Source organism: Vigna unguiculata, chromosome 3 (genome assembly GCF_004118075.2).
Source record: "Vigna unguiculata cultivar IT97K-499-35 chromosome 3, ASM411807v1, whole genome shotgun sequence".
Taxonomy (NCBI): Eukaryota; Viridiplantae; Streptophyta; class Magnoliopsida; order Fabales; family Fabaceae; genus Vigna; species Vigna unguiculata.
In genome coordinates, this window is record NC_040281.1 from 9,482,035 (window position 1) to 9,626,213 (window position 144,179).

Sequence of the window (144,179 nt, forward strand, 5' to 3'; positions counted from 1 at the left end):
AGAAAAATTGAAGATATGAAAATTTATAGAGTGTAAAAATAATAATACATATACATTATTGTGAGAGTGACTTGTACCTAGATGTTATTGTTGTAGCCAACAAGAACATGCCACATGTAAGATGTCAGAGACATTTACGTATTTTAGATGAATATATTGTGAAAGACAATATGTTTAATTTATTTCTTTTAAAGTTATACTGTACATATTATTTTAAATATTTTGGTACCATTTTTGTTCTTATATAAAAGTCAAATCTACCTTCTAATTAATGTTTAATTTAATTGTTGAAAAAGAAGTTTCAAAATAAATTAATCTTTCTTCATTTGACAGTGTTTTATATATTTTTTATTCTTAAAATAAGGGTGTTATAACAGTTGTAATATGTATGATGCTGTAATTAAGATATCTTAAACATTCATTTAATGTAATATTTATTATGGTATAATTAAACAGTATAATATTATAAATAATATAAAAAACGTTTGGACAGTCATTAAAAATAATTAATAAACATTGAATTTTGAAAAAAATTATTAATTAAGATATTAAATGAATTCTGACTTATTAATCATTGATATAATTTTACTTTAATGTCCATAAGTAATATATAACAATTGATAATTTATCTGATGAAAAAAAATTAAAAAAAATTAAATAATTAAATTATTTTAACTTTCTTCTATCGTTTCTCCTTCTATTTTAATTGTTTCTCTTTTGTTTTAATACGGTTAAAAAGTAAAATATAATTAAATATAAAAAATATTTAATTAACAAAGAAAGCAACAACGAAAATAAAAAAAAAAAGTAATCATTCTGTATATCAATTATCAAATAACAAAATTATAAACATCTAAAATTATTTTATTATTTAATTTTTTTTCTAACTTTTTTTTGTTTACATCAAATAAATTATCAATTATAACTTATGAATATTTTTGTCCTCTAAATAAAGTAAATTTTTATGAATAATTATTGAGGTCAAAATTCATTTATCAAATTCAATTATAGTTGCATAACACTTATGAATTAATATTTTTAATTAGTGAAGTTAATATGTTTTAAATTTTAATATAAATATAATAGAATCATTGATTATTAGTTATACCTTAAATAATGTATTCCGGTTAGCATTAAGGTTGCAAAACTTTGTTTACAATTAAGAGGGCACTTGTTAGCATTATGGGTCCTGCTAACCAATGTTAGCTCTAATTAAGAATAATTAATAACATTACAAGGAAATTTCTAAATAGTATTCAATTTTTAGTGACAAATAATTATTATTATTTATAGTAATCAATTTATAAAACCAAAAATTATTGGTTATTAAAATAGTCACTATTATGAATAAAAAAATTATAATTAGTCCCTAAATTGATCTCTAAAATTAGTTATCATGGTTTTGGCTACCAAAGAAAATTGGTCATTAAAAATTAATTACCTAAATTCTGACTATCAAAATGAATTAGTTTATAAATTAATCTATAATTAATTAATGATCAATTATGACCTTTTATTTATAATAGTAACTATTTTATTAATCAATAATTTTTAATTTTGTAAATTAGTATCTAAATTGGTCACTATAGGAATAAACTATTTTTTGTTTCTAAAATTGATTTTTAATTGAGAATTTTCTTGTAGTGTAAACATTGAATTTTGTAAAATTTTGCACTTAAGATATTAAAATATTAATTAAGATAGAAAATAAATGAAAAATATTATGAATTGAGATAAGTATATTCTTTTTAAGTATTTAATTCAATTGTGTAATATATTTATTATGTAAAATAAATAAGACAATTTCATGTTGTATTCACTTTTTCATTACTAATTTACGTTTAATATTGTACCTTGCAGTTTTCAATAATTTGGTTAAAACTAGTAGTTTTCAATAACTTTATATTATAAGTTCTTTTGGCAAAATTATCAATAGCCGATATATATATATATATATATATATATATATATATATATATATATATATATATATATATATAAGTGTAATTGATAAATTTTAGTGTGATAGAGGATATTTTAGTTTATATAAATTTTAGTTTTTACTGATAAATTTTATCTTTTCTATATAATTTATTTCAATTCTATTTATTTTACTTATTCTACTTATTTTCATATTATAACCTACAAAATATTTCTATTTAAATTTAAAATAAAGTAATAATAATATATTTATAAATAGAACAAGTATATTTAAAATAAAATAAAGATAGACTTAAAATACATCATATATAATATGAAAAAATTAATTAAAAATAATAAAATTTATTTATCTACCTGCATTGTATTATTTCAATTTTAATTTGAGTCTTGCTATAATACATTGTAATTAGTATTTTTAATATTGTTAACATCTATAACATGCCATTTTAATAGTATAAAACTAATAAAATAAAACATTTCATAATAATATTCAAAGATAAATTAATAAAATAAAAAATGTATTAATACTATTATTCAAAAGTTCAGACTATACAAATACACCATTTATACAACAATATCAAACCTACAAACATATTCATTTACTGAACATACTAATCACTCATAAATCCCCTATAATCTTACAACTCTGACTATAAACTTCTCATCCTTCATAGGTGTCTCTAAATATGCATCTTTATCTGCTCCTACCATAAATCATCACAAAAGAAGAAAACAGCACAAGACCACAAAAAGCAAGGGTAAACTAAGAGTTATCCTAAGACCACTTAAACCATATCAATCATAAGTCATCCATGGACAAACTACAATAATTCACATAATTGCACACAAACAGTTGACACTAAACTCAATTATCTGGATACAGACATTTTGAAATCACTAGAGTCTTGCACTTGTGGTAGCCTCTACTGCTTTGCAGAGCCATTGAAACCTTATCACATACAAGGTTAATTCATCATTATCTAAGCCATTATCTTGTCATAGACTAGGACCTCCTCCTACTCTCACCTCATGATCCATTCTAGTATATTTGAGTGTGAATGATCATTAGAGTTTCATAATGTCACCTTACTTGAGTCCATAGTCTAATGCATACACTAAAATAACACCACCATGAAATCTTCCCATGAGACCCATAGAATTACGTCAAACACATACAATGCTTGTATATATTAACAAATCCATTATCATCACAGTTTCACAACAATGCTTTCATAATCATATACATCCATAATCATATTTACATATTCACATATCAATAACTTCATCTCAATCAATTACAATCTCAAACATATACATACATAAAGTACATCAAAATGGAAGACCATTTTTCTAACCACAAACTTCAAAACAAAAATCTCACACGGTCAAAGTGAAGAATGACGTGTCTAGGATCGGCTGTCAAAATTCTAGCTCGATCTGACCGTTAACTAAGCAAGAATCATCACTTTATCAAGAGGATGTAGTGCTGAAAAATAGGGTGGCGCCCGACATTAGAAAAGTGGTGCCCGACACTAGAAAAGTGGTGTTTGACGCTACAACCCCTTGAACCCTCTGACTTGCTAGCGCCTGACAATCCAGAAGTGGCGCTCGAGGACACCAAGTCAGTGGCCACTATCATAGTGGTGCCAAACAGCAGTACAACATCACTCGATGGTGATCAGAACAACAATCTGGTGAAAAATTGCACCTGAGTAATTGACTAATTAAGTACCTTTCTTTCAGTGTTTTTTATTACAAATGGTTTACAGAATTCGTGACAACACCCAATTCCTCAAAATATATATTTAAGTTTTTCCCTAAATCAAGACCAAGCACAACCAAATAACAAGCAACTCAAGATAATTTTCATCAAATTCAACATATAACATCACATTCATTACTAAGATGATAAAATCACACTAAAATTCAATAGAAAACCTAGCTTCCCTTACCTGACATAATTGCCAAACACTCAAAAAGTCCTAACTAACTTCAAACTTTTGAAAGTTCTATCTCAACCTATCAATAATGGAAAGACTATTGAACTAAACCAATAAAACAATAGTTAGCAAAGAGTGAAACTAAAGCTGCTAGAAGCACATGCAAGCCCAAAGAGACCACATGTATTGCCCAAATCATAATAGATGTCGAAGGGAGATGAAATTTCAACTTACCCAAAAGGAGATTTCATTCGGTTAGACTTGAAGAGGCTCCATGGCGATTGTAACCCCAGCTCTAATTAAGGAGACAATAGAATGTAAGTGAACAAGAAAAGATAGAAGATGAAGATGGGGAGAAAGGATTCATATTTAGAAAAAAAAACTTTTGAGCTTTTGTTTTGATTTACTGTGTTTGAGTTTTTTAAAAATAAACAAGCTTATATTTTTTCTTTTAAAGGGTTTTACATTGTCGAGATTCTTTTTTTTTCTTGATCTACAATTGTTTTTGTTAGTAGGGGAGTTGAACCCACAACTTCTTCCACCCTACCTTCTAAACCTCACCAAACCAACCTTATTTCTCCATATTGTTAGCAAGAGAGATCAAAGTCATGACATTCCCCTCCTTTCTTTTCCTTTTAACCACTAAACCACCTTATCACTCTTCATCGAGATTCCTTAATTTGACTATAATGTTTAGCAAGTTTTTTTTTTCTTATTAAAAATAGGTTAATTAGTACAATGTTGAAAATAAGACATGTTTTATTATGCATAAAAGATTAAAGAAAATAATGACATGCTTTATGAATAGATAAAATAAAATAAAATAATATTGTATACTCAAAAAAGAAAAAGAAAACTTAATAAATAATTAAATTGAATAAATAACCATATTATGTTATTCTTCTATTTAAAACAAAACGTAATATTACCATAAAGAAATAAATATTAATGTTATTTCATTCAACGAAGGTAAAGTCGATGTAAGCATATGTCACAATGCAAAATATGGGTACAATATGTAATACATATTTAATATTTAATAAAAATTATAAAAAATTAAAGCATATATAAATATTCACATTTTGTTACCTCCTAGAACTTAAAGAGTAAAATAAAGTGTAACGTAAATAAATAAAATTTCAACTAAATTCACTAAATATAAGTTAGTAAACAAATATAAAGAGTGCAGCTTCGAAGTTAAAAAAAGCAGATAATCTTAACTGGCCATTGTTGACCTAAAGAAGATATTTTTATGTATGTGTTTGATTTCGCTTATTTTGACGTAAAATTAATTTTTCATCATAGAATTATTGTATGTTTGATTTCAAAATCAATTTGAATATCAAAACGTTTAAAGATAAGCAACTAATTGTTGCTTATCCAAATAAATCAATTCAACTCAAAATTGATTTTCAGAAAATAACCAAACACATCTATCTCTATTTGTTTTAGTGGAAGGCTACATAACTTCTAATTGTTATTTTCACGCAAGTTTGGAAAAATTAAATATTTATCGCAAGAAAATGCAAAAACTAATGATTCAAAAGTATGTAATGACTATAATAAAAAGATTTAGTAAATTTTGAGATCATTACTGTGACATTCTTGAGATTATTCTTAATTCACAAATAAAATTAATTTAATTATTTTTCTTATTGTAAATGAGATAAAGAAAATACTTATGAAGTTTGGATTTCTCTGTTCAAAACACTAACTCCAATATTACATACGGATATAAGACTTCAATGATTTGATGTTTGATAGTTTAAAATTTGCATTTATATGATTTTGGGGAATATTTTATGTCTAAGATGATTTTGAAATTTAATTAGCCTATTTTAACTGTAAGACGCTTTCGATTTAGGTCATGTATCCGTGTCTCATACGTATTGTGTCCGATATTTTAGGATACTTTAACAATAATTACTAATAAAATATCTAATTTATAAAATCGTAGTACATTACAATACAATTTTTGAATATTAATAAATTTTAGTAACAAAAAATAATTAGTCATTATATAGTGACAAATTTGACAACTAAAATAGTTCTAAAAAATTATAACTGGTCTCTAAATTGATAATTACAATAGTTTCAATTATGAATTGATTTTTAAATTTGTCACTAACATTAGCTATCAGGTTTTAGTTACCATAATAAATTGTCTCAAATTAGAAAATTTGGATTCACACATTAACAATCGTATATTTATTATGTTTATAAGAATTATTGTAAAACTTTCAATATTCATATATCATGTATTTATCATTAATCTAATCGTATCCTACTATTTTAAAAATAAATATATCGACGTATCGGATACGTATCATATCTGATACACATATCTGATATGTGCGTAAGACGTATGTATTGGATACACCTTTAAAATAGTTTAGATTTTATTTGCATGCTATTTATAAATTGTGTTTATGTTTGGTGTTAATATAATATTTAAAATTATTATTTACAGTTATATATATATATATATATATATATATATATATATATATATATATATATATATATATATATATATATATATATTCATGTGTTTATTAACACATTTTAGGATTATTATATACATATTAATATGATATTTTTATCATAATTATTTTAATAATTTAAAATTTAGTTTCAACTTTCATGTTAGATAAAAAGTATATTGAAAAGAAAACAACGAATTATAAATTATTTTTTAAAATTGAGTCATCTTCTTGTACTTACCAACCCGTGATGGGTCTGGATTTGTTTTTAAAGCTAGCTAATAATACAAAGTAAATTTGTATTTGTACTATCTAATAATTTATTCTAAAAATATATATCTTATAAATTAAGTAATTTGATTTAAGTGTCTTATAATAATTAAACTGACACAAATAACATAATATAATTAAATTAAAATATTTAGTTTTTTAAATATCTAATATTAACATGAATTATCAAATTCTTAAAATAAAAATGAATGATGTATTAGAGATTTTAAACTTATTTAAATTTAATATACTTTTTGATTGTTTTAAATACTCTTTCTCACCCTCAACTGTAATGGTTTTTTCTTCTGTCACAGGCCTAACATCACCATCCTTGTTTATTTGAGAACTTGGCCCAGAAACCTCAACAGTGTTTTCAGCCACCGCGGCTTTAACTCTTACACACTCTGGCGGTCAACGATTAGCACGTGGTGATAATTGGTTCGGATAGTAACAAACAACGTAGTTCGTATGTAGCTGATAATACCAATTCTAGGTTCAAGCAAGTGAGAGCCATGGAGGAGATTTCAGGTTCAGGGTACAAGGAATATGTTGCTGGCTGTCTCGCCGGTGTTGCCGCTGTAGCCTCTGGCCACCCATTTGACACCGTCAAGGTTAAATTTTTATCAACTTTTATTGACCCCTTTGATTTTAATTAGCGCCTCCGTTTGATACATTATTTGATACTTGTCTTTTTATTTTGGTGTATTAATGTTCTGCCCAATGCTGGTTCTTGGCTGTTGAAAATGGTGTTTGGTACTTTTGTATGTACTACGTAAGTTTGAAATTTAAAATGGGGTGCTCTAATTTCAACTTCCATTTTTCTGCGCAAGCATAAAACAATTTTAGATCTCAATTTTCCATAGGGTTCATTTTTCGTTGTCATTTTTTTCGGGTTGAAACTTAATGTGGTTAGTTTTGCCATTGTTCATCGTTTATTGGCTGATTGAAACCACCGTTAACTTTTAAGCGGGTATGGTATATGTGATTGTGTTGAGCTTGTCAGTATTACTTAACTAGCTTAATGACCAAGTTCTACTTTTCTTGGCCTTTTAACTGACAACTGCTGGTTTTTGAATAGGATGGTAAAAATGGTAACTTATGTGCTATTTTGGGGTGACATGATGATCCAGATCTATTCATGAATTGTTTGTCTAATTCATGTCCGGGCTTTGTTGTTAATCATTCTGAATAAATTAAGCGTGTATAAGTATTATGATATTAATGGTGAAAAAAATGGTGATTGTTATACTCATGAAATAAGCACATGATGGAACACTGAAATTTGGTATTTAGGCACACCAATTATGCAGAAATAACAGAAGTTGTCCGAGAGATGTAGCAACTCCTATAGAGAATAACATTGTTTGAAGAACTTCCAAATACAATTTCTCTGCTAACCTTTTTTCTACTGGCTTTTCTATACGAATTTCCCTTAACTTCTCCTTAAAACTTAATAACCGCCTACTATCGGATCTTATATATATCACTGAAGTAAACAATGCACACAATTAACTGGATGTAGCAACTCCTATTTTCTGCCATTCACTGTTCCTAATCTCATCGTTACCGCCTATTGTAAAGTCATTCTTGTCAGAAAGAGTTAACCAAACATGACATGTAATTGCTTTGATTCTGACCATTTCTCCAACCTCCATGTGATTTAGAAGAAGCACCTCTGGCATTGAACTTCCATCCTGATGAAATGACACTTTTTGCAAGCAGTCCTACATTATTTTGTTGCCAATTAGAATTATGCCCCATAAATTGTCTACTGTCTATGTGTGATTCAGCCAATTCTTTAATGTCTCGTGAATTTGGCTTGAATGTGGGATTGGAGATGAAAACTATGAATCTGGTGCTTGATCTCCGGTTGAAGTCCACCAAGGAAGTACCCTAAACATTAATCATTGGGTAATTTTTTATACTTGAGAGGAACCAAATCAAAAAGCTTCAATGTAATTTCAAATCTTGCAACCAAAGCCTTCTTAAAATTTCCAAAGTGAGATGCTTTTTGGTTTCTCTCGATAGGCTAAGCCAGTGTATCATTAGGCCTTCTATACTTGGCTAGCATGACTCTTACATCCTACAATATGCTTTTGTAATCCATACTTGGCTATGGCTGGGTAGATTTACTCAACCTGTGACTTCTAGGTCACAAGGTAGCAACTTTACCATTGTGCTAAAGCTCACACCATAACAAATAATGGAAAAAATTATAGGAAACTATATTACTTAGGTGATGTAGGAAAGAAACATAATGATTTTTCCATCTCCTTGGCATGTGAAAGTTGTTGCACTGCTTTCCTTTATCAAATTGTTTGCTTTTGTGATAGATAATGATAGTTAGGCTTCCCATGAGGGGCACAAATGAACTTAACTTTCCCTCTCTGTCTCTCTTGCTTCCTTTGTACGTGTGTGATTAAATAATTTGCGGTATACGAGCAGGAACAAGACTATAGGAATAGAATGTGACTTGCAACCAAACATGGAATGACACTAATTCATATAATTATAACATACATAAATGGTATGCTTGTATTAACTTGATCAGAAATATCATATATGTAAGCTAGAGAATATAATCCATATTTACAGAAATTTGCCTTCCCCTTAACATTAGACTACTCAAATAATTCACTTTACAAGATAATATCAATAATAAGCTATGAAAATGCTGAGATTTTCTGAAATTTTAAATTTATGCAACAGTGATCACAAACATACCTTGTTTTGAACGATCTTCCTTGATCACAATTCTTTAATTGCTGTGAGAATTCGGCCATACTTTTTGTCATTCTATTCGGCTCATGATCTTCTGCAGTGTTTTTATCCATCATACTTGTAATTATATCTATTTTAGGCTCTTCCTTGCATGTTTGTTCGTGACTTCAGGATGGTTTTATTGTGTTTAATTATTTTTTAGTTATCTACTTTTAAAATTGTAGCCTATCTGTAAACTATTATTTCCCCATTTAACAGGTGATGCTGCAAAAGCACAATGCAGAAGCACATATGATTCAGTACAGAAATGGATTGCATTGCACTGCTAGGATATTAAAGACAGAAGGAGTATGGCTACTTGACTCAACTTCCAAAGGATAAAAAAAATGGGTTATTTATTCAAATTCCACATAGGCATATGAAACTACTGCTAAATTGTATCAATTCATGTTGATATGCTTACTTGTGTATAAAAGCTGGAGGTCTGGTCAGGTGTAGTTTATCTTTACGAGGCATGTAGTGGGCACAGTACTCAATTTCATTTGGGTAATTTGGATTGAATATTATACAATTTACAAGACCATCACATCATTTAATTAAGGGATGTGACCTCAGTTGCGACTGTGATCATGGCCATAAGAAACGAAGTTATTTGACCATCTGAAATTTCTGTCCTGTCTGTGGAAAGTTGTGTTCCATGAGAAGAAAGGATGTCATTTCTGAATCGGAGATTGTATTTCTTAGAACCTATTTATGTAATATTTTGTTAAGTATTTGTAGAAATCTCGCTATGCTTGACTTCACTTATACTGTACAGTCAGAACTCAGAAGCCACATATGTGTCCAAATCTCCTATTTTCCTTTCTATTCTGTTCCGATGCTTTTTTCATTGTGACTTTTGACATTTTGTTTTATGATACGTTATTCCTCCAAAATTGAAGAGAGTTAGAATTTATGATCCCTGAGCCAAACTTTAGAAATGGGTTTAACTTGTAAAATATGTCTTATAATATTGAAGATTTTAGGTGATAAGTGAAGTATGATTAAATATACTTTATTTTGTCTTTTATTCAATTGCTGTGTCCAAGAATTGTTCTCCTAAAAGCTTAAGCTAATACCTTGTTAGTTGGAGACCCATGAATGATTTTGTATCTAGGACACTCAATCGCCCAAGGGTCTATTGGCTTTAAGTGTAGATAGATAAGGCATGGACCCATTTTGTGTTGAATTTCAATTTAATTATGAAGAATGGGTCCGAGTGATAATGGTGGAATTCTTGAACTTGGTCACAGAGACTGATATTATGTTAATGGGAAACTCTCTCAAAGGCATACAGAGACCAAAATTATGTCAATGGGTAATTGTCTCAAAGGAAAAAAAATTAACTAGAGGTCTATAAATGATTTAAATATGTCTAACAATATGTTATGTTTTTGCATTTTAGTTTCAATCATTGATGTCAAGGGAATTGATTTGAGAGTTTTTGAAATCTAATTTTGTACTAACTCTTACAGATCAAAGGACTTTATAGAGGAGCAACATCATCTTTTGTTGGGATGGCAGTAGAAGGATCACTATTTTTTGGTATTTATTCCCAAACAAAAATGTACCTTCAGGTGTGCTTGTAATCTTGATTTGGCATTGCATCAATCAGCACACTCCTTATGTGATAAAGTTTATAATCTTTTTACTTGTTTTGTGATTTATCTTTAATCTTAGTATGGCTTTAGTTCATACTTTCTACTTTGTTTCCATAAACTAATCTAGGGGGGAGTTCAAAGTGAGGAACCACGGCCACAAGTAATAATACCATCTGCAGCTTATAGTGGTGCCATCATCAGTTTTGTGTTAGGTCCAACAGAGCTGATAAAGGTAAAGTGAACCTGCAGTGTCATCGGTACCTTTATTGCCTCTAATAACAATACCAATTCAAAATTTGAATTTCTACAGTGTAGGATGCAGATACAAGGCACTGACTCTTTGGTTCCCAAGTCCAGTAGATACAGTAGTCCCCTTGATTGTGCTCTTAAAACAGTAGAAACTGAAGGGGTGAGGAAATTCTGTAAGATTCTGCAAAACCGCGATTAATGTGTTATACCTGACGGTATTCCTTTCAGGTGAAAGGAATTTTTCGTGGAGGTTGTACAACATTGCTTAGAGAATCTATAGGGAATGCTGTCTTTATGAGTGTTTACGAATATGTGCGTCATCAAATGCATTCAAATATCAAAGTTTCTTCATCCAATTACAGCAACCTGGTTGATATTGGAATCGGAATTGCTGCTGGTGGTCTTGGTGGCGTTGGTGTAAGCATGTTGATAACTAAACATGTTTTTTTTCTACTGCAGTTGGCAACGTATTGTATATTAACCGTACTGAAGCTTCTTTCATTACTTTTTTGTGGTTTTTATTGATTATTTACCAGTTTTGGTTGACGGTTTTGCCTCTTGACGTGGCAAAGACTTTAATTCAGACAAACCCTGACAAAAACTGTCCAAGAAATCCTTTCCGGGTCTTGAGTTCGGTAAGCTCTCTAAATCTTTCAACATTGTCTCTGTAATTGCCAATCATTTATATGTTAAAAAAAATGAAGAAGTCAACTTTAAGCCTAACTCAACCCTACAAAACAATCTTACAAAACCGACTTGTAAGGTAAAGTTTGCATTCACATATATACTCTAAATTGATTTTATCTCTATTCGATTTAAAATTCCAACAAAAAAGAATGTACCAAAAGTGGCTTTATTTGTAGGTCTACCAAAGGGCTGGATTGAAGGGGTGCTATGCGGGTTTAGGTCCTACTATAAGTCGAGCATTTCCTGCTAATGCTGCAACAATTGTGGCGTGGGAGTTCGCATTGAAAATGCTAGGCATAAGGCGTGACTAAGGTTGGTTCCTTTCAATTATGATATGATGACTTTTCTTTTCTGATACGCATCAAATGGTGATTATTTCTGCATTATCTTTGTACAGTCTACCAAATTGCTGATCATACGGCAAAGCTCAGGTAACTTTCACAAAGCTATTTCTCACCCTAGATAAGATTTGGAGAAGATAATGCTTTAGTAGAATGCACTTTTGTTGGGAAGAGTTTCTAATTTTCAATTTCTTTTCTTCTTTTACTAGGACATCATTCAGCATTGCATTTGAAGCTGCTTATTTAATTCTTTTTTATTAGAGAGCTTGGTTAAAGAACTTGGAACCAGGGGCCTTGATTTTTAGCTGTCCTCTCCATGCTTTTTACCCTCCAATTTTTTGGATAGAAACATTTCTATCACTGGCATAAAATAATATTGTTAATAGCCATTGAAGTTGAACATTTTTGGAAGTGTATGGCATGGCCAAGGCAGAAAAAGCCCACCTTTTTGCACAATTAAACTGCTGGGGCCACCTTTTATCAGTTTTATGACCTCTCTCCACAACAGAGTTCATACGTTATTATAAATTAGTAATCCTACATTGAGTAGAAAAAAGAAAAAAAGACTTGATGCTGTTATGACACAGTCATTTGATGGGTTAGTAATTTGGATTGGTACAGAAGTTCTAACACTTTGTCGTTTTCAGTTTTGGGTCACGGAAGGGTTACTTATAAGATTGATCAAGTTGCAATACTGGTGAGTCTTATTAGATTGCTACCGATAGAGTGAAAGTCATTATGAACATCAATTCTTATAAGAGATGGTAATGTTAAGTAAAATAAAATAGTTAGTATGGTAATGAAGCCACTGAGACTAGTCCACTTGTGCATAAGTAGAAGATTCTGGGCTGAATTTTTCGTACGAGGATGGCAACAAAGGGGAAGAAACTCAAAATATAAAAATATCATTAATATACATCTATCAGTTCAGTCCATGTACCACAAATTAAAATTAAACGTATCATTAATATAAATAAATTTAATTAGATTCAATTAGAGTTCCTAACTGACCCAACATGTTTAATTACATTACTCTAGCGCATATAGGGGTGCAAACATAGAGAACACAAATATATCATAAATGAGGTAAAAGAATCAATCATTTAATTCGAAATAAATATAATACTCAACCATCATTTATAACCATAAGATCTATATTTTAAACATGCTCAGTGAATGTTTTGAGCGGATTTTTTTTTTTTGTTAGAGGGTTATCATGAGATTTTGACTAATAGGATGAGGGCATGATTGAAAATGATCTTAACAACATTAGTATTTGTTAGGTTAAAATACTTCATTATTTCACGTTTTTTACCAAAATCTTAAATAGGTCTCTATATTTTTTTAATCTTAATTAGATTTATATTTTTAAAAATGTGTAATAATTAACTTTTTTAGGGTTTTTTATGTCATGTTAGTATTGTCACTTGTAGTCAGTATAGTGACATATGTTAAATCATTATCTGAATATCAATTTAGTCCATATATTTGTAATTTTTATTCTATTTTAGTCCATAGTTTTTATAAAAAATTTCAATTTCATCCCTTCTAAATTAAAACTAAATTTAATTTTTATATAAATGTTATAATCATATTTTTATTATAATTTATACTTTTATTAAATATTTTAACAATATTAAGTTTATTTAAATTTATATTTTACATTAAATTTTATTTAAATCTTGTTTTAAAATTTTAAATATATTTATTTTAACTTGTTACAAAATTGTTTTAAACAATTAATATACAAATGTTATAGTTGGTTTAAAAGTAACAAATTATAAATTCAAATATAAATTTTTAAAACAATTTTGTAAAGTTAAAATAAATATATTTAAAATTTTAAAATTTTAATGTAAAATGCAAATTTAAATAAACTTAATATTGTTAAAAATATGTAATAGAAATATCACTTATAATAAAAATATCATTATAATACTTATATAAAAGTTAAATTTGGTCTCAATTTGGATGGAATAAAATTGAAAATTGAAGAAATTATGGACGAAAATGGAATCAAAATAATAAATATATGGACTAAATTGATATTCAGGCAATGACTTGACACGTGTCATCATATACTGACTTGACACATGGACAATATTTATGTAACATGTGACAAATATTTTTCAAAAGAAATTAAAAAAATCAAAAAATCAAAAAAATGTGGAGCTGACACGACATATAATTAAAAAATATGGACCTAATTAAAACTAAAAAGATATTTGTGACCTATTTGAGATTTTGGTATAAAAACATGGACTAATGAAGTATTTTAACCTATTGTTGTTATTACAGACAGAATAATATATTTTAATTGTTAACTGTATATTAGAATTTAATCTCATTTGATTGTATTTTCTTTTAATTGTAAGTGAAGATGATATTTGTAAATAGTAGATTATTAGTTAAAAAATATTCTCCATATAATATCTATATAACGAATAGGATAAAATATATTTGTGTATATACATAATTTAAGTTTTATTTTTTGTTTCAATAAATATATGTAGCTAAGTATACGGAATTTGAGAAAACAAATAGTGGCATTTTGTTCTAATAATAAAGATTTGAGAGCATAACTTCTTCGGAAGATAATTCGACAATCATCGCTGGACTGAAGCAAAATGTTTACTTGGACATAAAAAAATATAAACTTAAACATATTTCCTTAACTAAATAATTTAATATTTATAATACACGAGTCCAAATATATTAGCTTAAATATAATTTTTAAATAATAATTTTTTTATTCCATTTATAGAAAACTGTATGAGAATATTGACAATCTAAAACTATAAAAAGTTGTCACCCATAAAAAAATCACAATCTTTAATTGTATTATGTATAAATAGGTATTAGAAGGATTAATAAATTAAAAAGTAATTTATAAGCAATCATATCTTAAAATTTTATTATGTACAGATAAATTTTTTAAAATTTGTTAGTCTAATTATATCTATTTAAGTTAAAAACTGAATTAAAAGATGTTAAATGGTTCGAACTTAAAGTAACAAACTCATTATTTGGATTGAGTCATTGTTAATTGGTCTGATTTTGCAACACTAATATTAATGAATAACGATCCTTTGACATATATTATAAGAGTAAAATATGTTGTAATAGCTGACAAAATCACGAATCAAAAAGATTCTCGAGGCGTGTAGATTTATTGTCCTTAAATACTTATTCGTAGTGTATTGTGCAAGTTCCAGGATACAACAAGAACTTCTCAAAATTTTTGAGGATCTCAGAATTAGTAAGATAATTCTTAAAAAGAGTAAATAAATAAATCCAGCAGAATGGAAGAAGAAATATAAGAGAAAAAAGAAGAGAGAACAACATAGAATGAATGAGAATATAGAAATGTATGTGTGAAAAAGGAGAATAATGTTCTATTTATAGATGATGGATGAGAGTATAAATGGACCAAACCCATGACCTACAAGAGAAATAAATATCCATTTATATGGTAAAAAAATCACAGTGCAACTACTTTTACAATAAATTGTAATATATATATACATATATATATATATATATATATATATATATATATATATAACAAAATAGTCATTAAAAAAAGTGAATTCTGATATTTGTAAAAAGAAAAAAAAGTAAAGACCAGAAAAGAGTAGTTTCATATCATGTAAAGAAAAATATAATAATATTTTAACCTATTTTCATTAATCCACTTTAATTATATCACATCATTATAAAAAATTAAAATAAATAATTCAGTAGTGATTAAAATAATAAATTTAAAATGAATAAAAAATATGAATTAAAATATTATTATTTTAAAAAGTTTAGTATCTCAAAATATCATTATTCCAAATTATAATGGACGTACATAGAAGATTTTTATTAATTAAAGAAAAAGAAAGCGTGGTGGGTAACAGGAAAATTTGTTGGGCAAGTGGGGAAATTATATGTCTGTCTAGAAAGAACCATTCTTTCTTTATTTGATAAAACTTTATAGAAAAATGATGAATTCTTTCTTTATTTGATAAAACTTTGTAGAAAAAATGATAGTACACTTATTTAATGAGAAGGAGCTATTGTGAGTGGTAGGGCCCATGCATGGGTCGACAAGTCATGAAAACCTGCGATTCTGGGCGCTAATTCACTACATCACACCATAACATAATACAGTAGAGACTACTTTCATTATATTCTGCATTCTCTTCTACATGTCACTTTCCTTGTCTTTCAACACTTTTATATTATTTCTGAGCTTTAATTTATTTTTACTCTGATAGAGAGAAAGTCTTACAGGATATAAGACCGCAATTATGTAAAGTGAAAAAAAAAAAAGTATTAAGTGACTTTTGGTACAATACAGTCCATGTTCTTTTTCCATTTCTATTCCTTATTCCAAACTGTGACTTTTCATTCATAGGAAAACTCTGCATAAATGAAGATAAGATTGAGTGACAAAATGAGTAACTCTTATTCAACCTGGTTTGTTGTTGTTACGCTAAATGTAGGATGGGTTGGGTTGGGTTAACATATTAAAATGGGTTTGAAATTTTGATTTGTTCCATTAAAGGGTGGATAAGTTGATTAATAAGTCAATCTGCTACATTTTCTTTATTTTTTTTAAATTTGATATATATATATATATATATATATATATATATATATATATATATATATAAAAGTTTTTAATCGATTAATTAATATTTCTAATAAGATAAATTATTTTTTAAATTATTTGCATCTTGAAGTAATCTAATATTGAAAAGTTGAATTTTTTAAATTATTTTTTATTTTAATTTTAGAAAAAAAAAAGGCCAATGACCTCATTTCACTTTTCATTCGTAAATTTGATGGATTTAAGCTGGATAATCAAAAAATGATTAACAAATTCAAATTTTTAACTAGATTCCTCAAATTTTGAGGAGTCAACTTCTAGTTGGAACTTAAGGTAGATTGAGATCTAAGTTTTAAACCACATATCAATGCTTTTGCCTAAAAGGTATTAATATCTAATGTACATCTTTAACTAAACAAGTAAAACAAAGCTTAATTATTCATATGGTCCTCATTTTAGTAGAAGTTTGTCAATTTGGTCTCTACTTTAAAAAAATTTTCAATTACGTCATAACTTTTAAAAAACTACTTCAATTAGGTTTTTTTTAAAAGAAAAAAAAATTATTAATGTCGTTAACGACACGTCACGTGTCAATATGAGTTTTTGAATTTTTCTTTTGCAAAAACTTTTGTTGCCACATATCATATCCCTGGTGTGACACACCACACTATCACTGCCACGTGGCTGGACAATGCCACGTGTCAGTATCATTACCTTAATTTCAATTTAGTCCCTATTATGTCTCTTTGATTCAATTTTATTCCATTTTGTTTTTCAAAATATAGCAATATTGTTTTTCTCCAATTTAAGACCAGATTGACACACTTCTACCAAAATGGGTATCATCCGAGTAATTAAATCTATTTTTTTTTATTAAAAATGACTTTTTAACATATTACATTATTGTCTGTTATTAACTCATATTTTGTTAATCATCCAATTTTTTTTCAAAATAGAGCAATATTGTCTCTCTCTAATCTGAAACCAAACTTAGTATTTGTATAAATGTCATACTAAAATTTTTTTTTATTAAAAATGACTTTTTAAAATATTATATTATTCTATATTATTAACTCATATTTTGTTAATCACCCAATTTTTTTTCAAAATAAAATAATATTGTCTCTCTTCAATTTGAGACAAACTTATTATTTATATAAATGTTATACTAATATTTTTTATTAAAAATGAATTTTTACCATATTACATTATTGTAAAGTATTAACCCATATTTTGTTAATCATTTCTTTTACCACTAAATTTTAATATAAATATTAGTACTTAATTTTTAAAAAATATTTATACTTAATTAGATTTAATCTTATAAAAGAACATGGATTAAAAAAACATATTTCAATTATTAAAAAAAAATTGGAACGAAATTGAATCAAAGAGACTTTAATAGGGACTAAATTGATTCAAAGAAACATATATAAGGACTTATCAAAACCATTTCGACTTGTTAAATGATGTTCTAGGCTGACATTTGAGCTGAAACTTATCAAAACGATCTAAACAACTCAAATGTCATCCTAAAACGTGTTTAACACGTTAAAAAAGTTTAATCCAGTTGAGTTAGAATGATTATATTTATTCATTTTTAAAGTTTGTGAATCAAATTGTATCAAAGTTCAATACAAGGATAAATTCAAAAGTTGAGTTAAATTTTAGGAAATAAAAGTATATTTAACCATTTTCAAAAAATCAAACTTAGTTGAAACAAAAAAAAGACCTATTTGAATTATTTCAATAAAATTTGGGATCAAAAAGAGTAATTTATCCAAAAATATAAGTTTATGTTGGCCAACTAAGTTAACTAATTTATCAAACATATTATATGGCATTTCTACTTATATTATATGGTGTTCAGTTTAGTTAGAAGTGTTCAAAATTAGTTAGAGTATATGGCATTTCTACTTATATTATATGGTGTTCAATTTAGTTAGAGTGTTTATCATTTACATTTACTACTTGTATATTAGATGGTGTTTTGTATTAAGTGCTTTTGCATTTTTTTGTTATTTTTTTCCTCGGTCTATATACGAAAAACATGTGAAATTCTATAAATATGTGATCTACATGAAATTCTATAGATATATGTAATATACGTATTGTACTTATAATACTTTGCGCAAAACATTTTATTAATTATATTACATTTGTTTTTTTCACTACAAAAAAACTTTAATAAATGATTAAATTTAGTAACAAACAATAATGAGTCACTATAGTGATCAAATTTAGATACTAATTTATAAATTAAAAATTATTTGTAACTAAACTAATTTAAAAAAAAATTATAACAGGTTTTTAAATTGGCAACTAAAATAGTTTTTATTATAAATTAATCTTTAATAGGTTACTGATATTAACTACTTAGATTTTGATTATCAAAAGAATTGATTTTTACATTAACCTTTAAATAATTAATTAGAGGTTAATTTAGTGACTAATTTATTTGGTAACAAAAACTATATAGTTAATATTAGTGTTAAATTTATTATAAAAACTATTTTAGTTACCAATTTAAAACTCAATTATAATTTTTTTAAACTAATTTATTTATTAATAATTTTTAGTTTATAAATTAGAATTTAAATCGGACACAATAATTACTAATTACTTTTTGTCGATACATTTTGTCATTATTTAAGATTTTTTTTACTGTTTTTTTTTTTGTTACTTTTATGATTTTCTTTGTTGCGAATCCAACCTTATATATATATCCAAAGTATTCTTCTACATTTCAAGCGCACCTACAGAAAAACTAATGAAAGAAAAAATATATGATGTACAATGTGATAAGAAAATAGATATAAAAATAAATATAAGGTGAATATAAATATGTTTAAAAGAACGGATTCGTTTGTATCATTATCTCTTTCTTTTTCCCTGAAATAATGAAGATATTTTCCTCTTCTCAAAATTTGTCCGTACTGCAGGAACTAAAATTCCTCCTCAACTATTATTTTCAACCAAACACATGGACCTCAATGGAAATCCCTATATTCCATTTTTCTGAAGCCAAAATAAAGTAAAATTTGAAGTGATTAATCATCCATAGTTATTGTAACTTACAACAGCAACAATCGTAGCATATGAAAATATTGACAGAAGATAGAGAGCATCCTTAGAGAGCAGCAACAATGATTTGAGTTTCAATCACATGCTTGCCTCAAGCTTTATTAATGTTCATCATCGTTAACAAGAAGAAATTATTCTCCACGATAGTCAACAGCATTTTTCCGACGCCTCTCATTATGACCAACCAACCGTGCTCTACAACTCCTTTTTGATTCATCAAATTCAGAAAGCTCATGGAATCTGAAAAACAGGATATTTTAAGAAAAGTTAGTTGACATGGAAAATTTTCTTCTCGTTGAAATGTTTGCTGCAATCTAGAAAAATACATGTTTTTCAGTAGAACAATGCAGGAAAGGATCAAATACTTAGAAGAGGGTTAGTGTAATGTAACTGACAAAACTCAAGAACATCTATTGTTTTGATAAAATGGGTGTTACCCTAAATCATGCATCAAGATTGTCAACAACATGCCACTGGTTAAAATTAACCCATAAAACCCAATGAGTTTTGTCAACCTTTAAGTTCAAAACGGTGATTCCAAATCTGAAAATGATCAAAAAACAAAAGTTGGATCAATGCTATTGTATTGGTAAACACCATTCAGAAGAAAAAGAAATATTGATGAATATAAACAGCTGGCCACCTATAGGATTACTAGCTTTGACTCCATTGAGCATATTAATTCCGTATTTGGGTTTTACCTTTCTACAATGTTATCAAATTTTACATTCTATAATCAGGGTAATGTGGAGAATCCTCTATGACCAAGTTTTTTTTTTTTCTCATTTTTTGAAATGCTAAATCTTTCTTTAAAACAAAGCAATACAAAGGAAGTGTTTATTACAGCCAAGATTAGTAAATAATTGAAGGAAGAAACAAAAGAAGCAGAGAGTGAGGGTGGGCGAAAGAGTGAACAACACAAAGTCAAGCACATGTTTCATTTCCACTCCAATCATGCCCCATATTGAAATTGAAGGGTTTTCTCCCTTCCTCAAACTAACTAGGGCTGTTTGAAAAGCAATACTTATAACTAAGAAAGTTCTAATCAAACAAATTTTCCCTGAGGCAGTTCAAAGCTAAGATTAAGTTTGAATAAAAAGATATGCAGACAATAGATATATATATATATATAGGCATAATGAGATTGAGAAAATTGATTTTGGTCGAAAGAGATTAGGGTTTGAGAACCTGCTACATTGTTGGCAAAACCTTTGTTGCAGCCCTGCCATGTGTACGGAATGAGCCTTGGCATGGTACTCACAAACCTTGTGTCTTCTGTGATACTGCTTAGCTTCACTTAGATCAGCATCACAGTTATCCACCTGACAAGAAGGTGGCATTGAGCCTCCACCTTTCCACCCTTTCTTTCCATACAGATCTCTCATTACTCTCTTATTCCTCCTTCCATCTTCTCCAAAATCCGTTTCAACCTCTTCCTCTTCTTCTTCTTCTTCCTCATCTTCCTCTTCCTCGTCGTTCCTCAACACCCTCTTTCCCTCAGACCTGCTCGAGTCCATAAATTCCTCAGAGATCCAGAACAAAGTTGTGGGGAAAAAAAAAAGAAACTCAGAAGTTACATATGGAAGACATGACCATAAATATTTGATATAAATAGTAAAAACCAGAAGGGTAAATAGGATGAGAGAAAAATTGGTGTGGTCCACATAGGGTCTTGGTTTTGGTCTCCATTTTTCTGTTGACAACTAGGGGTAACAGTAAAAGGTCGGAAACAAAAAGTAGATAAGGCTTAGGTATGTAGTATGTACGATTGAAGAAAACCTAGCCTGGACTACAGACAAAACAAACCCTTGTTCTTCACTCTTCTTAATTTACCTTGGACTTTTCTTACACGAGAATTTTGAAAAGATATCGATAGCTATAAGCTAAGTCATTCAGCAACGCTGATTCTTTTTGGGGAAAAAAAAAACGTGCCTTGTGAAATGGACTAGTGGTTCTCAATTGTCCAAGTCCTCACCATTGAACGCTCATTAATTTCCTTCCATGGTGGCTATACCTCTCACCCTCCACCACTAAAGAATCTAAGAAAGAAAAACAGTAAAATAATACATTTCCTTACTCTCACAAACTTCATACTTTTCTAATCTGGTTTTAAAGATTTTATTATTACGGAGAAGTAAAATTTGAAGTAAACGAACCTTCCCCTTACAGGAAAAAAAAAAAAAAACTCAACATTTTTTAACGGAAAACTTTTTGAGGTCTTTCCAACTTATCGTGACATTGTTTCTAGGCGGCTCTTGCTTCTTGCTGTCATAATTGGAAAAAAAACATCTCGTGAAAAAATGGAAAAAATAATAATAATTATTATGAGTCCCCTTTCCATTGTAGGGTCCAATCATATATGTTGGAGACAATAAATAAAGCAAGGGAAGACGTCACTGTATATAAAAATTGAAGTGTTGATGTATTATAGAGTGTCTTTGTGAATGCGGACAAAATATTTCTGATCTGATTACCAAACAAGGTAATTAATAAATCTCATATCCAGAAGAAATGAAAAAAAAATAAACAATAAAGATTCATAAATTTATTATCTTAAAATTTTTAAATAAAAATAATGTTAATATTTTATATAATTAAACTAAAATTTTATTAATGTTGTATTTTTCTTAATTTCTCTAATAAACCTCGTCGGATAGACTTAAGAATAAACTGATTAGTAGGTGGTTGATTTATCTGTGTCTATCTCTGTTACGTTAGTCCTTTTTTCTTTTTGGGTGAATGATGACAGTCCTTCACTGGTTCTGGTTGAGAGAAAAGTGTGGTGGGATGAGGAGTGGGCATAGATTCCATTTTCAACTGGATCTTTCATTTGCATTATTGTAAGGAAATACTGTGATTGGTGAATTGATTTAAAGATAATGATATTTTAATTTATTTTTTTTGACTCATTTTTAATTTATTATTTTAATTATCGTTAGATTATCACATCACATTATTTAATAGTAATTGAAGAAGTGAGTTAAAAGTAAGTCAAAATATGGGTTAAACTATTTTTATTTGGTTTTGCCCTATATGCTCACTCCACGTGTTACGTACGAATGTCTAGAAGTAGAACTCAACTATTGGATGCTTTTGGATTTATTATAGTTTCTGTCCACATATTTTACGATCAAATTTAGTCATCATTTTATTCAACCTGTGACATGTAAAAACAAACATATCTCTTATAATTATCTTTCCTTACTTTAACTCTTCTCACTCTCATATTTAATGTCACCAGCTAGACCTACCTCTCTATGCATAATTCCACACTTGGTTACGTTCTATAGTACTTGTGCAACACACTGATTTTGATAAATAATGGAAATTGATATAGGTTTAGCCAGCAGAATATGCAGAAGCAAATGCTAAATGTTAACTACATGAATACAAGGTTTTGTATTTTCTGAAGGTCCCAAAACGGGTTAGTCCGATTTGTTTTAGCCCGACTCGTCTGTGATCCGTTAAAACGGATCGAGTTGGGCTAGTTCGCCACCAATAAATGAGTTAGATATTGTAACCTGTCCTGCTGGCCCCTTTTTTTTAAAAAAAAAAATTCTTTATAAATTTATTTATAAAATTTCTTTATATATATAAATTTATTTATATAATATAAAAAAGTATTACTTTTTATTATTTTTAATTTTAAACATAAAAAAAATTAAAAAAAAAACGGGTTGGCAAGGATAGGCTGACCGGTTTTAGGCCGCTAAACTGGTGGGTTAGGCAGGTCAAATTACAAAGTGAGTTGACGAGTTAAAAATTCCAACTTGACTCGTCTTTTTCTTGACGGATTGGTGGGTCTGACCCGCTTTAACTTTCCTAATTTTCTGTATTGGTTATACAAGTCGGTCTAAGTTAAAATTTTAAGCTTAAGTAACATTTTGAAATGAAGCAATATTAATAATGCAGATGACAAACTGGAAATCACATAATTTATTTGATGTATCACAAATCCAAAACAGTGTCATTTTGCAAGTTAAAGTACATTCAAAAGTTCGCATTACTATGTTGTTGAGTTGAATACTTGCTTTTAATAAAGACTAGTCAATTATACCTAAGCGTGTTTATTTTAAGAAATGGTAGGTGTATACAAAGACAATTTCAACTATGTCTAATCGAGGAAAACTTTATTAATTTGCATTTGATGTTTGTATGTCGTTAGAATAAATGAATAAATTATATAGAAAAGAATCAAGAAAATATTAGTCAAAGAACAACTTACTTTGCATTAATAAACCGAGGTAGTACTTCTCTAGCTTTATAGGTTTAAAAAAATTCTTTTATAAAAAGAAAATATATCTACGAAATTTATTGGGAAGATATGAAGTGTTTTTAGCAAATGAGATGGAATTCATTAGCAAAATAAAAACATATAATAAGTCTATTTCATGCACTATCAAATCTCATCGTCTATAGTACATTCAAAGAAAAGAATCAACAAAATATCAAACAACAATTCACGTGACATTAATAAACTCAGATAATATATTTTTTCTATTTGAAAAGTTTTCAAACAATTATTTGTAAACCATATTTTTTTAAGACATGCCTACATTATCATCTCCATTTATATATGCGTAAATACTGGATATTAAAGATAAAATCTACCTTGATATTTATTGTTATTGTAAAACAAAAACAAATTTAATTGTCTTTTTTAAAACTCGAAAGAAAATGTTGGGTCAAAAAGTATCAAGTTTATTCTAAATGTAAAGATTTTGTCAGTAATATTTTACTGCGGTTATGCTTACATTTTTTCCTAATCATGGACCCAAAAATCATTTGCTTGATAGATAGTTATTTATTATAAGCATTATAAGTACGTCAAATTTCAATTTAAATTCTTTACTTATAATCCCTAAACACTTAATGTTAGTAAAAAAATTCTAATTTTCAATTTAAGTTATTGACTTTGAATACTTAAACACTTACTGTCACTCAAAAACTCTAACCCAAACCACATGCCCTCTATTTCATGGTTTTCATCTAATTGATGAGAGGATTTAAATAATTTTTTTCTTATTCATATATTAAAGATAAAATGAGGTTGTACACATTCAATAGTTGAATATAGAAATGGATTAGTGCACCGTTTTTATTCACATGCATATCTACATCTCCAATTTTGAGTATCGAATAAGCAAATTATTTTGATAGTCCATGCACTTTCATTAATTTTTGCATTATTCAACAATATATGTTCTTAGTAAAATTTAATCTTGTCTTAAGTTGTTTCATTTTTCAAAATGTTTTATTTAGACAAGGAAATCCAAATTTATTAAATTTTAATTTTTTGTGTTTGGATCAAATATTTCAATAATTACTATTTGAAAACAAATTATGTAAATACCAAACAATGGTTAATATTATAAAACTACTAATATTTATGATCTTCTTTCATTGATGTTATTAGATATTTTGAATTAAGTTTTTCAAGATTTATTTAAACTCGCATAGACAAAAATTTCTTTTCAAGTTGATTGAGGCGTTTTTTTTTATGTAGATAACAATTATTTAGACTAACATGTACCAAAATTATTTTTACAACATTATGGATCGAAATTATTTTCTCAATCAATATTAACAAAAAAATTAATCTTAGCTAATATTGACCAAAAAATTCACGCGTTAGCATTATATTGACAAAAAAAAAAACCCAAACAAACATCGAGGCACACTCCTCTTATTGCAATATTTGAAAAATACCAGGTTCTTTCACATTGATAATGTTAATTTTTATCATTATCTTAGTCATATTTTATTAACAAAATCAACTCTTCTTTAGTTGAACTTTCTTATTCCTAGAGTTTATCTTGTTTTTATAAATAATCACATTTTGGATTACAGTAATCTAATTTTACCACTAATCCCTATTTTTTATGTCTAAATTTTGTCAGGAAGCTTTGTTCCAAAACCCAGACAAGTGAGTGATCCTATGTAACAAAAAGAAGTTCAAATATGTGAAATAATGAAAGAGACAGAGTTCGTCGGGCGCCCACAATACCAGCGTCAAACGCTAGCCTGATTCCAAGAAGTCAGCTCTTGGCGACCAACACTCCCGCCAGGTGCCAGCCTTGTCTCTAGTGTGCCTGCGCCGGGCGACACTCAAAGGGCATTAGGCACTAGATTTACAGAACTTAGTTTCTTCCTCCTTTACTTCTCGCGCCTGGCGGTGGATAGTTCGTGTCGGGCGCCACTATTGTTGATGTGGCAACTTAGCCCTTTATCTTCTTAACTTGTCGAGGAAAACTTATCTTGGAAATGTTTGGAGCTCAAAAAATATGTTTCGGAGAGTGTGGAGGTCTGTTAGGGCTTGTGGGGGTAATCTCTTCTTCCTCCTTGTATCTTCATCTTCTTCCACCTTCATTTTGTAAGTTTGTACCCTCCATGACAATGGAGAGCTAAACCCATTTTGTTGGGGATAGATGTAGTCATTGAATTTTCAATCCCTTCCTGCATCATGTTACCTAAGTCACCAACTATTAATGTAATTACATCATATAAAAGTGTAATATAAATATTTCGTTGACTAAAATTTGATCTTTGATCATTGATGTAAAAAGTGCATAAACTAGTACAATTATTGCATTTTACTATGATAATACACTCCGATTTAAAAAAAAAAACGTAAACTATTGAAACGCAGTGACATTTTTTCAACTTTTGACAAAGTATAGGCTATGGTTTAGAAAAATCGTAGCCTCTTCCTCAATTTTGATTTTCAATTTTTTTTAATTAGTAATATATACTATGATTTTTGCTACAACCATAGCTTATACCTACATTTTTTTTAAATTTTTTTATTTTCCAAAGGGGTATGAATTACGATTTTCTAAATAATCTGAGCCCGTTACCATTTTTGAAATTGGTTTTAATGTAGAATTATGGTTTAAATTGTAGTCCATACTCACACTCTAAACTATGGTTGACAACCATAGCTTATAATTCTCTCTTCTTTACTATGCCTAAATATAGTACAACTGAACAACCATAGTGAAACAACAAAAACCATAATGATACCTCTTTCCTACATAGTGATAACTCTTGTATTCTAAATGATTAAATAAGATCATTGAATTAATCATTTATATTAGTCAAATCTAATTAACAATCAAATATCTATTGATGGTACATGCACATTTAACCTAAAAGTTAAAAAATAGATATATAATTAATTTAATATTATTTATATCTTATAATAATAAATTATGGGTCATGTCATGCTAACCGGTACACATGTCATATGTATAAAGTTGACCAATCTTAGAATTACCTTCACTTATTTTACAAAAAACTTCCTATCTCATCATAATTTTGACTATTATTATGAATTAAGAACAAATCTTATTACTACTAATTTATGCAAGCAAATGAAAATGAGTTTGTGTTCTGGTATTTTAAAAAATAAATTACTTCTTTATTTTCACCATTTAATAAAAGTGACAGCAATTATTGGGGTGGTAGGAACAGAAGTTGTACTTTCTTTTTTGACAACATATATAAAATCATTTTCTTTTAGCCTTTTCACAACGTTGACATAATTTAGGCTTCTCCAAGATTAACATTTTATAAATTAACAATTATTTTACTTTATTAATATGAACATAATATTTATACAAAAAACAACATTGGGTCTTCGAATATAAGCCTTTCTCAAACACAGATTGCACGTTATATGAGAAAATATTACCTAATCAAATGAAATGCGAATACAAATCAAGAAATTATAAACAGAAAGTTAAAAAAAAAAAAATCACTAAAGTAATATGGACTACCATGATTTTTTTATTCTTGAAATCGTTCTTCGTAAATTCGTAATCCAATGAAGTGTTAATTGAGCTGATGATATTGAAATCAGATTTAGTGTATTTCTTTCTGAGAAGCGGAATAAGATGGATTAATAATTTTGGAGACAAAGAAATTATAGTTGAGGTTGCAGGGTGTTTATTTTTTTTATGATAAAAAAAATAAAAAGTAATTATTATTATTATGATCGTAAAAATAAATATAGATATTTTATATAATTTTATTTATTTTATAAGTAATTGTTATATTATACATAGTTATTTTTGTTTAAAAAATAATTAAGTTTAAAAAAAGTAATGAAATAAAAAAAATGGTTAAATTTTAAAAATAAACACTTAAAAATTAAAATTGATGAGATAATTATTTTAATTTTAAAAAATATTATTTAAAAAGATAAAATTAGAATAAAAAATATGTGAAAATATTCTTATATAATAATATACACTACACAAAATTCCATAATTACCAACAAAATTTTACTAACAAAAATAAACTTCGAAAAAGTTAATTGGATTGGACATGTGATATATAATGATGGAAATAAATAATATAAAAGTAGACAGTCTATAATAGTAATAGTAAAATAATCCAATTGGGATCTTTTATAAGAATTAATATGGAATTGAGCTTCTACACATTCAAATAGAGTAAACAGAGTAAAAGGGATATTGAAAATTTTTTCCGGTAATTGTTTTGATGGAGTGGATGAAGAAATTTTATGGGTGCAGGAAGCAACAATTGTTAATTAAAAATATACTTTAGAAGATACATTATTTAAACTGGACCGTTTAAATTGGGCTCTCCAGGCCACCTCTACTATCTGATATTGTTGGCTAATTGCTTCCTTCACCCCACAATTATTTAACTGCACCTCACAATATGATGCAAAGACTTAAAGATCCTTCACCACCATCACTCACTATTGCCGCCGCTTTCTTCGTCACCGTTACGAAAGAACACTGCAGAGAAGAGAGAAAATGAGAAACAAAAACTTGTCCTGAAAAAGTCTTTTGGAAAGTATTTAATATGTTCTGAAATTTTCTTTATAGAATGCATTACATGTAGAAATGTTTCCAAAAAGATATTATAAATTTTTAAGAAAGTTTATTCTGAAAATTCAATTTAAGAAAGAAAAAAAAAACTAATTCTAGAATACATTTCATGTATTGTAAAAATTTTATTTTAAATATCACATTCTAAAAATCTCTTTTTGAAAATCTTACTCCAAAAATTTCAAAAAGTTTCCAAAATATACATTTTGGAAATCACTTTTACATAGACAAAACAATTATTTTGAAAATTTGAGGGCTGCTTCAAAAATTATGGGGTAAAAGCATATTATATTAATAAACTGATATATTAAATATTTGAAAACGAAAATTGGAGACACATCTATACTGTTATAGAAAAAGAATTTCCTCTTTTAGTTTAGAATATTAAAAATTTAATTAACATATATGTAAACTATTCTAGAAAGAGAATTTCCTGTTTTAGTTAGTAATTTTTTATTTAGTTTTTCTGAAATGTAACTATTCTTTTAAACTAAAATAATTACGTATAATAAAATAATTATCTAAAAAAATTCAAATTACCTATAATATAATTGTAAAAATTATTTAAATTTACATTTATAATTATAATAACAATAATTTTCTTACTTTTTGTTATTATTTTTTTTAAAAAGTAAACATGTGTTTTACTAGTATAAAATTATGAAAGTTAATAATTTTAAAAACATAAAGTAAGATTTTCATTAAAATTAATTTTTGAGTGAAGTGTTTATTTCTGAATAAGGATGAGTATCCTAATAACCTTCTTCGTATAAACATAATTAATAATATGAATATAAAAAAAGAACGAATTTACAAAAAAAAAATAAACATATGAATGATTCCTTAAAAAATAATTAAATCTATTATTACTTAATAAATCTCAATGGTCAATTTAAAATAAAATGAAAGTAAATCATTTCACTTCTTCTTGAAATAAGTTTATCTTTAATTATTGTTTATACTATAATAACAATATAATTAATTTCAATTATAATATGAAAATACTAATAACACAATAGTTCACAACTTTTATATTAGGTTAAATTATTCATTTGGTCCCAATTTTCGTATGTAAATTTGAATTTGATCCCTCAATTTTTAAAAGTGTTAACTAGGTCCCTAATTTTGATAATTTGTTTCAATGAAGCCCCTTCCGTTAAAATGACAGAAACGGTGTTAAGAGCACAGTGACGTGAAGATGTTAGACGGAACTGAACAGTGAAGTGGCACATTAAATGTGGTACATATAGAAATTTGAATGCTGTAATAAATAAATAATTTCGAAAAGAAAAATTGTGCTAGGGTTTGCCAGCAAATTGGGGATTATTCTAGGGTTTGTCGCAGAGTGTGAAACTCAACCTGCCTAAACCAGAGTGGATGAATTTCTTGTTTGATTCCACATTCCAGAAACATTGATGTTATTCTTGCACCCCACATTTGAATTCCCACAACCGAATCAACCTTCACAGCCTCTCCTAGAACAGAAACATTGATGCTATTCTTGCACCCCAAATTATTTAAATTAACCACTTCAGTACTCAGCACAAAAAATGCAGGAAGACCACCATCTATGGGGCAATTAAATGCTATTGCTCCTCCAATATTCACACTAGACGTATATCCAAGAGAATCGCAGTTATATAACAAAGTGTACTCATCATCATTAGAAGTGTATTTAAAGAAATTAGGATCCAACAGCAACACCAAAACTCCTCTCCAAATCAGTTCTTTCTATTTCCTCCCAATCATCCTCATCCTCCAAGAAGTCCTTGTTTTTTTCACTGATATCCTCGTTCCTACCAGATTTATCAATCTGATTATAGTTTTTTTTTTAACTGCAAGATCTCAACCTCTTCAGCTTTGAGCACTCTAGAAGAATCGTACTCCACCAGTTCCACCTCAACTTCGTTAATTTTCACAACCCTTCCTTTCTCCAATTTTGACCACGAACGCAAACCCTAGAATAATCCCCAATTTGCTGGCAAACCCTAGAATAATCCCCAATTTGTTGGTTAACACAAACGCTGATTCTGTTTTATTACATATTAAATGCACACCATTTTTTTTTCGAAATTATTTATTTATTACAGCATTCAAATTTCCATGTGTACCACATTTAATGTGCCACTTCACTGTTCAGATCCATCTAACATCTCCATGTCACTGTACTCTTAACGCCGTTTCTGCCATTTTAACGGAAGGGGCTTTATTGAAACAAATTATCAAAATTAGGGACCTAGTTAACACTTTTAAAAATTGAGGGACCAAATTCAAATTTATATACGAAAATTGGGACCAAATGAATAATTTAACCTTTATATTACATACGAAGGTAGCATACGGATTCTAACCCTTTAAAATTAGTGAATCATATTACTAGAGAAAGGTTATATTATATTTAATAATGTATAAATTCAATAGACTATTATAATAAAATGATTTTTTCAAAGAACGATCGAATCATTGAATCTTACACTAAAAAAACATGTCATATTCGAGATAAAAATTGTCAAATTCAAGAGTTTATATAAATTCGTGAGAGTCCAATAAATTTGTAAGAATTTATTTTGATATGAAAAAAATAATAATTATTTAGATAGCATTTTAATTCAAATAAGTCTAAAAAATTATATAACTTAAAACAATTAAATAAGTTCACACAAATATTATAAAACATAAATTAAAATGTCAAGTATTTATGTCTGATCATTAAAAACATAAGCATAAGTTTCAAAATCCTCTTTACTCGACAAGATGATGTTTAAATCTAAATATTCCTCCACTCATAATTTTTTTTGAGCAACAATTACATTTAATTTTTCTCTCATATCCAATAATATATATATCCCGTGTTTCCACCGAATATTTGATTTGTTGTTTGGAGTATTTCTACTTCTACTTTAAACGGATGAAGATGCACTTGGATTGCTTTCAATTCTTTTAGAACCATTCCCAAACGTCCTATTTCAATTTCAATTCACTACAAAATTCCAATATAAAAATAATCTAAATGCAAAGGGACAAAAGGGCTTAAACTTTTTTTCGATAAAAAAAATGTAAGTGTAGAGGGACAAAAGGGCATGTAAAATTTGTTCTGAGTATTGATAACATGATAATAAAAATGTGAATAAGGGCGACACACGAATACTCGAAACGAAAAATAGAGCAGGGGCAAAATGCAAGTGTGACCTACTATGAGCAACGATGACCCACAACGAGCTACACCAGCCAACAACGAGCGACAATGACCTTAGGTGACGACGACAACGTTTGTGACGACAATTGATGGAGATCCCAAGCAACCATGTCAAATCGAGAGTATAGTGGTGAGTGAATGGAATCGCATAGATGAAAGAAGAAAATGGGCTTTGTGAGTGAGCCTAAATTAGAAAACCCTAATCTGGTAAGCCATAAAAGCGACTTCGTTTTACATTAAAAAAATATTGACGAACTCGCCAAATCGGAAGTAAATTCGTGATTTTGATTGAGCCTACCAATTCTACCTCCGATCCCACGATTCTACACCAAAATTGAGTTTGCTTTCAAGTTAACTCAAAAGCACTGAGTGAGCACGTAAGCTCGTTCGGGTTAACGAGTTAACTCACAAGTTTGATAACCATGTTCCTGACCTATCATACTAATTTCTATATAACAAGTACATTAATCAACAATTAGTTTAGGTTGATATCTGATTAGAAGTATATACAACCACTTGAGGTTATCTTCTTTTTTTTTTCTTTTTCTTTCATAGGAGGATATCTAGGGATGGGCAAAATGAGATGCATTGAATTGAACAGTTAAAAATTGTAGTGAACCGAAAAGTAATTTGTTTGAACTGAATTGAATTAAAAAATAGTTCAAAAGAACAAAATTGAATTGAAAAATAGTTTAAAACAACATAACTAAACTACGTTTTGTTATACCAAACTACAAAGCACTAAATTGTAATATGAACTTCTATGTACCTTAACCTATTTTTGAATGGTACTATATTTTATCCAAACTACACTATTTTTTAACTGAACTACAATATTTTTGAATCGAATGTTTGTAAACTATTTTTGAATTGTGTTGAATTTCTTTAAAAACTTTGAGAAAAAGAGAAAAATTAAAACCCAATAGTCAAATTGGACCGGTACACTTATTTAAGAGTTTAGTCAAATTTGATTAATTTTGCATAACCCTAAGAATATCCTTTCCTCTATCATTATTTTTAATTTCTTTTAGTGTGTTTTTTTTAATTAGTTATAATTTTTTTGTTGGATTAAGTATTGGGCCTCAAAGAAAAGAAAAACAAATAGTAGGAAATGCGGGTTTTGTTTTTTAAAATTTTTAAGTAAAATTATTTAAAATATAGATTTAGATATAAAAATAATTTATAAATACAATTCAAATCAAATTACTCAACAAAATATTAATACAAATAAATTTTATCTTTTAAAAGAATTAAATAAGTTGTATTAAAATATAAATTTTTAAAAAATATCTTTTACAAAATAGCTTCTATTTCATAAGTTCAAGTAAAAAATACATATTAAATCAATTTTTAAATGATTAGTGATGATTAATATTTCTTTCACTAATAATTTTATATTTTCACTTGAATTTAAAAAACATACTAATAAAGTTCATTAATAATTATTAACGGTTAATGGATGTCAATGAATTGAATACTATGATATTCATATTTATATCATCAATAAACGGATAATTAAATTATATTCATTACGTACAAGTATCCATTTGTGATATTGATTTCATATCTTGGACATACCTATTATATCTCTACACATAAAAAAGATGGACTTTAATATAGAATTTAACATAAGAGGTTATACACATTCCCTTATAACTAATCTTTCCCCTCTATCTATTGTCGATTTTTTAGGTCTAAATTGAAGGGAACCCTGCATTTTTTATTGATAATGAACTTTTTTTATGTGATGAGTTTTTTTGTAATTTTTACTTTAAGCTTATTGTATCTAGATGTCTAGGTTTGAGGATACTCTACTAGTATGTATTTATTCTTTTGTAAATTTTTGTATAAGGATTAGGACACTCAAAGTGTCCTGAATTATTTATTTAATTATTTTTTTCTAATTAAAAAAAAATCATATCTGTCACACATTTTATCAGTTTTTTTTATCCCTAATAAGGAGAATATCATGTTTTATGACAATATTTATTATTTTTGACAGAAAAATTGCATGAGGATACTTTTAATTTTCGCTTGAATAATTACACGAGTTTGTATTTTTTTTTACTGGAAAAAATAGGACGAACTTATTTACAACTTTTGGAGAAAAAAAAAATTGTACTATTCATCCCTTTTGCAATAAGACATGGTCAGTAATAATATCTTGTTAAATGTTTGTTGAACTAGATTAAGTTTATTTTATGTTTTTATTTATAAGTGTGATTATGTTAAAATAGGTGTCATTGTGTTATTTCCAATATATTTATTTTAGTTTTGGTTTACTTGTCGAGTTGTATTGCATTGTTGAAGTTCTCGACTTAATAATTAATTTATAGGCATGTGAATTTTATTAGTGCGATGGGCAAATAATTTTTTCTACCGAGCATAGAAGTGTAGATGACGAAGAATTTGAAAACAAAATTAAGATAAAACATGGAGAGTTTAGGAGTGGATGATATAAATTTAGGTTGCATTAGGGACCCAAATGTCACATTCTTGTTCGCCCTATATAAATTTAAAACTATATAATATATTCCAATAAGAGATTTTGTTTTGAGGTGATGAAGTACGTTTCCCTCATTGGAATGCCAAAACACGGTTCCCACTATCATTGTCATCAAGTGACACAGCGTTCATGTTTATTAAACTAACGAACAACTAATTATTGTTGTTAATGTAAATAACTATTAGTGCGTAAATTTGTAAGAAAATGATAAAGTCATATATGTTTTATATTAACCTGCACTATCTTTTCAACAATTTCTTCAATAAAATACACAAGTTGGTGGCCTGGTGGGTGACTGAGAAGTCAATCCCTACTGTTTTATTTGCACGAGAAAGCATCAAAATCTCAACCAAAACACACCAAATAAATTATATTCTTTTGGCACAATTTTTTTGTTTTATAATGTTGTTTAGCGAACAAATTTTTAATAACAAGTATCATATATATTTATTAAAACTGAGGTGCCTAAACCCCTGTAACGAAATATCATGATTGATTGAATTTGGATTGGGTTACAATTACAACCCATAATCAAAAGTGGTCGGTTTTCTATCAAACCTTGAAATTGAAGTCTTGTGGACCAAATTTGATACGCTTTCATAAAATATCATAAGCAGGACCCATAGCAAGCTGAAGAAAAAAAAATATTATCGAAAATTTAAGCGTGAATCTAAATTCTATATTAAATAAGAATAAGAAAATAAAATATTATATAAAGATTAAGATTTATGAACTTGTCGTCTTAAAATTTTGAATTAAGAGTAATATTAATCTTTTATATGTTCAACTATATTCATTGATTTTATGTTTTTCTAATAATTCATATTCATTGATATTATATCTTTCCGGTAATACTCCTTCGAAAGATCCGATAATTATTACGCTGAGTATAGCTACTGATAACCCTTAGCATTTTGATTAGGTGTTATTAGTTTTATTATCGAATTTTGAAAGTTAGGGTAGCATAATTGGAAGGGAAAGTGGAAAATAGTAAAATAGTGGTTGGCAAACATTCTGAAGGACCCACGGGATTGAAGGTACTTGAAAGTTCCATAAGGAATGGTCCAAGAGATAAGCAATGGTAGATTGTGTTGTTAAAAGAGCGTGTATGACCAGTTCCTTCCTGGAATTTTCTATGCTCTGCTTCCGAGGTGTCACTGTTCACCGTTTCTGACTCCAATTACTTTTCTAAACTATGACCAAGTGCTCAATTATTATATTAAGTACAACACCACCCACATCGCCTCTATAATTAAACAATATTTTTCTTTTTATGATAACTAAATTTACGCAATCAAAACCCTTCTTCTGGTTTCAAAGCTCTTTTATCATATTTGTATGGACTGTAATTTTGAGATTTTCTTCTGTCGAAGTAAGAGAATTCTGAGTTTTGAAAACAGAAAGACGATTTATATACGTAAAACATGAAGTTAATAAAAAATGAGAAATGTTGTTGTGACACCCGTTACAACCAATTAGACACTTACTTTTATATATAATGTCATCATTTAAAAATGTGAAATTTAATATTAGTAAAGGAGAAAAGAGATAAAGAGTAAAAAAATAAATGGAAAGGGGGTATAGAAAATTATAAAATGTCAAAGTAATGGAATCCATAAAAATTTATAGTGCTTCGTAACGAGGTATTAAAAGTAAGAGAAAAACAATAAAAAAATAACATAATATTAAAATTTGTCCTCATTATTACATAAAATGCAATAACAATAATTCTAGAAAATACATAAAAACAAGAAAAAAATTCAAAAAATAAATGGATCACCATGAAGATAGGACTTTTTTTTAGTTACACTACTTTTACATTTTAAACTTTATCCACGTGAGTATATCAATTTGTTTTGTCAAATTAGATTATTTTATTATTTGAATACAATTTCTTTATGTAAAAGATTAAATTTTCATCATGTTTTTTTTTTAAAAATTTTGCAAATTGTTTTATGCTGATTTCTGTTTTTAAAGGAACTAATCATTAACAACATTTTTTTCTAGTTTTATATATTTTTATATTTAATTATAATAAATTTAAAAGGCCACGACAATAAAATTCAAAAATAATCTATAACAGGATAATATATATATATATATATATATATATATAAAATTATTATTTATAATCCTTACATATGAATATATCATATAACAATATAATCTTTACGACTATTATTATGTCTTAAAATTTTGGAAATTTATTCCATTCGGATAATGATACTGTGATTCTTAATTTTTTAACTCTCATTTCTTATTTTCTGAACTTGTTGAACTTAGGTCCTGTTCTGATTACTCAAATAAGCTTATTTACAACTATGCATTTAAGATGTCATGGGTGTTCATTTGGAGAGAAATGTATTGATTTGATAAGATGGAATAACAAAATGAGATGAAGATTTGATCTCTTCTTTATACAGCATATTTGAACAATTCTATTTTACAAATTTATCCTCATCCTCATCCAAAATACATCAATGCATTTTATAAGTTATTATACACTATTATTATTTTATTTAATAATTATTATTTATTTATTAATCTTATTTTATTATATATAATTATTATTTTTATTATTTTATTATATATATATATATATATAATAATATATACTTATATATATATATATATTAATAGTTATTATTAATAATATATGTATTTAATAATTAATAATTATAAAAATATATATAACATAATAATTAATATATATATATATATATATATAATAATTATTAATGATGTATGTATATAATTAATAATTAAAATATTATTAACATTTAATATTTTTTATTTAAAAAATATTTAATTTTATTTTTATTAAAAGGGTAGTTTGGTAACTTTAAAATTTTATTTATTATAATTTTTTAAATCTATCATATCTCCAACTTCATTCATTAACTTTCACAAAGTTCATCTCCAAATTTACTCACTTTATCCTCTAAATTCACTATCCACTTAAAGAAACACATATTCATCCATACAAATTCATCTTTACACTCTCTCTTAAATTCATCTTCTCAAATGAACACAACCTTAATGTGGGTCATTAATTCATGTAGCACTATTTTTTCTTTTAAAAGAATCAATGCCTCGTATCAAATCACTGTCAAAGAATAAAAGATAGAAGTAAAAAAGTAGGAGTTAAAATATAATTTTTTTCGTACCAAATATATCCATTTATCAAAATTGGAGTTTTTGGAATCGGATACTCGACTATTTTGAGTCTACTAATCTATTAAGCACAGATAGGACACCGAAAACATTAATAATAATAAATGTATAATTAAAAGATTTGTGTTTTATGAATGCATATATATGTGTTGCGGCCTAATAAATTTGAGATTATTGGAGGCAACAATGAGCATCTGCACATAAGTACAGAAGGTACATGATGATGAGTGATATATGAAGCTCCGCAAAATTCCATTCACATTCACAAAATTTAGAAAATTAAAAATGGTTTTATGATGAAATGTGATTTTTGTAGAAGGAGGAGTGGAGAGTGTGGTGGAATTTTGATGCGTTGGATTTGATGGTTTGGTCCCCCAAAACGTCTTCTCTGTGATTTGAGGCCTCGCTTTAACGTGCGCGTTCGGTTTCTTTCATGCCTTCTCTCTTTATGTTCATGCTCTGTTATCCACCTGGACCCACCAAACATCCACCTCTTCCTCTAAATTCCACAATCTCCGCTACATAAAAATATTTAGGAGAAGTCTTTCTAATAAAGAAGTTATTGTTGTAAGGATTAATATATTATTTCAAAAATATTATAAATATTATAAAAGTTATAAGATTACTCTTAAAACCAACACGGCCCCACTTGCTTTCAACACTGATAACGACTGCCACAAATTATAATGTTTTTTAAAACCTATGCTTAAGCAATTAATTATTAAAACTCTAACACTGATATCTCTCATTCTCTATGCATGGTAACCACTGATCAAGTGGGCTAAATTATTCTTCACTCACATGAAAATACTATCGCTTAAATCATACCCGTAGGCCATAGACAGACATATAGTGACTAATTTCAATTAGTGAGGATAATAATGGTGGTTAATTACAAAGGATTTTTACGTAATAAATTACACCAGCATTTTTTCACGACCTTTCCTAAAATATCAAGATTCAATTTTTCCTTCATTTGAATTTTAAAGTGATCACCTTCAGATCTTACTAAAGAAGATGTACAAAAAATTAGGGTTATAATATTAGAATTAAGTGGGAAATTAAGTGGTGGAGAAGGATGATGAGTTGGGAGAGGGAGGAGGAAGATCCCTTGAAGAACTACAAAATCTGTTCATTCACATTATCTCTACCTTTATCTTTCTTTTATTCTTTTTTTCTTCCAACCTTAGCTGCATACCACATGCTTCTGCACATTTATAAGCTTCCATGTCTCACAATGTATTTATTATTGTCTTTCATCCAAAATTAAAATAAGAAAAAAAAAAGTCCAACAAATATGAACGTGAGAAGAAAGAACAAGCATTGCAGTTTGCAAGGCATGGTCTTCAATCTCGAGTCTTAGATATGTAAATAACCACATGCTGTCTTTTTGTCCTTTTCATTTGGAGCTTTTAGCCCCTCCCGCAGATTTATTGTTCTCACTTCCCTCTTTTCATACCATATATATGTATATTCTCTCTTTTTCTTTTTCATTTTCATTTTATACGTATTTTGTCTTTAAATATTCATGCAAAAAATGTGATACTTTTTGTTAAAGTTAATAACTGGAACTAATAAATTTCTTGATGATTCGGAATTACTATATAGTGATTAATATTGGAGCAAATGGGGAAGTGGATTTGCTGTTACAGTAGATGCTTTGGGTACTGGGGTCTTAGGGATTCCCTCGATGGGGTTATCTATATGATCCTATCATTCTCTCTGCACAAGGGAATATATGTGTCATTTTTTTTTTCTTTCTTGAACCACTCAAGATCCATCTCCCAATTCTGCTTTACCTCTGTGTCCTCTTCTTGGATTTCGAATGTTCTTTTTTATATTCCTTGTCATTGTTCCCATTCCACTATATATTAATAGTAATCCAAGTTAGATTTTAAACCAAACCCATCACGTGAAACTAACTATACACTGCTGAGTTTGAATTTGAAATAACATATATATTATTATCATTCCAAGGGGGTCACAGATTAATTAATAGTCAACCACGTTCACCACATCATGTTAGATAATTAACCCCGTCCACGATTTACACACAGACACAGAAGAAGAATTAATTTGAAAGAGAGGAAAAAATGTTGAACAAGTGTGAGAAAATGGTAGCAGTCACCCTTCCAACAGCGTCTAACAAATGGACACAGGTTCACGTCTCTCTCTTAATTATTAGACAAATACATGTCCACCCCAATTTTGTTGCTTTCCCTTTGGAAGAGAATATCTCCACTGTGTTGTTATTTTAACCTAGAACTCCAACTTAAAACACTTTCTCTTTCATCTCTCTTTTCTTTCTCTTTCTATCTATCTATCACTTATCTTCTCTTGCATCTCAGGTAGATGATCGCAAGACCTCTATGGGAAGAGTCATGGAAAAACCAACCCAAGATCTTCTTCACCAGCAGCAACAAGCCCTCAAGTGCCCTCGCTGCGACTCTTCAAACACCAAGTTCTGCTACTACAACAACTACAGTTTGTCACAGCCCAGGCACTTCTGCAAAGCCTGCAAGCGATACTGGACCCGAGGTGGAACTCTCAGAAACGTTCCCGTTGGTGGTGGCTGCAGAAAAAACAAGCGTCTCAAACGTCCAAACGGTGACGCTTCTGCTAACTCTCCTCCTTCTACCTCCAATTCAAACCCTCCCTCACTGCCCCACATCCCTTCTACTTCAACCGCAAACCATGTCAATGTAAACCCTTTGTTTTATGGCCTACCCAATAGTAACGCTTCTCATGTCATGGATGTTCCTTTCCCAAGGTTTAATCTTCAGTCTCAGCTGAGTGCCCTTGGGTTAGGTTTTTCATCCGGGGGTAACGTTATCTCAACTGAACCTAGTGATAATGGGTTCAGCGCCACTGCTACCACTACTTCCAATACTAACAACTTTCTTTCTGCTTATAATTCCATATTTGGTTCTTCTTCCTCCTCAACTTGTGCACCCACCACTCCCGTTATGGCTTCCTTGCTGAGTTCTACTCTCCTGCAACAGAAGTTTATCGCTGGTGCTGGGGTGAAGGGTGATCATGTTGGCAACAGTTTCCAGGGTTTGGCACCGCTGCAAGGGTTGCAAATGGAAGGGAGTAATAATATCAGCTCAAAAGAAGTGAAAGCTGAAGGACCAAACAGGTTGGAGTGGAGTAATAATAACAATAACAATGGCTGTCAAAACCAGATGGAGCATGTGGGCTTGTCTGATCCTAATTCGCTTTATTGGAACACTGCAACGAGTTTGAGTGCTTGGAGCGATCAACCTAACTTTGGTCCTTCGGTCACTTCTCTGATCTAGAAAGATGAAGCATCGTTTTCAAGTTATATATCAAATCTCTCTCCCTCGTTTAATTAAGGGCATGTTCTCGTTCTTTAGGCATAGTTTTTGCTACTTTTCTTTTGGGGTCAAGGTGGGTTGGATTTACTACTTACATTGAAAAGAAAAAAAGAAAAAAAAAAACGAAAAGAAGATAGTTAAGATGAGAGGAGTTTGGGATCGGAGCGATCATGTCAGCTGCAAGAATGTTACTAGACTTGAGCCTGTTAGTTTTATGTGTCAGGGTTGAGAATTGGTTAATTGCGCTGAGAGGAACCTCGGATCCTCTTCTCTCATCATAGTCTCTGCACAGCGTTTTGTTTCCTGTGGAGATCAAAAGGAGATCCTCTGGTGCAAGTTCTCCACAGTTGAGTAAGTTGGTCCTTTTCATCAATGTACATACACGATGCAATGACATGTCTTCTTTTGCTTTTCTACTGTCTGATGTATTGTGATTAGTTAGAGGAGGAGGTCGAGGTTTAATTACCTTGTATAATACGATGCTGAGATATTGGTTCCATTTTCGTTAACTTTCTCAACATTTGGAGAGAAGTAGGGTAATTATTATTCGGGGCATAATGATATATGGTATAGGACAGAGAGAGAGAGATTAATTAGTTGGAACGGGTGATTAATGTATGTGGGGTTGGTCTGGGTGATGTAGTGTTTGGTTTTGTGGTTGTTCTGTAATGGTAATCAAAGATAGTTTGGTTCTGAAAAGAATTTTGGTGTTTTTATTGAAAAAAAGAAATTGAAATTTTGAGGATAAGTCCATGTGAAGTTAAAGAGTACCAACCATGCCGAAATGGTGCATAACTGTAAGTGGGCTAAATCTGGCTACAATCTGTAGCGCACAATAGGAATGTAAGCAGGACTTGGTCTCATGTTGTTGTTGTTGTCCTTTAGCGACAGGGAACATTTCGTCTATTTATCATTTCAGGTGTGTCTAGAACCAAGTAAATTGCCATTCAACTTTCAAACTGTAGACACTGTTTATCAACATTTCTGTAGTCTCAAAGAATGAGCCTCGATTTAGGTACACTAGACCAGGTAACAAGTTTAAATTTTCAACATCATCCACGCACTAAATCATGCAACATATTACCACGGTTTTTTTTCTTTTATGATAACTAATGAAACTGAACAAACCACGAGAGTTTGCTCTTCTGAGTTATTGGCCTGCATTACTTTGGAATCAAAATCTTCTTGTAAATACTTCTTATCATTTTGATTTTCTTGCTTTAGTGAATAAAAAGGTATTAAGACAGAAGATATCCAATATATTGGTTTTTATTTGGCATTTCTTTAACATGTGAAAAAATGAAATAATCAAATTGTTTACTATTTTCTTTAAATAATTAAAATATTAATAGACTATGATGGAAGAGAAATATATTATTACTCTTTTTATTTAATTTAAAGCTTAATGTCAGAAGGTGTCTGAAAAGGCTTTAAAGTGAGGAAAAATAGCTTACTGCTTTGATGTTCTCAGTAGTCAGTATCGAAAATCAGTGTGAATGTCGTATTGTATGTAGCTGCGGATGTGTGTGCCATGAGTAACATGACATGTTCAAATTACCTGTCTCCTTTTATGCTTTGTTTGTTTTAGAAGAAACTGAGAATTCAGAAAATTATGTTACACAAGAAAAATAAGAAAGAAAGTTCATGTTATTTGGACGAAAAGAAAATTAAAATAGATAAAAGTAATACGGAGATTCCAGTTAAAATAACTCTCCTCATTCATTAGAAAAAAATGTTATCTTTGCTCAATTTTGTTATACGGCTATAACCAGAGATTATCTCGATTATAATTATAATTAGGAGAGATAATGTCACATTTAAAGCATTAATAATATGATGAGGCAATCTAGATACTTAATAAAAGTTAATTAAGAGACTATAAATATAATGAATATAAGATAGGTTATATTTATTAATTAAAAAATTATTATTGTATTAAAGTTTCAACTAAGTTCATGTTTACATAGGCAACAAACCTTCGGATAAAACAAAATATTTCAATTAAATGTTAGATGCAAAAATCACTGTAAAGTGGCAAATGATAATATATATTATACATGTGAAAATAGGTAACTCGGTTCAATCCGGCTCGATCCATTACGAGTTGATTATTTAGTGAGTCAATCCGATCTGGCTCACTTATTAGCGAGTTAAAAAAATTCGAATCCAGTTCGGTTCAGGATAGGTTGGTGGGTTAAACAGGTTGACTCACAGGTTCACTTAATTAAAAAAAAATACAATTTTTTTTTACTTTTTGGGTCAAAACTAAATTATAATTCTAATTAAAATCTAAATAAATTTTAATACAACCCAAATACAAACTAAAATCATAAAAATACAAATTATCTATATGTTGGCTAAAAAAATTAACCTAACATGAACCAAATGCAAAATCCAACTTAATAAAAAGACACTGTGTGACCATTTATTTGCGGGTTGGTGAGCCAACTCAGCTCACCACGAGTGAACCGGATTCTAGGTAAGCCAAGTCAAAAATCAATCAATTCATATTGAAATTTGTAAAAAAATTTTAACTTAACCCGATTCAAACTCATGATGAGTTAGATTAGCTCACGAATTTCAACATATTTTGAGAGCTATAATATATATGAACACAAAAAAGTTAGAAGACGTTGATTTTGTAAGGTCGTTTGGACCTTCAGAGAGCATTTGACGCCTATTATGAACTAAAACTTTTTTTTTTTTTTATGAACGAGAAATATGACAAAAGGAGAACACTCATATATCCAAAGTGCAAGAGACAATAATAGTGGTTAAACACGAGAAAGAGTTGGTAGACTTAAGAAGGAAAATAAACGTGTGGATGCATTGAGATTAGAAAGTACACTTGGATATGGAGAAATTAGAGAAAAGGGAAAGCATTTCCCATCTTCTTGATACTATGCATTATGGGAAGAAACCTGAAAGATCTAATTGCACATGGTTAGGTCAACTCACTCAACCTTATAAAGAGGGTTGGCTTTAGGTCAAGTAAAGCCCTGCTTTAGGTTTGCTAAAAAAATTCAACAAAAAATAGTATTAATATATTTTTATTAAATTAATTATAAAATTATGTTTGAGAATAAAGTTTAATTAAAATATTAGGAGTGAATGATAAATTTTATTGATAATAGAAATAATACTTAATTAACTAACAACTTTTTTTAATAAATCATAATTTTGTTTAGAAAAAGAGGTGGGTAAGTTATCTCTATTCTCTTACTAATTAATTTTGATTTTTATGTTATTTTTTCTATGTGATTTTTTACTTACTTATTCTACTCTTTGACTTCTTATTTCTTATCGAACATTAATTTGGTAGTTCAGTTTGACACATTACTTAATACTCATTAGTTTATTCTTATTTGTTATGTGTTGTGTATGTCTCTAATTATCTTTCCAATGATATAAGGATTTAGTTGACATTTCTTCCTTTTCAATATGACAAGGTTTCACATAGTTAAAATGTTAAAGTCCAAAAATAAAAATTAAATTATTGTTCACTTAATTTACTTGACTAGATTTCATGTTCCTTTACCAAATTATAATTGTTTATATTAAATAATTGTTAATACAATAATCTTATAATATCATGACAATCTTTCATTGTATAAATAAGCTATATATATATATATATATATATATATATATATATATTGGATAAATAATCAAACAAAATTTACTAATAGATATTCACGAGTTAGATATCATAATATCCATACCCTATTAAAATAATTGATATAGAGTTCTCAAAGGATATTTATTATAGGATTTGAAAATGATAAACTAATTGACAATCCTAATTATATGAAACGAATAGATTCTTTTTCAAATACATATATACCTTGTAAAATAATGTTAATAATTCAAGTGTTAGTTATTTCAATTGAGAGGTGTTTTTCAATGCTAAAGATGATTATAATTTATTTAAGATCAATAATATCTCAACAAAGATTAAACTAATTGGCCTTATTATCTATTGAAAAAAATGTTAAATGAAATAAATTACGACAATTTAATAAATAATTTTGTATTACAAAAAACTCAAAAAAAAAATCAAATAAAATTTGGATACATTTTAACATAAATTATTTTATTAGTAAAACAAAGGTTTCATTCTTACATTAGTCTTACGCCTCACAAATCATTGAGTCATTCATGCATGTAAATATACACAGAAGGTGTTGGAGGTTGAAAACATTCAAAGGTATGGGTCTTTTACCAAACTTTTACCTTGACTCAGGAATAATAACGAGTTTTAGCGGTAAGGATAGTGTCTACTTATTCCTTGCAACGTCTAAAATCGTCTTACCTTATTACTTGGTTCTCCACTCATTGGGTATTCATCATGAAAAAAATACTTGTGAAATCTTTTCATACGGTGGATAAATACATGAATAAAATTTACTAATGGGTATTCACGAGTTAGATATCGTAATATCCATACTCACCCAATCAACCGGTAGATAATTAAAATACTCAAATCCATGATTCATGAGTATCCATTAAAGATATCTCATCTAATATCTATTACATAATTTACCTACAAATATCCATTGGTGTACATTCTTTTGTCATCCTTACCCAAACTTCGTTGATAATAAAAGAATCTCATATGAAACACAAGTTCATATAGTCTGTGCAACAATGACTATTCACAATTTTATTCAAAGGAATGCTGAAACTGATTTACAATCTAGTTAATATGAAATGAAGACATTGTCCTTACCTATATGATCAATATTGTCACAATGAAATTAACTTAGGCCTATCTCAAACTTTTAATATAATTTCTTCAAGTGAGATGTATTGTATTCGAGACACCATACAAGATAATATTATACATTCCAATATATATATATATATATATATATATATATATATATATATATATATATATATATAAAACTACATTGTAGTTTACCATTATAATATATTTTTATTATGTTTTTTTGCTTGTAGACTATGCAATTTTGCATTTAATATACTCTAGGCGTTTTTGTTGTTAGTGTGTTATGCTGGAATGACTATGAATATGTTGAATAATGCAATTAGTAAAACAATTGCATATGATGAAGTGCATTTTATATATATATATATATATATATATATATATATATATATATATATATATATATATATATATATATATATATATATATATATATATATATATATATATTTTGCATGTTTCTATATTTGTTGATTTAGTAATCATTTGAAAAATTATTTTTTGGCAGCAATTTTGGAAGTGAAAGTAGTAATGTCTCTATGAAAATTATATATAAGTATGAATGAAAATGTTAGTAATTATACACTCAAAATCAATTTTGAAAACAAGTTTCAAAACAACATTTAATGTGAAAATCACGTTCATATTTTATATCATCCAAACAAAAATTAAATCACTTTCATTCAAAATCAATTTTAAAAATTCATATCAATTAAAACAATCCAATTAGGTCATTTATGTGAGATCAACATTAATATTGTCTTCGTACATTCCATGTGTCAGTTAGTAGTATTTTTTATTTTTATTTATTTTTTTATAATTTTTTTGTGACATGTCAAGTCATTGTGATGTCGATCTCAATACCATATGATAATATATTGTATTCAATTTAGTCTCTGTATTTGAAGTTTGACTCAATTGAGGTCTAATTTTTTCCAACATAGAGCAATGTTGTCCATATCCAAAATAGAATCAAATTAGTAATTAAGCATAGTTACAAATATATATATATATATATATATATATATATATATATATTAAAATAAATTTTTAAAATTTATTTCATCAAATCACTTCACAGAAATATTGAAATTAATTTTTGTATTCAATTTAAATTTTTTTAAAGAACCTATTTTAAACTTATAATTTTTTTAAAATGTTAAAAATTTAAATGTAAATTGACACTAATAATTTTTAAATTTTAATATTTGAAATAATTTAAAACAAATGTATTTTCATTTCTTAGCTTATTTATAAATTTAACGTGACAAATACATTTACATCTTTTAACTCAATATATGTTACATCTTTTAACTCAATATATTTTACATTTTTGTTAGCTTATTTATAAGTTTAATGTGATAAATACAAAAGTTTTAAAAATTACAATTATCACTTTACATTTATATTTTTAATAATTGTAAAAAATTAAAACTTTAAAATAGGATTCTTTTTTTGTTGAAATTAAAAATATAAAAAATAAAATTAATTTGAATATTTAAGTGGAGTGATTTAATGTATAAATTATAAAAATAATAATTTTGACATGTCCGTTATAATTAGGGTTAGTTACTAATTTGGTCTCATTTTAGAGAGCGATAATATTGTTTCATTTATAAAAAATGAGACTCAATTTAGTCAAAACTTTAAATATAAAGACTAAAGTAAATACAAGATATCGACACATGACAATGACATTGACACGTGACATCATACTACCATTTGGCAATAACACATGGCATGATAATGACCTAACAGATGGAAAAAAATCGAAAAAATTTAAAAAATTCAAAATACTGCAAAATGACACGTGGTTAGAGATATCAAAATGAGTTTCAACTTATGAGTCAATCTAGCTTAGCACAGGTTTGAATTTGGTTGAATTGAGAAAAATTTAATTTATAAAAATAATAATAATTTATAAAATGATAATAATAATATTAAAATTAGAATACATTAATAAAAAATGCTAAATAATAAAATTAAATAAATTAAATATAATATCAAAGTAAATTTGTAAAATAAATAATAATAATATATTTTAAATTTAATTAAAGTTAATTTATATCTAAGATAATTTGGTATTTTATAAATATATTATTTCGTAATTTTTTTAAATTTATTATACGAATCAAATTTTAACAAATTTCATAAATTTTCTTTTTTGTCCTTTGGACTCTAAACTCTCTTTTATTAATCTAAACAACTTCATTTTTTTCACTCATTTATTTAATTTTCTTTCTTTTTCACTGTCTCAAACTCACTCCTCAAAATCCAAATACACATCTAATATATTGGAACATTTTCGAACTCAATGAATCATTTAAATTATTGAATTAAATTTTAAAATAATTTAACTATTATATTATTCATGATAATTATTTTATTAATTTGATAATGTACTTAAAAGATTTATTTATTTATTTTATTATTTTTTTAATAATCTTGTTTTAGTTTGGAGTTGAAGTTCTAAACTAGAGAACCATGAAAAAATGAATATTTAAATTTAAGTTAAGAATAATTTTAGTTAGAGAATCAAGTACCTAAACCCATAGTTTCTCTTTTTATTTAGGCTTAATTACCATTTTGGTCTCCTTATTACTTTTTGGTTCAATTTGGTCTTTTAATTCTTGAAAAATGTTAAATTTGGTCTCTATCATTAAGTATACGTTAAGTCTTTGTACATGCCACGTGTCATTTTGTGGAATTTTTAATTATTTTTAATTTTTTTAATTTTTTTTAATTATTTTTTTAAAAAATTAAACTACCATGTGTCACACCTTATGGTTGTGACACGTGTCAATTTGAGTTTTTTTATTTAAAAAAAAATACTGCCACGTTGCAAGTCACGATTGTGCCAAGTGTCAAGCTAATATTGGTTGTTTTCAATTTAGTCACTCTATTTACAATTTTGATTCAATTTAGTCCCCCAATTTTTTATAGGTTAAAATACTCATTTGGTCCATGTTTTTGTTGAAAAATCTCAAATAGGTCCTAAGATTTTTTTTAGTCTCAATTAGGTCCATATTTTTGAAAATGTGTAACAATTAGACCCATTCCGTTAGTATAGAGTTAACGGTGTTAAAGATGTGGCACGTGTCAACTCCACATTTTTTTGAATTTTTTTGAATTTTTTTAAAAATTTTTTAACTTTTTTTAAAAAAAAATTTTTGAAATTTTTTTTTTAAAATTATGCATGCCATGTGTCACGTCAGTATTGTGCCACGTGTCAAGTCAGTAAGGTGACACGTGTCAAATCATTGTCTGAATCTCAATTTGGTCCATATATTTGTTATTTTTATTACATTTCAGTCCATTTTTTTTAAATTTTTTAAATATATTTATTTTAACTTTTTACAAAATTGTTTTAAAATTTTATATTTAAATTTATAAAATTGTTAATTTTAAACCAACTCTAATATTTGTATATAAATTATTTAAAATAATTTTGTAACAAGTTAAAATAAATATTTTAAAATTTTAAAACAAAATATAAAATAAACTTAATATTATTAAAATATTTAATAAAAATATCATTATAAAATTTATATAAAAGTTAAATTTGATCTCAATTTGGAAATGATGAAATTGAAAATTAAAAAAAAAAATAGACTGAAATATAATTAAAATAACAAATATATGGACCAAATTGAGATTCAAACAATGACTTGACACGTGTCACTTTACTGACTTGACACGTGGCACAATATTAATGTGACACGTGGCATGAATAATTTTCAAAAAAAAATTAAAAAAATTCAAAAAAATTCAAAAAAAATTCAAAAAAAATTCAAAAATTCAAAAAAATGAGAAGCTGACACGTGGCATATCCTTAACACCGTTAACTCTATACTAACGGAATGGGCCTAATTGTTACACATTTTCAAAAATATGAACCTAATTGAGACTAAAAAAAATCTTAGGACCTATTTGAGATTTTTCAACAAAAACATGGACGAAGGGAGTATTTTAACCTTTTTTATAATGATTCAATTTTGCCCTCTCTAATTTGATACCAAATTAGTAATTAAGCTTAATTATAACTTATATATATATATATATATTAAAATAATTTTTATTATATTTATAGATTAAATTACTTCATCTAACTATTCAAATTATTATTTTTTTGTACATGTATAGAAAATTTCAAGTGTAAAAAATTACAAGTGAAAAATGTAAGAAATGAAATAACATGAGTATTTAGGGAGTGATTTGATGTATAAAGGGTAAAAAATTATTTTAATATGAATATATAAATTGTAATTAAGCTTCATTATTAATTTGGTCTCAAATTGGAGATGACAAATTTGAATCATTTTAAAAAATTGGGGGACTAAATTGAATCAAAATTTCAATAGAGGAACTAAATTGAAAACAACGAATGTTAGCTTGACACATGGCACAATCGTGACCTGCCACGTGACAATATATTTTTTTTAAAAAATAAACGAATCTCAAATTGACACGTGTCACAACCATAAAGTGACACATGGCAGTTTAATATTTTTAAAAAAATAATTAAATTTTTTTAAAAAAAATAAAAAAATGGAAATTTTCACAAAATGACACGTGACATGTACGGAGACGGTGTTAATATTGACTTAATGGCAGAGACCAAATTGAACCTTTTAAAGAATTATAATATCAAATTAAACTAAGAAATAATAAGGGGACTAAAATAAACCAATCCAACAAATTAGGAATCAAAATGATAATTAAGGCTTTTATTTATAATCTCAAGGATTTCAAATCATATATATCTCTAGCATTCTAAAAATGATTGAAGATATAATACTTTTTTATATTTTGCTAAAATATCTTCTAGATTACATGGAACTATTAAACAAATCAAAAATATCTTATAAAGGTTTGGAACTGGTTCATGAACTTAAATATTATCTTCAAATTCTTAGATCGGCTCCAAATGTTTGGATCTGACTTGACCTACGGCATTTTATTTATCTTCTGGACCGGACTCAAGTTTTGGGTCAGATTTCACGCGATTAGGCAGACAAATATTACTTTAACTATTTATTTTAATCAAACACTAATTAACATAAAAATAATAATATCTAATGTTTGTTACTTTTTACATTAAAAAAATAAAAGATAATTAAATTTTATAATTTTAATATAAATCATTTATTTATTCCAGAGATAAATTTAAGGCTTAAATACCTTTTTGGTCCTCATTTTCGTAGTGTTTGTTGCGGATGATCCTCATTTTGATCGAATATTTAAATGGTCCTCATTTTTACCGAATGTTTAAAATGGTCCTCATTTTCGCAATTCATGTTTTATTTGGTCCTTTTCTGTAACGCCGTTTAAATGATTAACAGAGCATTGTACAGCTGACACGGTTTGTATTAGGTTGTGTTACATGTACTGTACATATGACTAATTAACGTTAATTTTTCAATTTAGGAGAAATTTTGCAATTAGGAAAATTTCTTCATCTTCGTCTTTTTTGAGCTCGAGGAAGCAGCTAATACTTGTCATTTCATTATTAGATTGCAGTTGCAGCTAATATTTTGCATGAGGCATCTCTATGCAAGTTTTAGAAAAAGATTCTCTGGCAAAAAATTAAAGATACTCATGTGGAAAGCTGCTAGTAGCACACACCCAGTAGTTTGGGGGAAAGAGTGATGTGATGCTTACATATACCTTATTGTATACCTCTGCAATCCAATGATGAAATTGTAAGTATTAGTTGCTTCCTCTACAAATTCGAGCTTAAGAAAGACGAAGATGAAAAAATGGCCCTAATTGCAAAATTTCTCCTAAATTGAGAAATTAATGTTAATTAGTCATATGTACAGTACACGTAACACACCTTAAAACAAACTGTGTGCTCCGTTAATGATTTAAACGGCGTTACAAGAAAGGATCAAATAAAACATGAATTGCGAAGATGAGGATCATTTTAAACATTCGGTAACAAATGAGAACCATTTTAAACATTATGTCAAAATGAGAATCATCCGTAACAAACACTACGAAAATGAGGACCAAAAAGATATTTAAACATAAATTTAATTTAAAAAATAGTTAAATTAAAAAAAATGGTCAAACATAAAAGCGGTTAAATTAAAAAAAAACTACCTAAAGAGTAAAATCAGTAAAACTAATTTTAAAAAAATGTTACTTTAGGGTATAATAAGAAACAAAATATGGACATAAAAAGAGAATCTTTTATATAATGGTATAAATAAAGTATAAAATTTTAAAATTTTAAACGTTAAAATAATTAAGATATAATATTAGATTAATCTTAAAATATATAATATGGAAAATATAATAACTGACTATAATCTTTTTATAACTAAAAGAATTTATCTACGGACAAAAAATTCAAGAGTTAACAAACAAAAACTATAAACACCTTTAATAATAAAATAAAAAGGAATTTATTTTAAAAAGATACAGTATAAAATATGAACATATTTGTTATTTTACATATTCTGATAACAAAATTTATACTTCTATCAAAAATTGACATTTAATAAACTATATAAAATGGAAAAACACAACAATGAATTAAATTGTGTTTTCAAACATTTTAAAATCTTTTGTAAGAAGAAAAACACAAAAACGAATTAGATTGTGTTTTTATACATTTTAAAATCTTATGCATGAAGGCATGCTCCAGTTTTTAATAACAAAGAGTTATATTATATATTTTAATTTGAAGTTTTCACAAATCACAGAACAGAACACATAATTTTTTCCATTTCAGGAGGATGCATAGAATAAAAGTTATTCTTTTTGTAGGAACATAGAAGTTATTTTTATTTTTGTAGTTTTCAATTTGATTAAAACTTAAATTATTCCCAAAAATATAATTAATATGCTATAATTTAATAAACCAAATCCTTATAAATCTTTTTCTGTACCATATAAGGTAATCAGTAAATCGATCAAATCATTCTAAAATTTTGACAGCGACAATACCATTTTTGTTTATTATTCTTATGAGTGTTGTTTTTGTCTTATGCATTTTTAATTGGTTTTTAGTTTTTTATTTTCTTATAAGCATTTAATACAAGCTTATTTAAATCCGTCAGTTTTGTCAAATTCAAACCTTTTATTCAATATGTTAATTTTAAAATAAAAATTATTATTTGTTAACAAAAATTAAAGAAAAGGTTGATTTTATAACTATATTATTATTGACAATTATATGAGTATTATTGATACGTTACTATGTAGTGAAGATAAATAAAACTAGAAATAAAAAATAAAGATCAAATAAATATTTGTTTATTTAAAAAAAAAGTAAATAGTACAGTATACTACAGATACATTTATGATGGAGAGAATAGACATGTAAAATACTCAAAATGTTAAATTATTGTATAATAATAAAAACAAATAATGGATTTAATAAAAAAAAACAATAGAAATAATGTTTTAACTAGTAGGAAGTGGACTGTAAGATTCTTAAATTAAGTTTATCACCCTTTTAATAATCTTAATATTATAATAAATTTTTGCATGAGCTTTGAATCTTAAATCTATGTAATATTAACAAGTTTCTTATAATTAAATTAACAAATTTTTAACCTTCAGTAAAGAAAAAAAAAACACAATTATGTTGCGTAAAAAACGGAACTAAAGTTAAGCATTTTAGATTCTCGACCTACATATAAAGGTGAAGTGATTTAGTCACCCCCACTTGCACAATCAATGGGGAACAACCTTTTCCATCAACTTTTCAAACCAAGAATTAACCTTTTTCATGCATGGCTTCACCTCATAAGTAGCCATAATCCTCGTTAATTACCAATCTACTTTCCTCGTCCTCATCACACTTCCCTTCAAAACTAGTTTGCTTTTAACAAAACAGAGGATCATAAAAAAAAAAAACTAGTTCTACCTTGTACCATCATGTTTAATCTCGTAACCAAAGAAACAAAACGGCTATGGTTGCTATATATTATGACATAATAAAATCCTCTTGCGTTGATCACTCAAAAACATAATTTAATTAAATAATATAAATACACATCCGGCAACCTTATTAAGACACTAGAAGGAAAAACCAAAAATCAAACACATGAAGTTGGTGACAGGACAATGTAGTTATTCTCCATGTCTGCACTTGTAGCAAGTTCCCATGGGATTATTGAGGAGGACGATACCCCGGAGGATGAAGCCAGTGGTTTGGGATCAAAGAGGAAGAACCACCTTTGACATTGTTGCGATCAGAGTTTCCAGTGATGGAAGTGGCGTTGATAGTAGCACTCCACAAAGAGACATCAGAACCAGCCAGGTTTGAACTCGAAACATCATTAATCAAGCTTTGTGCTGCTGCAGCACTGCCACCAGACATGTTTGATGGAAGCAAACGTTGTGGTGCAGGATAGAGAGATTCCACCCTCTCTCTGATTCCCACGTGATGGAACCGAGGAGAAAAAGAAGCAGCAGCGTTGAAGCCAGACAGAAGAGGCAAAATAGAAGAAGAAGAAGAAGAACCGGCAACATTCAGGTACTGGTTGAAAGGCTGTGATGTGGTCAGAGAATGAAGCGTTGCCATAGATGGCAAATACCCACCACCGGCGGAGGCGGCGGCGGCGGCTGCAAGTTGATAGTAGGGGCTAGTTGAGTGAGCCATGGTGAGTGATGCAGAAGGGTTCATGAAATTTGAGTGTGGTAATGTGAGTGAATTGGAGAGTGAAGAAGAATCTGTTTTTCCACGTTTGGCCTTACGGGAAGCACCACCAACGGGTATGTTTCTGAAGGTTCCACCCTGCGTCCAGTAGCGTTTACATGTTTTGCAGAAGTGACGAGGCTGTGAGAGACTGTAGTTGTTGAAGTAGCAGAACTTGGTGTTGGTGGAATTGCAGCGAGGACATTTTTGCTGCGGTTTTGGTGGAACTGCAAGATGATGAATTTTTGTATTTTCCTCTCTCCTCCCTGGATCATGTTCCATATCTGCGTGTGGATGGGGATAATTTTGGTTGTATTTATATTTTTGTGTGTACTATGAAATGGTTGGTGGCATGGATTCGAAATAAAAGCGTGTCGCCACGTGTGCAATGTGTGTATAGTTGTCAAAAGCGAAGGCGATGATTACATGATGGTGCATGGTTTTTACTGCCTCCCCAGAATGAAGCCAAAAAGCAACGAAGCAAATCTGAAAAAATGAATTTGAATGTTATGAGGTATCTGAAACTAGGTGTTGGAATTAATTGGGGAGGATCTTGTTAAATCTGAGTGGGTTGTGGGGATCTATGTTTAATAAATTTGAGAGGAGTGAAATAGCAAAAGAGAAAAGATGAGAGAAGGGAAATTTTGGTGTTTATGCAAAATTGGGTGAGGGTGGATTGATGTGAAATGTTTAGAAAGTGGAAAAATGAAGGGTCCCAATCTGGTGTTTGAAATGGGAAGTTGGATTGAGGATTTGGTGAGAGAGGTGTCAGATTATGATAAAAGTATAAGCAGAATAAATGGGGTAGATTGTGGAGTCCCTTCTCTGGCCAACTAAGATGACATCAAAATGGAATTGAAATAATGCACTCAAAAGATGTTGAGGTTTCTCAGCACAAACCTTGGAAACAAAGGGGAAACACAAACCACCTGAAACTTATTTCACAGGATTGATCCTTCTCTATCACCTCTGACTCTGAATCAACTCATATTTTTCTTTTTAAAACATTCAATATACTCATTTCTATTTAATGATTAAATAATAGAAATTTGTTTTTAAAAAAATTATATGTTTTTAGAGTGTCTTTTATGTATAAAAGAAAGAAAAGAAGAAGAAGAAAGTTTTGGTTAAAAATTTCCTTCCAAAATTATGCTACTTTTGTAAATATACATTAAATTAAATAAATGATTAAGAACACAAAAATGGAAACGCCACATTTAAAAAATAATCGTCTAGCTTAACATTTAGCGTATATTAGTTTGATAAATCATTACATTTTAAGAAATTGTATAATAACTAAATATATATTTGGAAATTGTCATATTATGATATAAATTATTAATTTAAACTTAAATTGAAGATAAGTTTGAATTAAAATATATCAACTTTTTGTTTAATAATTTATGGGTTAAATATGTTTTTGGTCATTTAATTTTCATTGAAAATTGAAATTACTCTATCTTCAAAACTTTGACCTAATTTAGTCCTCAAACTTTATAAATATACAGATTTAGTCTTTTTAACCATTTTTTTTTAAAGTTTATTTGACGTTTCAAATGCGTTTTATGATAATATTTGAATTAACATTAAAGCGAAAATGTGTCAAATAGTGTAAACAATTCAAATACTATCATTTTTTTAAAGTCAGATAAATTTAATAAAATTTGGTTAAAAAAACTAAATTCACGTATTTATAGAGATGAAGAACTAAATTGGTTAAAAATTTTGAAGAAAGAATAATTTCAAATTTAACTGAAACTCGAGGAATAAAAAACATATTTAACCCATAATTTATTAAATTAGAATTAATTTTATAGCAACCAAATATGATAAGCTTGTTATTTATATTTTTTTTGTTGGCTTGGTGCTACTGAATTGTATGATCCTAATCTTGAAAAAAAATTGTTAGATTGATGGTAATTGTGAGCAGATTCACTTTTAGAATGACAATTAGTATTTTAAAATTTGTATTTTCAAGATAGTTTGGATTCCTGATAATGAAAAGATCTTTCTTCTAAAGTTGTTCATACTTAGAATGCTAAAGCTTGATATCTCTCATTCGTGTTTATAATGTTTTGCGAGAAATTCTTCTTCTAAAACACTATAAAATTTATTTCTCATATATGATGTTCCTAATTAGACCTTAAATGATTTTTGTATCCTTACTTAGAAAGTGATTAGGAATTTCTTTCATTCTTCTAAAAATTCCTATAACTGAAGATGTTTGATGATTTGGGAGGATTTCATTATTTTTATTCTTTGAAATAGTAAAATTTCTTCGGATAAGGAGATTCAACTTAGAAGAATTAGTATGTGTGCTCCATGTATTTAACATCTTAGTTTCAGCGAAGACTTCAAATTCGATTTTTCTTTCTCCTAATGATATTTTTACAATTTGCCAAAGTTGTAGTCTTCTTATGAAAAAAAAAATTGTACAGTAGTTGTTATTTGTATGTTTGGACGGTGTAGAGGATATGACATTGGGATAGGTTTCGACAAAGTTTAAATTCACATTTTTCTAACTTCGATGGGCGCAACTATAATGGAAGTTGTATAGACCAAGTCACACTCAAACCGTGACTACACTTTTAAATGTGAAAAATTGTATTAGAATTACAATTATAACTTTTAAACGTTCAATCTAAAAATTTATATCAAAGTTGTTAAGGTAACAAAATCGTTGAAAATTGGGGATTGTCATGTGGTAGATGGTAGATAGATCAAGTCACAATTAAATGATAAAACTTGAGGTGTTATTCTCTTAAATAGTAAGAATTGTATTTTAAATATTAACTATGGCTTTTTTCCTAGTAACAAACGTTCGACCTAACGAATATAATTATATTATTTGGCATTAGATTCTCCATTGTCATTTGTTACTAATCATGTTTTTCTTATTCATGGATGAATTCTCCTCAAGAAGAAGAAGATGATGTAAGAAAAAGAATTACTTTAAGTATGGACGAAGATAAAGAGAAAAAAAATAGCTCTATAAAGTTACAATTTTTTTAAGGAAAATAAATAATGGTTTTTGTTTAATAAACTATTTTTTTCAAGTATAATAATATTAAATATAAAATAAGATAAAATTTATCAATATCGTTGATAGGGATAAAATTCATGGATATCCACGGATAGAATCGCAGATAGAAAATGAATATTATAAATGGATACCCGCGAGTAATGGATATGAGTATTTTATATATCCACATGTTAACAGGGTGATTATGAGTATCATAGTATTCGCACCTGTGGATACCCGTATCCGCTAAATTCTAAAGTGGGTTTGTTAATCCAAGCACAAATTAAAAAACTTCTACTGTGTTTAACATCATTTGATATCTACTTTTGTATAATTTTGTTTTGACTAGTATGAATTTGAGTTTATTTAGACTTTGTTTGCAATTTATGATAAGGATGTATTGTATTTTATTTGAATTTATGGTTAAAATATGTTATTAAATACTTTTTTATTTTTTTTAAATACCTATGGGTACCTAAAGATATCCACAGATATTAAAATAATATGTGGGTACCTAACAGATACCCGCATGGATATGAGGACGGGTACAAGACAAATATTTATCCAGCGGATAAGGTATGTGGAAACTACTACTCATACCTTACCCAACCGTTGACAATGTAGACACTCTTACTTTCGAAGAAAATTCATTTATGTGCAAAAGTCTGAAGTGTTTATGAGAAGGAAAACTCCTCTCTTTATGATTCTTGTGAGTTAAGTCTCAAGTGATAAATTGTTATACATGTTTATTTCAATGAGTTTGAGTGGTGCAAGATTCTTTCTAATCCTTAGCACTTTCTTAAGTTATAATTATGTTTAACTTTCAATAGGCTGACTTTAACTAGACCATCTTCAACCATCAACATTCAACTTAAGAGCATAAAACAACGTTTTCTAACTTAAAACATTCATCAAACCTCAATCAAAATCCATCCAGGAAATCTTCCCATATTTAACCAAGAAGTGGGTTGTCTCAAGGGTAAAACACGTAAAATATTCGCTTTAGGCGTTCGAAAAAAGAAAGCCTCAAAATTTTTTTTAGTATTAATATAGCACTAATATAACTCTGCTAAATTAATTATAAAATTATGTCTAAGATAAAGAGAGGCCTAAATAAATAGTACTAATATACTTCTATTAAATTAATTATATATTTATGTTTGAGAATAAAATCTAATTAAATTATTATTAGTGTATGCTAATTTTCACTAGTATTAAAAATGATATTTAATGAGTTAATTTTATTTGAATAAATTATAAATTTGTTCGAGAAAAAAAGAATGATTAGTTATCTTTATTCTTTTATAATCAATTTTGATTCTATTTTCTTTTGTTATCTATATGTGACTTCAATTTTGATTCTATGTTCTTTTTTTATCTCTATTGTGTGACTTTAATTTTGATTATATTTTCTTCTTTATCTTAATGTGACTTTAGTTTTGATTTTATTCTTTTCTTTTATCTATATGTGACTGCAACTTTGATTATATTTTCTTCTTTTATATATGACTTCAATTTTGATTTTATTTTCTTGTTTTATTTCTTTGTGACCGCTTATCTTTTAGTTTCACTCCTTACATGGCCTTACTTTTTTCTACTCTATAAGTTTTTTTTCAAACATTTTAACAAATTTCATTCTTTGAATCTCATATTGTCTATGTGTAACAATATTTTTATTCTCACTTTTTGTAAGTATATTTTTCTTTCTATTTGTGTTTATGTTGTTTGTATTCAATTTATTGAATTTGTATTAGGATTAGAAATGCATTTCTTTTGTATGGTTTTGTTTAGAGTTTATGGTTTAAGGTTCTAGTTGAGAAACAATAATTTTTTTATTTATTTTTATTAATGATTAATCTCAAAATAAATTTGCAGTTTATGAAAAAGTTTAGACATGAGAAATAGAAAGAGGCTTGAGACTTCAAGATACTACATGTCTAAGATCGAGTTTACTTTCTTGACAACCAGAACCAGATTTATTGTTTTAACTCTCTTTTTTATATACTTACTTTTAGTAGTGTTTTATGTATTACAAATTTTTATTTTATATATATATATATATATATATATATATATATATATATATATATGTCAACTAAAAAATTTGAATCAGGCAATTCAAAATTTAAGAAGAGAAAATTTGAAGCTTTAGTTGCATCACAAAAATAAATTTATAAAAATAGACATGAAGAATGAATTAGAAAAACAAGTGGATGTTTTATTCTATGAATGAACAAGATAATAAAAATATAAATATACGTGAAAGCAACAATAGAAAAAGAGAAGTAGTTAGTGATAATGATAAGTTTAAGTCTCAAACTTATGATAACAATTAAAAATATATAAAAATATTGAACGAATTAGTCTTATCATGTATTGAAAAGAAATATTAAATGAAATTAATTTGATAATTTAAACAATAAATTATATAAAAAAAAAGTTAAAAAATAAATTTTAAATAAAAAACCTCATCTTAAGTTTGTTTTGGGTCTTCCAAACCTTTGAGTCAATCCGCAAATAAGTTTCCCGCAATCCAAGCCAAATCAGGAAGCAAAACCATATATTAAACCATTGTTTTTTCCTTTTGGGTTTGAGGTAGTAGGTCTAGTTCTTGAAGCAACCTTCCTAGATTCTGATTGCATGGTATTCAGAATTTGGGAATTATCTTGAAGCCTTTAAACTCCAAGAAAACACAACAAATAAGTTGAACTCAATAGTGAAAATTCGGCACAAGACAATGACAGTATCTATATCAATGATAAGCTAGAACACACTTTTGAGTCCAAATAATAATTGTGTTTAGACAGATGGATTGAACCGTTTTGTGGTTGTGCACAGGTGCCAATCAAAGTTGCACTCATCCTTTTAAACACGTTATTCCTAATGAACATGTTATGGAACCAACATCCATTAATGACATCAACCAAAATCCTCATCATTGAACAACTCATAACAAATGCAATTTCAACTACTTTCTCAGCCAAATGACTTCCCAATTGTATAATTCTCTCAATTACATGTGCAATTCCCATCACACAAAATTATATTTTGATTGGTTTCATCCATATGTGAGTGAAATCTTTATCCTACAATTCATTTCATCATAAGATGTTAAGATCCTTAATTTTCTCGAAAACAAATAAAATTTACCCTATTTTTGGAATGATTCAAAAATCATTACCTTACAAAATTTTTCGCCTAGTTCGCAACTTAATTTGTTTAAGTGGTTGTTTTCTACTGCATCCAAATAATAAACACAAGTAATACATTAACTTAAATACTTTTTGCTCCCTATTTTTGTCGAGTTTGTTCAATTTTGTTCTTATTTTGTTTTAATGTTCAATTAAGTTTTATTTTTTGTCATTTTTTTTTTCAATTTGGTCACTTTTGCTAACATTTAAATAGTTAACGTCTATGAATTGTGTATGTCATGTGTTAATTTGTGATTTTTTTAATTTTTTTATTATTTTCCAAATTTTATTTTTTTAATTTCTTTTTAAAAATTGTTCACGTGTCAAGTCAACATTGTGTCGCATGTCAATGTCAGTGTCATATGTTAGTTCATAGTTGTGTCATTATCTTTTGTTCAATTCAACCCTTAGATTCATTATTTTTGTTCAATTCAGTATCAATTTTTGTTAAAATAAAACAATTTTTCCCCTTTCAAATTGAAACTAAATTTCATTTGTATATAAATATTATACTAATATTTTTATTAAATTTGAAATTTTTTTAAATTATATTTAAAATTCAATTATAAATTATTGTATTTAATTATAAATTTAATATAATACTTAGATTCAATTATTAAATAGAATAAAATTATTATAATATTAATATAATATAATTATTAAATGTTTTCTACTAAAAATTATATTCTAAATATATTAATATTTTTAAATTTGACATTTAAAAATATTAAAAATATTAGTAATATTTTAGAAATATTAAATTTAAGTTTTACTAGATATTTAAAAATATTAGAAAACTAAATTTATGTTTTACTTGACATTTAAAAAATGTTAGAAATATTATAATTTTTTATAAATATTAAATTTATGTTTTACTAATAATAAAATTTTATTTAATAATCGAATATAAGAATTATATAGAATTTATAATTTAATTTAATAAATAATTAATAAAAATGTAAATTTAAAACAAATTATTAGTATAACATTTATATAAAAAATAAATTTGCTTTCGGAATGATCAAAATTTTTTATATTTAAAAAAAATTAAGACTAAACATGTGACATTGATACTAACACGTAAAACACAATACTGACTTTACATGTGAACAAATTTTTTGAATTAAAAAAGTTAAAAAAATATTTTAAAACATAAAAAATATTACAAATTGACACGTGACATGTACATTGTTAACTATGTCAACGCTGTCAGCAAAAAGGAAAAAAATGACAAGATTTGAAAAAAAAAAATTAAGACCTAATAGAATAGTAAAAAAAAATATCAAATTGAACAAACCTAACCAAAATTAAAATATATATATATATATATATATATATATATATATATATATATATATATATATATATAAATAAAAGCCTAAGACATAATTTGATTACCGAAAATATACTCAAATTTCTAAAACAAATTATAGAATTCAAATAATACAAATAAAAGAATATGACTAAGACTAATTACTCAATTAAATTGCGTAATTAAAATCTTTAACAAAAATTAACCCCCCATAAATCAAACTGTATTTTAATGATTATATAAAACTCGAAGAAATAAACTAATAATAATAACTTTCTACAATTTAAAAACTTTAGGTATTTAATTTATTTAGATTAGGATGTACTTGTGGTACAGTAGATAAAACCTGCAATAGTAGAAAATTGATATTGTAAATGAATACTCGCAAATAATGGGTACATGTTTTTTTATACCTGCATGTTAACGGAATCGGTTACGACTATCATAGTACTCGTACTCGTGAACAGTAGCGGAGCACTGTTAGGACAGGGAGGGGCCATGCCCCCCCCCCCCCCCCCCCCAAAGTTTTAATTTTTTTTTTATATTATATTATAAATATTAAAAAATATATTATAATTAAACCAAATATTTTATTTCTTTTATAAACATAATAATTAATGTTAATAAATAATAAAATATAAAATTAAACATAATAAAAAATAAAGAATAAAAAGATTTATCAAGATATTTTTTTTATTTTTTATTTATTATGGTTTGAGTTTCTCACAAATTGTTCTCGTATTTCATTCTCACATGTTTTTTCTTGTTTTTGAAGAGAAAAAGATCTATTATTTTTGCTCTTATTTCTCCTTTGTCTTTGTCTTCTCCCATTCTGATGGGAGTAAAGAAGGAGGTAATTTTTTCCTCTCAATTGATAGTGAAATATTAGTTTAATAATTTATTTAATGATCCTCCTTTATATTAATTGTTTATTTCATGAATATAGAAGAAAAAAGATTGTATTGTGTGTTTTTTTATAACCGAATCTTAATTGTGGTTCCATTATATGTCTTGAGTTTCTCACAAATTGTTCTCATATCTCATTCTTAGTTGTTTTCTTTTATTTTTGAAGAGAAAAAGATCTATCATTTTTGTTCTTATTTCTCCTATGTTCTCTTCCATACTCGAGGGGGGAAAAAAGAAGATAATTTTTTGGTCTCAATTGATAGTGAAATATTAGTTTAATAATTTATTTAATGAGTCTGTTTTATATTAATTTTTTATTTTATGAACATAGAAGAAAAAATATTATACTATGTTTTTTTATAACCAAATTTTAATTGTAGTTCCATTATATGTCTTGAGTTTCTCACAAATTGTTTTCACCTATCTTCTTTTGTTTTTAAGAGAAAAAAATCTATTATTTTTGCTCTCATCTTTCAGCGATTTTCTTCCATTCTTGAAGAAATAAAGAAGAAGGTAATTCTCTCTTGTCTCGCTTGATAGTAAAATATTAGTTTAATCATTTATTTAATCAGTCTCTTGTATATTAATTTTTATTTTATGAAAATAGAAAAAAATATTTTTTTTATAACTGGATTTTAAGTGTGGGTTTAATTATTATTGAATTTTCTTTTGACAATTTTTTAGATATGTGTGATTTCTTTTTTAGTTATTGTTATACTAAATTATGTATTTATTTTTATTTTATTAGTGACAATAATTAAATATATAAATTTTTGATGTATTATTTTGGTTCCCCCAACAATTTTCGTCAAGATCCGTCACTGCTCGTGGATACCCGTATTCACTAAACTCTAAATTAAATTAAAAAAATGATTAAAACATTAAAACATTTAAATTAAAAAAATGATTAAAATATTAACACATTTAAATGAGTTATTTTTAAAATACAATATAATTCTTTGTAATTTGTCATTCAACATCATTTAAATGAGTTCTTTGGACTTTGTTTTCAATTTATGATGGTGATGTATTATTAAATATTTTTAATTTTTTTTTTGCAAATACACATTGATACCTACGAGTATCCGTGAATATTAAAAAAATACGCAGATACCCACATAACAGATACCCGAACGAATATGGAGACGGGTTATGGGACGAATATCCATGATTCTTATCCTTTTAATCTAATTTCTTAAAAACAAAAGGATAATTTTACTATTTATTTCTTTATAATAATAATAATAATAAAGTATATTTTTAACATTTAAAGATTAAAATATTTATTTAAATTTAGATTTAATTATCTTTTTAGACATTTTTGTTAACTAGGTCCCACTACTAATTCAATACTCAATCAAAATCCATTATTTTTTTTTGAAATGCAATAATGTGAACACTTTTAATCCAATTAATTGTAAAATGCTAACAAATATGTATCACAAGTTTTACTTAATGCACAAGTAGGATCACAACAGGTCGGGTCGGGTCGGATACGGATAGTGTTTACCCCTGACTCGACCCACAAGAAAATGTTGACTTGCAACCGTCCCGTTTACCTGTTGGATACCCGAATAAAATAATTCATGGATGTTTTAAAACTCATGGTTATCTATGGATACCTACGAATATTTAAAAAATATTTTTTAAATTTTTAAAATAAAATTACAAAAAATATAAATATAAAATATAATATACATTAAATTAAATATAAATTAAATTTTATTTAAATTTAACCTAATAAAATGTAAATTAAATTTTAATTTTAATTATATTTAACTTAACAAAATACTGATTACCTGCATATAATAAATACTTGTGTATACCAACTATCCGTGACAAATTTTATTTGTAAATACCCACGGAGACAATTACATTTGTGGGGTAACACTGTGTTTATGAATTAAAAAAATAATTATACTTTGTTAGACACAAATTAAAGTGTGGGAGAATAAATCAATAATAAGAATGAGTCAAATAACAAAGTTCAAATCTTAATTTTAATTAGTAATATTTTTGAGGTAAATAATAACTTGATTTCCAACTTTCTAGCAAATACTAATAAATTTAATCAATTTATTCATTATTCCAACAAAAAAGTAATGGATAAGTGACGATTGAAACCTATTTTTGTTGTAACATTTTTCAACCATCAAGAGTGTTTTGCTTCTCTACTTATGAAAACATAAATTTATGTGTAAAACAATGATAAGAGAAAAAAGAAAGAAAGAAAAGGAGAAAGTACATTGTTCAAAGTGGTTATTGTTCTTTTCTTGTAATAGTTACATACTTCTGAAGGGGGTCAATTAATATTAAGGAGAGTGGAATTGAGTTAGGATATTTGTGAAAACTACAATTTGAAATATGGCAGGTGGCTTTTCTTTAGATGAAGCGAAACATTATGAGGGGAATGTCACAACATTTGTACTGATTACATGTTTTGTGGCTGCAATGGGAGGTCTTCTCTTTGGATATGATCTTGGTATTACAGGAGGAGTGACTTCCATGGAACCATTTTTGATTAAGTTCTTCCCTGGCGTGTACAAACAGATGAAAGATAAATCAGAAAGCAAGAATCAATATTGCAAATTTGACGACCAACTTCTTACATTATTCACCTCTTCCTTATACCTTGCAGCGCTAATAGCTTCTTTTTTTTGCTTCTACTACAACTAGAATGCTAGGGCGTAAAGCCTCTATGCTCATTGGAGGCTTGTTTTTTCTTGTTGGTTCACTATTGAATGGGTTTGCCATGAACATTGAAATGCTTATCATTGGTCGTTTATTTTTAGGAATTGGAGTGGGATTTTGTAATCAGGTAAGAATTAACATAAGTTATACATATAATCATTTAATCTGGTTTGTGTTTTTGTATTTTCCAAGGAAAATGATGATTAACTTTTCCACCTTTGTTTATTACATCAATAGTCTGTACCAGTGTATTTGTCTGAAGTGGCTCCACCAAAAATTAGAGGAGCACTCAATATTGGCTTCTCAATGATGATCACACTTGGTATCCTAGTTGCAAACCTAATCAACTATGGTACATCTAAGCATGAAAATGGATGGAGGATTTCTCTAGGCATTGCAGTTGTGCCAGCAATTTTGTTATGTATAGGATCTCTCTGTGTGGTTGAAACACCTAATTCTTTGATTGAAAGAGGAAAGTATGAAAAAGCTAAGAAAATGTTGAAAAAAATTCGTGGCACTGAGAAAATTGACGAGGAATATCAAGATCTTGTTGAGGCTAGTGAAACGGCAAAACATGTAGAACATCCATGGAAGAACATTACAAGACCAAAATATATGCCTCAACTAATTTTCTGCATTTTTATTCCAACCTTTCAACAACTCACTGGCATCAATGTCATCATGTTTTATGCCCCGGTTCTCTTTCAGATTTTGGGCTTTGGTAGTGATGCTTCACTCATGTCTGCAGTTATCACTGGAGTTGTTAATGTTGTTGCAACACTAGTTTCTATATTAACAGTAGACAAGTTTGGAAGAAGAGTGTTACTTCTTGAAGGTGGTGTCCAAATGTTTATTTGTCAGGTAAAATTTAATAAGTCCAATACTTTCAACTCATAACTTCAATAAAACTTTAAACCTTGCTAATTTATCTTAAGAAATGGATTTAAACATAACTTAGTCTTACAAAATCAGCTTGTAAGTTGAGGTTCATATACATCTCAAGCGAAAGACTAGATATTTAAGGATGGTCTGATAGTAGCAAAATAATGTGTGACACAATAAACCCAACAAATCACAAACTTCATCAAAATAGGCTTTAAATGATTATGATACAATCTTAATAAGTAGACTTTAAGTTTAACTCAAACCAACAAAATCAACTTAGAAAATGAGATTTGTACTCACTTACATATTATAAATTGACCATATATCTAATTGATGACAAATCTCCAACAATTTCTTGTTTATGAACATGCATGGTTGATTTAGTAAATATTACTTGAACAACCATGGATAAATTTGTATAACAAAGAATATTTTTGTGTATCACTATATAAATATTGAAACCTAAGGAAAACACAATTTGTTATATATAATGTTTCTTATTGCTAATACTTTTGATGGAAGGTTATCGTTGGAATCATGATCGGTCTAAGGTTTGGGCTAAATGGTCAAGGAGCATTCAGTAGAGTTGAAGCAGATATTTTGTTGTTCTTTATTTGTGCATATGTTGCAGCATTTGCATGGTCATGGGGAGCGTTGGGATGGTTGGTGCCAAGTGAAATATGTTCTTTAGAAATTCGACCAGCAGGTCAAGCTATCAATGTTGTGACCAACATGTTATTTACGTTTGCAATTGCTCAAGTCTTTCTTACAATGCTTTGTCACTTGAAGTTTGGTCTCTTCTTCTTATTCGCAGGATTTATGGTTATCATGACCATCTTCATTGCATTACTTTTACCTGAAACCAAGAACGTTCCCATTGAAGAAATGAACATACTTTGGACTTCACATTGGTTTTGGAAAAAAATGGTTCCCAATGATATTGATTCTAAATCTAAGAATAGTAAATCTGTTCTATAAATCCACTTATAGTTAAGTATTGGTTATGATAAAAAAAATACATAATTTAGAGAAGGTGTAATCTTTTCAAAATTATGTAATAAAAATAAATTAGTTATTTTCATTTTTATTGTTTCATCTTATTCTTCTTACATTTTAAGTAGCACATTCTTATTGTTTTTTTTTAATTTTTGAAATATTACATTTAATTGAATATGATATCATATATATATATATATATATATATATATATATATATATAATTTCAATTTAAGTTAAGTAAACGCATCATAATATTTTTTAAATTACAGTAAAGTGTACTTTTTCAAGTTTTTAAATTATTTTATTTTTAAATGCACACCAACAATTTAGCTTACTATAATATATACTCAATCATACACTCAATAATAATTCAACTATTTTAACTTTCTCTTACTTAACCCATATTATAAGATTATTTTAATTAAAATATAACACTAATTCATTTTTCCTTTGTCACCATTTACTTGTTTAATATTAACCAAAACATATACTTTATTTTTAACAATTTTATCCCATTTGCCATGACATTTTGATAGTAGACCATCATGAATAATCACTCATGAATTGTAATGATGTACAAAATATTAAAAATAGTATATAAAATGTTTTTATATTTAATTATTCTAAATAATATTATTGTGTAAATGTCATAAATAAGTTTACGTAAATATTTCACACACAAACAATTATCAAGTTTTATTCATCTACTTATCCAAACATTTTCTTAATTGAATAAAACTTATTAAAGATGAAATGTTTACTCCACATGTTATTTAAGTTACAAGAAATACTTTACCAGTACAGTCTCTAATAAAAGTCCTTTTTATGTCTTAAAGTTTTTAGCAAAATTCATATTGAGGCTCGATGATCAATCTAAACATATTCAATCTTAAATGATTTTGTTTAAAACATGTATCATAAGATGGAAAGACAAATAAATTTATACCTTGATCAAGTTTAGGTGTTTACAATTATAACTGCATGTGAAAATGTATGTGAGAAGTATTAAAAAAATATAACCTTCTCTATTTTATTGGTGTACAAATTAGGGAAGCTAGATATTATATATAATCTTTTCTATTTACTAAAATATTACAGAAATTATAAAGTATTTAAATTTTTGAATTGCTTTCATAAATTTATAAAATTCAAGAACTTAAATTACTCATAATATTATAAATTATGTAGAATTAAGGTTAATTAAATTATTATAATATATAAGTACAGTAAACTAAGTTTATCAATTAAACAACTTAATTTATTAAAAAATATACGTATAGAAATTATACTTTTACCTTTTTTTTAGTTACTAATAAATTTATTTAATATAAAAAAAATAATTAAAATAAATTAAAATAAACATAAACATAAAGTAACAATTAAAAGAAGAGAAAAGTGATTTTTTATTTTTAAATTTAATTAAAATAAAGAATAAATATAAATATCATGTTTACACTTTCATTGTACCTTATAGTCAATGTAAATAGAAAGTTATAATGTAACCGCCGCCCATTTCTATATTAAAAAAAGTCACATGTTTCTTTTCAAAAAATTTAGGGAATCAATTGAAGCTTAAAACAGTCACATGATTATGTTTTTAAAAAATTGGAAAACTTAATTAAACTCGTACTGGAGACCAAATTGAATAAAATATATTAATAATAAGATAAAAAATAATAATTAAACCGTAAATTGAAAGAAAAACAATACTTATCTCCTGTATAATTATATTTTAAGCTAGACATTCACTTTCTTCATATTTTTTAATATAAACATTTATATCTTTTTATTTTATTTTTAATGAATGAACGATGTAAAAGTTTTTTTTTTATTTTAATAAAATGATACTTTTCTTCTTTACTTTAACAATTTTAAAACAATATGTTGGCTAAATTTAAACAAATTAAAAATGGTTTTCAAACATAAAAAATTTGATTCTTTTATTAAAATCATCACAAACAATATATTTTTACTAAGTCCTTGTTTGGCTCAACGGACGAAAAAGAGAGAAACAGTTATTTAGAGTTAAAAATAGAAAAACCAAACAAAGAAGATGTTGTATATCTATTTTTTTAACTTTCCTAAAGTATGTTTGTAATATAATAATAATAAAAAATATTAACAATATTAAGTTTTCTAATTAATAATAATATTATATTAAATAATATACTCATCAATCAAATATTCATACACTTTTATAAATTTTTGTCTTAATTCTCTTCGTCTTTTTCTTAATTCAAATAATCTTTTTTTTATTTCTCTTCAAATTTATTTATTTTCACTTCTTCAAATTCATCTTTTCGTCCAAAAATACCTTAAATTATTAATTGTCTCATATAAATATAAAATTTATATTTAAAAATATTATTTTAGTATAAATAAACAAATAACTATAATATATATAACGAAATTTTTTAATTTATTCTTTTAATTAAATATAATTTTAATATAAGTATAAATATAATAAATAAAGAATATAATTATTATTTTAATAATAGTATATAAGAAGATAAATGACTATCTCCATTTTAAAATTAAAATTAGTGTAATAATTAAACCCATTTTTTAAACATATTTCCAGCCATAAAAAAAGATTAAGAAAAAGGATTCATGGACCTATTGGCCCATTTATGTTTCCCCTAATTTCCTAACCCTAACCCAACTCTTCTTACTCTCAGAGCATCTTTCTCACATCCCCCACCACAGGCATCAACGCCCACGCGCCGCTGCGGTTGGTTCTGCCGCCACCATAACCGCGAGGACGCAGTTACGCAGCTCCGCTAATCGCCGGCGTGAACGACGCCCTCCCTGCATTCTCGAGTTGTGTCCGTCGTCGCAACAGGTTGGTCCTCCACTTCCCTTCCCGACTTCTCTGAATTGTTCTGGTTCCGATGTACGATATTGTTTGTTGAATTTGTTTTGTGTTTGAGATTAAACTTCCTGTAACAGATGTGGATAATCTGAATTGGGATTTTAATGATTTTGAACAATACTAGCTTCTTCTTTGTATATGCTTAAAAAAAACAGAGATTTTAGCTTAAAACGTTATATTTTTTTATTATAGCATATCCTCGCAGTAGGGTTTCAAAAGAATGAAATATCAGAGCTAATTTCTTTCTCCACAATCATCGGTTTCCCCTGGTTCGTGCATTGGTATAACGCTACCCACTTTTTTTTCTCATCCTTTGAAATTTTATATAGCACTTACCCCCTTTTTTTTCTCATCCTTTGAAATTTATATAGCACTTTCTGATTTCGTGTAAATACAGTTTCTGCAAATTTGTCTTTAGGTAGTGATCACTGGTTTTTAGTTACATGGTAATTCTGTGTTGGCAAGAATAAAATGCCTGTTTTAGCTTTGCCCATGGATGCAGGGATTAAATCTAATTATACTGATTCTGACAGCAATTGAACTTAGGAGTTCATCCTAATTTTATAATTCATTTCATTCTTGACACATTAGCAGAAGGAAACTACTGGGAATTTTGTACACTCTCAATCTGAAATATCATTTAAAACTTCGGTTCTCTGTTTGAATGGAATATCTGCTGTTATTATGTTAATATTGCAGAAATTCTGATTGCTGCTCTTTGCCAATTAAAGGGTAATCAGTCACCAGAACTTCGAATAAAGCAATTAACCCTTAATTTAATTGGCAATATGGTATTGCCGAGTTATATTATATTTCTGTGAATTAGTGATTTTTGGTTCAAAATGGTTAGTGGACTATAGGATAACGATCAGTTCTTTTTAATTTTCATTCTTTACTCTTTTTTTCTGTAATTGTATTTTGTTCTATCTTCTTCGTTACTTTTAAAATCTGATGATACTAGAGTTTTATTTGGGTTGGAATTTTTCCTCTTTTGTTTTACATTTTTTCTTCTGATGACATAAAATGTACTTATACATCCTTTTCTCTTTGATGAATATTCAAAACGAGAATCTAAATCTTGAATGAAAAAGCCTTGGCCTATCTCGTCTTAATCTTATTCTCTGGGGAACTGTTTTTCTTCTTTTTTGTTTGTTGAATAATTCAGTTCTCACAAAGGTTGTAACTTGATATGCAGCTTTCTTTTAATTTCAATGACGAAGAAGAGTTCTAAAACAACACCAAATCAGTTGCAGGAGAATGCTGTTGCAAAAGAGGAGAAAGCCTCTTCTACACCAAAAAAAACATGTAATGAAATTGATGAAATATTTGCTGGAAAAAAGAGGAAGAAATCTGAAATGAAAAACACTGGAAAATCTGACGGAGTAAATAAGAGTACTGATAAAACAAAGAAGAAGAAAAAGAAGATTGTGAAGAGGAAAACAGATGGATCAGACGATGGTGAGTTTGCAGACCGACCTTCTCGACCAAAAAGGAAAACCGAGGACGGGTTTACCATCTACACTGAAGATGAGTTAGGTATTAATAAAGCAGATGCTGGAAATACCCCTCTCTGCCCATTTGACTGCTCTTGTTGCTTTTGATGGTAATTGTATAATGTTATATGCACTCAGTTCCTTGCGCTGGTGATGGGGTTGTCTTGGATTTGTAAGCTAGGGGCATAGCTTTTTACTTAATTATCTATTTATAGTTGGGAAAAGCTTGAATTCTCTAGATCTAGATACGATTCTTTGGGTGATTTCAGGTGGAGTTTAGCTGCAGTTATTTCCTCCCATGTAACACAGTTGTTCATCATGCATTGACACTTATGCTTGTAGGTTTGAGAATGTTTTAAAAGCTGGGAAGTGTTCAGGGCGTATGATTTTGTCTCATTTTTTCATATTCACCAAACCCTACTTTATGAGTTCTATATATATATATATGCTTTTTAATTCTCTTGTATGATTCATACTACAAAGAACTGGCAAACATCTTTACTTTATTGAAAACCTTGATGATCGATGCCATTAGTACGTTTTCTTGTAACCACAAATGTGTAGCTGTAACAGGGAATGTACTTGTTACTGGAAGGCTTAAATATATATTTGGTCCTATTTTTGTTGATTTTATTCAATTTGGTCCCTATTTTCGTTTTATGTTCAATTAGATCCTCATTTTCGTCAAATTGTGGTCAATTTGGTCCTTTTCACTAACGGTGTTTAAATAGTTAACGTTTTTGTACAGTACATGCCACGTGTCAGCTCCTGGTTTTTTTTGTTTGTTTTTTTTTTTTTTAATTTTTTTTAATTTTTTTTAATTTTTTTAATTTCAAAAAAATGGTCCACGTGTCAAGTCATAATTGTGCCACGTGTCAGTTTGTGGTAATATTATTTTTTTTTGTTCAATTTAGTCTCTATATTCGTTATTTTTGTTCAATTTAGTCCCTATATTCGTTATTTTTGTTCAATTTAGTCCCTATATTCGTTATTTTTGTTCAATTTAGTCTGACGCTAAATTTAATATCTTTTATACAAATTATATTAATATCTTTTCTAAAATTGATCTTTAAATTTATTATTTTTTAAATTCAATTATAAATTATTAAATTTAATTATAAATTGAATAAATTCTTATATTTAATTTCTAAATAGAATATAATTATTTAAAATATTATGAAAATATAATTATTAATTTTTTTCTAATATTTATATTCTAAAATATTTTTAAAATTGATATATAAAAATATTTTAAATATTCAAAATATTTTAGAAAAATAAACTAATATTTGTAAAATTAACATTTACATATAAAATATTTTAGATTTTAATATCTAAAATGCAATAAAAATATTAAATACTTTAAATTTAAATGTAAATTTTACAAATGTTAATATATATTTTTAAAATTTTAATAATTATATTGTAATAATATTTAAATAATTATATTTTAATATTATTTAAATAATTATATTTTAATAATATTTAAATAATTATATTCTATTTAACAATTGAATCTAAGAATTATATTCAATTAATAATTAAATATTATAATTTATAATTAAATTTAAAAAATAAGTAATAATAATGTCAATTTTAAAAATTAAATGGTTCTATTTTCACAAAATTTGGGACTAAATTAAACAAAAATAACGAATATAGGGACTGATTGAACAAAAATAACGAATATAGGGACTAAATTGAACAAAAACAATAATATTATCAGAAATTGACACGTGGCACTAGCATTGACACGTGGCACAATTGTGACTTGACACGTGGACACTTTTTTTGAAATGAAAAAAATTTTAAAAAAAAAATTTAAAAAATTAAAAAAAAATAAAAAAAAAATAAAAAAAACCAGGAGCTGACACGTGGCATGTACTGTTCAAAAACGTTAACTATTTAAACACCGTTAGTGAAAAGGACCAAATTGACCACAATTTGACGAAAAAAATGACCTAATTGAACATAAAACGAAAATAGGAACCAAATTGAATAAAATCAACAAAAATAGGGACCAAATGTATATTTAAGCCTTACTGGAATATCAGTTGACTCCATGTCGTCAGTAGGTGTGTTTTGTCCCACGAGTCATTTGTTTTATAACCAAAGTCATTTCCAAAATTATTTGTGGATTTTTTTTTATTATATTAACTTTTGTTCTAAAAATGTTATAAATTTTACATTCTGGTAATTTTTTATTTATAGGTGGAAAAAATGGTTTTAAAATAGAAAAATGTTTTTCTTTTTAACTTTTGTAATCTGTAATCATGTTTCAATAGAAAGGTCTTATAGAATCCAGATTTAAAGCCAAGGAAATTTTAAGTGGACCCTCTATGAATTATGTTCTCAGTTTGTATTTGTCATTGGTCAAACTGTGTCAACCTATTGTAATATAAAACTACAACCTTCAGCCTGAATGTGTTATAGCATTCTCTATTGAAGGTTTCACGCAAACTGTTAAATTTCAACAGCACTGGAACTCTTTCAAGCTTCTTCGGTTAAAAGATAGAAAGTAATATTTTGCACTTGCGTATCTGTCCAATTTGATCCGAAGTTGAATTCAACCTGTTTTTGTTTCAATATTCTCTTAAAAGATATGATTTTTGAATTACTTTATATTAGTAATAAAATAATTTTTAAAAACGTGATGTTGCATTTTTAATATTTTTTTATTTTTTATGTAAAGATATCTATTTATAAAATATAGTTTAATTTAAGTTTTAAATATTGTTTATTGGGAGAATATTGAAATGTTCGCGCCAACAATAAGGTTTCCATCTCTGAAACAAGATAATTTTTTCATTTTACGCAGCTTGGTATCTTAATATTTTGAAGCCTTATAAGTAAACCTTACAACTTTGAGGAAAACAAAAATAATTATCAACGTAGGTTATTATGAAGGACTAAATAAAACTTTTAACTAGTATATAGCAAATTACCCTCTCTTACACTGAAATCCACCCAATTCTCCAGAAGTAAACTACAAATCGCTTTTTTAATAACGTTTTTTTTTTCTATATCAATCACTACCTAAATCATTTTATGGATTGTATCAAATAATAACACGGGTCAATAGGATCTATGAACAGCTAAAATATAAAAATATAAGCTCTTTTACGATTTAAAAGATCATCATTTATCCTCTACGTTTTGATATTGGTTTTTACTAATACTGTATATGTATTCCAGAAATGAGTTTGGTAAGTCAAGTTCGACTTCGGTTTCATCATGACATTACTTTAGTTCGATCATTGTCATAAATAATGTTAAAAACTTTGATTATGTTTTGAACAAAATTACAAACATACTATTGGATATCATAATTTTAACCAACCACCATTTTCAATAAAACATAACGATAGATAAAAATTAAAAACATTATATTAACATATAGGTTTTATGGAATGTTAACTTTAAATTCATAGTTCAGTACCAACCAAAAGAACAATACATTTGTATATATTTAACCCAAACATTCAAAATATCCCACTTACAAAAGTTGAATTAGGTTGAATAATTTTAAACTAATGAATACTCCCTTGTGCAACATGCTCGAACAATCCCTAAATAAAACCTAATATAGTAGTAATAAATTAGCCTAGTTCACAAGATTTCATTGGGAGCATGGTATCCACCATCCGATTTATACAATTTTGGGCGAAACACATAATAAAACGCTTGTTCGTGTTAATCTTAATGCCGGCCTTGCATAAAATGAAATGCAATATGAAGCTTTTTGTAGAAGCCAACGCATAAAATATATAAAAGTTCCAACTAGGCAAAAATCATTAGATTCGATTGACAAAAATCATTGAAAATTACTCAAATGAACTGAATGTATTTAAATTTAAAAGCAACCGAGTCTCCCAAAAACTAAAGTGAAGTTTAAACCTCACCAGATCTCACGCAGCCTATGCAGTAACAGTGGGTTTGGAAGCAGTAGAAAGTTTGGATCTACGCTTAGCCAAGCTTTCACTCCGGCGTTCCCTCTGCTCCTTCAATCTGGAAGCAAGGAGTTTCTGATACTCTGCTGCTTCTGATTTTGCCTTAGCAATTCTTTTCTTCTTGTCAGCAATCCTTGCTCGCTTCCTTTGGAGAGTCAAAGGAGTGACCAATCGTTGAATCTTTGGAGCTTTGCTCACCTTTTTCCCTGTAACCAATTATCCATTACAGATTAAAACACAATTACAAATCATGTTTGATAAATAATTGGACTTCAATATAAGTAAAGGAGTAAAATAATTCATTTATTCAAATATCAGAGACCATCATAAACATCCATTACTTGGTTCCACACTAATAGCGAATGTTAAGTTCTTTCACTTAAAAATAAAACACATCACCTGTCCACCACGTGACAAAATACTAGCTATTTGATCAGAAAATCCGTAACTAGATGAATAAATTAAAACTTGGAACTATAGAGTTGATGCTGTACAAGCTACAGTGATTGGTTAGTTAACACTACTCATTTACAAATTTTCTCAGTCTACAGATGAATAACATTACTATTCATTTACAACATTTACACTGAAACTGAGAAAATTTATGGACCTAAAAACCTTACCAGCTTTTGTCGTAAAGGTCCGGCGGTATGTGTTCACATACTTTCTCACATCATCATCCTTGGACAGGTTGAACAGCTTTCGGATTTTTGATGCTCTCTTTGGACCCCTCATCCTTGGCTTTTCAACATCGGTGAGACCTGGCAAATCACTATCGCCCTTCTTCACAATAACCAAGTTCAAAACAGATAGGTCAGGGCTAACAATGCATCCACGAACAGACTTCCTCCTACGCTCTCCATTGCGCCTCCCGTATCCACGGAAACATGGGGTTCCTGTTCAAATGCAAACAAAATCATCAAGTCTGCAAATAAACACGGCTATGAAAATTTTGGTAATAAATAAGTTTCTAGTAAAAACTAAAAGTCAAGCATGGACATAAAAAGACGCACTGAGTAAGTAAAAAGAATATGTAGAGGAAAAGAGGAATCCATTCTAAAATTTTCAAGACAAAATACAAATGTTGAACATGGCAGCCATACCAATAATTCCAACATCAGTAAACTACAATTATGGTTTGTTTATAAACCAAAACAACAGACTAAAGCAACAGAAGAATCTTACCTCTATGGAGCAAGAGTCGGACACGACCAGGGGTCAGCACTCCCTGCTTCATTGGGAAGCCTTGTTTGTCACATCCACCAGTGATTTTAAAAACATATCCTTTAAATTCCTTCAGTATCAAAATTATTATAGCGGTTAACAGATAATTTTTTTAACAATCAAAAAACAAGAAAAACAAGCAGAATGAGCATACCTCGCCTAGGGCATCACCAAGGACCTCCTGGGAGATCCTCTTGTCCCAAAATGCTCGACTGCAATACAAAATAGAAGAACACTAAATAAACAATTCACATAAAAGGTCCACAAATCCCACTTCAACTTGCAAAGAACAGCGGTCAAATCCCAATAGATATCATAGAGTTAAAAAAGCATCGAAAAGAAAGAAACTATTAAACTACAAAAAAAAAAAAAAAACTTAAGCTAATTTAAAATCATAATCAATGCTAGTCGGAAACACAGAGCACAGAGCAACATTATTCTAAACAGGACATGCGAAACGGAATAGAAGAGTAAGACAACTGAAACATCAAAAGAAAGCAGAAAGATTACAGTTTCTGGTCGTCATCGATTTCCAGCTTCTTCTGACATCCAGTGGTGGGATTTGCGATGTTAAACTGTAAAAGAAATGGACGTGTTAAAGATGGAAGAAGAGACAGAAAAATTCGAGAACGGAAGCAATTAGGGTTTTGGAGAGAACACCTTCATTTTGCAAGCTCCTGATCCCGCCGCGCCTAACTCGCTTGGTGCGTTTGGAAACTATAAATACATAAGGGTAAACTCGGTAACCACGACGAAAGATAGGGTTTTGCAGACTTTGGGCTTTTCTACCTTCTACTTCACAGTTTTCAGCCTCATTAATAGGAGCAAACCAAAATTATTTTTTGTCTCCTGCACCCTCATGATTTCCAATTGCACCCGCATAAATTTAAAATATCCACCTTATTCTTAAATTTTTATTTGAAAGTTGGTTCTCCTTCCTTCAAAGTTTTCTTATAGTGCTGGTTTTCTTTACCGTTGTTTAGGAGTAAGATCATTTTGGCAAAATAATGAGTAAAATTTAAATTTAGTTTACCATCAACATTTTAACAAATAATATTTTTTTTGAAAAGGTTAAAATAAATTTTATATAATTAACATAGTTTAATTGCTTATAAAAAATTTTAATTTATCAACTTTAATTTCTTAAAAATTAGTGTGCAAAACTAATTTTAGAGAAATTATATATTTCTTACCATTTATAATTTTATTTTTAAAATATAAGTTTTACAGAAAATTATTTTTAATATATATATATATAATAAAATTATATAATAAATATATTAACTTTTTCTTAAAAGAAAATAAAAAATGTTCTTAAATAGCGAATAAATATTATATTTTTAATGACATGTACTTTTATTTATATAATAAAAATTAGTAAATAGTTTTAGAAAAAAAAATTTACATTCTTTAAAGAAAATGTCATAAATATAGAAAGATGAGAGAGATGAGAGAGATGAGAGGGACGGAGGGGTAACTAAATTTTACTGATCAAATGTCAGAGGAAAAGTGTGGGAAATTGGAAGATTTTGAGGATTTTGAATAATTTGTTGGTGGTGCAAGGAGGAATGACATCTCCACAAAGGCGAACATCATAGGGAGAGGGAGGTCATAGTTCTTCCAAAAATTTTAGAATTTTTTTTATATATATATTTTTAAATTATAGTTATATATTATTTATATTAATTTTTATAGAAAATAATAATAAAAAATTTAATGAAAATATTGATTTATAAAAGAGATTTGAGTTTTGCTTTTGCTATAAGATCTTTCTACCATGTAAGTTATTATAAAAGTGTGTAAAGAGAAAAAATTACAAATAGATAGATGGAAAAACAGAGATTGGAAAGCATATAGATTGAGATTGAAATATACATTTTTGCATGATCTCTCACATATCAAGGTTAGTATATAATGATTTATGTATGTTAGATTTATGATTCTTCTTATGATGTTTATCCCAAATTAGTATAAATCCTAATTATGATTTTAAGGATTCTTTTATGAAATTGATATGAAACCTAATTATAATTTTTTTCAAATTAGTATAACCCTTAATTATGAAATTTAAGGATTTTGTGTTTTTCTGGCTATGGTAAATTTTTAAAGTTTACAGTTTTGCTTATTTATTTAAAGTGGTATGAGTTTATTATTTTTTGCAATGTGATAATTGTGATTTGTGAATATAAATTTCATCTTTTTCTAAATAGGTGAGAGGTGATAAATTTATATTAGAAAAATTATGATAAAGAGCAAAAGAATTGTTGAAGGAGGAAGGTTTGTGATAAAGATGAAAAAAAATGCATTTACGTTAACTAAACTTGATAAATTTCATGAGAACCAAGAATGAAAAACAAATCTCTAAAGTTCCTAAAGATACATATAATGAATTTAAAAATTCAATAGAACACGATCCGGGAAAAGCATCATCAAATTTCACAATACCCACCAAATCAAATTGATGAGGTGTGAAAGGCTTATCTAAAATAGTATTCATGGTTTGGTATCATGATATAATAACGAATGATAGTCATATTTTTTTAAATTTTACTATTATGTGTGTTTCTTTTAAGCATAAGAAATGAAGAAAGAAAATGAAGAGCCTTTTTTTAACTAAAAAAAATTATATATAAAAAATTTAATTTGTCACCCTAATATTTTTTGTCCAAGTTTCACCATTGCATCAGCAGAAGAAAGAGTCTCATCGATCGAATTTGGATAACTTCTCGTGGAATACCCATTGAGTCTAAAGGATGGTACTGTAAAAATAATCATCACACCTGAATTATAGGTATAAATTATTGTAGTATAAATTTTTCATAGATCAAATTTAAAAATTTATATCATTCTACATGAAGGGTTGTCATCTCCCCTTATAACAACTTATAACATCGTCTCCACCATCAAACATAGTATAAATTATTCATATATCATATTTATAAAAAAAATGCATCACTCTACATAAAGGATTATCCTCTCCTTTTAGAATAACATATAACATAATCTCCTCCATCAGACAAAACATCACGCATGAGTTATGTTAACCCATCAGTCGAAGTCAAAGGTCGAGCCAAGATGGTCTAAGCCGATGGGTGAGCCCCGTTAGCCAGGCTAATGGACGAGCCTAGTTGACCCGAGTCGATGGTCAAGTCGAATCGAGTCAGCTTAGACTGAAGGTCAGGTCAAGTCTCGTCCCAAGTCGAAGTCGAGTTTGCCCTAGCCAAAGGTTGAGTTAAGTGGACCTATGACGAAGATTGAGCCGAGTCAGCCCATGTTGAAGGTAAAATCAATGGACAAGCCAAGTTAGTCTTGTCTGAAGTCGAGCCGAGTCGGCCTGAGCCAAAGTCGATATGAGTCGACTCGGGCCAAAGTCAAGATGAGTTAGCCTAGGTCGAAGGTTTAATTAAGTTGGCCCGAGTCGAAGGTCGAACTGAGTCGGCCTGAGTCGAAGGTCAAGCCAAGTAGACCCATGTCGAAGGTCGAGTTGAGTCGGCCATGACCGATGAACGAGACCATTGGCGGAACTATTTAGGGACATAGGGGAGCCACGGCTCCCCCAAAATTTTTGAATTTTGTTTTTTATATATATATATATTTATTTATTAAAATTATATTTATATATTATTTATATTAAGTTTATGTTATGAAAAATTATAATAAAAGATAAAATAAAAAGTTTAATGGAGATATTGATTTATAAAAGACATTAGAGTTTTTTTTTTCTGGCTATAAGATCTTTTCATCATGTAAATTATCATGAAAGTGTATGAGGAGAAATAAATACAAAGAGATAAACAGAGGTTGGGGAATACATAGATTGAGATTGAAGTATACATTCTCGGATGATCTCTCACATATCAAGGTTAGTATCTTATTATGATTTATATATGTTAAATTTATTATTCTTTTTAGGATGTTTATTCCAAATTAAGTTTATCCCAAATTAGTATAAACCCTAATTATGATTTTAGGAATTTTTTTATGAAAGTTGTATGGACCTTAATTATAATATTTCCCAAAATTATTATAACCCTTAATTATGAAATTTGGGGATTTTATGTTTTCTGCTGCCTATGGTAAAATTTTTAAAAGTTTTGAATTTATACAGTGTTGCTTATTTAATTAAATTTGTATGGGTTTTATTATGTTTTGCATTGTGATAATTGTGATTTGTGAATATATATTTTATCTTTTTTTTTCTAAATAGGTGGGAGGTGATAAATTTATATTAGAAAGATTATGATAAAGAGTAAAATAATTGATTCTTTTTTGGAGAGAGAAATGTTTGTGATAAATATGAAAAAAAATGCATCGACATTAACTAAACTTAAGAAATTTCATGAGCATCGAAAATTCAAGACAATGAAAAACATATCTCTAAAGTTCATAGAGTTACATATAATGAATTTAAAAATTCATTAGAACGCGATCCGGGAAAAACGTCCTTAAATTTGACAATACCCAACAAATCAAATTGATGAGGTACGAATGACTTATCAAAATGGTATTCATGATTAGGTATCATGATATAGTAACGAAGGATAGTGATATTTTTTTGAATTATACTATAATGTGTGCTTGTTTTAAGCAGAGGAAATGAAGAGAAAAAATAAAAGTTTTTTTTCTAATTAAAAAAAAAATATGTAACAAATTTAATTTGGCGCCCCTAAATTTTTTGTCCAAGTTCCGCCACTGAACGAGACCAATCGATCCTAACTAAATTTAAGCTGAGTAGGCCTTGGCCGAAGTCGAGTTGAGTCTATTTGTGTCAAAGGTTGAGCCTAATCGGCCCAAGTTGAATCTTTGGGAGTCAATTCATACCGAAAGTCGAGACAAGTCGTCTCAAATCAAAAGTCGAGCTAACTCAACTCGAGTTGAAGGATAGAGTTGAGTTTTCCTTAAAATATAAATTAAATATTTTATCCAAGGAAAATTGAAATCTAAAATATTTCAATTACTTCATCCAAACAAACTATTCAAGAAATGGAGATAATTTAATTGTAAGTAATATATACAACAAAAATGACTTTAGACAACACTAAACAAGACCATGGGTATAAAAATGTGGTCTAAACATATTAAATGCAACATTTTTCTAGACGTGACTTAAAAACTATCTTAAGCAACATTTATATAAATGTTGCTTGTAAAAGGTGTGGACTAATTTCTAAAAATGTGATCTAAAATACACTAAAAATTAAATCTTTTATATTAGAAATATTTCATCCCTCCTTTTTTGACTAAAAGTACAAAACTTAGTTCAAAAAACGCAAAAAATTGAATTTCTTCCCTCCCTTTGATTTTACACTGAAAATGCCAAGAACTCAAAGTGTTGAAGATGTGAAGTTTTGAGAAAAAACGTACATCAAAATCATTGCATTTATGAGAATTTTAAGCAACGTACATCAAAGTCGTACTGAAAATCGTAGCCTCTTACAAACAACTACGTTCACCTAAAGTACGTCTAAAAAATTGTTGTATAAACTTTAGTCCACAATTTTTGTGATTTAACTTATAATTTTGTGTTGTTGTCTAAAGCGATTTTTATTGTAGTATATACCAAACTTTATAATTCAACACTTACATCGTGTTTGTTTGTGGGGATACACTATTAAAAAAGAATGGTGAGCGAGGATTAAGAAAAATTGTATGTGTTCGTTTGGGTGTATTTGAATGGAAGGGAAGGCGTGGATCAGCAGGAGAAGGTTAAAATCCCATCATGCTTCATCTAATCAGATTTGCGGGTGGATGTTGGTAATTTACGAAGCTAACCTCGCATCCCGTCCCACTTCATTTGATCACATCCCCATACATGTGTTGGAGTTATGGTGCGTGATGAAGAACCCGTGCATGAATGGAGGCCACACATGAATGGAATCAGTTCCAAAAGTTTTGGAACTGGATCTAAAAAATGCACACACGTTTTGGAATTGGTTATGTTTCTTTTGTAACCTATTCCACTTTCTAAAAAATATGATAACAAATATTTAACTTTTTGAGCTTTAATATTGAAAATAAAAAATATTCAATTTTTATACCAAATATTTTATAATTTTTATTTATTTCAATTAATAATTATTTTTAATAATTTTATTCATTATAAAAAAATTCAAAAATAATTACAACTCATCTAAATATCATTTTATATCACTTTTAACACCAAGGACAATTAAGTCGTTCTACATTTTCATCTATTAAATTTAGTTTTTTTTAGTCATATCAGTCAAATTATTCACAAACTTTTACAAAAATTATTCTCAAATTCACTTTATTATCAACCTTTTTGGCTTCGGGCCTCCTTAACCGAGGCCTATAATCTCTTTTGGCACCGGTTTTTTTTGAACCGAGACCTATAACTACTTTTGGCTTCGGGTTTTATGTGAACTGAGGCATAAAAGTTTCATGTAATTGCAAAATTGTCACCGCACCATTATATGCTTCGGTTCCTCGCCAACCGAGGCCTATAAGACGAGGTAAAAATGCAATTCTGCACTAGTGCCTCCAACTCCATAAAAAAGAACAACATAAATATCACATTCTAATCAACTCAAATCAAACATCTTTCTCTCCCACAAATCATCACTTACATAAGAACACACCTTAATGAATCAACCAACAAATATTTCATAAGAACAATACCATAAAAAGGTTTGTAAACAATACAATTGACAAAAACTTAAATTTGAAATTATAGATACGAAAAATGTTATTTGAAAGCCAATTTCAGCATGGTAATAAATCAATGAGCCAGCAAATGGTCACTAATAATTTAAAAAAAATAAAAGAATACCATAAATACGTCCATAAAGACTATGTGTGAGAAATTAAAAATTGAATTTTGTGATTGTACTTTAATCAATGATAAGAAAAAAAAATGGTATCTAAAACTCAATTAAACACTCAATTTCAACATAACATATGACTTTGTTTTTGCTAACATTCATTAAATCAGCACTTATTATTGGACTCGGAGGGCTAACATATGACTTATTATTGATTAATATATATTTTTGCAACGGCAGAACTTAGTAAGGACTCGGAGGGCTTGATCCTCCGAATTTTTATTTTATATATAAATTAATATATAATTTAAAATATTTTTTTAAAATTTTGATATCTTTTTAATATATTTTATATATTTGATGCTTTAAAAAAATTATATGATTATATAAAATTTTTGGTATTCCAAAATATTTTTTCATAATCAAAATTTAATTGTGGTTTAATTATCATATATATTTTTTAGTAATTACATCTCTCAACTCTTTTATTAGATCATGATAAATTGTTTATTAGTTTTAAACTTTTTTAAAATATATTAATAAAGAATAAAAGAATAAATTCAATTTTTAAAAGTGATATAAAAGAAACTACACAATGAAAACGTCACAATAAAGTTGCTCATCCCATATTAATGCAATAAAAACCTTATATTATGAAGATTTGTTGAATCAATCTATGCACATTAATAAAATGTGAGATGAATTTCTTGCCGACAATATATCTATGCACATGAAAAAAAAATAACTGAAAATTTTAATTTTGATTCAATTAGTGATTGGTTCAAAAAATCAAGGAATGAAGAACAATATTTTGTATATCTTTGATTTATTTCTATACTTACATTTATATTAAATTATGTATTCATTTTTATTGTATTTGTTTGAGATATCATATATCTCCTGTTTTTAATTCTATTGGTGGATATATAATATATTTTATTCTTCTTAATTATTATCAAATATATTATGTATCATATATCTTAGTTTTTACTGTTTCCTTTATATGATGAGACATTGTACTATGTATATTGAACAAAGTTCTAATAAATCAGTAAGCAATATCTCATTGAGTTATTTTCATCAAACACCTCTTGTGATTATTTTTTCTTCTCATGACTTATACATATCTAATAGTATTAGTTACAGTAACTAAATATATAATTTTTGAATGTATTATTTAGGCTTCCCTAAAAATATTGATAAAGATCTGGTATTGGTCTTTTGACTTTTTCTTGTATCAAAAGTCGAAGCTTTGATACCAATTGATGAGAAACCAAAAGGGTTGGTTTGATATTGGGTTTGAAAAAATATATTGACTCCACCACACTAAAAAAAATATGAGAATATGAGTGATAAGTCGTGAAAATGATTATAGGTTACCTTGGTTAGACAAAATTGATGTTCTTATAAAGCATAACTCCACAAACTCTCAAGATAAATCTTAATTTTCTGACATAATTGGTATATATTTTATTTGTATTACAAGTGTATAATTTTATATAATGAATTAGATAAGACCCTCTGTATTCTACAATTATTTTCAATAATTCATATTTAATATCCACTAGGACAACATTTAATCTTCATTGTATGAATGATTATTTCTTATATTTAATTAAAAGATAAAAATTATTGTCTAAATGAACCAATGAGTTCTTAAACGGGAAAAGAAAAACTCATTATAAAACTTATTTGAAGAAAATACTTTTAAACTTGGGTTGTCTCCGTAAATTTTGATAACACTTTATGTAAACTGATTTGGATTTTGAAAGGATCTAACTACGTTATGTTTCCAACGAAGTGAATATATGAAAGCCAAGAGAACAAGTTTCGTTCAATGGAAATAAAACAACATAAGTTTAAATGAAAGTTAAAAATATAGAAAATAATTGAGAAAAAAATACACATCGCCGCAGTTTTACGCTATGTTCGAATACGCGAATTTACTGTTACTAAGAGTTGGCGACGACGGATAAGCGATTGAATTTTGCATTCACATGTAAAGATTTGCAAGAGGGAGAAAGAACTAATTTGCGGGATGAGTTCAATATTCCATCTCGTTGATGGGAAGAGATTTGGGGAAAGAATTTTTTTTTACAATATTATCCCCATTGAATCTGTTTTGTGAATAATTAGTGAAAACAATACACACACACATTGATATATCAATTTCAGAAAACAAAGAATCGATTTCATATTAGAATGTAAAGTAAATATTATTTGTTATTTAATTTTCATTAAATAAATTTTCTCTAATTATTATTTCTTTGAATACAATAATAATAATAATAATAATAATATTATTATTATTATTAAATAATAATTTATATAATAATAATAATATTAAATAATAATTTATATTATATTAATAATAATAATAATAACAATAAATACTAAATCTAATAATAATATATTAATTTTAACTATAAGGGCAAAATTGTAATATTACATTTTAATCTATCAAAACTTTATTTCTTCTATATCACATCATTCAAATTACTCACATAGTTTTACAAACTTTACCTCTAAATTCATTCTCAAATCCCTTCAAAAAAATAACACACACTTCACACTCTAATCCACTCAAATCCATCATCTCACTCTCCCTCAAATTAATCTTCACAAGTGAACCCACTCTTAAACTTGAATCTAACAATTCAAGTTAAGAATCAGGCGAAAAGGTTGGAAACTCCCAACATAAAGAAAAAAATCCTAATCGTAGAAGACTACACTTTTAATTTTATTCATGTTTGTGCAACTAACAAAACTAAATCGGTTTAAACAAGGTTAAATTATGCCTTTAATTCTATATTTTATATAAAATATCAATTTGGTCCATTTTTTTATGTGTATCAATTTGATCTATTTTTTTTATGTATATCAATTTGGTTCTATTTTGAAAATTTTGATACAATTAGACTATTTGCATTAATATTGTATTAACAATGTTCAGGAGGTACCAAATTAGTTCGTGATTTTTTTGATATTTTTTTAATTTATAAAAAAATAATAAATTATCACGTATCCAATTGATGCTGTAGTGGCAATATGATATGGCAGTTACAATGTCACATGTCGCTAGGTATCATGGACTCCGTCTCACTTTGGACCTCATATTTTTATTTTGTCTCAAATTTAGCTCCAATTTTTTCTAAAGTTGAGTAATTTCACCCCTTTCCAGATTGAAACAAAATTTAAATTTTATATAAAGGTTATACAAATATTTTTATTAAAATTGATATTTTATTCCAACTGTTATTTTTATTAAATATTATTAACAAGATTAAATTTATTTAAATTTATATTTCAAATTGAACTTTATTTAAAATTATTTACAAATTTTAAATATATTTGTTTTTAATTGTTATAGAACTGTTTAATATTATTTTTAAGTTTTACATTTGAATTTATATAATGGTTATTTTTAAACTAACTCAAACATTTATGTAGAAATTATTGAATCTTACGTATTTTAAAAATATACAATTAGTTGAAATATAAATTCAAATAAAAAGATATTAAAGTATGATATAATAAAATATCAATACAACTAGGGGTGGGCAAAAAATCTAATTTTCTTGATCCAATCCACTTTTGCTCCAATCCAATCCATTTATAATCCATTTTATTAAAAATCTAATCCATTTAATGGATCTAGATTTCAATCTAATCTATATTTTATATATTTTATGGATTGGATATCCATTTTATAAATCAAGATTTTTAAATAGGGATAATCCAAAAAATCCAATCCAAATTTTCAATTTAAATTTTTAGTTAGGTTAGACTAAAGGTTGAGATGGACTATGCTAAATTCAGACTAGGACGGGCCTTGCTCGACGACCTATACGGATCGGGCAGGCCCGACGACCATAAGAGGTTGGGCGGGCCTAAAGATATGAACGGGCTAGGCGGGCCCGACAAATTGAACAAGTCGATCGGGCCCAACGATCCGGGAAATTCGAGTGAGCCCGATGAACCGAACGGGCCAAGCGGGCTGGAAGACCTGAACGGGCCAAGCGGGCCCGATGACCCGAATGGCTCAAGCGAGCTCGAAGAACCGAACGGGTCAGGCAAGCCCGAAGACCCGAACGGGTCAGGCGAGCCCAAAGACGAGTCAGGCGGACACGAAGACCCGAAAGGGTCATGCAGACCCGAAGACCCAAACGGACCAGGTAGGACCAATGACGAAAACAGGTCAGGCTGCCTAAAGACCCGAACGAGTCAGGAAGGCCCAAAGACCCGGATGAGCCCGATGACCCGGACGTGCCCGACGACCTGAAGACCTGGATGGGGCGGACGACCTGGACGGGCCCGACGACCCAGACAGGCTCGACGACCCGGACGGGTCTAACGACCTACATGGGCCTTACGACCCGGATGGGCACGACGACACGAACGGGCCGGACGACCCGGATGGGCTGAACGACCCGGGCGATCCTGACGGACCTGACGACTCAAATGACCCAAATGGGCCCGACGACCCAGACGAGCCTGACGACCTACACGGGCCCTACGACCCAGATGGCACGATGACACGAACGAGCGCGTCGACCCGGATGGGCCTTACGACCCAGACGGGCTCGACCTCCTAGACGGGGCCTACGACCTGGACGGGCCCGACGACCCAAACAGGCTTGAAGACCCAGACCAGACGACTCTAACGTGTCTGACTACCCGATTGGGCCCAACTGTTTGGACGGGTCTGTTCGGGTCGTCTGGCCCGTCCGTGTCATCGGGCTCATTCGGGTCGTCCAGCCCGTTCACGTCGTCTAGCTTGTTTGTGTTGTCGGGCCCGTCCGGGTTGTTCGGCCCGTCCGGGTCGTCGAGCCCGTCCGGGTCGTCGGTCTCATCCGGGTCATCTAGGTCATCCGGGCCTGAGTGACACAAGTTTTAAAAAATTCAATTTAAATTTATTTTATAAAAAATGGATTCTGGATTTTGAACTTGATCTAAATATTTGGATTGGATTTAAATCTTGATCCAAATATTTGGATCTGGATTTAAAAAAAATCCAAACTACTTTTGCTAAAGAAATGGATTTGGGTCAAAAATATAATCCAATTATTTGGATATAAAATGGATGTGGATTGGATCATTAAAAATCCAATCCATGCCCACCCCTAAATACAACTAAAGTTTGATGTAAAATACAAATTTTATTAGAGTTGAAAAAGTTAATAAATTTATCTAATTTTATGAAATACAATCGATAAACAAGTTTAACATATTTGTTAGTCAAAATTAATTTTAACTTTTTTTATGTTAACAACTTAAAAAAAGTAAATAAAATTTAGTGTAAAATATAAATTTAAATAAACTTAATTTTTTAATAAAAAATATCAATTTTAATAAAAATATTTGTTGTACTCTTTATATAAAAATTAAATTTGATATTAATTTTGAAAGATACAAACATTATTAGAAATTCACATATTACATGGGATTTTTCTTGCAAATTTGTTAAAAAAAATTGCAAGAAAAGATTTTTTCTGTCATTTTTTCTAAGAATTTTAATTGACAGATAATTCTTTCTTGCGTAATCATTTTCTACAAAATTAAAAAAATTGCAAATTTAACCTTCAAACAACTAAATTACTTAATTGGTTAGCTACTTAGAATGCTAACAAAGGTTTGAAAAAACTATGAGAATGCTAACTCGTGACTAGTGTCTTTAGAGCACTAGTTAAAAAATAATTAAAATGTGCATTGATTTCACCATTTTTATGTATTTAAATCAAAATAATATAAATGTATTTAACAGATTTTATAAAGACAACACTATCCTTTGAAATTTTTAAGCAATAACTGATACAAATTAAGCACTTTGAAATTTCTAAGGTCTCTATTAAAAGTTTAGGTAATTATTTTTTTTATATTGCTAGTTTATGTATTTATAATTAATAAATTCAAATATTAAAATATTATATGTTTGTTGGGATTTGGTTAAGATAATAGGAACATTGCAAAAAAGTTATCGAGAAGGTAGATAAAGGAAATTAAATGAAGTATCAAATTTAAATTGATATTTTAATTATTAATTTTTTTTGTAAACTTTTTAGATGTTTAACACAATTTTTTGTTGGTTTTTCTATTAATTTAGATTTTTTATGTTTATTTATAATTTTATTTTTAGTAATATTAAAATACAATTATTTTATTATTTAATTATTTTCTAACTTTATTATTGAGGATTAAATAAAATATTAAATATAGTTGTAACACTTATGATCATTTTTGTCTTTTAAATAAAATAAAATTACTTTAATGATTATGATGTCAGATTTTATTTAATATCACACTTAATTATGAACTTTTATAAGATTCAATGCATATTAATTATTCTTAACCAGTGTCTTCAAGACACTAGTTAGTAAAACCCATAAAACTAAAACAAAAGTTAGACGTGTAGGATAAGTGGCATCACTACATGTATCATACTCTATTGAAATCATTAATGACATCATAAAAGAGTTTTCCTTTTGTAATTACTACACATGTCAAACTTTATTGAGATAATTGACGTTTAAAATTCTCTTTATTTATAGTGTATTTATTTATTTAGATGCTACTAATATTTAAAAATAAAAGTATTCATGTATTCATGTTTTTAGATATGACGGAGTACTTTATGTTATATATAGTTTACAATTTATAACCATATACAATTTCAGTTAATAATCAGTGTCTTTAGGGTACTAGTTAGTAAAATTCATACAACTATAACAAAAGTTAGACGTGTAGGATAAGTGTCATTACTACATGTGTCATACTTTATTGAAATCATTAATGACATTATAAAAGAGTTTTTCTTTAATTACTACACATGTAGAACTTAATCGAGATAATTGACATTTAAAATTCTCTTTATTTATAGTGTATTTATTTATTTAGATGCTACTAATATTTAAATTTAAGAGTATTAATGTATTCATATTTTTCGATATGATGGAGTACTTTATGTTATATATAGTTTACAATTTATAATAATATACAATTTCAGCAAATAAATTGTTTTTATTTAATTTTAATAATATTTTTAAGTCACAATATAAAATTAATAATACAGATACAAATGTAAAAAAGAAATCGATTTAAAAAAACTAATTAGAGAAAAAGAAAAAGAAAACTACTAAATAATCGGAAGAAACTCCATACATATTAAAAATAACAGTAGTCTACCATCTGCGCATAATTAAGCTGTAAGTATTCAAAGTTTCTGATTCTATATAATTACATTTTTTATTATAATATAAATTTAATACAAATGAATAAAATCACGTAAATAATAAAATTATATATATATATATATATATATATATATATATATATATATATATATATATATATATATATATATATATATATATATATATATATATATATATATATATATATATATATATATATATATATATATATAACAATGTGATAACAAATGTGGAGAGAATACGTGTTTGAGTAATTAGGATTTAAGCAAACACCTTTAATTTTAATTTTAAATTTTCTATTTGTTTCAGAAAATATAAAAAACGCTAATGTACATTAAATAACACAAACGCCATTTAATTAAATATTCAGTTTCTATTCTAATATGATATAAAAAATATAAGAACATACTCAATTACTTTGTTATAAATGAACAAATTTTTATTTAACAACAAATATTAATTGACCTTTTATTCTAAAATGGCGATGCCAATTCTAACTATTCTTTTATCCTGCTATCATTTATGTGTCGTAAAAGCTTGTGTTTCCATTTATTTCCTCAAGGTTTTACACACTTAATTTTAAACTACGGATTAATATACAATTTAATTGTTCATTTTTTTTTAATTATCAACTTTGTTTTACTTATTGAAGTGAATTCATCTCAGCTGTTGAGTATTGTTATTTTATTCGCTTTGTTTGAAGCGTGTAATAGGTTCTTTAGTTTTTTATTCCTAACATTTATTAGTTTACACTTCTAGAAAATTTCATTATAATTATATATCATTTATTTGTTTTAATCTAATATAAAAGTTGAATTATACTTTTTAATCATTTTAACTTTCAATTATATTCAGTTTGGTCTTTTATTTTTAGTTAGTTTTCATCATATTTATTAAATTTAACACAAAAAGTTAAATTAATTGTTTTTATTTTCAATATTTGTTTAACTTAAATATTAAATTGTGAGTTAAATTGCATAAAAAGAAGAAAAAAAAGATAACAAGGTGGGTGGAGAAAGAAGAGAAAAAATGGAAGAAGGAAAATTCAACATGGTTTGGTGGAAGTGGAGTTGGAAGGGAAGGGAGGAAAATGAAGGATGAAGCATAATATAATGCATAGAGGTGTTGGAGATTTATAAAGTTTAATGATCAATATATTTATAAAATTATTCATGTATACTAAGTATGTGCATCATCAACACTTAATATATAAATATAAAGAGAAAGTAAAAATAATAGGTTTATAAGTTATAGGGTAATGATACACACATACTTTATTTTATCTAAACCTATTATATAATTGTTTTTTGGTGTCCATGAATAATTTTCTGAGTTATATGATGTGATGAAAAAAAAAGACACACAAACAAGTGTATAATAGATATAGATAAAATGAAATATGTGTATCATTAATATATATATATATATATATATATATATATATATATATATATATATAATTAAATTATAAAATATATAATTTTAAAATCAAATTTTATGAGAAGTTAATCTTGAAATATATTCTCTAAAAAAGTATGAGTTTATATAATTTTTTGGTCAAAGAAATAAATGATACTCCTTTATTTTTATAGCTATTAACAGTTAAAAAGAGATGTGGTTTTATGGTAGCTTTAAATTACCATTATACTGAAATTATTAACAAAGTTAATTCTAAATTAAATGAATATCTTTAATTAATTTTAAAAACATAAATAATATTACGTTGAACATTTGGAAGATAATAAAAAAAGTAAAATATAAGTAAAGAATAAAACATTATAATTATAGTTCAGCTTTTATAAAATAAATAGCACTATATGCTAATTTCAATCATTATATTTTCAAAAGTAATGATAGATGTATACTCATTATTTTCAAACACCTAACACTTGTTATCCTTTTTTTTTTTTTTTATATCCTTATATGTCACCTACTGATTTTCTTTTTCTTTGCAAATAGTTTTCAAAAGTTTAGGATAAACCCCACAAGCCTTAATTTTATGTATTATACTTCACATAGGAGGAACTATTTTTAGAATTCTTTTTCATGTGCAATAAAAGCTATAATTAAAATATATATTTTTGTAGTTTTACTCAATTAATGTGTATCAATTTTTTCGCTAGCTCAAATTTGTCTTTTTTTGAATTTTTTTTCTCACTTTATGCTCTTAGAACCTCTTTCTTAGTTGGCAAACAACATATGCTGAGTTGTTTCATGAAACTCCTAGCCCCACACCTCCAAGACAACCACAGCAAAATCAAAACCTAAAAAATTTACCTCACCATTTCCTTTTACTACCATCTCTTTCTATAACTGATATTCAACTTTCTCGACACACTCACTCTACAAAACAAAGGACGCACACTGTTTTTTTTTTTTTTTAATTAATTTATTTAATTACATTTTATCATCATATGAAAACAAGGGTGTTTTATACAGAATTTGTAACTTTGCAAGGTGACGAGAACTTTACGAGACCATAACGCTCGCTTGAACTGCGATTGATGCTCTAGAAGAAGAACAATTTTCCAATCTTGTTTTCTTCTGCTGCATCTCTCTCTCAGCACATCCACTTTTTGAGTTTGAACAAATGTTTATATGTGGTTTTTCTTCCTACATTTCGCTTCATTTACAACAAGGATTTGCATTCCAATGCCACAACGTTTCCTCCACCTGTCACCTTTTTCACCCCATTGGGCAAATTTCTCTCTTTCCTCTCTTGTTACCGTGTGTTTCGTTTTTTTCTTCATTCACTGCCATCGTCTCATGCTTTTTCCACACTCCTTTCTGCTTCCTTCACAGGTATAAAAGCCCTACGCACCCTCACTCCCATTTCACTCAACACACAAACAAAGAACCCTCAAATTCAGCCTCTTTGTTTCAAGAATGGACAACTTTCATGTGCCGTTTTCAGCAACCACCACCAACCCACTAATCCCTAATGTCTCTACTTCGAACGTAAGAATCCCTGCTCAACAAAACATGGCAGAACTAACAAATTTTAACGTCCCTGTTCAAAAAACTGGAGAAGGTGGCTTTCCTGATCCTTATTTCGCTCCATATAATCAAAACATGCAGTTCCAACAAATGAATCAATATCCTTTGCATACCCTTCCGACAGGACAACCTAGTGCAATTCGTGGACCACCAAATTCTGAAGTTCAAGTTCAAGCCTCTGTGGGACCATTGACTAGCAAAGTTGCCAGGGACAAAAGGAAACAAGTAAGACAGAAAAGTAAGAGTGTTGCTCCTACGGCTCCTTCGATTCCAACCAAAGGGACAGCAAAGGAAAAACCTGTTTCTGGACGAGGATCAGATGGAAAACTCACTGCCAAGAAAGATAAAACTATCACTATTTTTTGCACCCCAGATGGGAAGGTAACTGGTCCTTCTTCATTGATTTCAAGGTTTTCTGAAATTACCATTCGATACATATTAAACCTAGCTTTTTTAAGAGTTTGCCTTTCAAAGAAAATTAAGAGATGATGAATCATCTTAATTGTTTTTATTTTGGAAACAATTATCAAAGTTTTATAAGTTTAAAGCAGAAAAATAATTATTAAACATGCAGTTATTTAAAACAAACATGTGAGTTCGAGATCAAACATTCCTAATATGGGGTTTTCTCTTTTTGGTGTTTCATCTATATATATATTTTTTAATTATGCCTATCTGAATGCAGATGTTAGAGGAAGTTTTCACAAAGCAGTTGAAGAATAGTGACGTTAGTGCCCTAGGTCGCATTGTGCTCCCAAAGGTAAGGTTTTCTATTTTCTCAATTATCATTTTGGTTTTCTTTATGTTTATTCTAAGAAAGATGAATCATTGACGAAATAAGAAACCTGATCTATGCTCCAAGTTGCCTCAACATTCTTGAAATGGAAATTTTCTATTTTAAATATATATAATTTTAATGTTGTCTCTAAAAACATCTTTTTAATTAATTCTCTAACCTTCTATCAATTGTTTTATATTTTCTTCATAAAGAATCAGGAAAACTTGTGGGAAAATATAATATTATTCTTCATTTACATGATGCAATGCCTTCAACTTTTGCCTTCTGATTATGAAATATACATATGTTAAATAGAGGGAGGTTGAGGCCAAGCTTCCACCATTGACAGACAAGGAAGGGAAGGATATCATGGTCAAGGATGTTTATTCTGGGAAGATGTGGACCTTGAAATACAAGTAAATTTCTTTTGCAATTTATTATTGGATATCTCTTTCATTTTCAAAGTTATTAAATATATGTTGCTGATTAAACAGATATTGGTCTAATAACAGAAGTAGAATGTATGTTCTTGAAAGTGCAGGTAAAATTTCATTTTTTTTTTCTTTCTAACTTCTGCAACAGTCTTGATTTTGGCATCATAGAAAATAATTACTTGCCAATCCAATGTAACAGGGGAGTTAGTGAACCATTATGAGCTACAACTGGGAGATTTTATAACCATTTTCACGGACGAAAGGAAAAATCTGGTTAGTTTTGCATCCTTTGCACATTATTTAGTGAACAATTATTGTTTACCATATATTAGGGGGATGAGAGTTCACACAATATGCTCATGAAATTTTGAACTAAAACTACATGTTATTTTAAGGTAGAACAAAAGAAAAACCAATTAATATTCTAAACTTGTTTCTACACAAATAAAGTAAAAATAGGGCATGGGTGAGAAGTAATTTGCAGATTTGTACAATGTTTATTTATCTGTCTCATATGAACCATTTTTTTGAGAGGAAGCAGTATGTGTGGGCTAGAAAAAACAAAAATGTGGAAGCACCGGTGTGCTTGTCAAACATGGAAAGCTCGAAAACATCCGAGACAGACAACCTTAACGACATGAAATCTACATATGAAGATGCATATATGGAATTTCTCACAAAGCTGAACCGTAAGAAAGAAGCTGATGCTAAAAGGCTTTTGAATTCACTCAATGCTGGTGGAAGTTCTTCAAGTGGAGCAAAATCAGATGTGAATATAGCACACCATGATCAATTGTCGAACACTGCTGGGAAAGGGGCACCAAGCCAAACAACTGCAGAAGCCACAGCACCAGCACCAACAACACCCCTTGATGGCAATAACATGCCGATAAGTGATGAAGATGTCTATGGGGGCCTTGACAACATCTTTGAAATTGAGAATAGTTCATGGTTTTGAATCAAACTTTTGATAACTTGAAAGATTACAAGATATGGCCTTATCCAAACTATGATCGCTATATTTAAGAGATATGGTAGATGTGTTTAGTTGTATGCAAACCTTGTGTTCTTGCATTTCGTTTCTTATTATGTTTAATGGTGTCAGTGGGATAATAGAGACAAATGTTAGATATATATGTTACGACATTCAACCTTGTATTGTTGTGTGTCATTATGTGGTATATTTATTTCTATGTATGAGATGGTGGAGAGAAAATGTGTGAGGAGAGACAAACTAAAATTTCAACTGTGATGTTCCTTGCATATTCAAACTGTGATGTTCCTTGTTATATTCAAACTGTGATGTTCCTTGTTGCTTGTTGTGTTCAATGGTACGTGAAAGAAAAGTTGTAAGAAATACATTGAATTTTTTAAGAGGGTAAATCTTTTATTTATATGATTTCTTTTCAATCAAATAAAAAATATATTGTTATCAAATATGTGTTTTTGTTTTGGTTTTAAATATAGAGAGATGGAACTTTCAAATAAAATTAATTTAGGCATATATAACTTTTATTGGTTCAACCATTAAATTACACTTATTTAAAATAAATGTTAGAATATTCGAAGGAACTTGCTATGATAATAGTGTCTTCTTAGCATTCACTTCCAGAGTTGTTAAGACTATTAAAAAAGGAAGTTTGGTAGGGTTTGTGTGGAGAGATCAACCTGAGTCAAGTGGTGAGAGTGAGTTTGGTTTCGTAACGATTGGTTCAACATGAGCACAATTGATAGTAATTAAGGGAAACTACGCAAGTAAATCTTACATACATAATTAAGTGGCTAACATATTTAAGAAGGATGTAGATAGAAATCCTGAAAAATCGTATTCAGATGTTTGATGGTATAAAGGGGTGAAATTTTGGTGGTTAAAAGAAACAAGGCTTAAATACTTTTTTGGTCCTCATTTTCGTAGTGTTTGTTGCGGATGATCTTCATTTTGACAGAATGTTTAAAATGTTCATCATTTTTACTGAATGTTTAAAATGGTCATCATTTTCGCAATTCGTGTTTTATTTGGTCCTTTTATGTAACGTTATTTAAATCATTAACGGAGCATTGTACAGGTGTGGTACAATGCTCCGTTAATGATTTAAACAACATTACAGAAAAGGACCAAATAAAACACGAATTGCGAAAATGATGACCATTTTAAACATTCGGTATAAATGAGGATCATTTTAAACATTCTGTCAAAATGATGATCATTCTAAATATTCTGTCAAAATGAGGATCGTCCACAACAAACACTGTCAAAATGAGGACAAAAAAATATTTAAGCCAAAAAACAATTGCAAACATTTTTGTTGATGATTGCACGAAGAGGAAAAAAAACAGTAGGTGGAACAATAATTGACATTGAATGATTCCGAGAGTTAATTCTCTGATCATTTATGGACACCTTAAATAAATCGAAAAACTCATTTTTTTTCCTCGGGCTCCGCTAAAATAATTAAATACGAGAGAAAATAAGGACAGGACTAATTAAGACTAATTAAGGATGTCAATAAAATGCCTAAATTGTAACTATTTTTAGAGGTAAAAAGTAATTAATTATTATATTATAATCAATTTAGATAATAAATTAAAAATCATTGGTATTTGAAATAATATCTGTTATGAATAAAAAATTGTAATCGAGTTGTGAATTGGTAATTAAAGTGGTTTTTAATATTAATTACCAAAGTTTTTGTTATAAAAAAAGTTACAAAATAATTAGTGTTTAAATTGGTCTTTAATAGTTATTTAGACACTAATTTTTTGGTAGAAAAAAAAAATTTTGTAGTTAATGTTAGAATTAATTTAGTGGCCGATTCACAACCCAAATATATATTTTTATTTATAATAGAGATTATTTTAAATATCAATAATTTATAATTTATAAATGATATCACTACAAGAAAATTCTCAATTAGAAACCAAGTTTAGAACAAAAAAATAGTTAGTCACTATAGTGACCAATTTAGATACCAATATATAAAATTAAAAATTATTGGTTACATAAATAATCACTATTATAAATAAAAAATTATAATTGGTCACTAATTAATTAAAGACCAATTTAGAAACTAAGTCATTTTATAGCTAAAACTAGGTAACTAATTTTTAGTGACCAATTTTCTTTGGTAGTCAAAACCATGGTAGCTAATTTTAAAGACCAATTTAGTGATGAATTAAAATTTTTTATTCATAATAGTGACTATTTTAGTAACCAATAATTTTTAGTTTTGTAAATTAGTATCTAAATTGGTTACTATAGTTACTAATCATTATTGGTCACTAAAATTTGTAACTAATTAGAAATTTTCTTGCAGTATATCTAAATTGGTCATTATAATTACTAATTATTTTTAGCCTTTAAAATTGATTACTATTTAGATATTTTTTTAGTGATTTATTCCATCATGGTAATTAAAACTATAATGAAGATAAAAGATTTACTATAAAGTAAAATAAGTCTTTTGGATGACCAAAAAGTTCTAATCTTTAATTAATATATTCGAGATTTGTAAGGTCTCTTTTATAAACACAAGGTGAAATGATGTTAATCATATCAATATGGAAAAATATACCTACTTTTTGTGCAAACATGATAAATGACACTACTAATTCTTTTTTGAAAATTTTTTCGTAAGAAATATTTACAAATTTTGTTGTGAAAAAAAAAATTTGCAAGAAATTGCTACTAATTTTCTTGCAAAGTGTTTTGTATAAAACACTTTTCGCAACAAATTTTGTAGGAAATACTTACAAATTTTATAATTTTGTATGAAATGATTACCCACGAAGGAATTACAAGCCAATTAAAATTCTTAGAAAAAATGGTAGAAAACACTCTTTTCTTGCTATTTTTTTAACAAATTTGCAAGAAAAATCCCATGTAATTGAGAATTTCTAGTAGTGTGAGTATATATTTTTAGGAATTTAAGTGAGTCTAAGTCTCACATTGAGTAGAATTGATAAAGTTTACTACCATATAAGAAGGAACACTTATAAACTCATTGTTTTAAAGTTTTAGGTGAGAGGTGATGTCAATGTCTTATGTGGAGAGATGTTAAAATGAGTTTCAACATGTGGACCAACTCAGCTCACCATAAAATCAAGCTGGGTTGAGTTGGACAAAATTTAACTTTTTAAAATGTGAATCAAATTGGACCTGACTCACTTAACCTACAAAACATCCTTAAGTGAGTTAACTTACGAACCTGAGCTGGGTTACAAAATTTTTGACTTACCAAAGAGTAAATATGACCAAGCTCACTCATTTGTAACGCAACATGTGGTAAGTCGATATCCCTACTTATATAGTTTGGGCTCATATCTTATTAGTGTTGTATTTTATTAATGAATTCTCCCATAGAAAAACCCATCATATATTTATTAATTTTTATTTATTTAAGAATAGTTATAAGTTTTTGGTTTAGTTAGGAATATTTGTGTTAGTACCATATATTCTCATTCTCACCGATACTGAAAGGACATTAAATAAAAAAATTACAGTTAAGTAAATAATTTCTAATTTAGTTTACGTAAACCATATAAATTAAGTCTTTAATGATATTCTTTTATTGGAGACAAATGTGATGATAATTTCTTAATTTATCATATCACATTCACAACTTGTTTACATTTATATAATGGATATTTTCATTTTTGTGAATTAGGAAACAATATAATCAGTTAATTGAAGATTACTTTAATTTATCAAAAATATCATTAATCTATTCATATTATTTTAGAGAATTAGAAGCTTTGAGCAATATTGAAGAAAGTTATACTTGAAAACACTCACTTAGAAAGAGAATCACTCACTCATGAAAAGAAGAAGAAAATGAGAGTATAGAGAAAAGTGAAAGTAGAGGATGAAGGGGGAGAGAAGAATAATGAAGAGGAAACGGTAGAAGAGAAAAAGTGAGAATGAAGGGGAAAATTTTCAGTAGAAAATCAATCCTTGTCCTCATGCACCATCATGGAAGGAAAAGGAAAATTGATTCGGTAGATTCTTAGATATCCATAAGAATAGTGGCGGATCTTGACCAACATTGTTGGGAGAGCCAAAATAATACATCCAAAATTTATACATTTAATTATTGGCATTAATACCGTAAAAATGAATATATATAACTTAGTATAACAATAAACTACATCATTAGCGGGGAATCAAACCACACTTAAAACCCAAAAGAAAAATCGATGATAATCAAACCACACTTAAAATCCAATTATAAAAAACACATAGTACAATCCATTTTCTTCTATGTTCATTAAATATAAAATTAATATACAATAGACTCATTAAATAAATTATTAAATTAATATTTCACCATCAAGTGAAACAAAAGATAATTACCTTCTTCTTTATTTCTTCAAGAATAGAAGAGAACAACTAAGATATGAGAGCAAAAATAATAGATCTTTTTCTCTTGAGAAACAAAAGAAAATAGACATATAATGGAACCACAATTAAAATCTTATTATAAAAAACACATGGTACAATACTTTTTTTCTATGTTCATAAAATAAATAAAAAATATAAAAAAGGTTCATTAAATAAAATATTAAACTAATATTTCATCATCAAGTGAGACGAAAAAATTACCTTCTTCTTTACTTCCTCGAGAATGGAAGATAATAAAGGAGAAATAAGAACAAAAATAAAATATTTTTTTCTTTTCAGATACAAAAGAAAACGAAAACAAGTAAGAATGAAAGATGAAAACAAGTTGTGAGAAACTCAAACTATAATGAAAAAAATAATAAAAATATCTTGATAAATCTTTTTATTCTTTATTATGTATGGTTTTATATTTTATTATTTATTACCATTAATTATTATTTTTATAAAAGAAAAGAATATTTGATTTAATATTTATAATAAAAAAATTAAAATACATAATATCTATTATAAAAAAAAATACCTATCATAAAAAAAAATTCTAAATTTTTGGGGGGGCCATGGCCCTCCCCTGCCACCATTATCCTCCGCCACTGCATAAGAAGCTACAGATAAATATTCCTTTCTTAGAAGCCCTCAACAAATTTCAATTATGTTTGCTTCATGAAATTGATATATGTGTATTGTTAGTGTATGCCTTGATATAAAAGTTGTTAAGAAGGAGGTATATAAACTCTAATAATCATTCACACTCAATTATACTATAATGAGTTATTTGGTGAGAGTCGCAAAAGATCATAATCTTTGGAAAGGAGATTAACTTTATGTGTGGTTGGGTGATAACCCCTTAAGACTATGAACTCTAGGGAGTCTATGAACCATCACAAGTGCACACCTATGAACTCTATATCAAGGGCATGTATCCGGATAATTAAGTTAGTGTCAAATGTTTGTGTGTTTGTATTCTCGTGTGTTAACCATGTTTAGTATTTAATATGCTTTAATTGTGTAGCATAACTCTTTTGTACAATAGTTTTCCCTTTTGTGTGCTTGTGCTATCTCTTTCTTTTGCGATGATCGCCTATTTGGCGAGAGCAGACGAAATTACAAACTTAGAGACATATATGGAAGATGAGGAGTTATCAATAGGTCTCAGGGAGCATTAGTATTGGTTAGTCAGTCTTTCGTATAGATTTGTAGGTTAGTTTAATTATATAAATAATATGCATATCTTTTGTAATATTGTATTATATGCTCGATTATCTTTTTCGAACACCATGATCAAACATTTTATTTTAGTATTAATAAATTATTAAAATAGGATGTTATAAAAATAGTTAAATAACAAATATTTAAAAAAACAAGTACATCATTCACCAATATTTATGTATCACATATTAAATGAATATTGTAATTAATAAAATAGACAAAATAAATTATTTAAATAGCAACAGTGATAAACGATTCTTGAACACATAATAATATTTTTATTTTTTATCACTCTTAAAATCTTATTTAATGAAGTATTAAAAATAATAATTTTGTACGATGTGTAAGAAAAATTAAAATATTAAAGACACGTATGAATGAATGAGAAAATAAAACTATAAAATCACACAAACTTAAAAAATATTTTAAGAACTAAATAAAAAATAAATATTAAGAGCTATAATTTATTTATTTAAAAAAAAGTTAACTAGTATTTTGGTCGGTCGATGTGACCTTTTAGTTAAACTAGTAAATGTTAGTCGAAGATGTCACATATAGAGTTATTTTCTATTTATGGAATTTTATTGACTTTTTCTATTTCTTTTTCTCATTCTACCTCTTACTACACTTTACTACAAAGTCAAATACTAACTTAAAGTGTCTTAGACTTAAGAAAAGAAAAATTATGAATTTAGAATTTATTATATAGTTACTAAATCCACCCCAAGGTTATCTTATGCGATGTGAGACTTTTCAAGATGTGTTATTTTCATCAGTCGAACATTCTACATCCTAATTAAAATAAGCACATATTCATTATCTATACTAGCAATCATACTCCATCATAAAAAGTATCACTTGGAATCAAATCGTTTCAAAGATTTCCCCTTTGATTCAAATTATGCCAAGAATTTTCACTTGAAATCAAACTATCCCAAGAATTTTCACTTGGAATTAAACTATCCAAAGAATTTCTACTCGGAATCAAGCCATCCCAAGAATATTAACTTGGAATTAAATCATTCAAAGAATTTTCACTTGGAATCAACCAATCTCAAGAATTTCCACTAGAAATCATACCATCTTAAGAAGTTCCACTTGGAATCAAGCCCTCCAAAGAATTTCCACTTCGAATTAAGTCATCCCAAGAATTTTCATGCACCTACATCAATGGTAACCAATGTCCGTGTATAATCACCTAACATCTTGCATAAATATTAGTCAATGCTCACGCATAAATACCATAAACCCTTCGTCGGAACCATGCCGCAACCCACGATGCAAAACCACTGCGAAAAGCCACAAATCGAACGTCCGCACTTTGTAGACACCGTGCCATTTGACTCCCTCGTTGGAGACTCAACACCCATCAATATAATACCTGATGACGTAGCACCACCATGACACCATGACATCCTGCTGCCAACAAAGCACCAAGAATGATCCTTCCATCAAATTTCTCAATTTCTCATGGGACTTTAACAACCAAGGATGATTCTCCAACAATAAGGAATTAATCTTTTCTGACGTGGAAGATCAAACTAAGTTGCAACCAGAGAGCATACTAAGTAAAAATCCTACTATCGAACCATAACTCTTGATACGGGAAAAACACATCATCAATTAAAAATATTACCGTCTTTACCCCAAGAATCACCCTATTAATAAAGAAATAAGATTAACATAAAGAACACAAGAATTCACAACTCTCTACTAAGAAAATAAGAAAGGACAATGATATTTCAATCCATTTTTTTACTCACTTTTAACCCACTACTTCAATCACCATTAGATCATCACATCACATCACTTGAAAGATTCAAAATAGATGATCTAATGGTGATTGAAGGAGTGGATTAAAAGAAGGAGTGGATTAAAAGTAGGTCAAAAAATGTGGGTTAAACTATCTTTATCCAATAAGAAAAGTCAAAGTGTTTTAGATGGAGCAAGGAAGATCATGAACTTAAAGTTCATTATATATTCACTAAAATAACTCTTAGGTTATCTTAGGTGATGTGAAACTTTTCATGACGTGATAAGCCCAACAAATCTTAAGATAACATATTGTAAATATCAATTTCAAAAAAGATGACTGAATTTTTTATTTTCTAAAAAATGAAAACTTAATTAAATGAAAAAGAAATATAAAAATATAATTGTACGATAAATTAAATATAAAACTAAATTATTAATCAAACTTAAAAGAAATCTTAATTCCAGTACCTTTCAAAAATACCATAAATTATTAAAAAGAAGTGTATCTAACAAACATTAAGAAGAATAGGGTCACACAAATCTTTAATCAAGTAAAAACATTAGAAGTTAGCTCAAATGTGCAGAATACATGTGTCAAACATTTTTTTTTTTTACTTTGAATGGTATGATTTTTTTTATTATTTTAGGCTTACAAAGGTTCAAATGTGATTTTATTATTGGTAAAACGAACAATTTTTTATTTTTCTAAAATTAAAAATTACTATCTCTATATAATATTGTTTATCGAACAAAACGTCAAATAATTATTCTAAATGACACTGTTAGTGTCTATAATATGGTTTAACATGAAAACGAATAAAACAAATTAAGAATCCAAAATAAATGCTATTTATATATCTTAATATTAATTTCAAAATTTGAAAGAATAAAAAATTAGTTATATATTTACATAGTGTTTAACTTAGATTTACTTTTAGTCTCCATAGTTTCGTTGACATATAATTTTGGTCCTTTACAATTTTCTTGCTCTTCTAAACTTTCGAAACTAACAAATTTTCCTAATATATCGATCCAATATTAATATATATTTTTTAACTGACCACGTTAACTTTTATTATTGAACACTACAGGTGTTGTCGCGTTTGCGTATCCACATTTTTTAATTTTTATAAGATCAATAATATTTATTTTTAAAATTTATAATCTATAACTATATATAAAGGGGATTCCCTCTTTTGTGTCCACATTTCATAATTCTAACTTTACCCTTTATAATTTAATTATTTATTAAATTTTTAAAAATTAACGGTTACTTTTACAAGTTTTTATAAAATTATTTACTTATCTCCTTTTTCTTTTTTTCTCTTACTATTCATCAACAGTTATTTTTCTCTTATTTTCTCCGTACATTTTATTTTATTTTTTATAAATATACTTTTATTTTGTTTATTAAATTAATAACATTACAATATCATCAATTATTAATATAATTCAAAAAATGCGTACACACAGGCGCGATAACGCCTGTGTTTACACTAGTAATATATAAAAAGATTCTCTCTTTTGTGTCCACATTTCAAAATACCGATTTTACCCTTTAAATATAATAATTTATTAAATTTTTAAAAATTGACCGTTACTTTTACAAACTTTTTATAAAATCAGATGTTTCTGTTTCTTCTCTTCTTCTTTATTTATCAATAGTTATTCTTTTATCTATTATGATATATTTCACTTTATTTTTAATAAATATAATTTTAATATATATATATATATATATATATATATATATATTAACTTAATAACATTATAATATTATCACCTACTAATATAATATCACGCATATTTAAAAAATGTATACACACATGCGGATAGCGCCTGTGTTACGCTAGTAATATATAAAGAGATTCCCTCTTTTGTATTCACATCTCAAAATTCTAATTTTACCCTTTAAAATATAATTATTTAATAAATTTTTGAAAATTGACCGTTAATTTTACAAAATTTTTATAAAATGGTCTATTTCTGCTTCTTCTCTTCTTCCATATTTATCAACCGTTATTCTCTCGTCTTTTCTGATATATTTCATTTTATTTTTAATAAATATAATTTTATTTTATATATTAACTTAATAATATTACAATATTATCACCTACTAACATAATATCATGTATATGTAAAAAATGCGTATACACAAGTACGAGCGCATATGTTTACGCTAGTATATATAATAAATTTTAAAATAGTTGTTAAATAAAATAACTGTTAAAAAAATTTTTAGAATAACGGTCAAAATAAAAAAGATTTAAAAAAACGGTTAAAAAAATAATTATAAAATAAATAATTTTTAAAATAAAAATTAAGAATAAAATTGAAAAATGAAAAGTGAACACAAAAAAGATGAATTCCCTCTATATATTTTTATAGATTACTATTACTATTTTACGTAAATAAGTAACTAATATTGTAATCATTTACACACATGTCATTATCTTTTTATCGAAAAAAATATTCACGACGCAAAAAAGAAAAATTAAAATAAGAATTAGTATGTATTTAAATATTAAGACAAAAAGTACATGTTCACGAAATTATTGAAATTAGAACTAAATTTAATTCTTTTAATTTCAATTTAAATAAAATGGTTAAATATGTTTTTTATTCATTAATTTTTAGTGAATTTTAAAATTAGTCTATCTCAAATTTTTATTATCATTTACTCTTTCGTTTGTCAAGGTATGTAGATTTATTTCTTTTAATCAACTTCTCTTATGTTTATTTGATGTTTTGTACACATCTCAAGATTGTATCTGAGTTATTTATAGTGTCTGACACATTTTTTTAATGTTAAGTCAAATATTATAATAAAACACGATTGAAATGCCAAATAAACTTTAAAAAGTTTGATTAAAAAAACTAAATCAACGAATTTCAAAAAAATAAAAGATTAAATTAGTCCAAAATTTTAAAATTGACTAATTCTAAAATTTAGAATTAAGAGATAAAAACATATTTAACCCTAAAATATATTATCACTTTTATAAAATTAGTTCGCTCATCTAAAAATTAAGACAAGAAAGAAAAAAAAAACTTTGGAAGAAAAAGAATAAGGAAATTCATATTTTTATCTTTTGAAATTTATTCATCTTAATTTCTTCACAAACGTATTTTGTTGCTGAGTGTTGTTGAGGATCAGGATAAGCTTTCCCTGTTTCCATGGCCGCACCTTCGCTTTCCTCCGCTCTCAATTCCCTCTCTCTCTCCGCCTCTTCCCGTTTCTCTCTCCTCCCTTCGCCACCGCACACCGTCTCCCTCCTCTTCGCCAAACCCCAGCACCACCCCTCCCTCCTCTGCGCCAAATCCAAACCCTCCGACGACATCGACACTTCCTTCTTCGACAACGTTAACCCATTGGAAGACATTGACTTCAACCCCCCGGAGCCTCCGGAGGGATTTGTCGCCCCTCCCTCCTTCGACGATGGCCCCCTCGAGACGGAGGAGGAGATCGCCGCAGCCTACGAGGAGCTCTACGGCCCCGCCTTCAGCGGCGTCTCTGTGCTCGGGAACGACGTCTTTGAAACGGACGCCCTGGTGAAGCAGGACACGGGGTTCGGGTCCGGGTCGAAGAAGGAGAAGGTCCGCGACGGGTTCGAAGAGAGAGTTGTCCAGGTGAGGAGGGTGACGAAGGTTGTTAAGGGAGGGAAGCAGTTGCGCTTCAGAGCTGTCGTCATTGTCGGAGACAAGAAGGGCCAAGTCGGCGTCGGAGTTGGCAAGGCCAAGGAAGTCGTCGCCGCCGTTCAGAAGTCCGCCTCCAATGCCAGGAGGAACATCGTAAAGGTGCCAATGACTAAGTACTCCACTTTTCCCCACAGGTACTTTCTCGACCTTACCTCACCTTACAATCTATTTCTAAACTCTTTGTTTCTTCTGGTCACCCATTTATGCTGTTATGATAATCTGCAAGTGTCTTTGAATCCAAGATTGAATCCATGAGGTTCTCTTATAATTAAATATGAAAAAAATGAAATTGACTTGGTACATGTGCGAGTTAAAAGTAAAAGTTTGGAGAAATCCTTTTTATCGTTTTGACGGTGGTTTAGAAGCATAGTATTATGATCACATTTTTGCAAGCATAGTATTATGACTACTCTATCAGATGATAGAGTTGGAGTTTAACTTAGAGTAGAAGTATGTTATTGTCTCTGTTCTGATAGCTGATACTTATTTTTGTGTTGTTTGTTTTTCCAGATCTGATGGAGATTATGGAGCAGCGAAGGTGATGCTTAGACCTGCTTCTCCGGGTACTGGAGTTATTGCAGGTGGGGCTGTGAGAATTGTTCTTGAAATGGCAGGAGTGGAGAATGCTTTGGGAAAGCAACTAGGGAGTAATAATGCACTCAACAATGCCAGAGCAACCGTTATTGCTGTGCAGAAAATGAAGCAGTTTCGTGAGGTTGCTGAGGAGCGGGGTATTCCAATGGAAGAATTGTGGAAGTAATGGATTTCAATCTTTGTGAAGCCGATGTAACTTCTAGATTTCAATCTTGGTGATATAGAGCTGCTCATAATTCTTGTCAAGGAAGTGAAACAGTGTTCAATTTTTTTAATGTTTTCTGAAAATGAATAGTTTCTTCAAAGAGCTACTCGTTCTGATTGATTAATATATTCTTTACCTGCCTGTTTAATTTATGCTTGACTTCACCCTGGTTGAGGACTTCAATTGTCCTTCTCAAGGTTCAAAGCTTGAAATGCTTACATGCTTATGTTCTTGATACAACTGATGCAATTAAATAGATGTGCTATTCCAGGTAAAGAAAAATCAATTACATCTGGGGGAAAAAACGTCTACATATATGACTGATGATAAACACAGTGCATCTCATTTGCACAATTACTTTTGATGTTTCAGATTGTATCAATTCCTAAGATATTATTAAGTACGTTTTGTCTACACGTGTTGTATATATGTGTGTATATTAAGATTTTTCAAGCAAACTGTAGTTCTTTGCTTCTGAATTGACGTAGATCGTCAACATTACAGAAACCAACAGCTAACAATAATACATTTGCTCATACATAGAAGATAATATTCTAATGTATTTGTTCCGATAGTTATTTCTCATATTATAAGGTGTAGTTAGTGACTTAGCTTTTGAAGGTACAGTGGATGTAGCGAATATACACTGCATGAAGGTATTGCCTTCGAATGGAAACGAATTCAGTCATGCATATATTTCGTACAGGATATTCTAAAACCTTATAATTGGTTACGAAAACTAAAATCAAGATGTGATATTATAAGGACTTAGAATATATTTGGAAAGACCAAGACATGCGTGAAATATTATAAAAGACTAAAAATATATTTGGAAGACAAAGACATATCCTTGTAGTTGATTAAGGTGATTATACTATGAATTCAGTGCGTGGAGGAACATAAACAAGCAGAAATAATAAAATCATCATAAAATCTATACAACTTGCAACGTACATGACTACAAGGTATCCAGCAGCAACATCCACAATCGGAAAAAAAAGAATGTAACAAATTTAGCAATCAGACAACATAAACAGTGTCCTCATTAGACAACAACAGCATATCAAAAGAAACTCACTTCTAGTGGAGGTTTCCCCAGCCAATGCATCTGTTTCATCGTATCATTAAACAAGAGTAGCTGACAGAACATAAACCTTTCAGCTAGTTCGTTTCTCTTAAGAAATCTGGAACATTTGGTTGCCGATCAATTCATCGTGAAAGATTTCAACCGAAGTTTCCCTACACAATTCAAGAAAATGTCCTCGGAAATTCAACTGAGCAATATTTTAAGAAATAGTCATTTGCTCTTTAGGTTCTCTGAATGATCCTTATGCTCTAATCCCATCTCACGCATTTGATAATTAACAGAAACTAAACCAGTTTCGGCAAGAAACCTGCACAGAAAATGTATTAAGTACTGCATATAAAAAATTCATCAGAGAAAGTTGTAAACAACTGACTCGTAAGAAGATGTCAAAAGAAAACCGATGCTTTTCACGGCTTTACTTAAACATATGCTATCATGATACAACATGCATTTTCCTTTTATTTTCACTTTTGCAATCTTCCCCAAGAATGGAGCACAACCACCTACAGAATCACAGTACACTAACTAATCATACACACACATTCCTTCCTTTCGATGCTATATCACTCTGAAAAAACTTAATTTGATCCATGAATCACAACATCATCGATTCATCACAATATTTTGCCCAGCCATATGGAGTGCCAGCGCCAGACACACTTATATAAAAGAAAACACGCACATACAGAAGTGAAAAGCTTAACTCATACATGAAGCACAAAACTTGACCTTACCTGCGACAATAACAACACTTCCAAGTTATGTCATTCCGGAAATAACATCAGGGCCTAGCTAATAAATGTTTAATTTAGAGTTCATTGGGATGCACACTAAGTAGGAATCATCATTGTGAACAAAATCTCAATTTCAATCTGAAAGCAATACAATTTTCAAATAGGGAAGAATGGAAGTACCAGCTGAGAAGGAAAAATAGGGTGACGCAAATTATAACTAAGAATGCAACATGGAACATCAACCATGAATCACTGGAAGAGAATGCCAGGGCCAGCATAACAGCAAGAGAGACACCCAACATTAAAAAAGTCGACTTTAAAGTAATCCATGTAGGACCCTGAATTAAAAAAGCAGCAGCAGCAACAAAAATCACACAAATTTAGCGAAAAGATAGTATAAAATTAAAAATAGAAGTGATCGCAGAGTAAAATACGAACGTTAACACCAGGAGCCAGTGCTCCTAGCAGAACTGCTTGGGCTGATGATACATCTCCAGCATCTGTTTCTGCGTGCTGATGCTCCATCTTCGAACGCAAATTGTAACAAGTTGCTTAGGGCTTTTTTTGCCGTTGAATCAAATCCCAATTTCCCGTTAATCTCTCATTCTACCAGATTTAGCCTTTTAGGTTTAAAAAGAAAAGGAAAAATATTTTGACGTGTAAAATTGATTGGGCTTTCAACAATGACCCAAACTTTTGGGCTTCTCACTTTGTCATTTTGAGTTTTGTACTTCACATGAGGGAAATTCTTTATAAGATATCGGTATTTAATATGATTTTTTATTATTATTTATTTTCTATTTCTTCTAAAAATATAAAAATTAATTTTTATTAATACTATTTTAAATTTATAAAAATTCTCAAATAATCATCGAATAGTATCAACGAACATTTTTTTCTTTTTTCTATGTATCGAAAATTAGATTGCTCACTCTTTATTCTAAAAAGAGTTATTTCACGTGTAAAAATATTGCATTACAGACATTTTGGATTATTCATTCTGAAAAAGAGAACAAGACTTGATTTTTTTGAATGTGGAAAACTTGAATTTCAAAGAGCATAACGATTGGAAAAAAGAAAGAAAAAGATCTTATTTCTTTCATGTATTCATTTCACACTTTCAAGGTTATGTTATGTTAGCTAAGTTTTACTGTGTATTCCAATTGTTTTTTAAACATATTCTAAAATAAATTAAAATAAACATCAATTTTAAATCTAGGCTAATCTTAATCCTTTAAAAGTTTAGAGTTCTTTCGGGTTACTCTTAAGAAAAGTTACATGCATTTTTTTCAAATAGTTTTTACACTTCTTTACATATAAAATTTTGAAAAAGAAAGGAGTCTAATAACAATATATTATTTTTATTATTTTTCTTTTTTAATATTATTTTTTATGGTAAATTATTAGTGTATTTTAAGATGTCAGTCTAACAAAAACACTATAATATACATAATTATACCTGACATGAGTTTCATAAAGAAAAATATCAGAAGTTTCAAGTTTATTGTAAATGTGGATTTTTTTAATTAAATTCCTATTAATCTTTCGGGGTTAAGCATAGCTATGTTCTAATTTAAATTAGAAAAAATAAAAAATATTATTAGAATATTAACACATTAATTTTAAATGGATTATTTTTTATTAATTGGTTTTAAAAAATTTTCATTTCTTTATAAACTATCATTTAATACTATGCAAATGAATTATTTTGCACTTTGTTTAAAATTTATGAATGTTATATATTGTATTTTTATTTGAATGGATAAAATACCTTTTTGGTCCCAATTTTTGTCAAGTTTTTTTTAAATAAGTCCTAATTTTTGTTCCCAATTTGGTCCTTATATTTGTTATTTTTGTTCAATTTAGTCCCAATTTTTGTTAACATTAACCAATTTGATCTCTATCGAAGATGTGACCAAATTTAATTTTTATATTAAAGTTATAATAATGTGAAATTTAATATATTATATAAAAATATTTAATAAAAAATATGAATTTTAATATAAAAATTAAATTTGGTTTCAATTTGGAGAGGGACCAAATTGGTTAATGTTAACAAAAATTGGAACTAAATTGAACAAAAATAACAAATATAGGAACCAAATTGAATATAGAACATTGATTTTGACACATAGAACGCTACTGAGTTGACACGTGAACATTTAAAAAAATTTTAAAAAATATTCAAAAAAACCACGAAGTGACACATGACACTCTACTGGGTTGATACATGTACATTTAAAAAAATTTTAAAAAAATTTAAAAAAAAATCAAAAAAATCACGAAGTGACACGTGACAGTCACTGTTCATGGTCTCGTTAATGATTTAAACAATGTTAGCAAAAAAGGACCCATTGAACAAAATTGATGAAAATTGGGACCTATTTGAACACAACCAAAACTAGGACTTATTTGAAAAAACTTAAACCTATTTGAATTTAAGGTTAAAATATGTTGTTAAATACTAAAATTTTCTTTTATAAATACTTTTGAGTACCCGTGGATATTAACAAAATATGCGGGTACCAACATAACGGATACCCGCACGGATATGGGTACGGATACGCGACGAATATTTATCTAACGGGTAGGATACAGGAAAACTACTACACATACCCTATACGCCTCGTTGACATCCCTAGTCTTGTCCTTGAACTGATCTAAGTTGATCCTTATACTATATTAGTAAAGATGATGAATTCAGTTTCTTTGGGATAGCTTAGGCGACAAAAACTGTCTCCCATAATCCCATATCCATTCATAGAGAAAAAAAAAATCATCATTATCACTGTACCCAAACTCAACGATATCAAAGTTTTGTCTCATCTTCATCCTCATCGGGTAACGAGTATATACTCGTACGCACACCAATACCCATTTTCTTATTGTTTCAATATTAATTAATTAATTTTTATCAAATAATAAAAATTACGGTAAAAAAAACATGATATTATCAAATATTCAATATTAATAGTTTCTTCAATATCAAATATTTATAAAGAAATTATAATTATTTACATTTCAAATTAGAATATCAAATGAAATTTCATGAAAATCAAAACATTTATTAAATTTGCAAGCATCAATAAAACCTAGTTGATAAAATTTAAAAATCTTTTTACAAAAATATAAAAGGAAAAAAATTTCAAATTAAAAAATATTTTGCATTTTTACTTCAATTTTTTAAATTTTAATGAAATTTCTGTTTTTATACACTCATAAAATTTATAATACATTTCTTGATCAAAATCACACAAAGAACAAAGATTAAAATAATAATAATAATAACATTTTAACAAATCTTTCATCTCTTGAACTTCAATATATGTTGGATGGTGTATAAAAAAGATTTATGACAATTACATTAAATTATTATATTATAGTAAATAACGTTTATTTATACAATTGTGATGATAAAATTACGCGTATGATAATGGGTTAGAAAATAAAATAATTATATTAAAAATTTCAAAATAGTATTCTACATGATAAAAATAAAAAATAAATAAAAATCTTAAAAAATGACTAAATGTATGTCTTGTAAACAATTTGAGAGACCATTAATTCACACAACGGAAAAGAAATGCATAATTAAGGGTATGGTAAGATGAAAATTACCTTAAAGATCTAATTTTTTTTTTCAAATATCAACATAGTCAATAGTAAAGAGATAACACTTTTTTTTAATATTATTTTAGCAAAATTAAAGAATTCTTCAAATGGAACAAAAATTAATAATAATATAATAAAGAATATAACTTTTGTATATTACCTTGGTAGATGAAAGGTTATGCTATTGATCACTTTAAGTCGAGTGTGTTAAACATTCTTACATGAAAAAAATACAAAAAATTAAAATATTAAAAAGGAGTAGAAATATTCAAATGTGTCATAAAAAATATTTAATTGTCATAAATCATTTTAACATAATTGTATAAAGGTAGTGATAAGACGAAAAATATTTTGGAGATACAAATAAATTTTATGACAAACCAAATAATTAGAAACAATAAAAATTAGAAAGTGTGTAGTGTATATATATATATATATATATATATATATATATATATATATATATATATATATATATATATATATATATATATATATATATATATATATATATATATGGTTACTTCATAGACAATGAGTATTTTAATAACTTAAACAAGAACAAAGATATGGTGGGGATGTGTATTATGACGAGTAAGGAAACGTGGACAGGATGAATATATATATTCCCATCTTCGACCGAATACCCAATTGAAAAAGTTGGGTATTTCCCATATCCATACTTAATCAATACAAAGATTTCTTGTCAAAATGAGAATGAGTTCGATCAATATCCACAAAAATGAATTTATTTGTCATCCCTTATTAAGACTCGTTATAATAAAAAAAAACAAAAGAAGATGTAAGGAAATTAGAAAGTCGCTCTCATTTCTATAGAAAAGTTATAAGGTATGAGATTAGGAATTTTATCCCACCAAATATAACTGTTCTACTCTAAAAAGCAAAAGTAACTAACCTATATCAACATATGTGTTGTTCTCTCTTAAAATGTGAGATCAATGAAAGATCAAGAAAGAGAACAGAAACAAACATTTCCTCCATCTATTGCCATAGATTCTATGCTACTATTTTCTCATAAGGGAAACCTTTATGACCATATTCAGAATCACCTTTAATCCTATCAAACATCCATCCCATTTCTCCACTTGCTCCAAAGCAATAATAATCACTAAAATTTCAGAAAAAAAATATGTAATTTCTTCACCGATATAAACTGAGAAACCGCCAAAAAGATTACTTTGATTATATATAAAAAAAAAAACCTTCAGATGTAATATAGAAATATTTTTAGAATGTTTTCAGATGTAATAGAAATTTTTAAATACATTTTAACTTATGTTTTCTAGAAAATATAAAAACTTTAAAAAGTTGTTTTTTCATTATAAAAAAAAAAGTAAAAGAAAATGGAGATACATGTTGCAATTGATGTTTGGTCCTTCGCATTATCCAAATAATAGTCAGTTTCAAGAAAATTTTAAATAATATTTAATTTTAGTGATAAAAAATATCTAGAGATAAATTCTCTAATTAAAAAGAATTTTAAAATTAAATTTTTTTAGTAATCAGAACTCTGATAGCCAGTTAATGTTAATAATCAATTTAGATAAAATTATTTTAACTATCAATTTAAAAATAAATTATAATTTTTTTATTCATAATAAAAAAAATTTAATTACCAATATTTTTAATTTATAAATTAATATATATTGATCATTATAAAAACTAATTATTTTTAATTGGTAAAATTTGTCACTATTTAAAAAAAAAAATCTTATAATGGACACTAATAACTTAGGAAAGTACCAATTAAATATTATAAAAGATTAATACCACCTAAAACCTTAAATTATAAGAAAATAAATTTATGTATTTTCTTTCTATATTGAACATTTTATATATTCACATTTAAACTTCTAACATGAAGTTGAAGGTTACAACATTTTTTTTTTGTAATATACCTGAATTAATTCTATGTTTTTTTTTTTTCTCAAAGAAGAAGGCTTTTTAAGTTGAACTAATAAAATATTTTAAGGTGATTACTATAGGAACGAAGAAACCTATAATCTAAAATGCAACAATCAGTTCCTGTCCGCACTGTTTGTTATTTACTGTATTATAAGCGTCTCATTATTGTGTACATTATCTTTTACTATTTCCATTCGTCACATTTTTAAATAACGTTGGACAAACTTAATGTCTAATAAGCACATTTCTAATTATAGTATCCGGAAAGGATCATTATTATAGCTAGAGAAACACGTTCCTTTGGATTTATGGCATGTTGGTGATGCATGACACATGCAATTGAAAGCAGAAGATGGATGAGGAGCATTGTGTGATAATTGTAAGGCAGAAGAGAAAAAGAAGGAGGAAGAATCGGGCATAACAGAAAATTAGGTTAAACGACAAGTAACAGAGCCACGAAAGTTTGAACCCTAGAAACCCTATCCTATTTTAACCCTAGAAAGTAACTACCTAGGCAAGAGTTTTGTCCTATATCCTCTTGGTCTCTTGCTAGTGCAGGAAGGGCAGGGATAAAGGCATCCTCAGAGCCTTTGGTTTTCTCGTTCTGTTTTCCCATTCCAATAAGAACCAACACAGAAACTCATCAGCTACCGTAGCCTACCCTTCCGAAATGAAGTGCAAGGTGTGGCTCTCTTTGCTCGTCCTGGCCATGGCCTTGGCCATGGTGGCTGAAGCTTCCAAAGTTCATGACTTTGGCTTCCCTGGAGTTGGTATGGATCTCGTTGGAGACGACAATGAGATGCTGCTAGATTCTGAATCCAGCCGTCGCACACTCAATTCGCGACAACAATACATTAGTTATGGTGCTCTCAATGCCAACCAGATCCCATGTGGTCAACGCGGAACCTCGTACTACAATTGCCAGGATAGGACTCGTGCCAACCCTTACACTCGTGGTTGCACCCAAATCACGCATTGTGCTAGAGACACCAGTTAAATCAAATCCACACACCAACGTATAGTAACATATATATAACAATAATAATAATAATAATATATCTATTATCTATGATATTGTCGTAAATAATAAATGCTGTGTCTGGCTTTTGTTCTATTCTTCAATGTATAGGTCTCCATTTTCGACACCTTATTTATTGTATTTTCCAGGGAGGTTGATCATCATGTAATTCTGAGTGTCTGTGATCGATGATAATCTAACATCGATGGTAATGGAATGTGATTGGTTCCTCTCTTTATATGTATTCTTCTTGTTATGCAACTTGTGTAATCTCTTCTTTCAAAAATCAACGTATAAAAAGCGTAAAAGTGAAGAATGTGGCATGAAATTTCACGTTGTTAAAGATTTCTGCAGTAAACTTTGAACTTTGTAACAATAATGCAAGTTCAGTCTGGGTAGACTTTGAACTTTGAAAAAACATTTTGTTGTAGATTAAAATTAATTTGTGTATAAATTAAAATCAGTTTTATAAAAAAGATTAATGATTCTAACTTTTCTTAAAAATTGGTTTTAAGTTATTCCTTAATTAATTTTAGTTTGAGAAAAGGTTTTATTCCCCTGTAACTCTAGGAAAAAAACTTTCCAAATGATATAATATTCTATGTTACCTTTTTCGGCTCCAATAAAAAGCATGGGGAATAATAATATTTTTGATAACTTCTTCTTATAATATGAAACAATATTTTTTAACTGATTTTAAAATATAAAAAAATAAAAAATCACTTAAAAAAATTATAAAAATTTAGTTATTAAAAAAATATTTTTTATTAGTTATCGGATGCCAGGCAAATCGAGAGTGACCTAATACCCTTTGGTTAATATCTGACTGTGCCTTGCAGAACCTTGCAGGGAAACTCGTTGTGGAGCAAAGGTACGACACAGTAAGAGGTAATTATCACTTGTAGAAAAATATTTATTCGTCAAAATTAATACCTAACATTCAAGGATCTCACGTGAAAAATGTCTCAAGATATTTTTGTATTTGAAAACAACATTTTTGCATCTGTTCTAATTCGACGTAAAATTTAAAAATTTACGTTAGATATTAGACTTGAATGTTTTTATAACATTTATGCCTAATATTTTTTACAATTTTAGTGTTCTCGTTCTTTTATTTAGTAGAAATGTCGTAAACTCATTTTTTTCGATATTGGTGACCTAAAGGGCGTTCATTTTTCGTCTCTTTGAGTTGTTTTGTGTGAGAAATATTTTTGTTCGATTGGATTGAGGTTTAGCAATTTTTATTGAAATTAAAAGTCTAAATTTCATTTTATTTTTTAAATTAACGTGACTGTTTAAGTTATATGGAGTAATGGGTAACCTTCCTCTCTAGTCTAGCTTATATATAGTAGTTTAAGATATTGTTTATTTAACTCATTTTAGGTTAGATTAAACTTTTTTGTTTGAAAATTTAGTGGAGAGTTATATTGTATTGATTTTTTTTTTATTTCATCAACCAAAACCAAATGAGTTTTTTTTTTTTCAAAAAAGAAAAACACATTCAAAATTTACATCCGATCTAGTCAGGTCGAACATAAATTTATGTCTACTTAAATTAAGTTACATACATCTATACAGTGTTACCTAACATCAGGACAAGTCAAGGCTAGAGCTGAGTAAAACACTTGCTTCATGCCTCAAGGATAAGAATGCCTAAAAAAGCTTTTTTTACCACTAATATTTCTATATTAAATTAATAATAAAATTATATTTAAGAAAAAAAAGGACCTCAAATTTTTTTAAGTACTAATTAATATACCTTTATTAAACTAATTATAAAATTATGTTTGAGATAAAAAAGACCTCAAAAAAAATATTTTATTACTAGTATGACTCTATTAAATTAATTATAAATTTATGTTTGGGAATAAAATTTAATTAAATTATTATTAGTGTATGTTAATTTTTATTAGCATTAAAAGCGAGAATTAATGAGTTAAAATATTTTTTTAGTAAATTATAATTTTGTTTACAAGAAAGATAATTAGCAATCTTTATTCTCTTATAATTAATTTGGAATCTATTTTCTTCTTTTATCTTTTTATGACTTCTCTTACCTCTTATCACTTTATCTTCTTCTAATAGTCCTTTTTCTAGGCTTTTGACATATTACATCTCTTAAATCTCTTGAATCTCATGTTATCCGTTTGTACCAATTTTTTTATCCTCATTTCTGGTTAGTATGTTTTTTCTTTCTATTTGTGTTATTGTTATTTTTATTCTGTTTTGGATTTGTACTAGAATTATAAATGTGTTTCTTTTGTCTGGTTTTACTTTTAGGTACTTTTAGATTTACGAATTTCGAGAATTTTTTTTTTTTGCATATATCTCAAGGAAAAACTGGATTTTTTTACAAAATTGTTAATTAGATTATGGTTTAGTCTTTTGGTGGATAATAGATTAATTTGAGCATAATTCAAAGTTGAGTTTTTGTAGAAAGATAATTCAAGTTCAGGAAAAAAGAAGACTTACTATCGAGTTTAGAAGAGCAATTTTGTTTTAATTATTTTTATTAATGATTAATCTTAAAATAAACAACTTTGTAAGTTTGTGAAAAAAATTGAGACTTAAGAACGAAAAAGAGACTCGAGACTTTAAGATATTGCAAGTCTACTATCGAGTTTATTTTCTTGACAACTAGAACCAGGTTTTATTGTTTTAATTCATTTCGTTTTATATATTTATCTTTAGTAGTGTTTTATATATTTTCATTTTTTTTATTTCATATAAAAATATATAGATATGGCAACTAGAAAATTTAAATCAGGCTATTGAAAAATTCAAAAGAAAAGAAGAATTGAGACTTTAATTGAATAACAAAAAGAAGCTAGCAAAAAGGAGAAAATGTCTCGTGTATTACAGTGTGTAGATATTTCATTTTTGAAAGAAAAATGATTAACCTTGAAAAATCTTTAAAACATGATAATTCTTTGGATATTGATGAATTTGATTTAATTTTAGAATTAAATATCTTAAGAAAAATTATAGGTTTGAAAAATGATAAACCAATTGAAATTCTTAATTATATAAAAAAAATAGATTATTTTGCAAATGCATATATAATATACAGAATAATGTTAAGCTAAAGATAATAAAAACTTATTTAAGATCAATAATGTCTCAAGCAATATTAAACGGATTAGTCCTATTATCTATTGAGAAATAAATGTTAAATGAAATTAATTATGACAATTTAATAAATAATTTTGCATAAATAAAAACTCAAAAAAATAAATTTTAAGTAAAATGCCTCATTTTTTAAATTTGCTTTAGGCCTTCCAAACCTTTGAGTCACCCATGCCTAACATAAAAAGATAAAAATATTGTCAACAAAAGACTTTTTTGTGATAGTTTACAAAGTATTACATATATAGTTGTTCGATAACATATAAGAATATAGAGCTTACCAAGGGTAGAGCTATGTTTGTGATGCTTTTATGCTTTGTGTTGACATGAGAAGCAGGTTGGTTAAGTCTCACCGTTGGGTAAAAGTGAAGAAAATTGAGTGACATATATAAAAAAAACAAAACATAATAAATATTAAGTCTTTAAATTTTATATTGGAAGTAGCTTCGGCCTTTAATATGGAAAGCTCATACATAAAATGTTGTTAATCTTCCTAATCTATTCTTGTAAAAAAAATCTCAATAGTGATATCAGAGTCTAATTTGTCTTTCTGTCTGATTCAAGTAGAGCCAAGTATGTTTTGTTGTGGTAAGACTCCATCACAATTAGAGTCAATAGAAATGTATTGGAAATAAAAAAATATGAGTAGTATATAAGAAAGACAAGACCCACAAACATAAACCTTAAAATTTTATGTTATAAGTAAAATCTCTTATATATGAACCCACCTTATCATTCTTTCCACACCCATTCATTCTCTCTATCCTTGTGCATTCTTTTCGAATTCAATTCTTGCAAGAATTCAGATATTTGTAGTCGTACTAGTTTCTTCTCCATTCTAAAAGTAATTCCCAATTCTTTAGAATCCCTCCCACCTCCTCACATACTTATGGAAAATCTTTCCACCACCATGGTTTATATTATTTATTCCTACTATCATTCATATTTAAGATTTTTTTACACTTCTAGTACAATTTTAAATAAAAATTACGAGAATGAATAGAGTTTAAATTTATTACGAGTCACAGGCCAAGTCATATGTCAAGCATACGACTTCACCGTTGAAATCTTGTCTAAGTCATGTGACTTTGGTTTGGTTTCTGAAAAGTAGAAATCATGTTTGGGCAGCACAACTTTAATGTATTTGGTATTGAAATCGTGTGGTGATGACTACGGGTTGGAATTTTAAACTTAGCAGGCATGCACCACAAGTACGACTTCCTTGGATGAACTAGGAAACTTGGTTGGAGACACATACAAACCAAATTTAATTAAAAAAAAAATAGATATTACATTGTTTAGTGTCAAAAGTGATGTAATATATATATTTTATATATCAGGTATATAAATATTACATCGGTTGTTCCAAACAAATGATTTAATATATCATTTTACATTTTTTTTTCATTTCACTTACAAGGTTTATATAGTATATTGGTTATAATAATTCCATTGTAATCTCTTTTGATTTTATATTGATTCAACAACCGATGTAAAAATTTGTGATCTTATTATATTAGTAGCATACATTGTGTGAAAAATCGATGTCGTTACACCTCAATAACCGAAATAAAATGTTACTTTTGTAGTAGTGAAATTTTGATTTGGCTCAACACTTTTTTTTCTTTTAGTTCAATCAACTCCATTGTATGTTAAATTAATTCAATATTGTTCATTATGTTAAATATTGTTTGAGAAATAATTACATATCAATCGAATAAAATTTTAATTAATAATTTGGTTTCTATATTTTTTTCTAAATTACTTGAGATCCCTTCTTTGTTAAAACATATTAGGTTTTCATACCACGCATAAGTTACTTTCTTCAAACATACAGAATTTATGTTTTTCTTCAACTTAAAAACATATAAATTAAGAAATATTTTTAACACTTAAAGTTATTGAACATGAATTTTTTTCATTTATTGCTACTCAAAAATCTATTCTTTAACGTTCATTTAATATAATCTCATATTTATAAGAATAACAAATGAAAAAAAAATACGAATTATCAGAAACTTGCAACAAGTAAATGAGTTTATAAAATCAATAACTGAAGCTAACTTTCTTATTAAATGCATGCTAGTTTAAAATTTTCTCCTAAATTTAGGTTAATTGTTTTGGTCATTCAAATTTAAAAGTAATTCTTTTAATCCTGAAATTTGATGATGGTAGAAAAAGCTTTACATGTGGGGGAAGAATGCTTTTGTAAGAAACAAAAACCGTTAAATTTTTAAACATATTGTTTTTAACAGCGGGAATCAGTAGGTGTTAAGACATTAATTATCAACTACATATATAGGATTCATGTGTTAGATGCTTTTCTACTTAATTTATACATTTAAGATTATATAATTATATCTTTTTCCTACTATAACATACTTTGACTTGAATTGAATTTTAATTCAGACAAATTACTTGAATCAATATTTGAAAAAATCTATATTTAATATTGATGTAATATATATATATATATATATATATATATATATATATATATATATATTGTACATGAGTTGAAGTGACCTTATGCTTCTAATTAATGTATATTTTTGGTGATAAAGAAAAAACAAACCTTATGCATCAGGTTCGTAGTGATGCAACTTGTTTATGGTATTACGTAAGTTATAAGTATATAATATGTTGATATATATATATTGGTCAAAGAAATGATGGAAGCCTGAGGTCATCATCTTCATTGAAAACGGTCGTTCTCTGAATCTAATATAGGTTTCAGAAGAGCTACAGTGACATGCATGGATGCTGAGAAATGAACATGGCAAGCAATACTCAGACATGAAACAGTGCAAGTGGAAGAAAGGTAGGAAGTGAAATCCGTGTTGTTTTCTTATATTGAATCCAACGTTGTGATTTGGTTCTGAAAACATTAAACATATTAAGACAAAAGTAAATAGTTTAATGGTGAGTTTGAATGTAGTTGGTCCATGGTGGGTGGGTGTGCATGTGAAAAGTGGAAAAAAACTTGTGCTTTGACGGCAGATAAAGAGTTGCCAAGTGGGCATGGTGGCTGCTGCTTATTGAAGTAATTGTCAGCATCAATCCAATCTTAATTTCAACGTACCTCAAACTTGTGTTCATCTTCTTCTTGTCTTCATCTGCTCTTCAAGTACCTCTTTTATTAATTACATTATACATTTTTTGGTCAACATCAACATTATATATATATATATATATATAGATATATAATAACTTCTAAAATTGAATTATTTATAAGCCCCCACACTACCAATAGCTTTGTATGAAAAAATATTATTATATTTTGAATTCATCTTCTTCTATGTCCAAACCCTAACTTCAAATCATCAATCAATTTTATTAAAAAAATATTTAGATAAATTCTTTGTAAGAAAAAAATAGCAAGCGAAATTATTTTTCCTACTCGTAATACGACATGATTGATGTATACGTAAGTCGGTATAGTTTCAATAAGTAGATCACATAAGTTCAAATAATTCCTCACAATATAACGTTGGTTGAAATAATTTCTATAAGAGTACTTGATTCAACATTATTTTTAGGTCTAAGTAAAGGAGCATAATTTCTATGAAATTAGACTCATATTTTTTTCCCCTCAGACTAACTTTTTAAGTAATTAAATTTTAGCTGTATGAATAGGTTTAGCACATTTTCAAACAACAAAATCATTTATGTGAGAAATTTAAATGTACTTTCTTAATTAAATGCTTCTCAGATTCTTCGAACAAAATTGGATGTCAACTAGATTAGTACTTTAGTATCGTTTTTTATTAAACGAGTTATCGAGATAGAACTTTAATTTTATCGAAAATAATACCATAAATATTTGAGAAAATGTTTCATAAATTTTATTCTTAGTTTATAATGTTCTTATACTAAGAGTTTATTAGTTGGCAATAATAAGATGTAAAAACAGAAACATGATTTGATATCTACTTTTTTCAAATAATTATAATATATTTTTATCCTATACACATTAGCATTCAATAAAGCCCTGGGTTTACTTTGTGTTCATTCTTTGAAGATTAGTTTATTTTATATTTGTCGATCTGTCTGTGTAAAAGTTTATACAGATATTTCTTGAATAGAAAAGAATATAGACTTCAGAATTTTTGAGGATTTTTATTGTCTCACTATTTTAAATCGATTTTTAATATTGTTTCAAGTCAATAATATATAAAACATCATATTTAATGATATTTTGGGGACGGAAGAAATTAAATTATATAATGTTTAAAAATGTATAGTTAAGAACGTTAAAAGTATAGACATATTTTGAAAATTATAAATAAGTAATTTGGTATAACGTACTGACATGTTTTGTTTTTTAAGTACAATAAAAAACAATTGTACTCATAATACAAGAACTAGTCTTTATTAAAAGAATTGACATATGTTGTGTTTATTAAAAAAGAAAACTAACGATAATATGCAAGAAGTCTTCTATCTTTTAATGTTTGTTGTATAATTTAAAATCCTTAATACTTTTTAAATATTAATTGAATATTAATGTTACTATTTTTTTTCTTTAATAATCAATAACAAATATTAGAAATGACTAGGCACATGTTTAATCATTTCAAGTGCTAGCCGAGACAGTATTAACAAAATTAAAATTATTGTTATAAGAGTATGATTCTTTTTCTTATTTTAAAAAAAATAAAATACATCTGAACCAATTATTTATTCTTTTAAGAAAAAAAATGCCGTTATGATATTTTATAATGATCATGTTTCTTATAAGATCATGTAGAAGAAATATGAAGTTTTTTCTTTATGAAACTCTACAGTAAGAGTAATATAATTGATATGATCATTATAAATGATAAAAGTTTATCTATCAAGATTTATGTATTCTCTAAGATGATTGGTATTCTTTTTTTACTAACCTGCTTATTTCAAAATCATTGTAGTAAGTTATATAAATAATTAAATAGAGTAGTTAACATTTTTTTAATGATCAATGATTGAGAGTATGTTATTACTTAGTTATTTATAATTATTCTAGTTACACCTTTTACTTTTTCATATATTAAACAGTTTAGTTTCTCTATTAAGTATGCTTTGCTTTTCCTGGAATAATTGTTAAGAAAATGCAATTTCGCCGTTGAATTAAGTCAACATTTGAGTTACAAACACCCAAGTGCCAAAATTGCTCTGTTTTTCACATTCTTTTACTACCTTATTGTTCCTCTTCAAACATAATTTTATAAAAACTTGTTTATCTATCATTTCATAACTATAAAAAATAAGTAAAGTAAATATTTACTTAAGTCCATATTTTGATCTTGAGAATTTGATGCGAACTTAATTGAGATACAGATTTATGAAATTTTATGAGTATATTACACTATAAAATATTAGGAGTCATATAATATAATTAGAATATGAAATATTACGAGTGTTTAAAATTTTTAAAAAGTATGAAAATATGATAGATATAAGATATGTTACAACAAGATAAACTTATTATTTATTTTATTATAATATAAAGTCAAATGACTTGACGTGATTCTTCTCTTCTAAAAATAAAATTACCAAATTATTGATCCGATAATTTCTCTTTCTAAATAAGATAATTTCTCTTTCTAAATAAGAATTTAAACATACAAACTTAAACATACAAACTTAAGTGAATATTTACTATAGTTATTAAAACTTGCAAAATAGCTAATATTTATCATATAGTGAATCAATGCTCGAATATTGATATTCGGATTTAGTGTTTTCTAATGTTTTTAATATGATATTTAAAGAAAGATACACCTATGAGGCTAATAGAAATCAATAAATATATTATTAAGATTTATTTTTTGTTTATTATATTATTACTATTGTTTAGTTCTAATAATTAATTTGGTACATTTATTACTAAATTGTAAAAATAATAAATAACAGAAAAGATTATGAATGGAATAAAATAAATCATATTAAAGAACTTAAATAACCTTTACATTTAGTTTACAAATGTAGATTATTTATAATTTTTACCAAACAGACCCTGAAGAGTTTTAACAATAAGAAGAAGAACATTAGTATGTTTTTCTTAATTCATATTTGAGCTCTACACACGTGAATTTTCTTTCATGTTTGAAACGATAAACTACATTTAAACTTATAAGGATTATTGATAGCACAAAAACCTGCTTGAAAGTATATAGAAAGATAATTTATTCTATTGAAAATTTTAAATATATATATCAGAAAATTTTAGGAAAGACAGCTTTTTTACCTTTCTCTTTTCCTCTTTGGCACGAGACAGAAAAAGTTTGAGTTTTACAATTTTTTTTTTTTTAGTTCCTTCTCACCTATTTCTGTCCACCATTGAATAAGGAGTCAAAACATGAATATACTCAAGTCAACCATGCCATATAAATAAATTAGTTTTTAAGTATTTCTTTTGTCAACAACTGGTAGTTTTAAACAAAAAATAATATCAATGTGTTTGTATTATAATTTTCTATTATTGTGTGCACATAATGAAATTGTTGTAGAGACACATAAAGCGTAAAGGTATTGGTGAGAGAGAGTGAAATATGGGATGCTTGAATTGTGTCGATGATAAAAAAAGAAGTGTGAAGTTTGAAAATGTTATTATCCAATAATAATAACGACGACGATGATGATGGTGGAAATGAAAACATGGCACATGAGGCATGTTGTGTTAGATGTTTGTGAAAAATGATAGCGAAAGGCGAAGTGTAGTAGAAGATGATGGCGTTGATAATGGGACTGGGACTAGTGTTTTCAGAGCAGAGCACATGTTGAGTTTCAAATTCCCAATAAATGCATCACCAACCAACACTTCCAAGTCCTCAAAAATCATTCAAACAAACCAACACCATCTTTTCTTCCCTTTCATCATCACAACTCCCACTTCCTCTCCCCCCCTGTCCCCATTCATGCCCCTCTTCCACTCACAATTCATCAATTCCCATCATTCAAACCTTTCATTCAACACCCCCAAAACAAATCACACATCTTACTTTTTCTCTTCACATTCACTCCTCCACCAAAACCAAACCAATCATCACAACCGTAAAATGTTGTGCTGTCATAAACATAGAGTTTAGATATTGATTAGCGTTATATGTATGTAGGTTGTCCTTGGTGGTGTTAGGGTGCGGTGCTTTGGGAAAAGAGGCATGAAGTAGAAACATAGATAACATAATAAAACCGGTGGATGCGTAAGAAAAACACATACAATGCCTGCATCGCTTCTTGGCACCTTCCCCTCACTCGGAAACACAACAAAAAGGGTCAAGATTCCTTACCCATTCTTCTACTCTTTCTTTGACAGCTAGCCCAACACTGCCTTTGCTTCCCATCCATGTAAACAACCACATTTCTCTCTCTCTCTCTCTCTCTCTCACGCACACACTTACACACTGCAGTTTCATAATTCTTATCCCCACCACCGCTCTGCAACCACTGCACTTAGGTATAACGTTCCTTGAAATCATCATTATTAGTATTGCCCTCAAGCGGAAGCAATTCAATTGGGTCACATAATTTAAATTCGGCATTAATTGAGGGATTTGACAGTCAGGGAAACCAAGTAAATTAAATCCTCTGATATACGCAGCGACCTTGCACGAACCACATTAAAAATTACTACCGTTTCTTTCTTTCAAGAAAAAACCGAAATTTTTTTATGGTTAGATAATAGTGTGGTAGTAGTAGAAGTAGTAAAACTTTTTCTCTCATTAAATTGCCATACCCCGATCGGCATGGCTCCTAATAATTCACCAATTTATTACAACTCAAACATAATTAAGCTTCGCATTTTCGAATCAAACTCGCTTTTCTCTCCACGACCTCATAATTAGCATTTAGAGCAACCCACAAAAAAAGGGGTGAAATTAATTTCGCCTCTCCCGCAGTTGCGCTCCCCTCGTAATCAACATTGAAGAAAGGATAAAAAGCGAAAGTAACAACAGCAAAAAAAAAAAAAACAAAAAACAAAAAACGAATAAATAAACAAAAGAAGAAGAAAAGTTTAGATACAATTGAAGCAAGATTCTGGTTCCATTCTCTGCATAAGCCATTACAAGTTTATCTGTTTTTTTTTTTTCTCTCTTTTGGTCCTCATGAATGCCACAAAAATATATATAAGAATCTTACAGAAAATGTAAAGGACAAGGGAAAGGGAAGGGAAAGGAAAGGTAAATAGTAATAGTAATATAAGTAATAAATGGTGATGAAAATTTAAGAGGAAGAAGAACCTGGGGAGGTGGTGGGGAAGAGAGGGAGAAGGCGGGGGGGTTCGGCGTCTCTAGGGGTGGAGGCAGGGGAGGGATGCAAGAAGAAACCTTTCTCTTGGATGGCCTTGTCTTCGGCCTGGGTGTCGATGGAGCGGGATCGGTGAAATGGGTCGGGTATGAGAGGCGTGACGGGGCTGAGAACGAGTGCGGGGAAGTCGAGGATGCTGGGAGAGAGGACTTCGGTGTTGCGAGGAGAGAAACCTGAGACGGTGTTGGAGAAGACAGGTAGGAGAGGGTTGATGTTCAGGTTCTTCAGCGTGTTCCTGCGCTCGTACAGTTTGAACCCGGATTGCTTCTTCATCGGGGGGATGTGAGAGTGGGGCCTCGCTGCTGCTTCGGAGTTTGCTTTGGAGGCCGAGGCGGAGGAGGCTTGTTTCGCGGTTTCCGAGGATCCTGTCAGCATTTGAACCACCTGCTTGAAGGAGGAGCTGTCGGCCTGGACGAACGTCGTCGGGTACGGGTTGGCGGATTCGGATCTGGTGAGGGGCTTGGGCGGGTAGGAGGTCGGGGAGGGCGCGCTCGGCGTGAGTGGCGTGAATTGCGTGTGGTGGAGGCCATTGCTGCTGCTGCTGCTTGTGCTGCTGTTGGAGCTGTGGCTGTGTCGCGGCGAAGGGAGGAGGTTGACGCCGCCGCGGTGCTCTTGGTACCTTCGAGGGGATTTGGACTCCATCGTTGACTGCTTCAAGCAACACACACACACACGCGAAAGAGAAAGGAAAGAGAGAGAAGTGTGGTGCGTAATGTAATGTAATGCAAGTTTTGTTTGGTTTGGTGAGAAATGTATTCGTAGGGCCCTTTTCCCTTCCCACGCGCTATTTAACCACTCTCTTCAACTCCTCCACTATGCACATTTCTTTCAAACATTCCATATATATATATATATATATATATATATATATTAATTCTTTTTTTTCTTCTTTTTAATTTTAATATTGACCGGTCAACTCCGCCAATTAATTTTCCTGCAAAATTATTTAATTAATGATTTTTTTACCATCATTGTAATTACACTTACCGTTTTCGCATCTCTATTTTTTCTTTTATTATTTGCTTTAATGGAGCACTTGGTCTCTCCAAATATTTAATTTCTCTGGATTTTTTAATTGCTAAAACAAATGGAGATTCCTTCTTTTTAATTCGTTCATGAATATGACTAATTTGTTAACTCTGGTCAAATGTGATTTTGGCTTTCCTTTTAAGAGGACTTTTCTCATTAGTAAGTGAAGTTATTTAAAAACAACGTTACAGTGTTTTTGGTATCACAACGTGCCTTTTCTTTTTGTTTTTTCCTCAATAACTTTTTTCTCTTAGTTTTTATATTTTAATTTAGAAAGAAAAAGAAAATCTGATGTGTAGGTTCAGCACGTTTTATTTGGGTAACGATGACAATAATATTAGTTAAGAGTTAGATTGTGTAATTATATAAAAGAAATGCAATTGGTGGCAAAGCTGTATCTTTCTCATGTGTAAATCTTAATGTGCGTCCGCATATGAATTTAATAAACAATTAATATTTTTAATTACAAATACATACAAAATTAATTGCTCGATCGTTTCATTTATTAAATGCTTAATAATTACTAAATGTTTGCTAGTTCAACTGATAAAGATGTTGATTTTCCTAAATAAAATATTTATTAGAATAATATATATTAAAAAAATCTGGGAGTTTAAGATTTTTTACCCTATTAAATGAAATTAGTTACATATTGAGAATGTCAAAATATTCCACATTGTTGGATTAGTATCCTGTTTAACTGTGAAATGATTAGAGACATGGAAACTCGTGGCTTTATTAAAACACTACTGTTATAATTGTGTGTTCAATAAATATACAATAACTTTTCTATTCGTAACAGTCTAACCAATTAGAATTAAAATTTCACAATTAAAAAACTACATAAAATCTTATTATTTTCAATTTAAACGATAGTATTAGTATATGTCAAATATTTTTTAGAAAAAAGTTATTTAATACTAGTAAAATAAAGCAACTATGATAAATTTTGGTTTAAAAAAAATCTCTTTAAAATTTCTAACTTCATTAAAATATAGTTATTTTATTATTTAATTCAAATTTTAATTATTTTTTTTACTTTTTATATGTTTAAGACTTTTTTTTGTTTTCTTATTAATTTAATTTTTTTTACTTTTAATTATATTTAATTTTTGATAACATTAAAATACAATTATTTTATTATTTATTTTAACTTTGAATTGATGTACATCAAATAAAATATTAAATATGATTGTATAATATTTATTGGTATTTTAATTTTTTAAATTATGTACAACTGTATTTGTAATTATTAGATTAGAATTAATTTAATATCACAGTTAACAATAAAAGAAATTTGTAAAATTTGATACGTAATAATTATTCTTAATTAGTAGCACCTTTAATTTTTTTTATATATTAAATTCAAGACTGATATTTGAATTAAAATGTGTTAAAGGACACACACAAGATAAATGTCAACCTAAAAATATTAGTAAAAGAAAGTATCTATGATAAATTTGTACTTAAAAGGTTAAAAACAAGTAATATCAAGTAAATGATATTGTAACCTCAATCAAACCAACAACATTGAAGTTAAAATTAACTTGATGATATCCTATGTTTAGTTAAACTAGAGAGAAAAGTATAGAGAAAAAATATAAAAATATGTGAATGAAAATAACCCTTTATTTTTTCATATGAAATTTGAAATTTTATATACTCTAAATAAGATCATGTTAGATATCACTATGAACTTTGACATCTTAATTATATTGACATTCCAAAATTCACCAATTATTTGTCATCACATGAAATTTTATTAACAAGAAAAAATAAAATAAAATAATACAAATAATGGGGGACCACACCAAACCCATGATAAAAATTATACTTTACCAAACATAGATAAACTATACCTATTATGATAAAGAAAATCTAAATGAATACATGGAGGTAAAGTATTAAGACATAATTGTTCTTTATGAATCAAAACTAAATTAGCTAACTTATCAGCACAATGATTAACTTCACGAAAAATATGAGAACTTTGAAGTACATATGCTTACAAAAATGCAAGCACCAATGTCATTTCCTTCTAAGACTTCAATGAATCATTCTTTGATCCAAAAAAACCATGACAGACTAAAGAAGAATCATTATCTAACCAAAGTCTCTTAAAGAAAAGAAAAACTACACAAATAATCATCCGAACTTCCTCTAAAAATACCATAACATGAAGCCAAACCAGGACAACCCCTAGTTGCACCATCAATATTCCCTTCAAGCCAATTGACAAATGAAACTTGTCATATTACTTTCATAAACGAAACCACCTTACCTTCCCTAATTTAAATATTAAAAATGTTTAGCACCAAAAAAATCAGATATAGTATTACTTATATGCTTCTTAGATTTATTTCGGGTCATACACACGCACTCCTTAATGTGAAAAGTAAAAAAAGGAATCACAATTGGATCTTGAAATCTACTATGATTTTTTATCATCCAAATTATTCAAATCACTACAGTAATGACAACTATTTTAATCACTTTAAGCAAATGACTACAAGGAGGATTCATAAACAAAACAATCAAATTCAAAAAAAATTGCAAATCTTGAAAAAGCTTTCTTCAACCATCCCACAATTAATTGTTTAGCACATTATTACCACAATTAATCGTTGATAAAGCATAAAACCATTCATATTTTTGAATCTCCAAATCAACGACCATACAACAATTTTTAAAAAATCAAAATTTTAGCTTGTGTCACCTCAACCAACCAAATCAATTTTCCCCCATTCACACATTTCATATCATAAGAGTAAACATTTTTTTACAACCTTTTGAAAAAACACAATATCATCCGGAATTCAATTTTGTGCATCCTAATAATTAAATTATACTTATTTTTTTAAAATTGAAATTATTTAAAAAATACTAAATAAATATTTCATTTGAAAATAATTAATTTCTTTATTAAAATAATTATTTTCTACAACATTTTCATTCGAACACAATATAAGATTTTAAAATACATAAATATTTCAGTTTTGTTAAGGTGTGGTATATCATGCTTTACATATATCTTCATTTTTCATTCATATATGTAAAGTAAACTCTTTCTTTCATCTTAACACAAGTTATTTATGTCAAAAGAATAAATGTTACACAAAGTTCTAAGCTATTTTAAGATTTTCTTATTTAATTTATTAAATCTCATTTAATCCACTAAATTTTGAGAAATTTAGAATATCAGACAAGATTAATTTATCGAATTATATATATATATATATTATATAATTTAACTTATTAAAACATAGAGGAAAATTCAAAGCAAGAATTTGTTTCACTGATTTAATCAATTGAACTGTAGTTTAATAGACTAAACAATATATTAAATTTGGTTTAATCCTACAAATTGTTCCTGTGTTTCGAAGAATTTAGAAGGCCCATTTAACTTATTAAATCGAATTTAATAAATTAACTCAATAGGACTAGTGAAAGTGTGACTTATCTGCTACTCACATAACAAAAACACTATAATAAGAAGCTACTAATATTTTTGAGAACCACTACATGTCTTGACCAAACAACATCGAATGAAGATAAACAAAGTTTTCAAGGACAAAAAATCAAAAAGGTTTGATCGTCACATGGACAAACAAAACCCACATTCTAGAATATTCTTAAATATTTTATCATTTGACTCATGTACATCAACTCTACGGTCTGACTTTAATGAGTCAAATATATGTATGAATTTATTGAAGATTTTGTGCGTTAGTATTTTCTTAACAAAAATTATTTTATGATTACGAGGCACTAAAAAATTTTTAAATATTCCTACCATGCTCACGTCTAAACTTTCAAGTGTAAGATTATTAGACGTGGTAGAAATATTAAATAATAACCAATTTTAGTGTCCAAAAATATATTTAGATATCAATTTAAGGATTAATTTTCTAACTAGAAATCAATTTGTGTAGTAATCAAAACTTTGATAGTTAATGTTAGTGACCAATTTAGAGAGAAATTCATAATACAAACTATTTTAGTTAGCAATTTAAATATCAAATATAAGTTTTTGAAACTATTTTAGTTATCACTAATTTTTAGTTTATAAATTGGTATGTAAATTACTGTAGTAACTAATTTTTTTTGTCACTAAAATTGATCATTATTCAAAGATTTTCTTATAGTGTGGTGATCTACTATTATAGAAAATGATGTAATATATTTTGTTGAAATAACACATTTCTATAATTAAGTTTATTTTGTGCTATTGTGAAGTATCACAAAAAGAAAAATTTTAAAGGTTAAATTGGGATTTAAAATACTTTTTTTAATTATCTAATTATAATTTTAAAGGTTTTTGTGAAAAATTTTGGGTATAAAATATAATGTGAAAGCAAAGTAGTTAAAAGACAAGACATTGAATCGTTTGTTCAATTACTTCCTTTAACCATTAATGAAGAATTAAGGAAGACAAGTTGAAATGAAGCCCGAGAGAAATTTTGAATTCAACTTATCTCATTCATATAATACTAACAATTAATATTTCTCCATGAAAAAAACATTTAGAATTAAATAGTTGATTAAAATTGTATAATTTTTGTATTAAACTTTTGGCCATTTTCTATTAGTATTTATGTTTTCTATGATTAAGAATGCACACTATTTATAATAATAATGTTTAATACTACGATACTTTGACAAACTTTGATAACTTATTAAACAGATTAAGTTGTGTTTATGTAGTAAGTTAGTTAGTTAGCTTTAATTTAGATTATTTATAAAATTTTATATTTGAGAAGATAATTTTACTCCATATTACTTGTTATTCTTAGCTTCTTTTTTTCTTCCGCATTTTTTATTTTTCAAACTTTTGGGTTGTTTTTATGAAAACTAATATTAAAAACAATACGGCATTCCTATTTTATTATTTATGATGAAGGATGGAAAAAGGGACTTATATGGATACATTCAAAGGTAATAAAAAAATTATCACCATTTGATAACCCCTCTTTTAGTAAGAGGGTGAAAGGTAATTTTATAATTATATTATTTAGTATAATCACATAAGATATAAGAGGTTGTAAATTGATTAGGATCGAAAATTAGTTGTTCTTCAAATGTTTTGATCAGTTGATGAAAGTTTTCAAATTTTAAAAATTTTAAGTTTTCATGAGGATATGAAAATGTTAAAGTTTGGGATATTTTGATAATTGACATTATTATATTTTTATTTTATTTAAAATTTTAGGTTTTAATCAATAAAAGTGGAAAAGATAAATGTGTGGATTATATTATGCAAATAAGTAAAAATCTAAGAGATTTGGGAAAATTATCAACAAAATGGGTGGAATATTGATTAATCAAAGATTATCAACAATATCAATTATTCACGAAGTTAGTTACTCAAGTTCAAGTCAGAAGAATTGAAGAAAATTTGAAAATATGGAGTTTTAGAAGATGAAAAAGATAAATCAAACAGAGAATTCCAATACAAAATCAAATACAAAGTTGCATGTAAAAAAGGTGAAGAAGAAGAAGAAGACAAATGAAACGAAGATAAATCCACACTAGAGGCTACAACTATTGACTCCTTGAACTGATTTAAAACATAGAGTCCACCTTCTAAGATGTGCAGTCTTTTACAAAATATTCAGATGGAGTGAAATACACATTATATCCAGAATCACGGATTTTCCCAACAGAAGCAAGAACCACAACAAAACCAGGTATGCAGTAAACATCAAACAAAAACAAAGATGGTGTGGCAATGGTACCAATACCATATAATGGAACAGACCCACCATTAACAGTTGCAATTGGCATGGATGAGTTAGGTGATAATGAAACAAAACAAGGCAAATGATGTGACATATTATTAGTGACACTTGAGTCAATGATCCATTTGTCAGAAGATATATTTAGTGATGATGTACCTTGAGATTGCGTGACTATGTTAACCTAAGGTTAGGAAGCACATCTAATTTTCTCTACTAATAATTCATTAACAACATCATCAATAAAAGACATAGGGTTGCGATGCAAAATTGAACCACTTAACTCCCAAAATCTCTACGCAAGGCCATAAGAAATTTAACCAGACATTGTTATTCCTTACGAGTAATATACGGTGCAAAAGCTCAATTCTACAGGCTCAATCAAGGAAAATTAATCCCATAGGGTTGTCATGACAAAATAAAAGTCCTAAAGGCTCATGTCATTTTGCTTCAGTACACGAATATCTGTCTCAAGTTGATACTGTTTATTAAAATTAGACTATGTATACAATCAAGATAAGTGATCTTATACTTCCTTTGCAGTATCATATTTTGTTAATTGATCACCAATCGAGTGTATGCCAAAATTAGTGACCCAATTGATAATTTGAGTTATCAACCTCCCATACTTCTAAAGCAATAGTGTAATCATTGGCTTTGGAGTCCACCAGTTTTGCCTTAACACCTGAAATATAACACTACATGGACTTTTCACGAAGAAAATTTTTCATAGCATAACTTCAGGTAGAATAATTTTTACCATCCAATTGCACACTAATGGATTGAAGAGAATCATCTTTACAAGTTGCCCTGACAAATCGAATACAAAACAGAAATGCGAACCACACAGAGTGGAAGCAATGAACAAAACATAATACAAACCCAATATTAGAGGATTCCAAATACCTTAAAATGAAGTAAAGAACATGGTGCAAAACCTCAAAAAATGCCTCAAAGTAGAAAATAAAATTGCGATAAGGTGAAACCTCAAAAATTGTGAAAGAGGCTTATGGCTTACGGTTTATGGCTTGGGGCATGGGGTTTAAGAAAGAGGAACTTACAGCGAGAATCCTTCTCAATCATAAAATTTGCAAAAAGGTTTAAGGCTTAGGGTTGAGGGCTTAGGATTTAGGAAAGATGAACTACTACATGAATCCCTTTCTCAATCGTGGATCATTTGAGGCTCTTGATATCATGGAGAAAACAAAAACTAAAAATATATGAAGAAGGGAATTGTATAGTATTGATTGTGTATAAAATGTTACAATATATATATATATATATATATATATATATATATATATATATATATATATATATATATATATATATATATATATACACAAAGCTAACCCTATAAACCAGAAGTAAATAGATCTAAAACATGGGTATATGTTAATACTTACGACTTATGATTATCTGAATCTTTTCCTATCTTAAATATAATTTCGATATTAGTTATTTAGTATTTGAGATATGACTCAAGTATCAAGTAATCATGATAAATAATTATCCTATAAATGACAGGACACAACGACTATATGACTTTAAGTTTCATCATAAGTGAAACTATCAAGCTTTAATGGTGCATTTAAACCTTTTTATTGTCTCAATAAGTACATCTCACTATTTAATAAAAGAAAAGTCAATCATTTTGATAAATCTCTAATAGTTATGTGCTACAAGCTCCAAATCACAAAGTTCTAAGCATAATAAACCCTATTTTAAGTTGTAGAAGAAATTAATAATGTTATTAATATAGAGTGTGATCTTAGATTTATCAACCAATACAAGAGTTCTATTTTAATAAAAATAAAATTATCACTAGGGCAATTCATATCAGTAAAGAGATGTAAAATATATTTTTCCCAAGAGAAAGGAACAATCAATAACTATTTCAAACTTTTTGATTTAATACAAATTCATATTAATTGAAGTACTCATATAAGAATCAGCTTGTTCATTGTTTATCATGCTACTTTTTGACAAGGTGAAATCTAGATATGAGCAAACACATTTATAGTTGATAAATTTAACAAATGGAAAAAACGTAATGATAATGCGAATGGCCTTTACCACATGTGGAAAAAGCCTAATTCTTCGGATAAATTGTTTGTAGAATCTTGTGAAGATATCAATAATTAATCTCTAGATAATTTATAAATGAAGAAGGGTTGAAACACAGAATATGGAGTTCATAAAAAATATTCATATTATGTGGATTCAACTACTAAATGACCAAATCCTGTAAATTTTTTTTCCAAATTTTCAATTTAATTTCATTTAGTAACTTGTTATATTCTATAAATTTATTGATCCACCTTTATATCAATCGCTGGAACTTACCCTAATAAAGGAATTTTGATTTGTTTAATGCATATGGGGTATGTTGGGTATGTTGACACTAACAATAGTCGATTAGAAAATGAAGATTTCATATTATGATTAAACTAAAAAAAAATTATTTATCTACTAGTTGTGAATGCTAGGTTCCTTTATTTTAAAGTACTCATTTCCTCTATAAAATGCTGCTGACCATTTTATTTAACTGTAGCTTTTAAAATAAAATTAAAATACTTTTATGGTGTGTTTGGATGAAGAAATTTAAGAGGGTAATTTATTTATTTGGAGAATTTGAATTTTTTTTGAAGTGAAATTACTTGTTTGGATGAGAAAATTAAAAGGAAATTAAAATTGAGAAATTTTAAGAAGATATTTTAAATAATTAAAATAGTAAATTTTGAAATTAACTCACATTGGAAGGAAATTAAAATTTCACAATTTGTGAAATTCCTTATTGTTCAAGATTACAAGTGTCAATTGGACCCAAATGACTTAGATGACCTAGACAGGCCAGACTGAGCCGGCCAGACGATCCAAACGGATCAGTTAGGCCCGACAACACAGACGGGTTGGGCCGACTGACAATCAAGACAGGTCGGACGGGCCCGATTACCAAAATAGGTTAGGCGGACCAAACAGACCCGACGACCAAACGGGTCAGACGAGTCAGACAAGCTTGATGACCCACACGAACGGGCCCAACAACCCAAACTGGTTGGACAGGCTCGACACCCAAGATGAGTTGGGCAGGCCCAATGACCCAAACGGGCTGGGGCCTAATGAACCAAACGATCCCGAAGACCCAAATAGGTTGGGCCATCCAAATTTGAAAATTCGTCCAAATTTTGCCAAGTCGACCTCGATCGAAATTTGGAAAAATTTGATTGAGTCTACATTGACAGAAATTTGACCAAATGTGACTGAGTTGGCTCCGACCTAAATTTGTTGAAATGCTTCCTCCGAACTCAATATCAAACTTTATATACATTTTAAATTTACCCTCTAGAAGGTTTGATACTTGAATTTATTTAAAACCTGATACATTACAGCTTGGTTTAACGATTTAGATTTATAGGGATGATAAAAGATGAAAAGAAAATTGGCGGAGGTGAGAAACACGCGCGTAGAAAAGAAGGTGGGAGTTGAAATGAAGGGTTCCAATACAAATGGTAAGGTTTGGATTGTTGATAGATAGAATTAGGGGTGGCAATGCGGGCCGGCCCGCCCCGTTTAGGCCCGCCCCGCATAAGGCCCGCACACCGCGAGCCGGTCCATTCCGTCCCGCACATTTTATGCGGGCCGCATACTCTGGTCCGCCCCGCATAAAGGTTGGCCCGCGGGCTCGCGGGTCGGCCCGCTTTTTTTTAAAAAAATTTATTTATTTATTTATTTATTTATGATAAAACTTTCAATGTTTAAAAATTGGGAAACTTTAAGAAGTTCACAAAATTAAGTAAAGACTTTGGGGAATTAGATGATAAATTGATAATTCAACATTTTCATCATATTCATACTATGACATACACAATGTATTCTTTAAATTTTAGCACATTAAGAATTACATAATACTTGTCTTTTCCAATTATACAAGAATTTGAAATGTTAATGCAAGAGTCCATAAAAGAAGTAATTAATATACACAAGTGCAAGTTTTTTTTCTTTTTTTTTAATTTTATGCGGGCTTGCGGGCCGGCCCGCGCGGCCCGCGGGCCTATGCGGGTCGAGCCCGCGCGGGCCTGTGGGCTCACTATCCTGGCCCGCCCCGTGTTTTTTATGCGGGCCTGCGGGCCGGGCCCTAATTGCCATCCCTAGATAGAATTACGGTGAAACATGAGCAAGGGTGTTGTTATGTTATGTTATCACACACAAAACAGAAACGGTCAAAAAGAGTTTAATATATGCCATTGACTTTCTCTCACCCTTTGCCATATAGCCTACTCTATCACATACATTACCATACTATATTAGAAAAAAAATCTACCAAATTAATAATTAACAAATTCAATGAAGTTCCTTTTTTTTATCTAAAATGCTTCTAATTCAAATCCATAGACTAAGCCAGAAGTGGTAGCTCCAAATTTTCTATAATTATGCAAATTCAAAACACAAATATGTTTCATTATTCACGATCTAACAAATTGATTTTTGTTAGATGTGAAATCTCAGTACATTATTCACGTCGAAACATATAAATCTCGAATAAAATATACATCAATAATAATATAATAATACATTAAAACCACTTAATTTAAATATGAAATTTTAATCTTAAAATTATTGATAAAACCAATCCGTATATTTGAATAAAAAGTTCTTCCCATTCCTAATAATTTTACTGAGGTGTGATGAATGATAGTTCATGCTTTTTTTTTTTTCTTTTTAAAGAAAAGAAAGCATTTTTTAATCGGTAATACTACATTTACCCCTGACAACAACTGCTGATATATGTCCCACTGGCTCACTGCAAACATGCATACATATTATCACAGGTTGTTCAGTGTCAAAATTTATTTGGTACCCTGTCACCTAAAGATTCTTACAATTTATTGTCCCCACCCTCTTCTATCACATGTACATCATAATTTAATCGCTCAAATTTAGATTGGATTGTGCATGAAATAATGTTTACAAATGTCAAACAAAAGAAAAAGAAAATTAAATTTGTTTTTTTCTTTTAATAAAATTTGAAATTATTTCATTTCTGAAATTTTGACTTAACTTAGTTTCTAACTTTAGAAATGTATAAATTTAATCATTTTAATTGTTACGGTATACTTAATAAATTTCATATCATTTAGAAGTCGAGATCAGGTGAAGTTTAAATACTCTTACTTTTCTCTACCCTCTGAAATTCCTTTTAAGGACAAAATCATATGGAGTTCAAACACTTCAAATCAGACAATACCTCAAGAACGTGGTGGTTGAATTTGTTTTATAATAGCATTTAAATTGTTTATATTATTTGACACATTTTCACTTCAATATTAATTAAAAAACGTATTTGAAATGTCAAATAAACTTAATAAAATATAGTAGAGACGGAAATTTATGAAATTGAAATTCCAAGTTTGGTTAAATCATTAATGAGATAGAGGGTGGTGTGTTGAGAGTTTGAGGACATTCTTTTGAAATACCTTTGCTTTTCTGCAAGTCAGAGAGACATTGATGCCCTCATTGAAGTTGATACTTAATTCCCAAATCCAGAATCCTAAGCTACACATTTGCTTGCAAGAAAAAGTGAAAGTGAGTGGTGAATCCAATTCCCACATTTTCCATTAAAATAAAACCTAAAAGACCACAAATGCTGCAAAATGATGGAAGGAAAAAGAAGGGACCACAACACAACACAACACAACAGAGTCTAGCACAATAACGAGGTGCTCTAATCATAGAAAAAAAAAAAGAAGAGTGAATTTATGTAGCCAGAAAACACGTTTTATCACAATATTGAAGGCAATGAAATTGACAAGTTCGCACGCATTATGAAAACGTAAAGTTCTTTATTGCTGCACATGGTCGTACTTTTCATACTAAATTTATGTGTTGAAGTTTGAAGTCTAAGGAGTAAGGATAAAAAACAGTGTTAATGGATAAACTAGAAAACTTGTTGGGCATGTTGTAGGGCATTAGCAACTTTGTCAACATCGACTATTAATGTAACAACATAAAGTCAAAACATTGAATATTACACTTTTTGAATCACAACTCAATCATTCCCCCAAAATTCAAAGTCTTTGGAACACTAATTGCCTAATACAAAAACCATACATAGAGGACATAACTATATTAATTCATTTATTTATTTTTTATTTAAATTCAACTATTCGAATATGAATGCCCAAAACTCTCTTTAAATTAGAAAAGTTTTGAATATTTCAAACCCTCAAAATAAGAGTCAAAAGGTAAACCAAATAGTTGAAATCATGTTTAACAATCAAAATATGCAAGCTTGCCCAATTCGATGACAAGATAAATAGTTACTTCTAGTGAAAAAATTCGATGCTTTGAAAGTCGAGTGGTAGATATGTGTAATGATTGGAGTATTAAACAACCCCACAAAGTTGTTCTTCATATAATTTATTTCTAGAACCTTGGATTGACTAAAGATATATTTGGATAAACTTTTATACACACTTTTAAAACAAAAAATAAAAATGCATATTTTAATTAGTTATAACTAAACTATTGTAGAAATTAATTTATAAAACCTTTTCCGTATAGTTTTTTTTTTAATTTAACTATTTCTACAATTTTAATTATAAAATAAAATCATCTTATTTTTATTTTATTTTTTAAAACTTTTCATGAAGATTTTCTACTCAAGAGTTTTTCTATAATCTTATAAGCTTAATTAATAATTTGGTTCGTATATTTAAGTCTTTGATTGGTTTTACTCTATATATCTATTTTTTATTCAATTGAGTCTATTTTTTGTTAATTAGAGTCAATGTAATTCATTAAGTTAAATTGTCCTTTTAGATTAATAAAAAACTTAGTTAATAATTTGGTCATATATTCCTTCTCAATCAATTGAGTCTCTATATGTTTTAGATGAAGACAACGTTACCTGTTTTCTATTAGTGTCGTCCTCATAGGTCCTATAATGAATCCAAAACATACAACTGAATTCATGTGTCCATTTCTGACGAAACAATAAACAAGAATGAAAATTTTGAATTTAAAGAAGTTGATGTTAGATCTAAAGGAAGTGATATCACTGAGCTTGTCTTCGTAGAAGAAGGGATTGGAGAGGGAAGAACAAGGGTGTAAGTAAGCTTGTGTGAGAAAAAAGGGTTGGAAAGAGAAAGTGAAAGATTTGAACTCACATGTAATCACTCACAAAGATCATCAATAGAAACTCGATTATAAACAAAATATATATAGAAATTATATATATATATATGGTCACCTTCAAAATGATATTAATATCAATTTAACTTAAGATATTTTATTTATTCTAGTTAACAAAAATTGTGCTTAATTAAATTAAAAAAATTATAATAAAAAAATTCAATAAAAGATATTATTTTTCAATAAATTTAAGTTTTTCTCTAATTTCAAATAAAAAACTTTAAGCGAACAATAGGATTTTTTTTCAATCGACAATGATAAAAAACTGTCAAAAAAACCAATAATCACCAACATCATAAAAAACACCTTAATTAATGCAACCTAAATAATTGTGCTCAACATCAATTGAAGATAATATTGAACAATGTCAATCAAGAATATTTTTTGCAAATATAAGTTAAAAGAGTTGATAACTTTTATCAGAAAATAATACCAACCAAGATTAACTACAAAACATAATCAATTTTAATATTTTTCTAATTTTAACAATTATGTAATATTTAAATACTTTTTATATTTAGTGATAATTAAAATATTTCATTTAAATAAAAAAATTAAAATTTATTAATTTTAAATTTCCTTATTCATATAAAATATTTAATAAAATAATTAAAATAAAATCAATTTAAGTTTAATATATTTAAATATATTACATATTATGAAAATCCTTATCCAAATTAGGACTTGGTTTTATTGTAACAAAACCAATAAATCCTAGGTATGGATTGGAAGTATAATGGTACATAGCAAAAGTTTATTTGTATTTTGGGGCTTCATTTACAAATTAAGTTAAGTTATATATTGAAAAAAAAAATACATTATTGATATTAAGTTAATTAGAGTTTAAGATGAATTCTATTTCTAACTAGAAAAATAAATTTGTCAAACAAATCAATGGTTTAATAGAAATCTAAAACTGATTTGAGGGTTCTACCTAAAATCCAAACCAAACATATCATATTTAAATTAACTTGTAATAGGTTTCCCTTTACTTTAAATTTATAACTTTCCTAAACTTTAAAGACAAAAAAAGGAACATTATTTTAAAAAAAAATGTACCGAAAATGCATGCACGCATTAACAAAATTATCAGAGGGTTACTTTTTTTTTTTTGGCAATGGAAGTTGTAATTTATTTATATATTTTTTGCTATGAACAGCTCAAGTAATAAACGGTTCTTTCCCAGCAATAATTCGAGAGACATGTTTCGGATTTCAAGGGATATAGGCAAAGATTCCCTGCAAGGGACAATCAGAAAGGATTTATCCATCCCTGGCTAAATTAACCTTTATCATGCCATATTATATATATATATATATATATATATATATATATATATATATAATTTTTAGGTTTATAAATGATCTATTAAATTTTTGTTAGGTGATACACGAATACATGGATTACCCATTCTTAAATAATTTATCTTGTATAGTTTTAAGGTAAATAATGATTTGTAAGTTATTAATTTGTATCCGGATAATAAAATTTATCTATAATTTTTAATTTGGAAGTTTACTTATGTTTGAGCGTATTCATTCTCTCAGGTTCAAGTATTAGAAATATATGTTTTTTAATTGACATGATAATAATGATGTATTTAATGTTTTTAAAAATATTTGTTGGAAGTTAAGTAAGGATGATTGTATTAATTTTTTAAATGATTGTTGATGTTCATATATTTCTATATCTAAATCGATTAGAATATCTTATTTTAATAGGGTAATACTATATTTTATTTTAAGTTCGACTTGAATAGATATTCATTGAAAATCTCATTGTTTTGTTGCAAATTTATGTGATTTTTTTTTTCTTTCATGGTTAATAAGGATGTGAATATATATTGGTATTTTTAGAGAAAGTCAGAGTGAATATGTGGATAATTTTTCAACTTTTTTAAGAGTGAAAACATTTATTTTTGTTAAGTTTATAAGAGTCATTTATGCTTTGGAATGAGGGCTTTTCAAAACTTTGGTTAGAGAGTGATTCTACTTTAATTTGTCAAAATTTCTTGAATTAACGGGTAGTTCTTTTAAGCTTAGAGAGATGACAATATTAATGTATGCATTTTTGTAAGCATTTACAATTCAAAGTTTCTCATATTTTTTGTGAAGAAAATTATTTTACTAATTTAAATTTTATTCATAGAGAATTGTATATGTGATTTAATGTTTTTCTTCCATTTATTTCTTTAGACTTTTTTTTTCTTCCAAAATATGTATAGTTTTCATCAAGTGTAATTTTTTTATCTTAAATTTAATGCGGTTCTCCATGTTTTTGTATTTTTTTTATTTTAATAAATTTTCATATGATAAATAATAAATGAATTTTAGAATGTTTGTCTGAGATATCAAAGTTTATAATAGTGTCTAATATAAACTTATTGAGAAAAAAAAAATCAAGCAACTTATT

General features: G+C 27.9%; 11 protein-coding genes and 1 pseudogene across 13 annotated transcripts; 7 read left to right on the plus strand and 5 right to left on the minus strand.

The window, feature by feature from the left end:
- Window positions 1-6,921: 6,921 nt before the first annotated feature.
- On the plus strand, window positions 6,922-12,904 carry LOC114176268 (mitochondrial arginine transporter BAC1). The gene is made up of 10 exons (XM_028061250.1): window positions 6,922-7,245; window positions 9,614-9,703; window positions 10,870-10,971; window positions 11,123-11,227; window positions 11,306-11,404; window positions 11,473-11,661; window positions 11,781-11,879; window positions 12,108-12,243; window positions 12,329-12,362; window positions 12,482-12,904. Exons 1-8 carry the CDS (start codon window positions 7,147-7,149, stop codon window positions 12,240-12,242), a joined length of 918 nt encoding a protein of 305 aa, XP_027917051.1. The 5' UTR covers window positions 6,922-7,146; the 3' UTR covers window position 12,243; window positions 12,329-12,362; window positions 12,482-12,904.
- Window positions 12,905-19,859: 6,955 nt separating this feature from the next.
- On the minus strand, window positions 19,860-21,792 carry LOC114179133 (squamosa promoter-binding protein 1-like). 2 transcript variants are annotated; one of them, XM_028065359.1, is made up of 3 exons: window positions 21,142-21,792; window positions 20,391-20,496; window positions 20,073-20,193 (listed from the first exon to the last, which is right to left on the minus strand). In XM_028065359.1, the coding sequence occupies exons 1-2, from the start codon at window positions 21,468-21,470 to the stop codon at window positions 20,397-20,399; spliced, it is 429 nt and encodes a 142-aa protein (XP_027921160.1). In that variant the 5' UTR covers window positions 21,471-21,792; the 3' UTR covers window positions 20,073-20,193; window positions 20,391-20,396. The 2 variants fall into 2 exon arrangements, with proteins under 2 accessions (XP_027921159.1, XP_027921160.1); XM_028065358.1 differs by lacking the exon at window positions 20,391-20,496 and having other exon boundaries at window positions 19,860-20,193; window positions 21,142-21,774.
- Window positions 21,793-39,678: 17,886 nt separating this feature from the next.
- LOC114178824 (dof zinc finger protein DOF3.1-like) lies at window positions 39,679-41,776 on the plus strand. Of its 2 annotated transcripts, none has more exons than XM_028064936.1 (2): window positions 39,679-39,849; window positions 40,039-41,776. In XM_028064936.1, exons 1-2 carry the CDS (start codon window positions 39,784-39,786, stop codon window positions 40,987-40,989), a joined length of 1,017 nt encoding a protein of 338 aa, XP_027920737.1. In that variant the 5' UTR covers window positions 39,679-39,783; the 3' UTR covers window positions 40,990-41,776. The 2 variants fall into 2 exon arrangements, with proteins under 2 accessions (XP_027920737.1, XP_027920738.1); XM_028064937.1 differs by lacking the exon at window positions 39,679-39,849 and adding an exon at window positions 39,917-39,935.
- Window positions 41,777-53,572: 11,796 nt separating this feature from the next.
- On the minus strand, window positions 53,573-54,871 carry LOC114177573 (dof zinc finger protein DOF4.4-like). Its single transcript, XM_028062970.1, has one exon. The coding sequence runs from the start codon at window positions 54,693-54,695 to the stop codon at window positions 53,886-53,888; it is 810 nt and encodes a 269-aa protein (XP_027918771.1). The 5' UTR covers window positions 54,696-54,871; the 3' UTR covers window positions 53,573-53,885.
- A 10,337-nt stretch (window positions 54,872-65,208) lies between these two features.
- On the plus strand, window positions 65,209-67,398 carry LOC114178867 (annotated as a pseudogene).
- Window positions 67,399-70,043: 2,645 nt separating this feature from the next.
- On the plus strand, window positions 70,044-72,182 carry LOC114176493 (uncharacterized protein C6G9.01c). The gene is made up of 2 exons (XM_028061546.1): window positions 70,044-70,261; window positions 71,487-72,182. The coding sequence occupies exon 2, from the start codon at window positions 71,503-71,505 to the stop codon at window positions 71,890-71,892; it is 390 nt and encodes a 129-aa protein (XP_027917347.1). The 5' UTR covers window positions 70,044-70,261; window positions 71,487-71,502; the 3' UTR covers window positions 71,893-72,182.
- A 3,341-nt stretch (window positions 72,183-75,523) lies between these two features.
- Window positions 75,524-77,719, minus strand: LOC114179869 (40S ribosomal protein S6-like). The gene is made up of 6 exons (XM_028066352.1): window positions 77,619-77,719; window positions 77,469-77,533; window positions 77,113-77,170; window positions 76,920-77,028; window positions 76,358-76,630; window positions 75,524-75,940 (listed from the first exon to the last, which is right to left on the minus strand). Exons 1-6 carry the CDS (start codon window positions 77,622-77,624, stop codon window positions 75,702-75,704), a joined length of 750 nt encoding a protein of 249 aa, XP_027922153.1. The 5' UTR covers window positions 77,625-77,719; the 3' UTR covers window positions 75,524-75,701.
- Window positions 77,720-93,837: 16,118 nt separating this feature from the next.
- LOC114178870 (B3 domain-containing transcription factor LEC2) lies at window positions 93,838-96,376 on the plus strand. The gene is made up of 6 exons (XM_028064994.1): window positions 93,838-94,329; window positions 94,634-94,708; window positions 95,042-95,142; window positions 95,221-95,267; window positions 95,360-95,433; window positions 95,702-96,376. The coding sequence occupies exons 1-6, from the start codon at window positions 93,838-93,840 to the stop codon at window positions 96,116-96,118; spliced, it is 1,206 nt and encodes a 401-aa protein (XP_027920795.1). The 3' UTR covers window positions 96,119-96,376.
- Window positions 96,377-106,634: 10,258 nt separating this feature from the next.
- Window positions 106,635-108,169, plus strand: LOC114175291 (30S ribosomal protein S5, chloroplastic). Its single transcript, XM_028060069.1, has 2 exons — window positions 106,635-107,352; window positions 107,729-108,169. The coding sequence occupies exons 1-2, from the start codon at window positions 106,697-106,699 to the stop codon at window positions 107,976-107,978; spliced, it is 906 nt and encodes a 301-aa protein (XP_027915870.1). The 5' UTR covers window positions 106,635-106,696; the 3' UTR covers window positions 107,979-108,169.
- Window positions 108,170-108,907: 738 nt separating this feature from the next.
- Window positions 108,908-110,452, minus strand: LOC114177083. Its single transcript, XM_028062317.1, has 3 exons — window positions 110,277-110,452; window positions 110,019-110,176; window positions 108,908-109,411 (listed from the first exon to the last, which is right to left on the minus strand). Exons 1-3 carry the CDS (start codon window positions 110,361-110,363, stop codon window positions 109,315-109,317), a joined length of 342 nt encoding a protein of 113 aa, XP_027918118.1. The 5' UTR covers window positions 110,364-110,452; the 3' UTR covers window positions 108,908-109,314.
- A 5,457-nt stretch (window positions 110,453-115,909) lies between these two features.
- LOC114179867 (protein RALF-like 19) lies at window positions 115,910-116,632 on the plus strand. Its single transcript, XM_028066348.1, has one exon. The coding sequence runs from the start codon at window positions 116,047-116,049 to the stop codon at window positions 116,371-116,373; it is 327 nt and encodes a 108-aa protein (XP_027922149.1). The 5' UTR covers window positions 115,910-116,046; the 3' UTR covers window positions 116,374-116,632.
- Window positions 116,633-127,505: 10,873 nt separating this feature from the next.
- Window positions 127,506-128,605, minus strand: LOC114176122 (VQ motif-containing protein 4-like). Its single transcript, XM_028061059.1, has one exon. The coding sequence runs from the start codon at window positions 128,449-128,451 to the stop codon at window positions 127,726-127,728; it is 726 nt and encodes a 241-aa protein (XP_027916860.1). The 5' UTR covers window positions 128,452-128,605; the 3' UTR covers window positions 127,506-127,725.
- Between the last annotated feature and the right edge of the window lie 15,574 nt (window positions 128,606-144,179).

What these genes read in the sequence shown, in the direction of transcription:
- LOC114176268 (XM_028061250.1), top strand. Translation starts at nt 7,147, where the DNA reads ATGGAGGAGATTTCAGGTTCAGGGTACAAGGAATATGTTGCTGGCTGT. An exon ending in GGATATTAAAGACAGAAGGA is followed by an intron (nt 9,704 to 10,869) that starts GTATGGCTACTT and finishes TAACTCTTACAG; the next exon opens with ATCAAAGGACTTTATAGAGG. An exon ending in GTGGTCTTGGTGGCGTTGGT is followed by an intron (nt 11,662 to 11,780) that starts GTAAGCATGTTG and finishes ATTATTTACCAG; the next exon opens with TTTTGGTTGACGGTTTTGCC.
- LOC114179133 (XM_028065358.1), bottom strand. Translation starts at nt 21,470, where the DNA reads ATGGACTCGAGCAGGTCTGAGGGAAAGAGGGTGTTGAGGAACGACGAG. An exon ending in TTTTGCCAACAATGTAGCAG is followed by an intron (nt 20,194 to 21,141) that starts GTTCTCAAACCC and finishes CCTGTTTTTCAG; the next exon opens with ATTCCATGAGCTTTCTGAAT.
- LOC114178824 (XM_028064936.1), top strand. Translation starts at nt 39,784, where the DNA reads ATGTTGAACAAGTGTGAGAAAATGGTAGCAGTCACCCTTCCAACAGCG. An exon ending in CGTCTAACAAATGGACACAG is followed by an intron (nt 39,850 to 40,038) that starts GTTCACGTCTCT and finishes CTTGCATCTCAG; the next exon opens with GTAGATGATCGCAAGACCTC.
- LOC114177573 (XM_028062970.1), bottom strand. Translation starts at nt 54,695, where the DNA reads ATGGAACATGATCCAGGGAGGAGAGAGGAAAATACAAAAATTCATCAT.
- LOC114176493 (XM_028061546.1), top strand. Translation starts at nt 71,503, where the DNA reads ATGACGAAGAAGAGTTCTAAAACAACACCAAATCAGTTGCAGGAGAAT.
- LOC114179869 (XM_028066352.1), bottom strand. An exon ending in ATCGATGACGACCAGAAACT is followed by an intron (nt 77,171 to 77,468) that starts GTAATCTTTCTG and finishes TTTGTATTGCAG; the next exon opens with TCGAGCATTTTGGGACAAGA. An exon ending in GACCTTTACGACAAAAGCTG is followed by an intron (nt 75,941 to 76,357) that starts GTAAGGTTTTTA and finishes AATTGGTTACAG; the next exon opens with GGAAAAAGGTGAGCAAAGCT.
- LOC114178870 (XM_028064994.1), top strand. Translation starts at nt 93,838, where the DNA reads ATGGACAACTTTCATGTGCCGTTTTCAGCAACCACCACCAACCCACTA. An exon ending in TTTGCACCCCAGATGGGAAG is followed by an intron (nt 94,330 to 94,633) that starts GTAACTGGTCCT and finishes ATCTGAATGCAG; the next exon opens with ATGTTAGAGGAAGTTTTCAC. An exon ending in CGGACGAAAGGAAAAATCTG is followed by an intron (nt 95,434 to 95,701) that starts GTTAGTTTTGCA and finishes GAGAGGAAGCAG; the next exon opens with TATGTGTGGGCTAGAAAAAA.
- LOC114175291 (XM_028060069.1), top strand. Translation starts at nt 106,697, where the DNA reads ATGGCCGCACCTTCGCTTTCCTCCGCTCTCAATTCCCTCTCTCTCTCC. An exon ending in TACTCCACTTTTCCCCACAG is followed by an intron (nt 107,353 to 107,728) that starts GTACTTTCTCGA and finishes TTGTTTTTCCAG; the next exon opens with ATCTGATGGAGATTATGGAG.
- LOC114177083 (XM_028062317.1), bottom strand. Translation starts at nt 110,363, where the DNA reads ATGGAGCATCAGCACGCAGAAACAGATGCTGGAGATGTATCATCAGCC. An exon ending in CACTGGCTCCTGGTGTTAAC is followed by an intron (nt 110,177 to 110,276) that starts GTTCGTATTTTA and finishes TTTTTAATTCAG; the next exon opens with GGTCCTACATGGATTACTTT. An exon ending in CTATTTTTCCTTCTCAGCTG is followed by an intron (nt 109,412 to 110,018) that starts GTACTTCCATTC and finishes TTTTCTGTGCAG; the next exon opens with GTTTCTTGCCGAAACTGGTT.
- LOC114179867 (XM_028066348.1), top strand. Translation starts at nt 116,047, where the DNA reads ATGAAGTGCAAGGTGTGGCTCTCTTTGCTCGTCCTGGCCATGGCCTTG.
- LOC114176122 (XM_028061059.1), bottom strand. Translation starts at nt 128,451, where the DNA reads ATGGAGTCCAAATCCCCTCGAAGGTACCAAGAGCACCGCGGCGGCGTC.